Below are 144,179 nucleotides of genomic sequence, written 5' to 3' on the forward strand. Positions count from 1 at the left end.
CTCAAATCCTTGTTCCTGATCCGCTCCCTTGGCCGTTGATAACCGGGGTCAGCAAGCAACCCCTGAACTATGTGACTACAGTGAATCCCATAATCCAAAGAAGCTCGGCAACTCACCCATGTTCCGCTTATAATGTCACCCTTTGAATGCTTATACCTTACATATGTTATGTCAATGCTCATGTTTATGTTATGCATATGTTTATACAGATTTTTGTCATTCAATTACTGTAAAGCGCTCTGCTACCTCCGGGTCTTGACAGCGCTATGGAAAACTACCTAAATAAATAAATAAATAAATAAACAATTACATTCAGCTGCACAGGATTGAAGCTTGTGGCATATGGGGATTGAATGTTTCGACAAAAACAACATGAATTTTAATGTTGTGCCGAAGCCAGGATTAGAACCCAAGTCTAGGAGATGCAAGATATGCAACCTCCAGAGCACAAGCTTCATTCTCATTGGCTGCCAACACTCCAAACCAGGAAGTGTTGGCAGCCATCTTGTGACTCGGTAGAACCAAGTAGCAGGAAAACAGTGAAAAAATGTTTAAAAACAAGAACAAGCATTTGCAATGCAAAAGGTCTCGCATTAGGAAAGTTTGAGCTATTGGTCTTGTAAATGATACTTTTTTTATTTATCTGTTGGTTTTGAAAATAGCTAAATTAATAGCTTTGTCATTTACAATGCCAATAGTAACAACTTTCACAAATGTGACACCTTATAGCATTTGTAATGCAAAATGTTTTGTATTTGCGTGACTTAGATGTATTGATATTACAAATTACAATGGCTTTTAATTTTTTTAAATAATTAATACTTAAATAAAAGTGATTGTAATTTATAATGGCAAAAGCTTAAACTTTTGTAAATAACTTTTGTGAAGATTATGTTCAGTGCATTTTATTGTGTCGAAAATCCAAGAACAGAAGTGAAATATTAACATCTTTTTGTGCCATTTGTAATAAAGCTTGAAACATTGAGAGAACATATTTGAACCAGTTGTTGTTGAATTGTTGCGCAGATTGATGCTGTGGTGGCGCTGAGTGATGCTGTGGTGGTGCTGAGTGATGCTGTGGTGGTGCTGAGTGATGCTGTGGTGATGCTGAGTGGTGCTGTGGTGGTGCTGAGTGATACTGGGGTGGTGCTGAGTGGTGCTGGGGTGGTGCTGAGTGGTGCTGGGGTGGTGCTGAGTGATGCTGTAGTGGTGCTGAGTTATGCTGTGGTGGTGTTGAGTGGTGCTGTGGTGGTGCTGAGTGATGCTGTGGTGGTGCTGAGTGATGCTGTGGTGTTGCTGAGTGATGCAGTGGTGATGCTGAGTGATGCTGAGTGGTGCTGCTGAGTGATACTGGGTAGTGCTGAGTGGTGCTGGGGTGGTGTTGAGTGGTGCTGTGGTGGGGTTGAGTGATGCTGTGGTGGTGCTGAGTGATGCTGTGGTGGCGCTGAGTGAGGCTCTGGTGGCGCTGATTGATGCTGTGGTGGCGCTGAGTGATGCTGTGGTGGCGCTGAGTGGTGCTGTAGTGATGCTGAGTGGTGCGGTGGTGGTGCTGAGTGATTGTGGTGGTGCTGAGTGATGCTGTGGTGGTGCTGAGTGGTGCTGTGGTGGTGCAGAGTGATGATGTGGTGGCGCTGAGTGGTGCTGTGGTAATGCTGAGTGGTGCTGCTGAGTGATGATGTGGTGGTGCTGAGTGATGCTGTGGTGGTGCTGAGTGGTGCTGTAGTGGGGCTGAGTGATGATGTGGTGGTGCTAAGTGATAATGTGTTGGTGCTGAGTGATAATGTGGTGGTGCTGACTGATGCTGGGGTAGCGCTGAGTGATGCTGGGGTAGCACTGAGTGTTGATGTGGTGATGCAGAGGGCAGAAAGGCACAAAAAGCGAGTCTAACAGAGGGCAGAAGGGCAGAAAAACAAGGGAAAAACGAGTCTAACAGAGGGCAGAAGGGCACGAAAAACGAATCAAACAGAGCGCAGAAGGGCAGAAAAACAAGGGAAAAACAAGTCTAACAGGGGGCAGAAAGGCACAAAAAACGAGTCTAACAGAGGGCAGAAAGGCACAACAAGCACGAGTGTGAAACTACAGCATTGCGCCCAAGCTATATAAAAGGCACTTTTCAAGAAAGCATGACATCTCAAATTATTATGTAATCTTTAGAACAGAGCAACTGTTAGACAGTTCTACAAACCACATACATTTGTACGACAATCTTGCATAATTCATCCGCTTGTATGCAGAAATGTCACTTGTTCACACATCAGCAATGTAGTTCCAAGTAGCCACGGTTTAAGAATGCATTGAGGAGATTAGGTTTAGTGCCACCTGTGAAACCCATAAACTCTTGTGTCAACTGATCAGGCCTCGACCGTACCCAGTCAGATTGTGTGATCTTGGGAAATCACTTTTTCAACTCCTAGATAATTAACTGCTGATGAGTCTGTTTTATCAACGGAGTTATTCATCCCCTGATGCTCCACTCCACAACTCTTTGGTTAAAATAAGGACCACTTAGCAGTTGTACTATTCAATATGTTGTTATTAATATGAATATTAAGGCTGACCGTACGAGGTTCACTTAAGTACAGAAGTTTTTTCTATTATTACTTCATGCATCACAATTCTAACAGCCATTCTAAAACGTAAGAAGAAATGCCCAAATAACTACACATTACCACTTAAAATGGCGATTCTATTACAGAAAAAGTGTTTTGGGACAAAATGTGACTAGTAACTGTCTCTGAAAACATGTGAACTACAAGTAGCACATTAATACAAGCTGCAGCACTATTCCTGGTGTTTAGTCCGTTGCATTCAACGAGTTGTAAGCATGATCGCCAAATAAATCCAGAAAAGAGCCTTTGAGTGCTATCCACACACAGAGCTGGTGACAGATTGCGCGCAAAGCCTTTATTGCCTGTCCTTCCCATTCCATATATTATAACAATTTACATTAATGAAACGTTAATAAAACGAGATGCTCTCGGTTCCAGGCCGGGTCTGCTGGAAGGCCCGTGCTCCAGGCTGAGGCGCTAATCTATGTGCTGGCCGCCATCCGCCGCATAGATTCGCACTCTGGCCGCTCTACGTACGGTGCTGTGAGAGAGGCGGTCTGTCGGAGTGAGCTGGAGCGAGCGCGTGTCTGCGTGGATCCACAACGGGGAAACATCTACCTGTGAGTGATAAATAAATATTTTTTTTTTGCTTGTTTTATAAAGCGCAAACTCGATGGTATCAGAGCGCTTTAAATGGCGGACACGTTTTTTCTTTTTTTTTTTAAGCTATGGGTATATTGAGTGATTTACCCAGAACTACAGGATGTTTGAGCCTTCCTGCCAGTCTCGAACCTGGGTCCCCAGCTTTCAGGTCGGCCGCTCTAGCCGTTAAGCCACACCCTCTGCCTTCAGCATCGATCTCCCAGCAGAGCACTTCCTCTCTCTGGCGAGCTCGTCTATTGAATGCACATTAGCGTTAGCAACTGGCACAGTTCGCGAATTAAACGGAGTCATATCTTGCAACTTTTAATTATATTTGAATGAGTAATGGGTGCCACGGTATTAGTCAAAGGTTTAGAAAGGAAAACAAAAATGATAGCGGACTATGTTTACGAGAGAAAACAGGCTGACATGGAATACTACTTGCAGAAAATGTAAAACTTTCAAGAGGGCTGGCAGTTGCTAACAGCTTAACGTCTCAGGACAGATTCCAACATGCTGAACCCGCACACTCTCCTCTCAATCACCAGAGGTGAACATGAAACCAGCTCCAAATCCCGGAGCAGCATCAAGTGAAACCAAGTTTAATACACTGGGAGGGGGGAGGAGAAATGCGAGATACGGCCTGGCGGCCGTGAAAGAGAAAGTACCGCCGGCCGTGGGCAGTGAATAATTAGGGGAGGAGAAATGCCTGAGGCCGAGCGCACGCTGGGGGAAGCTTCATGGGAAGGAACAGATGGCTGGCTTTGATGTGGCGATGCGAGGCAGGCAGGCGGATAGAAGCGCGTGCATGGGACACATGCACTTCTAGAAATCCGCAATTTTTGAGAGCTTAGTTTAGCTCTTAGTTTAGCCCCAATAGGTTTCAAGTTATAAATAACTCAACCTAAAAATGGGGCAAGGTAGAAACACCCTGACCCCCTAGGCCTCCTGAGGGGGTCCCACAAGGACGCTCAGGGCCAAAAAAAGCATTTATTTTAAATAATGTTGCGGAAATAGCGTTGGGGTCGCAAATCCCACCAAAATTATTTAAAAATAGGTCCCGGGGGCACTCGCCAAATAATTAGCTTTATAAGTTTAAATGTTCTTTATTTGAACAGTCGTCTGCAAGTTCACATACTTATTGCAATTGCGATGTAGTTTTTTTACACAAACCAATACTATCTTGATTTTAAAAAAGTCGCTTTGATGATGTGGAATTTGTGTAGTGTAGAAATAGAGGAAGAATAATATGATATTAGATTTATTTATTGTGGTGTATCCGCAGGGTAACCCCAAGCTCTTTAATGAAGGTTCTCTTGTACATTATACAATTATGTCTAGGTGCAGACTGGTGCATGGAGGACGGGTGTGCTGATGAACACTGCAACAGCGTTTGCGTGACAGCTTCTGTGAATCAACGAAAAGCTCCTGACATCAACCACAGAGGCTAAAGCAGGCAGCATTTACTACAAATATGGTTATGACCAGCCAGAGGGACTGGTTGGTGGAAAGACGGATGTGGTGATTGTCACAGCAAGACGCCTGCTCTCCTGGAAAGTAAGTATGTGTGTGCATGTATATGAGACACGTATACAGGTAGATATATCAATATCACACATTAGGCAGAGACGGCAACAGATTTAGAAACCGATTTTATTTAGTTGCCCAAGATCATACCCTTTAACAAGTGGTCAAGTTATAACTCAGGCTGGTGTATGGGGACGTGGGGGGGGGGGGGGGGGGCATTTGAATTGAGAAGGTGCGTCGGTGCAGCATGACATTCGTGTTTTCGTACCAGAAACGATACCAGTGCAGTAGACACAAGTGTTCAGGTCCTTTGCACCTCGTCAGTAAGAAGTTCCAAACCTGAATGTCACCGATAGAGAGTAAACTGGCGGCTCTGACTCCGCCTTTCATCTCACGCAAATAAAGCAAAGCAAACTACTGGGTAATGAGAGCAGGTACGACTGAAGAAGCGCCAGGAGGCAATCGCATTTCGGATATTGCCTTCCTAATAAGCCGGGTTTATCGTTCTCGCGTTTGGTGTTTTTCCCCCTTCTGAATCTGTGCCCTGGTACCAGGCAAGAAAGGTGCTTTAACCACGAACTCACTCGCAGAGAGTTACTAGGACTAGAGCAATAACCTCTTGTGTTCCATCGCACACCAAGCCAGGTGTACGTATTAAAAAAGAATGCGATATTTGCGGGCCAATCTGGATGTCTCATACCATACGGTGTTGCTTTCTGTAGTGTAGCAAGTGCAGTGTCTTCAGGGCCCAGCAACTACCCAACCGAGAGAAAGTGGGTCCTTTTCTTCCTGGGTGATCTCATAGGGTGAGTTTCACCTGAAACATTCCTGAATATGCACAATACATACATCCCCATGTGTAATTAGATTTCTGAAAGGCGGGAAACATGCCTTTGATTTTCACTTTTGCTTGACTAATAAGTTAAAGAGGGAAGCCTTTAACTGAACAGTATTCCCTTTCTTATTTACTTATATATTTTCATGACCAGTGCTTTTTGAGCTGTACTCGCAGAAGGCTCCATAAGGAAAACCAGAGAGCGGTCTTTGTTGTGTCGCAGTTTCTGACATTTCCAACCATGACGTATCTTATATCTGCCTCGTCTACACAAAAACCGCACCGGGATTCGAGGAGGAGTTTGGGGCCTGGTGGTGAGTTTCAATGCCACACCGCTCTAACCACACTAAAAATAAATGTGGGTGAATCGATAGCTGGGGAACATCGATTAGGTGAAAGGTCCGTGGTGATTTGTTGCCACTGAAGAGGCTGGAGATGTCAGAGTCTGCTTAGCACTCCAGGAATGAACCCTAGCCTGAGTGGAAGGAGCGACCGTCAGAAGAAAGGAGGAGTGGTGGGGGCAGGCTTTGGCACATCATCCTACCCCTAAATATGAAATGTGCATTTATGGATCAGAAAATTGTCTCCACTCTTGCTATGAGAGCATATACACCACTTAGACAGTCCTGAATATTTCGCAAAGCGTTATCCATATTGTGGTCCACTGCCTGGAAGTCATCGCACTGTACGCATGCGTACAGGCAGCGCGATTGAGGAAAGGGTTTAGCGAGTATGACTCAGAAGCAGTGGGGAGCTTATGTGCGCTACTCGTATGAAACAAGCGCGAATAACGCTCGCTCAAACCTTGACCTAGGTCAAAAAGTTGGTGTTAGCAGGAGTCACAGAGAAGGCCATAAAATGCAGTACAGTCATATATATATACATATATAAACTGTAGGATATATATATATATATATATATATATATATATATATATATATATATATACGTATATATATATATATATATATATATATATATATATATATATATATATATATATATATATATATATCCCCTACAGTTTATATATGTTTCTGGATGCATACTGTATGCTCTTCATGCGTTGCACACGTAGTCAAGACAATGACATATGGTCAGCAGATGGGCAATGCGCCGGTTTACAGTTAGAGGGAAGGAGTGGACAATCCTTTCCTGTAACACTCAGAAAATAGCAAGATGATTTTGCACCCCAAATTTGTGCTCTCACACGTGCCTTTTTCAGCACTGGAGATAAAAGATCTGATTGGCCATAAAGCGATATTGTAAAGATTTATGAATACCCATTGGATTTTCACCATTTCCTTAGTGTCTACAGTCCTGTTCATCACTGACATCACCCATGTTTCTACCCCCATGGGCCCCACCCCTGCCCGCCATACTTGTGGCACACTGGTAGGTCTGTGAGCCTAACTGTGCGCAGAAGAGTCAACGAACGAATGCTGGCCCTTCGCGCGGGCAGGTGGTGCCTTTTAGCGGCCATGTGCAATTTAGATGCGCACAAGTTTTGGGAGGTGAGCCAGTATAGCCTCTCCACCAGGTCGCTGTGCTGTGAGATATCACCAGACTAAGGCTAGCATGCTTCACCACCCCCCTTAAGAATAAGGTGCTCTTGGTATAGTCTTGGTGATCACATATCCTCTTTCATTTTGAGTGAGGAGACTTGAACCTTTCAGCCACGCATCAGGGCTGGTCTTTGCTCTGTTGACCAAGGCAGTAAAGCTGACGAGCCAGACACGGTAAAGAGGGCAGACTAGGAAATAACAAAGGGCAGAATGGAAACCACGGCTGTCTAGATTGTATATTTATTCCCACAGAACTGCGAGGTCTCTTTAAAGGCAGCACTGCCATGCTCAGTGCTAATGGAATGAGTAATCTACTGAGTGGATTATGCAGAGCAGCCTGCAGTCTATAATCATGTTTATATGTTTGGCTTGGCCACTAGGAGGACCAAATTAGGCACCAGGGTTACCTACAGAATAGAAGGCAAATGTTGCTGCAAATTCTCTGGCAGTATTATTTTCATCCGTTTAAATCTGAAAGATCATTTTTAAAATGTGCATAGTATGTGGCAAATTATGTGTTATGTGCAGTAAATCCTTAATTTGTGTGGTAAATGCCACAGTCACAGAATGCCAGTGGCCATGACCTTTGCTCATTAATTTATCACAGATAGATCCATTAATGGTAATCCCAACCTAAACATTATATTTCTATTCAGTGCCCATTGTTAACTGCACCCTGAAGAGAACAGCTTCAACAGGCTACCCACCTACATATAAAGGGTGTTTTAATATAATTCCACCTTCTCCACGTGGCACATTTTAAATTGGGGGATTAATTCCCCTTCTATCATGAGGGTCCCTGCGGGCCAGCTAGCCCACTAGGTACCTCCAGTAAGCGCCACAGAGCTGCTTTGCAGAGAGGTGGTTTGAGGCCATACTCCTTTTTACACCTCTTTGCAACGCAGCTCTGTGGCGCTTACTGGAGGTTCCTAGGGAATAGTTGACCCCCAGGCGCCCTCAGGAATGAAGGGGTGGGAAACAAATCTAATATGTAAATGTAAATGTATTGCGATTTATATAGCGCACGTATCACCCAAAGACATCAAGGCGCTTGCCTTGGGAACCCGTCCTGGTATTCCCCTGTGAGATAACCCCAGCAGGGTATCCACAAGGTGAAAGCCATATAGTCCACTGCTTGATGGCACGGCTCCCTGGGATCTCTCTCCCCTTCCCAAAGTGAAAAACTTAGGAGCTGGACAAAAACCTTTCGACCATCAAGTCAAGACTCTTTTATACTGCTGCTTCTGGATCCTGAGAGGTTTAAGGAAAGTTGAGTGGTTCCTTCCTTTCTCTGGCACAAAACTTTAGTCCAGTTCATGGTTACCTCTCGCATGGACCACAGTAACGTACTCTGTCTTGGTCTGCCTCAGGTACTTTTATGACACCTGCACTTGAAACAGAACTCTGCAGCCTCTCTCTTACTGAACATCTCCAGATGCCTTCCCATCACTACAGGTCTTAGACATCTGCACTGCCTGACAAATAGCAGTCAGATTCAATTTAAAACCTTATGGATTACCTAGAGGGCTCTCTCAAACACTGTTCCAAGCTATCTTCACAACCTGAATATTTCCTGTATTCCCGAAAAAACCCTGTGTTCATCTGACTCTTTGTTCGGGATGCATCAAATGTATAAAGCAAGACAAGGAGGGCACTTGCTTCGATACCCAGCCGCCAACCTATGGAACAGCCTGCCTCTCCACCTGCCGAAGAGCCCCTCCCAAGCAATCTGCAGAAAACATCTGAAAACCTGTCCTTTTTGACCTCCTACACCTCTAGGGCTAGGCATTCCTCCAGACAGGTTCATAGTGCTGAGTCGATTCGTTTGAAGCAGCCATGCACTATTTAAGTCAAATAAACATAATCACTGTATGTTCCACTGGACCGTACCCCTATTAATTACCAATACGTAGGCTGGTAGTGAGTGATGATTCCATAACTTGACTACCTTCATGTCTGCACAAAATCCCCAGGATGAGACAACCATTATATGCCTTCAGCCATGTCACTATCCAAATTTCATCCATCCGAGATTAACACTGGGTCCATTTTCCATCGCCCTCTTTGAGCGCAGACACCTTTAAATGTTCTGCCCAAGTTGAGTGGGGGAACCCTTGAACAGAAGCTCTATTGACTGTAATTCAGGTACATCGACTTTCCATGATTTAGTGCCTATCTGACCCTGGTGCCTGTCTGAATCTGTCCCTCGGACTTCCCAACACCAGAAGACCTTGACTGCAACCAGCAATAGACCAAGATAAATGCATTGATCACATAGCACCTCTCCTACTCTAGCACATCCGTTAGTACCTAGAAATTGATCTATGCAGTTCCTGGAAGCCAGGAGACTTTGGGGGTACCACTAACGTAACTTGTGTAATGGTGTCTTTTCCAAACTCAAAATACAGATTTTCTATTTTAACTGTTCTACATGTTTTTAAACTGGTTTTGTTACAATTCTCTCAACATTAAGCAAACCCTCTGAGTTACCTTGGAAAAGCTATACCTGCTGTCCAGGATGCTGTCTCGGATGGTGATACATTGTCGTATTTAACTGACTGGGACACAGTGCAGATTAAATCTACATAGCAAAGGTAGGTTTTGAGTCATCAAGCCAAGTGGCATGACTTTGAGCTGAGCCAGCTCCACATGATATTATAGAGCCCATCAGAATAAATAAATTACCGAAAGGCTGCTCACCTGCACTAGCTCTGCTTTGGAGTCAGATCTCACTTTCAACACTGAGTGATATTATTTTTTATTGTGTGAGTACGATGCTGTATTGTAGCTGGATCTAAAATATACACCCCACTAGATTTGCTCGGCCAAGTTAACTTTGAAGAGTTAACTTTACCAAGGACATCTTGGCTAATAGTGCAACATTATCCTCAGCTCTGGGACACTACTGATACATGGCTGTACCCTCGAGGAAGCTTTTCAGTAGTCACTGGCTTCGAAAGGACATGAAGAAAATGCCTGAAAGTGTTTGATTCTTCAGAACCCTTTACGCATATTAAGAAAAAAGTGTTCCGTTTTGGGCACCCATGTGACAGATATTTAGGGTTTTGACAACTGATAAAATTGAGTTAACAAAATAATTAAAAGAATGAATGACTTGAGTTGTTTTTTAGAAGATGAACAATTGGGGTTGACTATGTACATGCATAATTTGAGATTTAGAAATGTTTTATGCTTTCGGCCAAGTGTTTTTTCCATGCAAGGAAGGACCAAAGCACAAACCACATTGACGGAACTTTGAAGGAACTACACCAGGAAAAAAGGAAGGGTCATTGGAAAAACACCATTTTTTTGTATAAAATAAAATATTTATATTTACTAAAAAATGTGTATAAAATATTCATCACAAACGCCAAACAAGATAAACTTCAACTGTAGAAAATTAACAGATTATACAAGTCTGCTATCAAAAAAGCTAAGAAAAGGTACTATTCAGACAGAATTCAAAATGCTAAATGTGCAAATAAAGAATTTTATAAAATACTCAATGAATTTCGCAAACCAAATTGCCTAGAGGGAACTCATCCTATTACCCAAGATTTCACAGACAAAGTCGCAAATCTTTACACGGACAAAGCAGACACGTTGGAATCGTACTTAAAACAGAAACAAAGCACAAGCACTAACCCTTGTAGATAACAACAATCCAAGAATGCTCTAATCAAGCCTCTCCGTTCCTTCCAACACATCTCACACGATGAATTTATGGACCTGGTCAAAGCAAGCAGGCCTGCCGGCAGCTCTTCTGACCCTTGTCCGCAACAAACTTTCAAGACAATTCTTTTATCAACCTCTGCTGCCACTCCAGTAAGAAGAATCATCAACAATTCCTTAACTACTGGAATATTTCCAGAAGAACTCAAAAAGTCATACATACACCCTTTACTGAAGAAAACAAACTTGGAACCGCTGAACCCTGACAACTACAGACCCATTACAAATGGACCGTTCCTGGGCAAACTGACAGAAAGAGCAGCGTTCGCCCAGATGTCACAATTTATTGAAGAGAACGACATACTTTCAGACTTCCAAACAGGATTCCGTCTTGGAAGAGGCACTGAATCTACCCTCCTTGCCATCTGGGATGACCTAAAGAATACAGTCGACTGCAACGGGGTTGCTGCGCTACTCCTCTTGGACCTCTCAGCTGCCTTTGACACGGTTGACCATGACACTCTGAAACAAAGACACTATGAAGCCGGCATAGCGGGAACTGCTCTAGACTGGATTGCGTCCTACCTTCAAAATAGAATTAATGTCATCCATACCCCACCTTTCTCGTCCAAACCGTACTCCACAAAAGCAGGGGTCCCTCAAGGTTCTATCATCTCGCCCATGCTTTTCAACATCTACATGAAGTCATTACCAGTACTGATCAATAAATTTCACCTTACCTGATATAACTATGCAGATGACACGAAAATACTCCTTCAACTGGAATGCCCCAAAGACATTGGAAAATCACCAATTTTCAGCTATCTCAGAGCTATGGATCAGTGGATGACCTGGTCCATCTCAAATTGAATGCTTCAAAAACTGAAATACTCACGTGTGGCGATTGGAAACATTACAACCTGCTTGCCGCATGGCCTGATGAACTGGGATCACTGCCTAAAGTATCAAAGGAAGTAAGAAACCTCGGAATAACCATGGACTCCAAGCTGTCGATGAATGCCCAAGTGGTAAACTAGCAAGATCAAGCTTTGCTACTATAAAAACGCTGCGACAAATTTTCCCTCATTTGGTATTTTCCACACAAGGTCCAAGCTACCATCTCCCTTGTTCTGTCCAAACTCAATTACACCAATAGCCTCTACCACGGATCACCTTTAACAACCATGAAAAGACTACAACGAATTCAGAACTCGGCTGCCAGACTACTCTTGCATATCAAACCGTGACACCACATCTCCTCTGCCTTGAAAGCCCTGCATTGGTTACCGGTTGCCATAAGATCCACGTTCAAGCTGCTTTGTATCACCCACAAAGCAATACATGGAATGGGACCGCTCTTGATCAGGAATAAAATCACCAAACACATTCAACAAAGGAACCTCCGCTCTAAAGGAGCATCTCGCCTCTAAATCCCACCCTACAAGAAAAAAACCATGGGTGGCACATCCTTCTCTGTTCAAGCAGCCAAACTATGGAACTCTTTACCCCCCAACATAAGTCCACTGACAACCACCTTATCTTCAGAAAACTACTCAAGATTTGGTTCTTCCCCACATAAGCACAATACACAAACAGAAATTTACAGCATATCCCTCTGTATGCAAGCATTTCTTTCACTATAGATATGTACTTATCTTTGTGTATTACTTTCTATAAACATGTAAAATAAGGAATAGTTGTGCCTTTTAAAAACCTGGAAAACATTCAAGTACAGAATATTTGCTCTTTTATTTGGGGTAGAAATGTGCCCAATAGAAGGCAAATACGTACATTTCTGCTCACTGGACTCTTTTTTTAGTCTCAACTCCACACTGTGGGGCATATTATCAAGGAGGGCGAAAAGAAATTATCGCCGCTTTAGCAGCCGTTTTCAGCCACTAAGCGGCGGTAATTCAATCGCCCTATTAGCAAGCTGTCGCTAAAAGCAGTTAGCGACAGCTTGTAGGCGATAGCGAGCGGTTTGGGGTGCGCTTTGCATGTCAGCGATATTTATCGCTAATGACATGCAAAGTGGGCGTACCCAACCTGTTAGCTAACATCGCTATCGCCTATTATCAACGCAGGCGTAGCAATGAAAATATTTTCTCTAATATCCGGCGATGCTTGGCTATAAAAAAAAATCTCGCTAAGCCCATTTAGCGATAAATATCACTAGTTGTTGGTAATATGCACCTGTATACTTTGTTTTTTGGCCAGACATATTGTTTCCAGTACACATTAAGTGGGGTTTGGGTCAGCCCCTTGCCCATAATTGAATGGCTTTATTGTCTCACTTCCCTGCTACTGATCCAGTGCGGCTTTGTAATAAGATAGGCTGTAGCCGAGATGTGATGATTCAAGTAGATTTATTGAGGGATTATTAGGTTATATCATATAATCATGAAAGCCCCACCAGGAGCAACTCTCTTGCTGCTCAGCCCTCTCTTCCAACTTTCATCCATCCACCAGGCATCCCACACATTCTATATTACCTCACACACTTCCACCATTCAACCACATAGGCTGAGCAGCAAGACAGGTTAGTGAGAAAGGTACATGGCATCCAAACCAGGATACCACAGGCTTTTATTACTAGTCCTGTGTTCTTCCCACCGAGGATCTATTTCCTCTCATCTCCCCACCCTCATCACCCCTCCCCCTGTCCGTGGTGGCCTGACCCACTCATTGACCTTCGACCCATCTGTCTTTTATTTTCTTAATTTTTACGTTGGCTGGCAGCTAGGATGGACTGTCAGGGTGCTTCCTTGTTTTTTCATTCTATGCACAACATGCTTTTTCTTTCTTTATTTTAATATCCTGAACTAACATGACTGATTTGTAAATTGCAAATCCTGGCTATTAATTGAGACATCTCAGAGTCATGCAATACTGAAGGAATACATACAAGTCTGAGGAAGTGAGGTGCCTTTGAGGAGTCCATTACTTTGCAATATGCTTTTGAGCTGACAAATATAAAACACTTTTATTACCAATGACAACATTAGCGAGATCACTGGAAACACGTGAATGCAATCCAGACCCATAACACGAATCTAACTCTCATACAAGCACTTGTTCTAAAACTACTTGAATACATCGGACAGACCTGTCCTAATTTGCAAACCTCTTACTTCTACCCCGCACCGAAGATGTATACCAAGGCATACGCTGCTTAAAGCCACAACAACGTAATACATTTCCAGGAGACACATTTGCCACAATCACTATTTATCATTAAAATTGCAATTATTGTAATTTTCTTCATGTTTTTATTTTCATTTAATGGCAGACACATGACAAGCAACTCTATGCAAACCCACCTCTAGGGTGGAGGGAGGAAGAGAGGGAAAGAGGTAGAGAAAGAGACGGAGGGAGAGAGGGAGGGAAAGACAGAGTGCGAGAGAGAGATTGAGAGAGAAAGAGTCAGCGAGAGTGGGAGGGAGAGAAAGAAAGTGCAAGAGAAAGAGATAGAGAGGGAGAGACGGAGAGAAAGACATTTGAACACATCCGAAAATTAAGTCATAAGAAACATCTAAGTTTGTTGTCCAAGGATTTAATGGCTTCCAGTCACCTCTCAATTACATTTTTAAGTGAAGTGGGGAAATCAACAATATGGTAAAGAAAATACTCCTGGGACATAACGTCAGAGTTTTTGCACCTCTTGGGGCATCTTTGTGCTGAATTATAGTTGTTTATCGTCACTCAACTCAAGAGGGTGCTCATTTTATCGACCTTGGAAGGATGAAATGCTGTGCTGGTCCACCAGGACTTGTACTTGTAGCTATGAAGTCAGACTCAGGTCTCTAGAGTGGTTGCATTAGTGCAATGATGCCCCAGATCTGGGATAAAAAACAGCCACAGCTACCAACAGGTAAGGTTTGTATTTTACTCTTATTCTCTTGTTAAAAGTGTCTCCCTCTACAGGCAATGGAGGGAAGGGCTTGTCTGAGTGCATTCTGTACAGTGACTGACCGACATTGACTTAGCCTTTGCATTGAGATTTTTCCATGAAAGCCATCCAATATGTTTTTCTTTCTTTAGGAGCAGCTGTTAGGAATGAAAAAGGTGTTGAATGAATATGTCCCTGAGGGGTAGGTGCTAGGTAAGCATTGCTGGAAGCAGTGGGGTGACGAGATGTAGGAGCTGGTTAAAAAGAAGTGAATTTAGTGCTGGTCGACTCAGACATTTTGGTAACCAGCAGCTGGCAATGCTCTGGATGTAAATAAGTGGCACAGAGCTGCAGAGAGAAAAAACAAAATTATTATTAGATTTTAATACTAGCACAGTTTATTCAAAGCTATATATAGGGAGGATTCGAAAGAAAGAGAGAGGAATATGGATGGTGAGGTTTGAAAGAACATGAGATGTAAGAGGAACAAGAGAAGTTAATGTAAGAGGCAGGGAAAAGATGAGAGAAAAATACAAAAGAGAATGAAAGTGAGAAAAAGAGAGGAAATGATGGTAAACATAGAGAAAACTAAGTATTCGAGAAGGACAGCGAGAAGGTGAAAGGAGAAAAGGATAAAGAAAAAGAAAGAGCTCACAGAGAAATAGAGAACGACAAAAAGATCACTTTAGAAGACACAGAAAGAGAGAGTTGAACAATAAGGAAGAGGGATGGAGAATGGAGGAGGAGCCAAAGGGGAAAAACAAATGAAATATGTGAGAAAAAGAAAGATAAATGAATACAGGGAGAGTGGCAGATGATGAAGGAAGTGAGAAAGACATATGAAGATATTAACTATTGCCATTGTTAGATTTTAATGTTATCACAATTTATTCACACCTTTATGTAGGATGATGGAAGTATTGTGAGGAATAGCCAGGATAAAACATTAAAGAGTTTGAGGGATACAAGAAAACAACTAAAAAGATTAAAAAAAGAAAAAGCGAGGGGGACAGAGAAAGCATGTAGGGAAAGAAAAACATGGAAGAGATAGAGATTTAAAGATGCACCCTCTATACAATTATTGAGCACTAAAATGATCAAACTGAAGGCAGTGCATGAAGTTGATCAACTTTTTCTTGTAAGTGTTCTTCACGTGTGCATGTTCGCCGATGTACCGGAATGGTGTTAGAATGCCAGTTTCTAAATGGCTGTATTCGCCAAGCAGCAAGATATTCTTAGAAAGTGTCTGACATCTACAATGGCTAGCCTTGCAGTTCAAAGTGTAAGCCAAGTTTGATAAAGTTTTGATATGAACGAGATAAATCACACACTAGGATTAACTTGTTTGAAAGGGTATAGGAAAACACTGCTAAGAATAATCAAAGAACCTAATGGACTAAAAACAGTTCAAAGTAATTCAGTGGGTGAAAAAGAACAGTTGTCGTCAATTCAGTTGGTTGAATAACTCTCCCTCGCCCAGTCATGCGGTGTTAAATACTAGCTAGCTTGGTGCCTCAAAGGCAAAAGACTCAGAGGGGCTTTAATGCATGGGCACAATGGGAAAATGCCCAGGGCCCTCAGCTTCTAAGGCGACCCCTGGGAAAATAAACATATACATCTAAAATACTATTTGACATTAAAAAACTTAAATTAGCAGAAAATGGGTAAAATCAGTTATTCTGAGCACTGGTCCCCAAACTATTTTTAGCCCAAAGCCCCCAAAATCCATAAAATGACACTGAGAAGGCTGTTGGCTTGGTGGATCCGGGGTCTTAAATCAAGGAATGAAGCATGTGGTAACCAAATGTCAAGTAATCTGTGGGATCGCCGAGGGGGGGGGGAGGGGGTTGGGGGAGCCTGTTTAATGTCTTGACTCTCTGCTAGAAATGGCTTGATCGTGTTAAAATTCCAGAGATGAGATTCTGAAATGTATGTTGGATTACAAGGGGAGTGGGGATGTAGTATTTTCGGTTAGAATACTCATTTAGAATTGTTATTGTATCTTTAGTCCTTAACATTCTTTATGTGGGAGTTGTGCAGAGGGAGCCTGACTTTGATGCACTTTGGATGTATAAGCTGTTTCTGGAATAAACTTCTTCTCTTACAAGTGAAATTTGACTACCAGATTACTTCACAATTTTGGCGACGATCAGGATCTTTAAAGAAGAAGCTATATAGAAGAATTTTCCAGGCAGCGTTCACTTCTTTTAAGGTATTTTTCAGATTTAGTGTGTTGATTGCACCTGCGGCAGTTTACAGTTTTGTGCTCTGATTGCACCAGCGAGAGATTGTTTTCAGCTGTATACACGTCTTCGTTTTTTTTTGTTTGTCGCATTTTACACATTTTAAAGGAAGTACTTCACGCGTGCATTGTTTGTTCTGGAGAATTCATTGTGGACTATCCCTGATGCACTTGCTACATGGAATGCTGTTTTGATTTTCCCATCGGCCGTATTTTTCATGTGTTTAATTTTATTGTCGGCCACATCTGGTGAACAGTTGAGTTTTGGCTTGAGTGCAACGCACTATTCAAAAGAAAACTTACCGGAGCATTTTCAGAATGTGTCCTCCGGTCTCGCTCCGACATCCCAACAAAGCAACGCATCACTATGTCAGTGACGTGATACGCACAGCGGCAGGAGAGCTGGAGAAGTAAGAGAATAGGCGAGACGGACCAATTGCAGACAAGAAGTCAGTGACGTGATATGCCCAGCGGCCATATTTGTTTTCCCCGTGTGTATTATCTCCTTAACAACGCGTGTAGTTCATGTCGGAAAATCATTACAACGAGTTTATGTTGTAAGCCTCCAATTCAATACCCTATTATTCTCCAGCGTTGGTTTTGGTGAGAAAAGCTTTGTTTTATCGCCTAAATTGAACTGAAACTCGAACTGTGCATAAAATATCGAGTTTATCTCCAGCAGTGAACTTAGTCTACATAGTGAACAGCGGTGACTACTTTTATTATTTTAAATTATTATTTTAACATATGACCGTATCGTTTTTAACAATTTTTTCACTTTAATTTTCTTGTTTAATCTAAGTCATTTTTCAATATTATTCAAAATGTCTAATATTAATGATCCTCCACATTTTCTACCAGTAGCAGGCGAACCAAAAATGGAATGGGATCTATGGTACCCAATGTTTTTAGCTTACGTAGATGTGTTAGAAGAGGATGGTTGTTCTCCTAAGAGAAAACTTGCACTTTTAAGAAATTGTCTGGGAGGAGCAGGGTTAAAAGAATAAGCAAATCTACCTCCAATAGAAAGTTCTGGTGATATAAATATTTTTGAAGTTACTGTTAAACAAATGAGTCTTAGATTCGGCAGGAAAATTAACACTGTGATGGAAAGATTTAAATTCTATTCTCGTGCTCAGAGAGAGGATGAGTCCATTGAGGATTATGTAGCAGCATTACGTATCGTGGATCGTGTGCATTTGAAACAATTTATTTTGAACAAGTGTTAAGAGACCAAATTATGATGAAGACTAAAAGCAAGACGATTCAAGAACGTTTATGGATGGGAACGGAATCTTCTCTAAATGCTGTACAAAATATTTCTAAAGGGATTGAACAGTCAGAAATATTTTTCTATGAAATCAGAGGCCAAGAAGTTAAGAGTAAAGACATAATTCCTGAAGTAGAAATAGTAAAAGACCATTCTAATATTAGAAAACCTCCTTTTTTTCCTACCAGGAAAGAGAATTTTGGAAAAGACCACAAGTTTTTCGGAAAAAAAAACCTCAAGTGGTTTGTTACAGATGTGGTGGCACTGAAGTTACAAAGGCTGTCCCGCAATGAATAAAATTTGCATTAAATGTAAAAAACCTGGTCGTTTTAGTAAAATGTGCAGATCTTCACAGAAGGTAAATTTAGTGGCATGTGGAAAAAGTGATGATCTCGAACAATTTTCAGAAATCAACAGTTTATTGTGTGTTGGGGATATTGAGTGCAAGAGTTTTCCCAGTGATAAAATTCTGATAAATGGTCAGGGAATTTCCATGCTAATTGATTAATGCGCATGGTACAGTATTATACGCAAAAATATTTTTGACAGATTCTGGAGTACTACAAAATTACTACCACCAGAAGTTCAACCGGGTGGGTATTCTGGCCATAAAATTGACCTTGATGGTTTTATGTGGGCTGATATTGAATTTAAAGACAGAAGGATGAGAGGGACGGTTTATGTTGCAACCAAAGGAGTGTCCATTCTTGGTTGAAAAACAAAAGAGTGTCAGAGGGTCTAACTGGTCTATGTGAGGGTCATTAAACTAACAGAACAAATGTCTACTCATCTGCCCATAGTGAAAAAAGAAGAAGAATTGTTGGATATCAGTGATCACTTACAGGTTGTCCATCAGTCACCACACGGAACCGCCCATCATCATTTGGCATTCCTGTTGTTCACAATCATTGGTACGTCACTGGCTCAGACAAGGAGAGGTCAGATGGTATAACCTCCCGAGAGCCAAGTGGCGGCCAAGTAGTGGTCGAGTGTCACAAACTACCCATCAATTCGTTTGGTGGGTGACTGATTTGCAGTGCTGTGAAAAAGGGGGTGTGTGAAAAGGGTGAGTGAAGATATATAAAATTGGGTGAGAGAGCAATAATAAGAAAACTTTATTAGGTTATATGCTCGCTCCGCCAATATTAAAAAGCAGCATAGGTAGCTTTAACAAATAACTACCCTGATATTAAATTGGTCGACATGTTTCAGCAAACTTCTGCGGACTATCGAGTCCATTGCTTTCATCAGGACCTATAAACGTATGAATGCTACTGCAAAAAGTAATGTGACATGAAAAAATAAATAAATAGTGGCTCAATACTTATATTTCTCACAACATGAAAAAAGATCACCTGCTTTGTAAGGTGTATCCTTTTGTTTGTAGAAAATATGTTCATCACATGTTAGTAGGAGTAGATCGCTCCACCCCGCCTGGCAAGGCTCAGGACTCGAGGGAAGCACCGCACTCTCCGTCGGTACTCCAATGCCTCCGTCTGAGCCAGTTAGGGAGGTCAAACTGGCTCAGACGGAGGCATTGGAGCAAATGATGAAGGGCGGTTCCGTGTGGTGACTGATGGACAACCTGTAAGTGATCACTGATATCCAACAATTCTTCTTCTTTTTTCACTATGGGCAGATGAGTAGACATTTGTTCTGTTAGTTTAATGACCCTCACATAGACCAGTTAGACCCTCTGACACTCTTTTGTTTTTCTACATGTAGCTAGGGAATGTGTCTTGGTCTTTAAAATCCCTCAGGCCCTCCTCCTATCCTTATGTGTCCATTCTTGGTTGGCCTCACCAACAAGAGATGGGCATTAAGCTTGATCCTAATGCATCCCCGCCTGTGTATGTTGTACCTCCTGAGGATAATGAGTTCACAACCAAAATTAGAAATAAGTTTCCTTCAAATTTTACTGATGATTTTGGAAAGTTTATTAACTTTCAACACAAAATTATTCTTAAGGAGGGGGCTATTCCTGTTCGACATAGAGTTAGAAATGTACCATTGGCATATTGTGATAAATTGAAATTGATTTTGTCTGATCTGGTATCTAGGAAAATCATTGAACCTACAGAGTCTTCCCCCTGGGTTTCGCCAGTGGTTTTATCGCTCAAAAGCAATGGCGAACTTTGTCTTTTGTGTGGATCTTCGCAGTTTAAATAAAGAAATCTGGATTGATAGGTATCCTTTACCTCATATTCATGAGCTAATTTCCACATTATCTGGTGCCAGTGTTTTTTCCACCATAGATCTGGCTAGTGCCTATCACCAAGTGTTCCTACACGAAGAATCAACATTTCTAACTACCTTTATTACACCTGAAGGTATGTTTCAGTTTTGCCGCATGCCAATTGGCCTAGCCAGCGCGGCATCTGTTTTCCAAAGACTTATGAAATAGGTCCTGGAAGGGTGTACTGGTGCCATTGCCTTCCAGGATGATATCTTAATTTTTGGAAAAGATTTTGAAGACCATGACAAGAATTTGGAAAAAGTATGTGTACAGGGAAAAGGTCTAAATTTGAAGTTTTCTAAATGTAAATTCAGACAGAGTAAGGTAGAATATCTTGGTCACGAGATTTCTTCTCAAGGTATTAAGCCTAGATTTAATCAAATTAAGAGTATGTCTAATGCTCCTGCCCCATCAACAAAGGAACAACTTGTATCATTTTTAGGGCTTACAGAATTTTACAATAAATTTGTACAAGATTACTCTTCAAAAGTTCATGCGTTGAGATCTTTATTAAAGAAAGATGTGAAATTTGTATGGAACAAAGAGCAACAGTCTGCTTTTGAATCACTCAAGAAAGAAATTGTAAATGATCCTTTTTTTAAGACCTTTTGAAATTCGCAAAGATTGTATTGTGTCTGTTGATGCTAGTAATGTTGGTTTAGGCTCTGTTCTAATGCAAAGAAACATGGGTGAAGAATATGTAGTTTCATATGATTCAAGAACTCTTCGGGGTGCAGAATACAACTATTCTACCATAGAAAAAGAATTGTTAGCATGTACTTGGGCTGTGCAACACTTTCGACAATTTTTGTGGGGCACTAAATTTCGTTTATGAACTGATCACAAGCCATTGATTAATATGTTGGCAGCTGGCGGTGGCAGGAATTTAACTGGTCTGTTAGCACGTCTAGCTGCTAAGCTACAGGAATTTCAATGTGTAGTTGAATATGTTCCTGGTCGTCTCAATGTACATGCTGACTGTATGTCTCGATTGCCGTTATCCAACACATTTGACATTGCCAACATTAGAGTTGATTGTGATGTTGCATTTTCTATTGAAGATGTCAATGGTGAGAATTTCAAAGTTTTACCTGATATTATTTCTGAAACTGAGTGGAAAGCAGCCATGTGTGAAGACAGCGACTTGTCTGATGTTGTAAAATTCATGCAACTGGGTTGGCCTGAGGAACGGAAGTTATCTGGCGATCTTGTATCTTTTTGTAAAATAAAAGATTAACTCATGTTTGACTATGGTTTTGTAACCAGAGGTAATAAGATAGTTCCATCATCTAAGTTAAGAGAGAAAGTCATTTCTGTGGCCAATGAAGGTTATATGGGAATGTCCAGTACCAAAAGGCGTATTAGGGAATTCTATTGGTGGCCTGGGGTTGACAGGAAGGTTGACAAGTGGGTTAGTTCATGTTCTCCTTGTGCCAAAAGCGATAAAACTGTTAAACCTCTGGTTGTTGATGTTTCTCTCCATTGAGTTTGTTGATTGTCCCTGGAACAAACTTGGCATTGACATTATTGGTCTGCTCAATTTATATCCCAACAAGGATGTATTTGCTTTGGTGTTAATTGACTACTTCTCTAAATGGCCTGAGTTGAAGGTGGTTGATAAGATTGGTTCTACACAAGGTATTGAATTTCTAGATGAGTTTTTTTGCAGAGAGGGCATTCCTGCGGAAATTGTTTCAGACAATGGTCTTCAGTTTATCAGCAAAGAGTTGGTTTATTTGTTGAACGGTGCGGCATAGTACATAAAAGAGTGTCTAATTATAACCCTCAGGCCAACGGTCAAATTGAACGCTTTAATAGGGTAATTAAAGAGTCAATTCAACTTGCTGTTAGAAGTGATTTGGAGTGGAAAAAAGCGTCATGTGCAACCATGTTGTCATACCGTACGTCTCCCAATTCTGTGACTGGTTTATCACCTTTTGAAAAGTTGCGAGGTAGAAAACCCGGATCTAAACTTTTTCCGTGGTGGATGAAAATTTAAGTTCCTTGCAAGTCTTCATTTGATCCTTCTCAGGTTAGAGACAAAGTTCTGAAGTATCAAGAAAAGATGAGAAGAAATCCTCTGCAAGTGTCCAGTGATAGTTCTAAGATTAAAGTGGGTGATTTTGTTTGTGTCAAGTTTGGTGGTGTTTGTGGTAATAAGTGGGCTAAATGGTCTAATCCATGCAAAGTGTTAGAAGTTTTCAGTAAGGCAGTAAGATTGGAAGGTGGTAAAATTTGGAACTTTAGACGTATCTCCTTATGTAAAGCTGCAAATTTTAAGGATATTCCTCAATCCCAGCCTTGTGATAATTATGAGACCTACTCTGCCATGTTAGACACTTTTGGAAATGATCTACCAATTTCAGACACTACTTTGCCTGCTTCTGCTAATGCAAGTAATGTTCATGATTCTATTCCTCGTGTATCTTGTGACAATGATAAGAATGTGGGTAATGTTGTTTCAGAATCTAGTAATGTTAATTTAAGGAAAAGTTCTCGCATCAAACATATTCCTGTAAAATTGCGGGATTTTGTTCAATAATTTTTTTTAAATTATTTTTATTATTACCATTATTTTATTTTTTTGTTTTTTTTTCAAAGGGGGAAGGTGTGTAGTATTCTCGGTTAGAATAATCATTTAGAATTGTTATTGTATCTTTAGTCCTTAACATTCTTTATGTGGGAGTTGGGCAGAGGGAGCCTCACTTTGATGCACTGTGGATGTATAAGCTGTTGTTGGAATAAACTTCTTCTCTTACAAGTGAACTTTGACTACCAGATTACGTTAGGGGAGTCGATGTAGACCCGGTCTGGAGATATATGATGAAGTTTAAGCAAAAGCAAGGGCAACTCTTCATACCGGTCACCTCCAAGTCGAAAGGGATTTTTTTTGTGGTTTTTTGGAGGAAGCAAGAAACACTTCTTTCTCCATGAGCATAAGGCCCTGCCAGAAATTGTCCTATACCATCCTCATTCAGGATGGCAGCAGACAAAACATTCTGACTGAGTGAATGAGTTGTAGAAGCAGCCAGCAAGGAAGATTGGTAAATGAGTGTCAGACTTCAGCATACCCACCTGTGATGCATAGAAACGGAAAAGCTGCCCATCCAATGTAGAAAGACCAGCCGTACGCTAATTCGGAGTGGTCATGGTTGACAATTCTCACAGTTTTCCCAGTGTAAACAGCCATTGCAATGGTCAGGAACACCACTGAAATAAAACAAAACAAAATAATGTTTAAAGCATCTTTGAATTAACCCAAGTATTCAATAAGGAGAAGATACTTGGCCTCTGGGTACGCTGTGAAAGGACTTCTCTGATCATTCTATAATGAAAATGGGAGATATCCAGACAGGGAATGCCCCTGAACATGAGAGGAGAACTGCATGGCCCATCTAGCAAATGAGTGACTTTAACCTAACCCCACTGGCCGTAGAGAGGCACCACCATGTTGGCAAATTGTAATCAAGATGAATCAGCAGCCTTTCTGTCTTTATTTTGAGTATAACATTATATATCCTCAGCCATCAACTGCCCGCATCCTCCTTTAAACATTCCTTCAACATCTGTCTCAGCACCACACTACGGGGCATATTAGCAAGCGGAAGCGATAATTATCGCTGACCGCTGCTAGCGTGAGGAAATCTATCGCCCGCTATCGCTGGCTATAATCTCCATGGTAGCATTGTATTAACAACGCTTAACGCCTTGGAGATACAAATCCCAGCGATAGCGGGGATTATCGCCGTTTTCAATGGAATATCGCTGGTTTTCCAGCGATATTCCGTTGAAAATGGTGATAACCTTGCTGATAGGGCAGGACAGTCTTAGCCATGTAATCCACCTCCCATTGGATTCCCTGGCTAACTACAGGTCACAAGCAGGCGTTAGAAAAGGAGCGTTAACTGTGGTTAGCGCTACTTTTCCTAATGCTCTGCTTATTAGCGAGCAGCTTGATAATAGGAGAAATGTCGCTTAGCGACATTTCTCCTATTATTTTGCCCCAGACCGACCACTTTGCATCGCATTAGAGATGCAAAGCTGGGCGTTATTGATAAGGGCGCATAATCAGCAAAACACGCGATAGCGTGTCTTTGCTGATAGGGCGAACAAATTATCGCGCTTTTTGGCCGAAAACGGCCGCTAAAGCGGCGATAATTTCAAATCGCCTGCCTTGTTAATATGCCTCTACATTCCATAACATCTCTATGACATCATATGATGATTCTAACAGAAGGCTGTAAAACATGAGCAGATACCACACATCTCTCTTTCCACAATAAATGAAACAGACAAAGAAAATAGGAAGAAAACAAATTGCCATATAGTGCATTTGAAAATACTATAAAAAACTAATTCACATGTAGTATAACACCATACCTTAGCATACAATACAAAAGTGCAGTTTAACTCTTTAAAAACATAAATAAATGAAAAAAACATTAGACGGATTTTGAAACTTCTAGAGTACTGACAATCCATTAGATAAAATGGTATACACAGGTATTACACAAAGTCTGGAAGATGTTTTCGTTTTCCGACATATTACGCAAAGTCTTAAAGGTGTTTTGGTTTTCTGACACACTTCATACTTTTCATCAAATTCCTCTATATCTTTTGAGATCAGTTGGACACGATTATCTGTCAACATAGTCTCAGGAGAACCTCCTTGGGGCTCTGGCAAAAATCTCATCCACAAATTCGATAAAATCCTTGGACTCTGTAGTATTGGAACTTTTCTCAGTCTCTCAGGAGGAAAAAGCCTTGAGCCTCTCATCAACAAATCCTTTTTGTGCGACAGCTCATCCTTAATAGACCAAAAACCTCTATGTAACATCTCACCTTTCTTGTCATTGCACCACCCATTTTTTAAACAACCTATTGCCACCTGAAGAACAAGAGTCCGTATTCAATTCAGTCACTCACTCATCTTCATTGATAATGGAATCCCGGACTATAACCGTTAATACCCAGGCATCCAGACAACTACACTCATCATCAGATTGTTCAGGCTGCTCTTCCCACCAGAGTCTAGATATAGATTCAGCAAGGCAATGTTTTGCTCCAGGAAGATAACACATCTCAGAGTGGTACTCTCGAAGTGCAACAACCCATTTCCTGATACGACCAAAGATGGGATCAATTCTCTTCCACATGAAAACCTTCTTAAGAAGATTATGATATGTCTTCACCATATATTTGCTACAACAAATAAAATGCCTCAGTTTTCTTAGAACCCAGTGTACAGCCAACACCTCTTTTCTATAGCCAAATAACTGACCTCTGCTCCTTTCATGCTCCTAGAAAGAGGACTCAGTAACTGCTCTTTCTGAGATGCTCTGGTGAGACTTTGTCCCCCAGCAGACTTTCCAGCCTCTATGTGGCCAGGAGGAGAGGGCCCAATGCTCACTACGCTCTTAAGCAATTCATCTCTCCTGCAGCGTAGGACTCCATAACTGCACTTCTTGAGCTGCTGGGGTGGGACTGCCTTCCCCAGCAGTCTTTGCAGCCTCTGTGTGGCCAGGAGGAGGGGCCACAACGCTCAGCACACTCTGAAGCACTTCATCTCTTTCACAAGACACGCCCGGGCGCATGCCCAGGCCAACGCCAGGCCAAGAGCGGGACTGTCTGCACCTGTCTGAGGCCAGATGAGGCTGGGCTGGTCCCACTCTCTTGGCTCGGCTGCATCAGATACTATCACGCAGGATGGTCCTGTGCTTCATGTTAAACCTGCTGTTAAACCATACAAACTATGTTTGTTATATCCTACAATTTTCGACCTACATGCACTCTGTAATTTTTATATCCTATAATTGTTGACCTACATGTACTCTATACAGCGTGACCAAGCCTTATTGGCGAAACGCGTCGTGGAGATTATTTCATCTGCCTAATAAATTCTTAAACTGGAGCTCTGGGTGTCCTGTTTTTTCAATATTTTGAAGGTTCGAGGAGTGAATATATATATATATATATATCTATACTACTATTATAAAGAGAGAACTGTGTCCTTTGAGCCAGGTAAACTCGAAAAGTACACCACCAATCCAAACACCCAATACATCTTTGAAAACGTCAGGGCAAGCAGAAGGACATAGGCTATATAAAAACAAAATATATATGTTAGAAGGGAAACGTAATTTTTAAGGGAAAGTAGTCCCTTAGAAGTAGCGCCAGCTAACGACGTGCGTGCTGATGCGCGCTGACATCACGGGGGAGCGCGGAAGCCGGAAGCAACACCCTGCGAGGAGCGGACAGGAGAAACAAAGCAACACCCTCCAAGGTCCGGAGTGCGTAGAGGAGCGTTGACATGCCCAGGGGAGCGCAGAGTAAGAGCGGACAGGAGAGTCGGCAGAAGCGGCCAGGACCAAGAAAACGAGCGCGGAGAAACAGCGGAAGCGACACCCTCCAAGGTCCGGAGCGAGTAGAGGAGCGTCGACATGCCCAGGGGAGCGCGGAGTAAAAGCGGACAGGAGAGTCGGCAGAAGCGGCCAGGACCAACAAAATGGGAGCAAGGGAACACTGTAAGTACGCTCTGCTTCTCCGGCCGCTCTGCTGCGCCTCTCCTGCTGCGATGCTGCCCCCAGCACCCTTCTGTCGCCGGGGCGGGCTGCTAGTATATATATATACATATATATATATATATATATATATATATACATACATACATACATATATATATATATATAAAACAAAAGCAATTTTTCATCACAAACCACCGGCAAGGCAGCTGAGCATATATAGTTAGGGATTAGCATTTAAAAAACCTTATTTTATTTGCACAAAACCATTGAAATTCCATATATAGTTAGTTGCACTAACTATATATCGCGGACCCGCAATCCACTGCTAATGATGTCACATATTACATCATTCATGACATGGTCAGTGACATCACTGATGACATCACTGATGACATCTCAAATGACATCACTGATGACATCACTGATGACATCACTGATGACAACACCCAGTGACTGTATGTTTCTGTAAAGTTAAAATATGTCTTACATATTGAAGAATGAGTGGATGTATAAGTGTCTGGATGAAGGATTTAGTAGGTGCATGACTGACTGTATGAGAGAATGATTAAATGTGTCTCACTGAGTGTATGGGTTAGTGATTAAAGTGTCTTAATTTGGCAATCATTATTTATGTTGTTCTGTAAACTGCTGCATGTTTAAATCAGTAGCTATATCAGTAACTATATGGGTTATTGAATGGTTGCCCAAGTATTTGTATGGGAGACTGAGTATGTGTGTGGGTTAGGCATGGGCGGAAAATCCGTTCCGCTCGCGGATTTTGCGGATTTTCGGGAAATCCGCAATCCGCGAGATTCGCGAATCTCCCGCAAAATCCGCAAATCCGCGAGCAGCGGATTTTGCTCGCACTGCTCGCACTGTTCGCGTGAGTTCGCGCCCCGCGAATAAGTGCAAAATTGCAGAAATACGATCTTAGCAAAACTGAAAGTAACTACTTACCAGGTTCAAAAGTTCAGGCTCATCATTAGTAGCCATTTCCTGTAGTGCTTCCTGAGGGGCCCCTCCAGAGTTCAGTTGCCAGTTGAAACTATTATGTGACCCTGCTCTGAACCTCAGAATAGTTACACATATGCCACAAAGGTCCTGAATTACAGCTAAGGGAGACAAGCAGGAGCCAGGCTGGAAGTTAAAATCCAATAATCAGCCCCTAATTCATTATTGTCAGTTGGGGCAGGGCAGGTGTTGTAACTAATTTTGCAACAATGAAAGCACTTAGCAAGTGCAAAAGATCACTAATCAGGGCGCACTAAGGAAGCAGGTGCCAGCTAAAAAAATATTCTGTGACACATTAATCAGCCCCAAATTAATTCAGGTCACTTGAGGCAGGGAAGGTGTGCTTTGCTTTGCCGAAAATAATGTACACTGGACAACCAGAGGGTGTGGTGATGAAACAGAGGGTGGCATGGGTGGGCCAGAGGGTGGCATGAGTAGTCAGAGAGTGGCAGTGGTGACAGAGAGTGGCAGTGATGAAGAAGAGTGTCCCAAACAGGCTGGACACGTAGAAACAACAAGTTCGCAAAACTTGCGACCCGACAGGTAAGTTCGCAAATTGCGAAATTGTAAAAACCCTCGCGAACTGGCAGAAACACGGGCGAACACAAAAAAAAAAATCCGCAAATTCGCGGGAATTCGCGGATTTTGCGGATTGCGAATCCGCAAATCCGCAAAATTCACGAACGCGAGATCCGCAAAATTCGCTCATGCTTAGTGTGGGTGGCTGGGAGGTGTATAACTCTGTGCATAGATGTGTGAGCAGTTGATTCCCTAGGTGTATGGGTTCAAAAGTGCATGTAGAAACAGCTGTATGGACAGTTGACTGTGTGCATGAGTATATTGGTGAGTGAATGGATATCTCAGTGCTACATGTCAAAGTAAGTACATATGTAAAACACACTCCATGTGAGAGTTGACATATATAAATAACTGAACATAAGAGCCAGTGAATGTGTGAGTGGCTGTATGAATCATTGTGAACTTGTATCAAGGATTGTATAAGAGAGTAAATATGTGTTACTATATGTTTGAATAAGTAAGGTGTGTATAACTGTATAGTTGAGGAAATGGAGATGTGAGTGATTCTTTGCATGACTGACTAGGTGTGTGAGTAACTCCATGGATGTGTGACAGTCTGTGAGAGCCTGTTTACACTGAGTGTATCTAAGGTTATATTAGAGTCTGAAGATGTATTATCACATAAATGATATCATCAGTGATGTAATCAGTAATGTCAAATGAGATGTCAGTGATGTCATCAGTGATGTCATTTGAGATGTCATCAGTGATGTCATCAGTGATGTCATTTGAGATGTCATCAGTGATGTCATCAGTGATGTCACTGACCATGTCATGAATGATGTAATATGTGACATCATTAGCAGTGGATTGCGGGTCCGCGATATATAGTTAGTGCAACTAACTATATATGGAATTTCAATGGTTTTGTGAAAATAAAATAAGGTTTTTTAAATGCTAATCCCTAACTATATATGGTCTATAACCTATGATTTTTTCAGTGAATTTTCAAGGTTTTGTAAATGCAAATTCCTAACTATATATGGTCTATAACCTATGTTTTTTTCTGTGAATTTCATTGGTTTTTTAAAAGCTAATATCTATAGCTGTAAAATATATTCTTTATTAAGTGACGTATCACGTAGCCCGTGAGACGCCTCATGATGCATCGCATAACCGTGACGTATCGAATCTGCAGCGCAAACCAAACCCAAAACGTAAGCGCGCCAGAACACGCTTAAAGATATATATATTTTTTTAACCTTAATTAGACAAAATCCACACGTGCACATATCACAAACGTTCAAAAAACACAATATGTCGGACTCCCGTTACGCTGCCGGTTAGCTGCCCGGTTAATGGAAAGGGGCGACCACTCGGTCCCCCCGAACGTATGGCGGAGTACCACGATCCCCCCGGGAAGCCATCTTGGGCGGGAGGCGAGTCTCGGCTGGTATGCCCGAAGCGGCGTAGCCGGGGCGCGCCTTTTCCCGCCCTAGAGTGGGTTGGCCTAGACACTGACGCGGCTGGCCACGCCCTTGGGGCAGGCAGGGGCGGGTTTACGCCCGCCCTGAAGACGGATAAAAGGCGAAGCAAGATCAGAAGGCATCCTCTTGTTCCTGTGCTCTGAAGCTGCACCTCCTCGCTGCACGTGAGCTCGAGACGGAACGAAGAGCCAATTTTGAGCGTTGTAATCGTTCTTGTTTGTTTTTCAGATACTCTGTTGGAGAATGCCGAAGAAGGCGGGAAAGCGCATGACTACTGACCAGATGCTGCGCGTTCTCATGAAAGAGATGACCGAACTAAAGAGGCGAATGGATAAAAACGAGGAACGGGGACCGAAACGTCCTTTGGCGGGAGCAGCCCCGGGAGGGAAATACAAGAGGCCCAGGAGGGGAGCAGCTGGGGAAGACATCCCGGGTCCCAGTACCCCGCTCGAGGCACCCACTCCCGTGCCGGAGGAAGGGAATCCGATTCCCGTTGTGGTCACCCCCGTGTCCGGGGAAGATATGCCGCCCGAGCTGGCAGCACAATTAGCAGCGTGGTTGGGTAAAGGTAGCGAGGGCGCCACGGCTGTCGACGCACAGGTGCTGATGAAGCAACTGCGTGAGTCACGGGAAGCAGCGAAGGTGTCCACGCCGGCTGCAGCTGTAGAGAAGCCACAGGGGACGGGTTCAGTAGCAGAGGCAGCGTCCGGTTCAGGTAAGCGGCCATTGCCGATTGCGAGGGATGAGTCAGCACCCTCTCGTAGGGAAAAGTTGGGTCAGCATGTTCCTTTGGCTATTAAAGAGAAGATATGGGCAGGGGAGTACGTAAACATCTTCTCGTTGCTTACTGATCACTATGAGATGGAGCATGTTAAGGGCCAGAAGGATCTCATGCATCCGAGTGTTTGGCGCGCAAAAATGGCCGCCTTTAAGGTAAATGAAAACATTGGCAATTGGGGCAAAGCGTGGGGGGTTTTTACATCGATCTTGGGGGAACGAAGGCCCGATCTGTTACCCGAATTGCCGATTTATCAGTCACGAATCATGGGGTACTCGGTATCACACGAGGGTAATCATTGGTTCTGCTATGATAATCTGTTTAGAAAGGCTAAAGAACATGATAAAAACTTAACGTGGGACTGTTATGATTCTGTGTCATGGTCCAAAATGGAGGATACTGGTATGTTAAAATTGCCATTAGTAGGGAGTAACGTTGGCGAATCCTCCCGCCAGTATGCGGGGACGCCCTTTCGATCAGGTGCGGGTACCGACAATTACTCGAGGCCTGCCGGCAATACGGGAAAAAGGGGGGTTTGTTGGAACTTCAACAGGGGTAAATGTACTAGGCCCCAGGGATCGTGCAAATTTAGACACAAATGTAGTGGGTGTGGGCAATCATCCCATCCTGAGTCCACGTGCAGAGCCAAAACGGGTGATAACGGGGGTAGAGGAGGCGCCAAACAGGTCTAACATAGTCCGAGGGGCGCCTTTACCTACCCCGATTGATACCTTGGCAATGATTCCCTGGCTCAGTGAATACCCGGATCGTACTTCTGCTGGGGTGTTGCGGAACGGGTTTTCCTATGGTTTCCGCATCCCAGTGGGGGACTTTCAAGGTGTAGAGAAATGTAAAAATCAGCTATCGGTCTTCCAGCATACGACCGTGGTACAGGATAAGATCAGGAAGGAGGTTACTCGGGGTCGAGTCGCCGGTCCGTTTAGTGTACCACCGGTTCTTAACTTTGTTTGTTCCCCGTTAGGTGTGGTCCCAAAGAAGGACCCGGGTGAGTTTCGGCTGATACATAATTTATCAGCCCCACGTGGTCTTTCCGTAAACGAAGCGATAGACCCGGAAGTGTGTTCGGTGCGGTACGCATCCTTCGATGAGGCCGTAGCCATTTTGAATCGCCTGGGGCCCGGGGCGCTGATGGCAAAATCTGATATCGAGTCAGCGTTCCGGTTGCTCCCGGTACATCCAGACGATCAGCGTCTCCTTGGTTTCATGTTTCAGGGTCATTATTACATGGATAGGTGTATGCCGATGGGGTGCTCTATATCTTGTGCCTATTTCGAAAAATTCAGTAGTTTTCTACAATGGGTCTTCACAAGGAAGACGGGTTTCCAGCATGTGATGCATTACCTTGATGATTTTTTGTTCCTGGGGGCAGCCGGGGATCCGGAATGTGGCCAGGCTTTGGCGCAATTTTGTGTCTTGATGAAGCAGTTTGGCGTGCCATTGGCACCAGGTAAGACTGTGGGGCCTTCCACTTGCCTCGAGTTCCTGGGGATCGAGTTAGACTCCGGAGAAGGTTGTTTTCGTTTACCAGCTGACAAAGTGTTAAAGTTCAGGACATCCCTGCAAATGTGTATAAGTGGACCTAAGGTTAAGCTGCATCAATTACAGCAGTTAGTTGGCCAGTTGAATTTTGCCCTGAGGGTTATACCAATGGCCCGCCCCTTTTCCCGTTCGATTGCTCAAGCCATGGTCGGCCTGAAGGAGGGCCATCATCGCACAAGGCTCTCGGCAGAGGTCCGCCAGGACATGCGCATTTGGTTGGCATTTCTGGCGGATTTCAATGGTCGAGTCGTCTGGAACAAACCGGCCGTGTCCTCTGAGGAGCTGGGGCTGTGGACAGATTCGGCAGGGAGCATAGGTTTTGGTGCCATCTTCGGCACAAGATGGTCTGCACAAAAGTGGCCGACATGGTGGCATGACAGTGGACTGACAAGTAACATTGCTTTCCTGGAACTTTTCCCCATTTTAGTGGCCCTGAGAACTTGGCCCGAGGGGTTCAAAGATCACTCTGTGGTATTTTGGTCTGACAATATGACCGTGGTCGAGTGTATCAATAGCCAGGCAGCACGATGCAAATGGATTTTGAGACTGCTCAAGGAAATTGTTTTACTGTGTATGCAATTGAATGTGCTATTCAGAGCAAGACATGTCCCAGGGGTAATGAACCAGGCGGCTGATGCACTGTCTCGTTTTCGTATGCAGGCTTTCTGGGGTTTTCTTCCCACAGCGGACCCGGAGCCGGCACCCTTTCCCGAAGCTCTCTGGTCTCTCGGTGCCCCGAACTTCGTGACCTTGTGGGAGAGAGTTTAGCACCCAGGACGAGGAAGGCATATGAAGGGGCGTTCCGGTCCTATTTAGCCTTTTTGGGGACTGATAGAGAGGAGCTTTGGGGCCAGGAGGAGTGGGTGGTAAATTTTCTGATGTCCTTACATCTGGTTGGGAAATCGGTGGCCACGGCTCAGAGGCACCGGGCTGCCATTTCCTTTGTTGCTAGGGCTCATGGGATCCATGACCCGACAGCGTCTTTCGTAGTACAGAAAGCGCTACGGGGGTGGCAACGCCTTGAGGGTCGCAGAGTAGACGATAGGCGCCCGATAGGTTTGGATAGGCTGGCCCAGTTATTATCCAGACTCCCTGCTACGAGTACATCTCAGTTTGAGACAGTGTTATTCCGAGCCGCTTTTACGCTGGCATTCCATGGGGCTATGCGGGTAAGCGAACTAGTGGCGAGGAACAAGCAGGATGTGACAGGAGGATTGTGCCAGGAGCACGTCCAGATCAGAGGGGAGACAATGACGGTCTCATTTGTCAGGTCCAAGACCGATCAAAGTGGGATGGGCGACTGCGTAATCATACGCAGGATTCCCGGGTCCTCCATGTGCCCGGTAAAATGTTTAGAAGATTATTTAGCACGAAGGGTGGCATCATGGGGGGGGACCTTGTTGAGACACGCTGACGCCACCCCACTGACAAAGTTTCAGTTTCAGCGGGTGCTTGCGATGTCGATTGCCGCTGCGGGCTTGAACCCGGGCGAGTTTGGGACCCATTCCTTTCGGATAGGGGCTGCTACAGAAGCTACAGCCAGGGGTCTGAATGTGGAACAAGTTAAACGGGTGGGGCGTTGGTCCTCCAATTGTTATAAAAGGTATGTGCGGTTGCACATGTTGTGAAGCTGTAACGATGCACTCACGCTTCTTGTTTTTGTTTGGTTTTCAGTTGCGCAAGCCTACGAGGCGGGGCGGACTTTGCAGTCGACCCAACACCGGGCCAGCGGTCAGACATCACCGGCTGTGAAAAAGGAAGTGTGGGTCGTGGGCCACTCATACGTGAGACGTGCCGCAGACGTATTCAAGGCAGGTGACATGATTCACGTAGCTGGGGAATACGGGTACAGTGTGTCCTTCTACGGAAGAGGCGGTCTCTGTATTGACCAGTTTCAATCATTTTTTGAGGGTTTGCTAGGGCGGACGAGGTCACCGCCGTCTGTAGTCATAGTACATCTTGGGGGTAATGATTTGGTAACCACTGGTAGACGACTTCTTCTTGAGGCGATGCTTTCCACTGTAAGTTGGTTAGCAAGGAGAGTTCCAGGGTGCACAATTGCGTGGTCCCATATGATCCCACGAAAAGTGTGGCGGGGGGCTATTTCGGTTCCTGCTTTAAATCATTCTGTTAGAAAGCTTAATAACAAAGTGAGTAGGTTGTTCCGTTCCAAGACACTGCATTCTATTTCGCATGGGTGTATTAATGATGACAGTATGTATTTGGGGGATGGAGTGCATTTGTCTCGGGTGGGGAATGAGTTACTCATAGGAGACTTCTTAGCATGGCTAAAAACGTTATACCATGACCTTTAGGTAGGAGTGTTGTGGGGGGTCCGGATAGCCGGTCAACTATCCGGCCTGTGGCGGTAAGGTCATGATCGGTGAGCACTAATTGGAAGATCCCTATGAGTGGGCGTCACCCAGTACGGATGGGAGCGCTCGGGGGAGGTGGCCATTGGCCCCTCAACGGGGAGGCGGTCCCTTCTAAGGATGGGTCGCCGAAAGAAAAGGAAAGGCGGTCAAGGCCCCTTCCTGGGTAGGAGGGGTTACAGCCCCCTCCTGGGGAATTTCCCGGGGCCAGGACGTCTGCGACGGCAGATGTGGTAAGTTGTGTGGGGTTTGGGGGGAGGTCTACGCTACCTTCTAGATACCTCACACGAGTCCTCGTACGACCTCTAAGTGGCGTCGAGTTTTATTGGGGCCCCCGTCAAGTCAAGGGAAATTGGTAATTGCACTTGAGGTACGCCTCTGGGCCGCCCCTCACAAGTGAGGGCGATATTTCTGGGTTAGGGATCTTGACACCGGTTACGACCTTGCCGTTGGCCCTTAAACGTTAGGATGTACAATTTCAAAATTTCAAGTAAATGTTTTGTAGGATGTTAGTTCGGCTAGGAGAACCTTTGTATTAGAGAATCTGTTAAGGTTAGCCAAACATCGCAATGTGGTAATGAAATTGTACATAATATGAAACTGTTTATTTAATGTTTTAATTTTGTTTCATATTTTAATAAATACGGCCGGGAGGGTCACTCCCTCCCGTCTTCCAAAAACTTCAGAACTGTTTCCGGTTTCCCATCCTTGGGGATTGTGTTGAGAGGGGGTGGCGGGTATCTCAGCCATATGGAAAGGGGCGACCACTCGGTCCCCCCGAACGTATGGCAGACTACCACGATCCCCCCGGGAAGCCATCTTGGGCGGGAGGCGAGTCTCGGCTGGTATGCCCGAAGCGGCGTAGCCGGGGCGCGCCTTTTCCCGCCCTAGAGTGGGTTGGCCTAGACACTGACGCGGCTGGCCACGCCCTTGGGGCAGGCAGGGGCGGGTTTACGCCCGCCCTGAAGACGGATAAAAGGCGAAGCAAGATCAGAAGGCATCCTCTTGTTCCTGTGCTCTGAAGCTGCACCTCCTCGCTGCACGTGAGCTCGAGACGGAACGAAGAGCCAATTTTGACCCACCCACCAGCCCCTGAGGACAGCAAGTGGTTTTTTGAATAAAGTTGATGGATAACTCTGATTTTCGTTTACAGGTTGTGGTATTATCGTGATGATTTTGAGTATGTAATAAAGAATGGTCGATTTGTGTTACGTTTCGCAAATAAAGAAATTCTGCTTTAGTGTTCATTGGTAAGCATGCTTGTAATAAAATTGTAGTTGCTACTGTCTTTTTTAGTTTAGTCATTTAGTTAGCATTGTCGTATTTATTTTGGTCGGGCGGTAAGGTCATGATTGGTGAGCACTAATTGGAAGATCCCTATGAGTGGGCATCACCCAGCACGGATGGGAGCGCTCGGGGGAGGTGGCCATTGGCCCCTCAACGGGGAGGCGGTCCCTTCTAAGGATGGGTCGCCGAAAGAAAAGGAAAGGCGGTCAAGGCCCCTTCCTGGGTAGGAGGGGTTACAGCCCCCTCCTGGGGAATTTCCCGGGGCCAGGACGTCTGCGACGGCAGATGTGGTAAGTTGTGTGGGGTTTGGGGGGAGGTCTACGCTACCTTCTAGATACCTCACACGAGTCCTCGTACGACCTCTAAGTGGCGTCGAGTTTTATTGGGGCCCCCGTCAAGTCAAGGGAAATTGGTAATTGCACTTGAGGTACGCCTCTGGGCCGCCCCTCACAAGTGAGGGCGATATTTCTGGGTTAGGGATCTTGACACCGGTTACGACCTTGCCGTTGGCCCTTAAACGTTAGGATGTACAATTTCAAAATTTCAAGTAAATGTTTTGTAGGATGTTAGTTCGGCTAGGAGAACCTTTGTATTAGAGAATCTGTTAAGGTTAGCCAAACATCGCAATGTGGTAATGAAATTGTACATAATATGAAACTGTTTATTTAATGTTTTAATTTTGTTTCATATTTTAATAAATACGGCCGGGAGGGTCACTCCCTCCCGTCTTCCAAAAGTTTCAGAACTGTTTCCGGTTTCCCATCCTTGGGGATTGTGTTGAGAGGGGGTGGCGGGTATCTCAGCCATACGTACCAGGAAGCACCTTTACCGCGAAAAATCGCAATTTTTTTTTTCTTTTGCCCCGCAGGGAACTTTAATAGCCCCCTCATCAATCCTAGGGGTTCAGGAGGGGTCTGCCTTACCCCTTTCATTCATTTACACCTTTTTTTTTCCACCTCTTGTCTCTCGATCCTACCGAGAGACAAGATGGCGGCCGCTCTGGACTGTTTACAATGTTATACAATAAAAAACAGAAAGGGAGGTCTCCTCTCAAAATCCGTTCCAGGGACGAGGAGTAAAGGTAAAACAAGAAATCAGGACAGTCCCTCTTGCTTACTAGAGAAAAAGGATAGTGCTTATTCATATAGTGCCGCCATAACTCAAGAGATCTTTACAATTAGAAGAAACCGGAGTGAAAAAGGAGCAGGGAGGCCGAATCTCGGACGCGAGGGTGGTGAATGCGAAAAAAACCCTCATACAGTGATAAGGAATAATCATCCGAAACCCTCTATAATGAAAAGAGCCTGACGACATCCAGTCACGTGCTGCATTTTGCGCTGGTCCCTTATTGAAAGGGGAACCTTGAATAACAGTCCCATATACCGGTGGCTCCTTTTTCCTCCTTAGAAAGAAAACTCCATTACAGTATTAAGACATAAGGAGATTCCTTTCTAAATGTCATAATCCATTTGAATTTCATTTGATGCCCTGTGATGAACCAAGGATTGTCTCCCTCAAATTGAATCAGAGGAAGATACAGCTCGTAGACAACACGAGTCCGTTTTTATAAAACCCTGTCCTGATGAAGGTGTCAACTTAGAAACCGAAACGCTGCGTCGACAACTTGTTTTTAAATCTTTTGCTGTTTTTAAATTTTGTATTGTGGACATTGTAGAGATGTACATCATTTCTGTATGATGCTGACACTCTTTTTTACTTCGTACTGTGGCACAGTTATTGATGCTTTATATTGTGTATTTTTTTAATAAATCATCGAAAAATTTTATCTGAATTGTTTTTTCTATATTTTGTGACAACTGTTAAGAGTGGCTCTAATTGTAAAGATCTCTTGAGTTATGGCGGCACTATATGAGTAAGCACTAACCTTTTTCTCTAGTAAGCAAGAGGGACTGTCCTGATTTCTTGTTTTACTGTTTACAATGTTGACAGCCAATCAGCTACTCCTCAGGATTTGTTTTTTTTTTTGGGCCCCGCGTGGTTTTATAATATCCCCCTCATCAATCCTATGGGGTCAGAAGGGGTCTACCTTGCCCTCTTTCCTTCATTTCCCCCTTTGTTTTGGTCTCCTCTTGTCTCTTGATCCTACCGAGAGACAAGATGGCGGCCGCTCCGGACTGTTTACAATGTTGACAGCCAATCAGCTACTCCTCAGACTCCCGTTACACTGCCGGTTAGCTTCCCGGTTAGCTGCCCGGTTAGCTGCCCGGTTCGCTTACCAAGACGCGTCTCTACGGCGAAAAAATCAGATTTTTTTTTTTTTGGGGCCCCGCGTGGCTCTATAATATCCCCCTCATCAATCCTAGGGGGTCAGAAGGGGTCTACCTTGCCCCCTTTCCTTCATTTCCCCCTTTGTTTTGGCCTCCTCTTGTCTCTCGATCCTACCGAGAGACAAGATGGCGGCCGCTCCGGACTGTTTAGAATGTTGACAGACACCGGAGGGCCAATCAGCTTCGCATCGCAAAGTTCCGATACGCGAAAAGTTCGCTAACCGGATCGCTGCCCGGAGCGCTGTTACAGATATATATCTTGATTTAAACGTTAATTTCTCAAAATCCACTGAAGCACATATATTGAGACCTAGCAAAGGCACATCGGGCTAACAGTCCCTACAATTTTGCCAAGTTTCGTGGAAATCCATTCAGCCGTTCGGGCTAAAAGTGAGTCCAACCGCCCTATGGAAATTAACATGGGAAAAACGCGTTTTGGGACCCCCCTTTTTTCTCGGCCCCCCCTTGACTAACCCCATCCAGATTTCCAGGAGCTGCTCAGAAACAAAATGTGCCATTTTCCTGAAAATTTCAGCCGATTCCGTCCACAAACGCCAAAGTTATTAGACATAGAATTTTCAGAAATCCCATAGGGAAAACATCCTAACTATATATACCTACTGGCGACCGCCAGTAGGTAATATATATATATATATATATATATATATATATATCTATAGTCAGCGGCAACACACGTCTGCCTTCTTGGGGGAATAAACATCCTTCCGCGATATAAGCATTGGGCAACTACAAATGTACGCAAATTATATAAAAAAAAACGTCTGCTAGTCATTCCATATATATGTATATATATATATATATATATATATATATATATATATATATATGCCTCGACACATATATATACATATATATGGAATGACTAGCAGACGTTTTTTTTTATATAATTTGCGTACATTTGTAGTTGCCCAATGCTTATATCGCGGAAGGATGTTTATTCCCCCAAGAAGGCAGACGTGTATTGCCGCTGACTATAGAACTCCAATTACTAGCGTGAACCGGAAGTAAGAGTTTACCTCAGTGGTTTCAGCCTGCCGAGCGGCTTGTATTTAAAGACAAGAACAATATGGGGCAGCGTTTATTAAGATTCGGAGGCATTCCACCCCGAGAGAATTGCGAGGCATATTCAGGTACGTGAGATCTCCTGTGTTTAAGGCAAACCCGATTCTAGATATACTGTCCGGGTTTTGGTTAGAATACTTATTCATGTTCCTTTCTTAGATCCACAGACCTGGGCATGTGACGGTGCGCCCTGCCTCGCCAATTTTTTAACGGAAGCCCATCACTGTTTCTTAAGGTGAATGTTTAGCAGGGCTTTCAGACCTGTTAGTGAAACGTGTAATGCCCAGAGTCAGTTAGCATTCTAGTGCTAACCCTGTAATTACACCGAACACCCACCCACCACTGATGTCAATGGTCAGGTGACACAGCTTCAATAAAAGAGGCCGAGCCCACGTGCTCTGGGCCAGTTGCACCATAAAGTCAGTGTGTCTGTATCAGTGATTGTGAGCATGAGGGCCTAGGGCCCACACAACTTTACAATGGCGACGAGGGCGGACGCTAGCCACGCGTGCCGCAGCTAAAACGAAAACTTGATGGGAAAGGGGCAGAGAGCTGCCTGCAGCAAAGGCACACCCCCCTACGACAATCGGCGCCGGCCGCCGAGAGGCCCGAAGGGCATGTGCTGTGCCCCGGGCCCATGCGATGATGTCGAGGTGACTGGGAGTCGACCCCGCACCTCATGCGCCCGTGCCTGGTAAGGAAGTGCTGACCATGCAGAGCCAACCCGCGTTGGCCGCAACCAGTTGCCACACCGGAAGGAGCGGACCGGCCAGAGCCCACCTGCACCGGCCGCAAGTGAGCCTGAAGATAAGCGGACCGACCGCAGCCCACCCGCGTCAGCCGCCACTGACCCCGCCACGGAGAGTCCAGGTGGAGCCCACCTGTGCGAGGAAAAGGCCCGTAGGCCGAAGGTGAGCCTGTGGCAGTGACCGGTATCGAAAGCGGAGCCCACCCGCAACGGTCACGACAGTAACAATGGCGCCGCCAGCTAGCGCCGCCGAGAATACATACAAAGCGGAGCCCACCCACTATAAACATTAACTGTGCCCCAACAGTGCCAGCGGCGCCAGCTATTGCCCCGTAATTAAGCAAGACTCGCGGAGCCCACCCGCGGCCTGCCTGCAGCGACCCCCGCCGCGCAGCGTGTGTGAAGTGCGGCGGCGGGGCGAATAACTTTGAAAGAGAGCGTCCGCAGCGTGAGGAGAGCTGCCGGTCATCCAGACAACGAAAGCGGAGCCCATCCGCGATAAGCCAAGCCGAGCGGAGCCCACCCGCATTGGCAGCACCAGAGGACCCCACAAAATAGAGACCCACGCGGTGCCCACCCGCGTAGGAGTCCAAGCCTGCCAGCCTGCCGAGTTCCCTGCCGAGTTACAACATGCCCTCTCGCGGGCTCTTACACTACCCAAAAGCGGAGCCCACCCGCATTATCGTAAAGCCCCCTCACCCCACCGACAATCTTAACTACCGGCACCTGCGAAGATGAAAGAGACTCACCGGAGCACGGGGGGACCCTCCAGTGATGCCTGTTACTGACCCAGCAATGCGAGCGGATAAAACAGCGCCCCCCCTGGGTGCGCGTGTGACCATAAAAGCGTTGGCACCCCCCCCACCGCGCATGAAGAGTCAAGCTGCAGCGGGGAGGTGTAAGGAGCACGGAGACAGCATCCGGCCTGTTGACAAGCGGAGCCCCCACCGCCTCCTTATGCCTCGACACAGCAGGCAGCCGGTGGCTAATCAGAGCCGCATTTGAAGGCCAGACAGCACATAGAGGACAAGAAATCGGAGGCTTACCGGGAGATCAGTGCCCAGAGTCCATCGGGGGGAATCTTTGCCTCCCAGCTTCAGAAGGGTGTCGAGGCCCTGCAGGGACAGCGTTGAAACACGGCCTAGATAGAAGGGAAGACTGCCGTGGGGTGTGAGAAAAACAATACTGCCATCTAATGGCCACTAGGGGAAACTGTATGCTGGAATGAGCTCCCCGTCTCCCTAAGAAAAGCCAACAGTCTGTTCTCTTTCAGAAAGGAGTTGAAGACCTAGTTTTTCTCCCAATAATATTCTTTCGGCCCTCGTTGAGTTGCTGTGTTGTGTACTCTTTTCCAGTTCTCTTTGCCAAAGTGCCGGGACACTCCTTGGAGTAGCCGTGCGCTATAAAAGAGACCTTATAACATAACTGCAGGGAATTAACACAAACAAGCCTACAACAAGCAAACTAAACGCAACAGAACCCCAGAAACGCTGCAGAAGCCATCAGGAGTGCAGCAACTCCTCAGAGGACACTCAAAAGCACGTGGCAAGTGCTCCCAAAGAAGTTCACAAGGATCGCAACCAGTAACAAACAAAAGAAGCAAGACCAGAAGGACATCAACGGAGTGGTGACGCAACCCTCCAAAAGTAAAACTCCAGAAGCACCTACGCCACGCTGGAAGAGAACACAGCGATGCCTAGTGGCCAAGGGTCATCGTTGCAGCAGTATGGCAAAAGCAGGAGCACCCCTCACGAACCAACAATGGTTCTAGAACCCCGCAACAGGAAGTGCAAAGCCGCATGACACGAATGCGCAGCAGTGCAGACAGCACTAGCCCAAAGCAGCAAACCACAAGGGAACACCCGGAGAGCGCACCCAGATGCGCACCAAAGCAATCAAACTGCGAAGAAAGAAAATGGTTGCGCAGACAACCCGCAGCATGCAAGACTCAACACAAGAGCAACCTCACCACTCAGCCTGGTCACGAATCCGACCAGCCAGATGGTCGCACCACAAAGCCTACCTGCCGGACATCAGCAGAAGGGACCTGCACGAGGTCCAAGAAGCTCAGCACCACAAATCCTACCTGCCGGACATCGGCAGAAGGGACCAGCACGAGGTCCAAGAAGCTCAGCACCACGAAGCCTATCTGCCGGACATCGGCAGAAGGGACCAGCACCAGGTCCAAGAAGCTCAGCACCACAAAGCCTACCTGCCAGTGATCGGCAGAAGGGATCCGCACAAAGGTCCAAGAAGTTCAGCCAAGGCGCAGTCCATGGACATGGATCAACAAACTTCACCTAAAGTTCAGCAAAGGCACGGTCCGCGAACATGGACCAACGAACTTCAACTTAACAAATAATGGAAGCGACTGAAAGAAGAGGTGAAGGTCGCAACGCTAACCCTGGGAGTTAAGTGACAAGAAGACAGGGTCCTAGGATTAGGACAAGAACAGGAAGACCTGTGTAAATGTAAATGTACAGGAATTTATATAGCGCAAATCACCGAGCGGTTTCTAAGCGCTTGCTTAGGGAACCCGTCCTGGTATTCCCCTGCGAGATAACCCCGGCAGGATATCCGCAAGGTGAAAGCCAGGTATCCCGCCGTGAGGGTCCGTTGTGGAGATTAAGCAAGCTATTGCCCAGAGTCGCAGAGTGTGAACCCGTGAATCGAGTAGGCACCGGAGCGAGAATTGTCAAGTCCATGGACATTTTTAGGACTCAAGACCCCGCCGAGCCGGGAATTGAACCCTGGTCCCGGGCTGACCTCTGCTTCCAGGTCTGCCTCCTCTAACCAGTGAGCCACACTTCTCTGTGGAGTGCGCGAGCTGCATGGGGAAGCCTGGCCAGAGAAGATGAAGAAGAGGGGACCAGAGTATGTTGCGAAAAAGAAGGAAGAAGAAATCGGAGTGGCACACTGCCACTTCAAGAAGGAAGAAAGAACAGCGTGGCCACCGCCACAATGAAAAGAAGAAAGGAGAACTCAGAGTGGCACACGGCCACTGCAAGAAGAAGCCGCCCCTGCGGAAAGAAGGAAGGTGACAGGCACTGGAACACCTGAGTGCAATGGAAGACAAGACCTGGCACGAGCACCAGCAGCACAGACTAAAGACATCTACCTACGAGCCATTCATCCACATGGCGAACGCAGAAGAAAGCAAGCTAGACTGTTGCCGACATCCGCCTCTGAGGTTGAGCGGAAGATTGGATGGCGAGAGTGCTCACACATCCCGCTGAGGAACTGACCACTCCATACCGACCCGTGGCAACCAAAGAAGCAGAGGCCTCAAGGGACTCTGGTGGCAGCAAGTCCAGCACGGGAGACAGGTCTACAGAAGCGCGTCTGCAGGACCAAAGGGGATGAAAGCCTCGCGAGCAATGAAGAGAGTCAACAACTCAACCTTCAGGTGGAACTAGGACACGACGGTGAGGCTCGTGGAGCGCCCTGCTCACGGCCCGAAGGCCATGGTGGAGCAACACGACCGAAAACACCAGTCCAGTGGAAACCTGGCAAAGAGATCCTCCCGGACATCTGGTGAGAGAGGAATACCGGCAAGAGGGGCATCCTAGTGAGAGGGATGTTTGCACCTACTCTATTCACCTGCCAAGAGTCAACACTAAAGCCTGCCCGGAAACATCATGAAGCCAGAAGAGAGAACAAAACCAGAAGACTGTTGACACCCGTGTCATCCATCTATCTCTCATCACCAACAGAGCGAAGCAAAGGCAGGGCTGAGAACAGCGTACAGACAGCACAGACAAAGAATGAACCCGCCGAACAACTGCGAACCGTGCCACCGAGAACTGTTAGTCCTTAATGAAAGAACTATAGTGCCTGGTGCTTGCAAGCAGCCAAAGAGACCCATTTGAAAAACACAAGTCCAATGGTACATTTCTGTGTTTCTTTCCCCCACAGGTTTTTGGACTTTTTCCGTTTGGTTTGATTTTTAACCAATTTTGGGAGGGATGTAATGCCCAGAGTCAGTTAGTATTCTAGTGCTAACCCTGTAATTACACCGAACACCCACCCACCGCTGATGTCACTGGTCAGGTGACACAGCTTCAATAAAAGAGGCCGAGCCCACGTGCTCTGGGCCAGTTGCACCATACAGCCAGTGTGTCTGTGTCAGTGATTGCGAGCATGAGGGTCTAGGGCCCACACAACTTTGCAAAACGGACGCCAGTATGGGCAAATTGGTGAATAGAAATGGAGGGATACTGAGAAGTTTGTTGCTTGTGTGGGTGTAGTGCGGAATCAGGTTTCTGATAACGCGCAATTCACTGCTCAAGTAATGCATGCGTACTCCCAAGCGGTGTACGCGATATGAGACTGATTTAAAGAACAAGAAGCCTGTCACTGCACATTTAAGTGAATATATAACTGGGCTTTCAGGCCCTTTCTGAAAATGGACGCTAAGATGGGGAGTGTTTGGTGTCATGTGGTGGATTAGCTAATAACATCGACACACAGACTTACAACTAGTTTTAGAGGGATAATAAATAGCTGGTTGCTTGAAGTAGTGCATTTCATAACCTGTGTCTGCTAACGTGCTAATTACTGCCTAAGTATATTCATGTAATGTATACTAATCTCAACGCAGTAAATACGCGATGCAAGACTCGCTTTAATAATAAGAAAGATAGGAGTTAAGAATTTTAATATTTGGCTAATAGCTACCGTACTGCAATGAGATGTATAGAAGCAGGCAGTTATGAACGATTATTTGAGCCCTATTGTGAATTTATGTCTTGTTTTTAGATGTTAACCTGCCCTAGTGGGACTGAAATAACTATTTGAAAATTAGTGAGGTACCATTGCGCAGCAGTAAAGGTTTCATCACAACATTTGAAGGTAATTACTGGTGGAGTATATCAATGGAGTTTTTCTTACATATATATCTCAATGGCTAATTTGAGCAATGCCATTTTGTCTTTGTTTTTATATATACAGGCTTCCTGTTTTTGAGAATCTTTTTTATCATGAATGGTTCTTAGTAGCCTAATTTTATAGCCCGCGGTAATGGACTTAACAGTTACTCTGACTAAGGTAATCCTGTTTGGCCGTATTTAGGTATTACCCTGTGTACAATTGTAGGTCTCATGAAGTGCCTAATATACATTTATTTTGTGGCAGGCATATACTTTTTCGAGTACCGTGTGGTATTGCCGATTTGGAGGCATTTGTTAGCCCTGGAAATACAGGTATTCCTATATAATCGGATAGAGCGTTGTTTTGGAACTTTGATGGTCCAATTAGAGGGCGGTGGTTAGGCCCTATGGCTTGAGGATATTGGGATAACCTCTTAAGTTTCTTAGAAGAAGGTGGGATGCCTCTTTTTCACAATTAACAATATGCGGACAGGTTGAGTACACGGGTTTTGATGCTCTTAATGGGTTTCTACACCCTTTGGGTTATGAATGCGTGGGATGTATACATGTGGTACTCCATATACATCACTAGTAGGTTGAGTTTTGGACATAGGGATGGAGTAGCTAACAAAGTGGGATTCAAGTGGATGTATCCCTATTGTAGGGACTGTGTAATGTTCATTGTTTGTTTATTTTTACAGACTATTAACATTGTGATTGGGACGTGGTGGTGGCCGTGCATTTATTTTCCCACCGAAACGCGTCGATGCTCAGTGAAGAGGAAACCATTTAAAATCTGTTAGGGCAATTGCATTGCATAAATTGTATATGATATTTCACCTATTGTGGTTACAATTGAACATTAACTTTGTTTAGTGGTGTCCTCTAGAATTAGGAACTATTGTTCTCTCTTCCTTTGTTCCCAATTTGTAATGATTGTTACTGTATGATATAATAATGTACTGTGGTTTTAACCCTATGTCATTCTGACATTTTTAAACACTGTGTATTGTTTTTTAGCCTTTGCCAATTGAATATGATCTGATTTATGTTTTTTAATAAAAATTGTATCCGCTTTTAGTTTGGGTATTTGTTGATCACATCCTTTTTTGTCCACTCTCATGTTATTGGTGTGAGGCAGTGTACAAGAGTTGTATGGTAAGTGTATCAGTAGCCATAGGGGCATTTACTTTTTGACTGAAGTTAAACCATACAGGCCTCATTCTAAAAGTAGTAAATTCAGAGGATTTTAACCATTTACTTGCATACGTTCAAACTTTGGAAGCCCTAGTTAACTCTTCATTAGATTCTCTGTCGATCTGATTAACTTTAGATGAAAAAAACAACTGCCAGTTGCCTAGAAATTTTGCAAGCTCATGTCAGACATAGCTCCCAGGAAAATCTGAACACGACTGCCATCCCTCCCTATTGTTTGCCCAGCTCTTAATGTTATACCCTGTACTAATTACCTCCCTACTTGTCCTCCTCCTGAACCTTGTCCTGCTACTTCACCAGCCAATAATACAGGCCATCTGACCTTGCATATTAACATGCGTCCCAATAAGCCCAACACCACTTAGATTGTCACTATATCAGGGGGTCCACCAAACGCCTGGGATCTTCCACCTGAAGTCATTCACTTTGTTGTGATTGTTAGGGAACGTACTGACTCTTTCACATCCTGCATGTGAACCCTTGGACAGTTTAAAGAAACAATCAATTCACTGGGTGGGCAGAAAAACGGTACTCTCTAAAGCCCTCCTTGAGGACTTAAAAATGGTTTGAAGGGTCAGTTGGATCTGAAGAGGCGTAACATCTTTCCCAGGAGATTGTGTAGTCATTTCTTTCAAATCCCCTTGCTTGGTGCAGTTAATTCTGCACAGAACTAGAATCAGTTCACCATCTCTTCCTACCATTAAGTGATAACTCTTCCATTGGGTTATTTCTATCATCCCCGAAGCTTGAAGAAGGGGCTTTATTCAGTTCCCGGCCAGACCACATTCAGCTCACTGATTCCCCCCCCCCCCCTCCCTGACCCCCCTCCCATGATCACTACCCAGAATCGTTTTTCCTCAGTGGCTGAGCTGGATGGAAACAATTGTCTCCCATTCAGGCCGGAGAACCCCCATCTCTCAGTTGTCCCCCCCAATCACGGATCTTGAGACTCTCACGCTTACCGTAGAGGACATTACAGCTAGGCCATGCTCATCCCCACCTTCCCCTGCACCTAGAGTGACTAGTCACGTTCCTCCAGTCTCTTTGCCTGTGACTGTGTCCCATTGTCCTCCTCACCCTGAAATCTTCTTTTTTGGAGTGGCAGGATTATATTCCAAGATACTTCTTCCACCTTGGAAGGATTTTATAACAACATTTTTGTTTCTCCGTTTCTAGGAGACTTGGGCATTAGAGCCTATTCATATTAATGGGTGTAAAACATTCTAACAACCTTCAGTACTGTCTCAAGCTGACAGATCTAAGATGGGGTTGTCCAGTTTTGTTTCAAACTTATTTCCCTATCCTACGAGCAAAGTAGTATCACCCCGCCCTCTTATTTAATTATTGTTTGAGAATTCTTGCACAACCTGAACTTCATAACTGTTAACTTTTACAATAATGCACCACTAGCTGAGACCATTAATGTTGTATCCCAACAAGAGTACGAGTTGGATAAATTATGTTACTGTGAAGGTAAGGAAACATATTTTTTGTTGGGTGGCGAGTTTAATATTCATTTACGTCATCTACCTGCCTCAATGGTTTGTAGTATGGTGGATTTAAATGACAATGATCAAACTCATTTCCTGCATAGTGATAATGGGATGAAATTGAATGATTTTATGTCAAAGTTTTACTTTTCCCGTAGAAATGAATTGTGTACCTCCCCTGCTCATTTTAAATCCACATTTAATGGGGGCATTCACAATACCGTTATTGATTAATTTCTTTCTTCTCATGAACTGGAATTTCTTCTATGTAATTGTATGACCTATCCTATTGTTATAAGTGACCACAACCCCAGAGAATAAACCTTACACTGGGGTGGGAACGGACAAATAATCATGTTGAACGTATTATAGATAATTCTGCATTAGCAACTTTAAACAGAATCTCTCTGTGTTGGTCCCTGGGTAATTCTGATCATTTTCTAACAAAATTGGTCACTGATCACAGGGATGCCTTTGACACTTGTCTGTACATCATCTATAACGTTGTTGATATCAACACTGCATGCCTTAATATTTCTTGTGGGATTAAAGAAGCCATAATTAGATTCTTGCCCCAGTCAAATAGCGATAGGCCATGTTGGTTTGATTGCAATTGCTCCAAAGCATATAAGCTTCTAAAGGCAGCCCTTCGTAAGTCGCCGCACTGTCCTTTGAAGTGAGAAGGTGTAGACTTGAGTACTGCCTTGCACTGAAAAAAGGAAGATGGTATTAAAGACCACAGGTTGGGAAGCCTTGTTTGAAACCCGTATGCCCTAGGACACCACAGCCTTCTGGCGCATCATTAATGGTCCTCTTTTAAAGGACAACAGTACTACCAGACTGAAGGTAGTCATTAGTGACTCTGACAGACTTGCCTATTTTTGGGCCAAGTTAAGCAGTGCATGCACAATCTCTTCGAGACCTCCTGTAATCAGTGTGTGGACTTCTAGTTCATCCCCTTTCTTGCAATTGCTTTTCATTTGTCTATGTCAGTGTTCTTTAAAAATCCTTGCTTGCTAGGTGTCAGTCCTGTCTCTTTGTTCCTTCCACAGAGCAGGACTTAATACTGTCTCATTCCGTGCTGGTTCTTTATCTGTTCTCTGGCGGACTATTTTTTTCTTGGTTTCCTGCCCTGTTACTGTTTGTCTGTGGTCAGCTTCAGCGCCCTAGCTGCTTACATTCAAATATAGCATTCTTCATAATGCCACAGTTGTGTTACTGCTGACTCTCCTGCCGTGCCTCCTGCTCCTTTAGAAGAAGCTACGCTATTTTTGCTGTAACCTTTATCAAACATTATTTGAAAGTCTTTCTTCATTCTAATTCCCTTAAAGAGCTGCTCATTCTGGCTTGGAATTCATGGGCGAGGTCTCGTCTCTTCTAATCACCATTGCCTTCCCTCCTGCTGATTTCATTTGTGTTAATTTAGTCAGCTGTAACAAGTTGAAGCCAGCATTGCCCAGTTAAATACATGTTTTTGCTCTGAACTTACAACCTTACTTTAACTGCTGCTTCGGCTGTGTTTCCCAGAACAACAATTTAAAGCTGTGTTTTTAGGTTTTGCCTCGTCGAGAGCTGCGCACTGCGCAGCTTTTCAGCGCAGGCGAAATCTAATGTTAGAAACAGTGTGGCTTGGAATCTGCCCCTCTGTTCCATTGGCTAGCTCCATAAATGGAGGCTAGCCATTGGAACAGAGATCTGTCCGTCATGGCCGGACCAGATTTGTGGGCGTTCCGGCGATTTCTTCCCTCTCCACCCCTCTGTGCGCGTCATCTCGGCGGTGGGCGGTTGTTTATTATTTTTTTTTCAAGCTTTGTTTTCGGCATTTTTCTAAGTGTCGTTTTCAGGGGTGGGTTGCGCGATGTCCCGCTCTCCGTTCCAGCACCCCTCCCGCTGTCTGTGTGCCTGTTCCTGCCCCCTCTCCCGCTGTTCGTGTCCCCGTTCCCCTCCCGCTGTCCGATCCCGCCCCCCCCGGCTGTCCGATGTGCCCGTAGGTGCTTGTTCTTTCACGTGAGCACTGTTGGTGATGTTTATGTGAGGTGTAGAATGTGTGTCAGAATGACACTACGAGATCACATGATGACAGACGTGGTGCGAGAGAAGTCGCAGATTACAATCGGAATGAACAGCAAACAGCCTCGGTATGCACACAATATCTGCTGTGTTGATCGTCAGGTTGGCGCTGCCATCATGAATCTAGAGGCAAGGCCGTGTCTTTCCTCACCCCGGGGCATATTGTATGTAGCCAGAAGGGGAGAACACCACCAATGCGACCAGGGAAACTCTGGCTCTCATGGGAGTTACCGAAAGAAGTACAGTCGTTGCGAAAGCACCCCACGTACTGAGGGATTCCAGGCGCACCGTGCAGGCCTGGAATGCAGTCAGTCCATCTTTCCGACATGAGAGAGGTGGTCCGTTGTGTCTTAAGAAATAAGTGTTGGGGTGTGGAGGGAGTTGGAGGTTTGTTTCCTGTGTTGCCACTCAGCAATGGCAGCGATTCCACAGTTGCGGGGTGGGGGTCCAAACGGGGACAAGGGCAAATGCGCGCTGGGACACCGACCCCATCTGGGTCCCCTCGTCCCGCCCCCTACCGCTGTCCGTGTGCCCGCCCCCCCGCTGTCCGTGTCACACTGTACAACACCACTAGGGAAGCATGTCTCCTCCACACTGCCAAGAGGACTACGAATGGATGTGCATCCGTGTGAACTAGCCTCCTGCAGGCAGACAGTCAGGGTGCAGATGACTCCTGGACGGACACTCTTGTCACGTAAGATCGTGCACCAAGAAGACATTCTGTTTCACAGCGTGGTGCACTCTGGACGGAAAGATAGCTCAAAAGCCTGCGTACCTGCTGCAGAGAGCTGTGCGGACCCTCATAGTGTCACGGTAAAGTACCAGCGGCAGACTCACCACTACAAATCCGAAAGGACAGTTTTGTGACCAGGATTAGCCCCTCCCAGAGTCACAAGTATCGAATCATTTCAGTTTATGAGGACACTGTGATCAAATGATTGCAAATTACAGAAAGCCTTGATGATCTGCAGGTGTTGACTCAGCAATGTGTAACGTAGAGCAGTGCCCTCCTGACCCTAGGGTATTTAAACTCCTTGTAGCAGTGGAAGCCGGAAGAAGTGTTAGCTTCACGCCCGTTAACCCTCCCGCTGTCCACCCCCCTCCCGCTGTCCGTGAGCCTGTTCATCCGCCCCCCTCCCGCTGTCCGTGAGCCCGTTCATCCGCCCCCCTCTCGCTGTCCGTGAGCCCATTCATCCGCCCCCCCCTCCCACTGTCCGTGAGCCCGTTCATCCGCCCCCCCCTCCCGCTGTCCGTGTGCCCGCCCCCCCTCCCGCTGTCCGTGTCACACATGTACAACACCACTAGGGAAGCATGTCTCCTCCACACTGCCAAGAGGCCTGCGAATGGATGTGCGTCCGTGTGAACTAGCCTCCTGCAGGCAGACAGTCAGGGTGCAGATGACTCCTGGACGGACACTCTTTTTTTTTTTTTTTTTTTTAAAACCTTTATTGACATTTCATCTAAATACAAGTATGGGCCTACAACCCCCGGGGCTGGCTGCTAAGCAGTTAGATTAACAGAGAGCAAATTTAATCACATGCAGCACCTCGGGGAGCAGAATCACCATGCTAGCGTACTCTTGGTCTCCGTACAGCACAATTAGAAAAACAGGATATAAAAGGTTTTCATTTTATAATATAAGATGGAAGGATCAGGTGCCGAACAATTTCCCAGCAGCAAAAAATGGCAGGCAGAATAGTAAACGTGTCAACAGTAAACAGTAATCGGTCAAAGCAATGGCGCTGAAACAGGCAGTTCAGGATGTGAAGGAATATTACGGTCAATTCGCTCCTGCCAGTCATCTGCCCTAAAACCCAGAGAACACCACGAAAATTGAGGCACAGATGAAAAAGCAGTGATGGATACCGAAGAAACCCACTGCACTGACCCAGAAAAGGAAAAAGACAAAGAAAGATAAGAGAAGAGAAAAAAGGCCATAGAAACAAAATAAAAACGAAAAATCCCCTCCCCCAACCCCCCACCCTGCACCCCTGCAGATGACTACGGCCCCCCCCAGCAGTGTGCCTGTCGCCCAAGAACCAAACCCGAAATATAGAAGAGACAGAGAAAAAGGAGAAAGAAAAGAAACCCCACCCAACGGGGAAGTGGAGGAGGGCGATAGTCTATGCGCTCCCGGTCTCTCCCCCCCGCCCTAACAAAGGGGGCCCCTCTAAGCCAGCACAAATAAAGCTGTCCACCATACAAAAATACCCCAGGGGGAACAACAAACCCCCCGCCCCGGAATCCGTCTGTTAATGAAGCAGTCCCGTTACCAATAGATCCATCATAAACAATTCAACCCACAATCTCAGCCTTGGCCCCGTCTATCAAAGTTGCCGAGTCCCTCGGATAAGTAAAGCCCCATCCCCGGGAAGTCAAAAGTCACACAAAAGCAGCCGGGTCTTGGGCCAGCAAATGGGAGAGGAATAGCAGATCCCAACGCGCACGGCTTGCACAAACGATGTCCCTCCCCGTCTCCGAAGCCAAGCATCGTTACATCCGCCATGTTGGGAGACCGATTGGGGAGGGGGTGCGACTCATTCCGATACAGATTAAAATGTGGGCCAACAGTGTCCAGGATGGGGGAAGCAATGACATGTTCCAATAACTGTGGGACCGATGTTTCCGAGAACGTAAGAGAGTCACCAATCTCAGCACACACGATGAGTTCCATTTCTTCGGGGGCAGGCACAGCTTCCAGCACCGAGTCCAAACGCGCCACTGGGGCGCCCAACAGGAGACAAGTCAACTGCCGGGTCTCAAAAATCAGGTCAGGGCTTGCTCCCGGTCCTACGATCCCATCTGCTGCCGACAGCCAATAACTGACCTGGGCCCATCACCGTCGCGTGAAGCGCTGCAAGTTCCGCCATTACCATCCGCAAGGAAGGGCCACATTGAGTCCGTTCCGCCAAGGTCCATACGTCCGCAGGCATAACGATGCCCACGGAGAGGCGCCTTCTCCGGGGCAGGATAGGCCGGAGCAGAGACAAGCCGTGAGGGACGGGCCAACAGCCCGCAGCAACACGCGACGGGACCCCCACCCCGGGGGCACCAGCGGTGCTAGTGCCGGGCCTCCGGGCCGGGGCCCCCCGCGACGCAGCACCGCGCGCCACCCGTCACCTCACCGCAGATACAGCACCAGGCAGCAGATGGTTGCAACGTAATCCAGGGAAATTTGCAAAAGTTCCAAGGACCGGGCACAACCACCCTCCTCAGTCCGTTGTTGTTCACTTTGGACAAAGGTAGATCAGTAATCGAGACCCCGGCTTCCAGTCTGGGTTAGGCCTCAAAACACTTTCGATGTTACTTCACCCCAGAACATCAGAAAAAGTCCGTGGGCACACCATTGGGGTGCCGACTAGTTCACCCACACGAATCCGGGGCAGGAGATCAGGATATTCAACAGGATAAGCGATCGTAGGACGGAGGTCAGCGGAGCCGAGAGACTATGCGGCCATCTTGGTTGGTGTTGTAGCTCCTCCCTGGACGGACACTCTTGTCACGTAAGATCGTGCACCAAGAAGACATTCTGTTTCACAGAGTGGTGCACTCTGGACGGAAAGATAGCTCAGCAGCGTGCGTGCCTGCTGCAGAGAGCTGTGCGGACCCTCATAGTGTCACAGTAAAGTACCAGGGGCAGACTCAGCACTACAAATCCCAAAGGACAGTTTTGTGACCAGGCCCGGACTGGCAATTTCGGGCACCGGGCAATCCCCCGGTAGGCTGGATGGGGTGGGGGCCGGTTTTGTGACAGGGGGGCCGGTTCTGTTGCTGGGGGCCGATTTGGCCGTGTCGGACCGACCCTGCAAACAAACATAGCATTAACTTCCTTTCCTGCTCACTGCCGCCTGCCCTGAACATAATGATTCTCTGCATAAAATGCTGGTGCTGTGACGTGAGCAGTGATCTGACCCGCCAGCCGATTTCATTTCATTTAGGCCCGACTCGTTACAATTTAAACCCCACCTGACCATGTGATCATGATGACCTAGCTGCTCACTGATGTCACCCCCTCCGCGTCTGCGCACATCGGTTTTAGCGTCGTTCAGCCTTAGGGTGGGGTCTGCTGCCTGGTAATGCTCATGCGCAATTACAAGTAAAAGGGCGAGTGACTCTGAGGCAAGGACAAGGAGAGGCAGGCATCGCTCGCTCTCAGAGGCCAGACAGACCACATATTTTAACCCCCCTGTCTGCCCCCCGCAGCCACAGGTGAGTCTATTTACGACTGGACCAGGGGAAGACCTCGAAATCGGACTCGGTCCGGTCCCGGACCTCTGATCCAAACGTGTGCCTGATACCAGGCACGTTCTGAAATGAAACGGCCGTCTCCAAAAAGTGTATGAATCGCCTGCCCAGTCAGTGCCACAACACAGAGTGACGTACACTCGTCTAATGCAAGACATCCCCTGCCCGCCAAACCCCACTTCACACAATTACCTACTCGCAGATACCCACAGCCCAAGGAGGGAGGGCTATGGGTGAAAATAAATCCCAAGGTCGTTAACCCTGTCCTCTCCTCAAAATAGGCCCGTTCCAGTAAAGAGTGAGAGCGCTCTGTCCAGCGCTTGGATGAAGTGCTGATGACTATTTTCAGAAGCGCTACCGAAAAGGATCATTCTGTCCAAGCAAACAAAACAAGGGGCCCTTACCCTGGTCAGACCTTTAAACTCTTGCATGTGTAAAAAACAACAATTAACGAGCAATGCTTAAAAACAAGTCCAGGGCAATACACAGCTGAAGTATACCATTGCCCAATTTAGACAGAAAAACAATTCAAATAATTGCAGGGAAACTGAAAGAGCATCAGTGGGAGCAAACCGCAATTCATATTAGGTTTCATTTTGAAAGCGCTCTAATCTATTGAAACGATTTATGACTTTCCTCTGACGAGGAAGCCACTGCTCTCACACGACGCCTCCATGTATTCGCTCCTCTGACTGTACCCCGGAACCCAGGGTTAGTGGTAAATCCAGTGATGGTTGTTGATGACTGCGATTACTTATGTACTCTCAAAGACCCCTCCATCCGTCACCGAGGAGCCACACAGCCTTCCCTCATCACTGCCTACTCCAACCACCACCCCTGACCCCACCTCTGTCCAGTTCATCTTTGCCTCCGTGTCGGACTTCTTCTCTTGTCTCCAGCATCCTCCATCAATTTACATTGACCCTCTTCTCGTCTCTCGCGCACACGCCTCTCTTTGTCTTCATTCTCATAATGTTTTTGCTTTTCCTTCCTTTCTTTTCCTCCCTCTCCTTTCTTCCTACATCGCTTCTCCTTCGCTCCCACTTGTAAACTGTTGCTTATCGTCCCTCCCCCTGTCTGTCTCTACTTCTCTTCCTCCATTCTCTCTTTCACCACATCCCTTTCTGTCTTGCTTTTCACTCTTCATTTCCTTTTTCCCTGTACCGTCCACCTCTATCCTCCGCCTCCACCCCTCTGGTTCTCTCCACCGTTATCGTCTTCTCCCTCCTCCACCGCATCTCTTCTTCCTTCTACCATCAATGTAAACACTTTCTTTTCTCATAAGTGCATTTCCTTCGTCCCACCCCTTTCGTCCATCTCCTCTCTAGTCTTATTTCTCTAACTCCCCTCTTTCACTCCACCCCCTTCCTTTCTTCATACCTCATTCCTTCTCTCACTTCCTTTCTCTGTCCCCTGTCCAGTCCTATCCCTCACTCCATTTTCCCACAGGTGCTTCCTGCCTCGTTTCCATCTCACCCCTCACCTGCCCTCTCTTCTCTCGCTCCATTTTCCTGTGCCTGTTTCACTCCCTCTAACTCACCCCTTCCCTTTTCCCTTCCCTGCCTAATCACACTCTCTCTCTCTCCACTGCCCTTTTTCTCTCTCCCCTCCCTCGCCTTTCCTCCTCATCCTCTCTGTCTGGCTGTGTGTGTGTGTGTGTGTGTGCTCATCTCCTCCGAACCTCCTTTCTCTGACTCCCTTTTCTTCGCCCTGCTTGTCTTTCCTCCCCGCCCATTGGCACCCTTCCTCACGACCCCCTTCCCGTCTCCCTAGCGGCCTCCCATGCCCTCTGCCTGGTCTCAGTGGCTGCGAGCTGCCTCAGTCTGTGCCCATGGCTGTCTGTCTTTCCCTCACTGACTCACCCAGTCAGGGCTGAGCCCGTCACTCACAGGCTTGGCTGAGAGTAGGGTGCACATTTGCACTGGACTCCTGTCTGCAGAGGGCCCGCACCCCGACACTCTGGGCTGGGGGAAGGGGTGATGGCTAAGTTTGCGCTGCCGCCCTTCAAGCCCGTGAACATTTGCACGTTCTGCCTGAATTCAGTCTTTAGCCAGCCAACATGGTCAGGTGTGCCCGCAACCCAGCCAATGTGGTTTCACTTGCTTGCAATATTTAAAATGTTAAATAATACTTGTGAGAAAATGTATTTGGTACTTTGGCTAATGGTGCTCGAATAAATTATTGGACACGGGGGTAGGGCACAGAATTAAAAAGTTTGAAGACCATTGGTCAGATGATAAGTTGCTGAGCTTTGAAATCAACACCAAACGTATGACGCAGTTCAAATAATTCCTTCCCTCTCTGTGCCTACAATTGCAAATCAGTGCACCTGTGTAATGCGCGTATGTGTACAATCCAGTGTACTGTGCAGAACTCTACACATGTTCCAACCCATCCCCCTCAGCCCGTGCACATGTTGCATCCTGGCAGACGCCTTTAAGCACTGACTGCACAGCTTTTCATCTGAGCTGCTGAGCACAGTGGATATTGTGGTAAACACGGCTTAGTGGGTTAATGCATGTCCTGGTGAGCAGATCGCTATGTAGGGGGACAGATTAAGACATTTCAGAGGGTTAATGTAGCTGCTTTGGAGCTCACTAACCTCCAGGTTCCAATCCGGTAAAATAGCATAGAGGTTAGTGCACCTGCTGCAGAGTACCAGCAGGGAACAGACTTTAAGTCAGCATATATCAAAGATTTTAAGTGGACAGTCCTTAGCTGGCCCTCCGATTCTAAGGTCCCTAACTTTACAAGCAAAAATACTGGTCAGTTTCACAAGAATGACTGTGAAAATACTCAGTCAGGGTGATCTAGGTCACCCATGCAGCCCCGCTTACATTTCACATTTTACTTATTGCATTCCTTTTGCTTTCTCCATATGTGTTTCTGTAGTTTTTATACAGGGTATGACTCTTGTACAGTGCATATTGTGAACTGATCTGACTATAGGCTTATGAGTGAGTTCAGGTTGTTGGTGGGTGTTTACGAAGGAACACGATTGATAACTCTGCAGCTGAGGTTGAAGAAGAGTGAGTTTCTTTCAGTTCCTGTCAGTAGGTTATACAGGTATTCAGACTGAATGCACATCCCATCCTTGGCCTCTCCGCAGACCGCACAGAGCGATGGTCTCATATGTTCCAATGATAACTGTTGGGAAGTGTGTGAAGGAAGTACACAGCTGTCAAAATATAGACCGTGCCAAAGGAATAGAAATGAAATGCTTCCAGGTGTGTGCTTTGAGTGTGGCAGGGAGGGTAGAGTGGAGAAGATAAAAACAGGTATGTGCAGAAGGCAAGAGTGAAAGGAATGGCGCAGAAGAGGAAAGACATGACACTGTTTTGCTATTACGTGAAGAACAGAATGTTAGTTACTGTGTTTTCAGCCATGCCCTTCCTTAATAGACCACGACTCTTGGAAAATAATTCTAATTCTACTTCTTTTACCACATCCCTTCTAGAGACCCCTTGCTGTTTTTATCCTACTTGAAGCACTCGGTATGTACATAGTACACTAAGTAAATGCGTCTGTTGTCCATATGCGTGCATAACCCGCAGTCAGCAGGCTCGATTCCTCATCTGACGCGTTTTCACTCATGCTGCAGCCAGCTGCAGGCTGCAGGTTCAAATCCCAAACCCACGAGCCGCAGTCTACCCTACAACAGTGAGTCATTGAGTGTACCCAGTCCCTTTCCAGTCTTTTCATTTCTCTCAGACTCATTATTCTCATGTTCCTCATGGTCAACAACTTCATCCTTCTTCACACAACTACAGTATATCTAATGTCATTTGCTTGTGCCTTTTAAAGGAAAATAAAGAAGAGAAAAAAATCAATAGCGAAAAAAGAAAGGGATACAAAGGGGAGAAGGAAGTGAAAGAGAAGCTAGGATGGGAAAGAGTCGAAGGCAGAGGAGACAAGAGGAAGAAGTGAGAGAAGGAATGGAATAAAGTAATGGGATGAAAGGAAGGAGGAACAAGGGTAAGGGAAGGAGAAATGAGAGAGAGTTAACCAGGATAGAAATTAAGCAAAGAATCTTAGGTGATCATGGAGAGATGGTAGGGAAGAGTGGTAGGGAAGAGTGAAAGGGAAAAGAAAGGAACACAATGGAATGAGAGGGGAGATTATATATAGAACATGGGTTATAAATAAAGGAGAGAGCATGAGGATAAGAACTGAAAGGATAAGAGAGCAGAGGAAAAAGAGAGGAAAATCAAATGGCAAAAAAGGTTTAAGAATGGAGAATTTGATATCTGTGTAAAAAGCGTATAAGGCAGGATTAGGAAAAAGAGTAGCAAGGGAAAGAAAGGTAACTGAGAGAATGCCCTTCTTTCTGGGAAACAACACGTTTAAAAAAAAAACATAATAAACAGCTTGATGAAGATTATTGAATCTGACTGGAAGTACTTGAACAGGAGTGAATGTGAAGAAGCCCGGGACATCTCATAGGTAATTTGGTTAATAGCCAAAGTAGTGCAGTCAGAACATACTATTATATCTGAGCTAAACTTGCAGTTGCATTTTAGTGAGATAGTGGTCTTGTTCTACCTAGTGCTCCTCAGTGAGACACTAGATGCCACCCCCAGTGTATTTATTAAAATGCAAACAGAAAATAAGACACGAGTCAGTACTTGTGTCTATTTTTGGTGCTCTCGTAAAAAATGTCTATGGGTACATATGAATGGGTGGGTAACCAGGTGCTCTTTAAGGTCATCATCTACTATTTACTGTGCTTTAAAAGTTGATACAATTGAATATGTAATGAAAAATGTGCTGTAAAATTTACCATTTTTGTCTGTCTTTTTCCCAAACGCCCCTAGTAGCGGTCGGGCTCGCTGCGCTCGCTCGCTGCGCTCGCTCGCTACGTGCCGAACGGGGGCAGGTCTGGGAAAATTTGCCAGGGCTGCTTTCAGTTCCCAGTCCGGCCCTGTTTGTGACCAGGATTAGCCCCTCCCTGAGTCACAAGTATGGAATCATTTCAGTTTATGAGGACACTGTGATCAAATGATTGCAAATTACAGAAAGCCTTGATGATCCGCAGGTGTTGACTCAGCAATGTGTGACGTAGAGCAGTGCCCTCCTGACCCCAGGGTATTTAAACTCCTTGTAGCAGTGGAAGCTGGAAGAAGTGTTAGCTTCACAGATAAAAAACAATGGCACACATTTCCAGTGAAGTTAAGAAGATTAGTTTTTTGATTCAGGCACATGAGAAAAGTGTTTCCCTTTCTTCCTTGAAAGGTGAGAGGGTGCAGGAACGTCAGCATATAAATAGAGTATTACAGCACCTAACTTCTGTATCCGACAGCTCACCTGTAGTCCGGGAGAGGAAATAACTTCAAAAGGCCTTTGTTGAAAGGAGTCATAATTAAAGATGCAGTGTTACAAAATTTGCATGCGTAGCGGCCGCGGCGTGTAGCGCCCTCCCAAGGGAGTATCAGCACGTGTATATTTGTAGAGGAGCTATGGGGGTTCATAAAAGCAGAATCTGAGGGACATGAAGCGAGCTCCTATATCCGCCGCGAGGCAGTGGCTCCGGAACCTGAGGGGGCCCTCTGCAAAGTACCTAGAGGGGCCGGCCCCCGGGGACGCAGTCAGCCAGTCAACAGTGCTGGAGGGTGGGCCCTGGACTCCCCCGCCCCCCCTTACAGGAGCTAATGTGAGGCCATTGTCGCGAGGAAGCCACCAAGGCATTGACACGTGCATTTTACCCAGCAGGCAGCCCAGAACGCCACACCCAATGGTTCCTGCTAGATCGAATCTGTACTTATTAGAGTTTAGACGCTCGGCGCTGAAATCAGCTGTGCAATGGCTCCCCTCTTATTTAGCAACGGCAGAGGTGCGGTATGAAGCGCTATATAACAAGTTAAATTATTAAGCAGTATCACAATGGAGCTTAGAAAGGGCATTGCAAAGACAATTCCAATATCTATGAGAACTAGTTGGACAGGACACCCTCCTAAGATTAGAAACCTGTCCCGGGGCTCAAATCTGTGCTCGTCCCATCTGTCCTGGTACTCACCTCATCACTTCTAACCATCACTGCCCCCCAAGACTCTTTTATCGTCACTTGTTGTTTATGCCATCAGCGCTATCAAGTACATTCCCTAACCTATCAAAAGGGAATCTGTCATGGTGGCCATTTGGGGCTGGGAAACTGGCTAATTTCTGTGGAGCAAACAACGAGAAACTGATCTCTGGCCTCACCTCACACGCCCGTGGCCCTTTCTTGTGCAACCCTCCTGCAGTGATCTCATATGCAGTAAACTCATCTCACCCGACCAACCTAAAACTGCTGTACATACACTTACCATCTTAGGCGGGGACTCTAGGAACGCTATACTGGCTACTGTCCCATTTACATAATCAGCCTCGCTCAGAGCTGCCTTACAATTAGCAGCCAGACCATGTGTCAAAAATACAACTCTATTGTTCTAGACCTTCACAGATGCACTATACAAATGCTGCAATAAATAAAAGAATATGCAATCTGATGTTCAGAGGAAGATGAATGTGGGAGGTCATCACATCCAACGCTATCAGAGACTGTGATGTTTGGCTCAGATGGAGGTTTTTCTGTAATGAGGACATCCTCTCCAGACTAAGCAATATTCTAGTTTCTTTGCATCTATAATAACTCCTAAAAGTATTTTTATGTCTTTCTATTCAGTGAGAAACCCGGATGATGCAATGAAGAAAAATGTATAACTTGTAGTCCTATTTCTTCTTCCTGGTTGTTTTCTTTACATTCATAGATACTGAAAAATCGTTGTTTACGTGTGGGATGCTTCCTATTTCATCTTGACATCCTAAGCTTAAAGGAGGTTGGTCCTTGCCTCTGTTGCCTGCTTGTGACCCGGTTTTGTGTGTGCCTCTGTTGCCTGCTTGTGACCCGGTTTTGTGTGTGTGGGTGGGTGCAAATGCAATAGGTGTCGCATTTGCGAGAGATTAGGCTTTTGGCTTTGTAAATGACAATGCCATTTATTTATGTTGTCAAAGCCAACACATAAATAAAAATGTTGTCATTTACAATGCCAATAGCTCTAACTTTTCCAAAGGCAAAACCGTTGCATTGTAAATACTTGTTAGCTTTCTGTAAATAGACGGTCTATCCATTTACTAGAAACAGTAGTGAAAAGTGTGAGGTAAATTCATGGCAGGCTAATTCTGTTCTCTATCCACCCCACCCCGTGGAGATGGTTGATTGACCCTAAGAAAAGAAAAATAACAGCCTCCATTTAAAAGAAAACACAACTGCTGCAGCACCAGAAAATGCATCAGGCTAATTAATGTATTTGTTGCACTGTAACCTTCATCAAAAATGTTTAAATGAAATGTATGATTAAAAGCTCTCTCACTTACACCTCCTCTACATATTTGCTGATGACTTGTTGTGGTTACCATTGACATCTTTTCTCTCAAGTTGTGCCATTTGAATGTAATTATATAGGATACCAATGTGCTGCTTAGTATTTTTCAAAGTTTATTTCTCTCTGTTTATTGCTCCGCCTCCTTATTCTTTTCCTTTGCTGTTTCCCTCCCCCTCTCTCCCCTTTCTCTTCTTTTCTTTCTTTCTTTCTTACTCTCTCTTTATTTAAAACTTAAAAATGTCATGTAATCTTAGTATAGATTGTATCTGTTGAGGATGCTTTTTATGTTCTCAGTGCCTTACGTATTTTGTCTTAACTCTCATCCTCTAACTTCAAATTTTGTATTGACGTTTTACTTTGTTTATTACCTCAATAAAACACTCTAAACTAAAAAAAAAAGCTCTCTCATACTTGAAATTTCCTTAAATAGATGCTTGTTTTAGAGTTGCAGGGCATATTTACCCGCTGCATTTCATACCAACTGGAGAACATCGAAATAATGTTCTGGGAAGCTAACGTGCAGTTAGAGTGCACGCTTCATTCTGCCGTCTTCATCCACTTGTCGTTCAACAGTTTTGCCTAGGAGGAAATCCATTTGCTGTCTGAGTAGCAATCAGCAATACAACTTTAGATATAACGAATCTGGAAGCATATCATATTTTTTAATTTTAAAACTAAAAATAAGCATTTAGGTTTCCCTGTCTGACCCGAGAATGGACAGTGAAAAGACTGCTGACCAGGGCTTTAAGTGGGTCGGGTCTAACCAGGTCTGAGCACCAGCAGTTTTTTTAAGGAGGCCTGGAAAAGGGTCTTTGTCGGGCTCTGTTTTGTGCCCTGGCACAGGCAGTTTGTTTTTTTCCTGACTGCGGTGATAGTAGGCCTATCGATGTGCGCTGCTCACACTGCTCCCTTCTCACTAGTGGAGAAGGTACGGCATGATGTCATGCCAGGAGAGCATTGTAAGGGAAGGGAAATCCATTAAAGAGTCATTTTCTCTCTGGATTTCCCTTCTGTTTTTGAAAACTGAGGAGCAGCAACATTGTCCTGGTGTCACCAGGGCTTAAACACAAAATGCACTGCTGTGGCACTTTGGAGGCTACCTGTGGCTCAGGATGTCATCTGATTGGTATTCTGTTTCCCCAACACAACATGGCCGGCGCGATAAACGCTCTCCTCTGGTCTGCCATGAACCGTAGAAGTATCTCTGGTAATAGCTTCTTCAGGCTCGGTAATGACATAATTGACATTGTCTCATAGCACAGCGCACTGGTTTGATTCAAGTCATTGCTAAAAACTCGGCCGATATCAATGCTGATCTGAAATGCTGATATGGCTTTGGTTGAACTGTGCAACTTTTTTTTCTGATCTTGAGCATTAGAGCACATGAATTTAGTGCTTTACTGAGGTTTGGCGCTGGTGCACGCATGATGCAAAGCAGCACAATAATTTATTTGCGTTAATGTATTAATCACAGTAGCATGGAAAAAACATCTGAGTGACCATGCATTTAAAAGAAAGTTTCATTGGGGAGTAAGCTGCATACTTGCCATATCATTTTCGTTTAATGGGCTGAGTGTTTCACAATCCCCCTTAGCAGGAGCATTGCGAAAGGATGCCCCTCTCTCCATGAGGGAAAGAATCAAGCATTTGCAATGCAATAGGTCTAGCATTTGCAAGAGTTTGAGCTATTGGCATTGTAAATTACAATGCCTTTTATTTATGTGTTTTGAAAACCTGCAAGCAGTTATATACATGCACTTTGTACTTATAGTCGTTGCTTACGAGAAGCAAGGCTAGCAGTAAAAGAGGCACAGTTACTGCCAGCCTTGCTTCTCGTAAGCAACAACTATAGGTACAGGTTTTCAAAAAATATGCTGCTGAAATGAGCGCATCTTCAAACATGTGTATGTTTGAAAAAGAGTAACAAAAACTGTTGATAATCCTGATGCAATCTTACCTGATGGTAATCAGAAACTAAGCCCAATGTTGAAAAACACTCTGCCCATTAATCATGGAGAAAATCTCTGCACTATTAGTCAGGGGATTGTGATCCACTACCACACACTTGTAAATGAATTGAATTGAATTGAAAGAGTTCTTATATAGCGCAAACTGCCACCCTACAGGTATCCTGGTGCTTTAGACTGAGAGAATTGACCAGAGTAAAAATAAATCAGGATTTCGGAGGGAAAGGAAGATCAATCCCTAGGAAAGAGCCAGGTTTTAAGACTCTTTATAAACTCGATCAGGGAGTTAGTTTGTCTGATACTCTGGGGTAACTTGTTCCACAGATGGGCATCAGCCACATTAAGTGCCCTCCCTCCCATCCTAGAACATTTGAATCTGGGACTCGCCAGCAGACTGATGCTAGAGGAGCGAAGCTGCCTCTTGGGCTGGTAGATAGATGCAAATCCACGCAAAAGCTGGCTTCACTGTTAGCTTTTTGTGCCATCACAACCAGAGTTAACAATTTTGTAGCCTTGATCTCTTCAGGTATTTCATGGGCCTTCAACTTCTCTAGATCTTTAAAGATGGCCTCTTTCCTAACTTTCACAAAAAAGAATGACAGAGCGCACACCAGTTGTTTCTTTGCTTCCTCAATTTTGAAATTTTACATGTTATAGGCGTGCAGGTTCAGTTCCGTGGACTGCCACCCCACAGAACTGGGCCTGCATGCCTATAACATGTAAAATTTCAAAATTGAGGAAGCAAAGAAACAACTGGTGTGCGCTCTGTCATTCTTTTTTTGTGATTAACTATTTTCTGCCTACTCGACGAGTTGCACCCGCAGAATACAAAAGACCAACAGATGAAAAGCATATTGTCACACTCTGGACTATCGTTACAACTTTTCTCTGAAAATGAAACGTGCAAAACAGTCTCTTTAATACAATGGACAAACAATGCTTGGATTTATGGTTTACTTGGAATCACGGTTTTATCATGTACTACGCATACAATAAAAAAAAAAATTGGGGGAAATCAAAGAATTAAATGACAGCAGTGGGTGGGCGGGGAATTCTGTGACGCTAGAAATATGGCTGAATAACGTTTGCGCTATTTACGTGTTAAAAAACCAGGTGAATGAATGTCAGAACAATAACGGTTGTATTATTACTGCATTAGCTAGAGAAACCAAGGAGAGATAACTCATTTGATATGTAGCCACTTTAACATTAAGGATAAGTAATGGAATGGAGGATCTCAATTCTAAACGGAGAAGGGAATAATCTAAGAGACTCGAACTGTTTATGTAAAACCTCTGCAATATATGTGATCCTAACACAAGTGAACATGGGTAATATAGAAACTTAGGACCATTAAATAAGTAGAAACTGATTATTCTTAGTATAAACACAGCGCACTATGGGTCTTGTAATTTGATGGATTGGAGTAGTTCAGAATGGGCGGGTCAATGTCACAGGTGAATGAAATAAAGCGAAGGAGTGAAGTCGTCAGAAAGATTTTGAACTGGAAGGAAAACAGTTAATTGAACGATCAAGGTACGGGCTGGTTTTGTAAACTAGCTTGCTTTATTTTCATGAGAGGGGGACGTTTGGAATACGTGATGTAGCATATGTATTGGAAGAGCTTAATGGATTTTAGCGCTGTTATGAGAAAGACCCAGCTTGTAGTTTGGAATTCAGTGGGCAAAACGTTTGATTATGGGGTTTTCCCAGTGCATGAAAATGTTTGGTTTTAGTGTGTATTACGTGCATAATGTAACAAATAGGAGTGATTGAAAGAACACAGCCTAGCGACCGTGCTTTGAATTTTGTAGATAAACGCCTGACGAAGGGCCGAATTGAAAGGCCCGAAATATATTAGGTATTGAGAACATTTCATTAATGAGGACTTATGTTACACACCATGCTTTGGAGTAAGTCCTAACGGCATGTCTACTGCATTAAGGATTGTACAAACATATGCGTCCGCTGTGTGACTGGACAATTTTTTTTTTAAAGCTTAACAAGAAATGGATGAAATGAAAATAAAAAGTATTTTTGGCAAAATTGGAACAATGTGTGCATCTTTGATATGCATAAATTCATGGCTGTGCGTCCGGAATGGGGTACAATGTTGCCCCATACCCTTCGGAGAATACTCTTTCCTAACTTTACCAGTATGTGGAATAGAATCCCTTTTGAGTTAAAACATTTGCACATACCCTTTGGTGCATCCTAACCCATCCTTTAATGCTTCAGGGCACTCTTCCTCAAGTTAAGGTCTCTCTTCCTCTAAGCCACCACTTAATTTTCACTTAACTGGATGGGCGGGTACTCAATAGGGTCAAGATGTACCTGCAAATCTCTTTGGTGGATCCAACTAATCAGAGAGTTCCATTTCACTGAGACATAGAATTTCCCAGTGGTAAATCTGTCTTTAAAGAAGACACCAATTAAAATAACATAATAGCGTAATGAGTTCCCCTCCATATCAATTGGGTCGAATATCTGGTTTCAATAAAAATATTTTTTCCTTAGGGTGAATTTCAAAAACCTCTCTGGGAATCAGACTGATTTTGGCACCAGAGTAAAATAACATTGTGATTGGGATATCCTCAATCACCATGTCTACAACAGGTGCATCTTTTCCGAAGCCACACATGTGCACAACAATTTCTTAATTGTCCTCCTCTTCACTGCAAAATACTTCAATTATGTTCTTGTGTGCTACACCTGACCTGCAACAGTTGATAATATGATCTTTTCTGACAAGTATTTTACAAATCGCTTTCCATCCAACAAAGTCCTAATTATTAGCCATATGTCCCTGTGTAACACACCTAAGTCATAGCTTTCTCCACACTGCTTTTGAGCAACAACGGTCGCCGGAAAGGGGGAACATGCAACCAATAAATATAGACTCAGTTGTTACCTCAGTCCGGCTGGACATATCCTTCGAATATAGTAACGACTGAGGTCTATATTAATGGGATGCATATTCCCCCTTTCCGGGGACAGTTGTTGCTCAAAAGAATTGATTCTCGAGGTCCTTGGTCAACTTCTTTGGGTTCCCTTATTGCCTTAAAAAAATATTTCTCCACACTGCAACATAACATCCAACTGTTCCTCACAATTAGCCCCGAAGTTACAGGTTGAGGCAAATTTTCTCAACTCAGTGATGTACTCTTCAACTTTCTCACCACTCATTTGCATGTGCCTGCCAAAATGTAGCCGCTCTAATACAGTAAACACCTTGGGTAGAAAATGTAAATCTAATTTCTTCAAGCACACGTCATACTCATTCAGACCTTGAGCATCTTCAACAATAATTCTGGAACATGCTCAACTACGGTGCAGAGTAGGAATATCGGCGGATAAATATCGTCTGACATAAATATCCCCGCAGAAATATCGAATTGAAGAAATATCGATAACAAAAATATAGTTTGACCAGAATATCGACAGACAGGTAAGTAATATCGATAACAACAATATAGTTGTAATAAATATCGCTTACAAAAATATAGTTTACAAAAATATCGATTTTTTAATAATGGTATGTATTTTAGTGTTTTGAATGAATTTTTTTTGTCATTTTAATATATGTTGTAGAATTTTAATAGTTATTAATGTATATTATGTTGAATTTTGTGTTATTAGTTCCGTAGCGGGTTGTGGGTTTATAGGGGAATAGGGCGGGAAGTAATTTAAATATATAAAATTAATTGATTAATTAATGTGTTAATTTACTAATTATTTGTTAAAAAAATTCAATTAGTCAATTATCAATTAATTATGTTAATTAATTAATTATGTTAATTAATATCTTAATTGTTTAATTAATTTTAGGTGTGTGTAGTGGAGTTTATATGTGTAAATGGTGTGAAGTAAGTAAATTGTTTTTGATTAATTATTAAATACTTTATAAATTAATTACCATTAATTAATTGGTAATTATTAATTGTAAATGTAATTAATTTTAGGTTTGTGTTGTGGTGTTTATAAGTGTATATAGTGTGAAATCTGTCAATTAAATATTTAATTAATTAATTAAAAAAATACTTTAATTTTCATTAATTAATTAGTAAATATTAAATATAATTGTGTAATTAATTTTAGGTGTGTGGTGGATATTATAGTGTTAAATAATGTGTAAATATATAATTTTTTATTATCTTTGTTAATAATAATATATATAAATGTATATATTAATTATGTTTATATTGGAAATTAAATTGAATAAAAAATTTGATAGCTAGTTTTTTTATTGTTTAGGGTTCCAGTGCTTTCCCTACTGTTGTACCCTATGGAGTGGGAATAGTAATTTCCACCCCTACGCTATCCAACGCTTTCCCTACTGTTGCATTCTCTGGAGTGGGAATAGTAATTTTTACCCCAACGCTATCCAAAGCTTTCCCTACTGCTGCACTCACTGGAGTGGGAATAGTAATTTTTACCCCTACGCTATCCAACGCTTTCCCTACTGTTGCACTCACTGGAGTGGGAATAGTAATTTTTACCCCTACACTATCCAATGCTTTCCCTACTGTTGCACTCACTGGAGTGGGTATAGTAATTTTCACCCCTACGCTATCCAACGCTTTCCCTACTGTTGCACTCTCTGGAGTGGGAATAGTAATTTTTACCCCTACGCTATCCAACGCTTTTCCTACTGTTGCACTCACTGGAGTGGGAATAGTAATTTTTACCCCTATGCTATCCAACGCTTTCCCTACTGTTGCAGTCACTGGAGTGGGAATAGTAATTTTTACCCCTACACTATCCAGCGCTTTCCCTACTGTTGCACACTTTGGAGTGGGAATAGTAATTTTTACCCCTACGCTATCCAACGCTTTCCCTACTGTTTCACCCTCTGGAGTGGGAATAGTAATTTTTACCCCTACGCTATCCAACCCTTTTCCTACTGTTGCACCCTTTGGAGTGGGATCGTAATTTTTACCCCTACGCTATCCAACGCTTTCCCTACTGTTTCATCCTCTGGAGTGGGAATATTAATTTTTACCACTACGCTATCCATCGATTTCCCTACTGTTGCACATTCTGGAGTGGGAATAGTATTTTTTACCCCTACGCTATCCTGCGCTTTCCCTACTGTTGCACTCTTTGGAGTGGGAATAGTAATTTTTACCCCTTCGCTATCAAATGTTTTATTATTATTTTTATTTATGGGCTTGTAACGCGCTGGCATCACACCCGAAGGTGTATCTCCGTGCGGTGCTGTGCAGAACAGGACAAACAACGCTCCAAACTAGAATAGAGTTGTCTTTAGGAGTTTCCTAAAGACCAGATGGCTCGGGCACTCTCTAAGGGAAAGAGGGAGATTGTTCCATAGGCGCGGGCCCATAATGGAAAGGGCACGGCCTCCCTGTCTGGTCTTGTAATGTCTAGGAACCTGGAGTAATAGTTGGTTGCTGGACCTAAGATTGCGGCAGGGGCGGTGGTATACAAATTTCTCGGCCAAATAGTGTGGACCGAGGTTGTAAAGACTCTTGTGTACCACACAGCAAATCTTAAATTCCACCCGTTTCCGGATGGGAAGCCAGTGGAGGGCCTTGAGAAGGGGCAGAGATGGAGTTCTAGGGGGGGCATTGGTCACCAGGCGGGCCGCGGTGTTCTGAACCACCTGAAGTTTATTAAGCACTCCTTCATTAGCTCCCAAGAAAAGGCCATTACAATAGTCCAGGCGGCTCAGAACGAGGGCCTGGACCAAGGTCTTTCTTGTGTAGTCTGGAAGAAGGGGGAACACCTTCCGCAGGAGGCTTATAATGTGGAAGCAGGATCCCGCCGTGGTGCTGGCATGATGGGCAAGGGTGAGGTCGTGATCTAGACGAACCCCCAGGTTTTTCACCACCTGTTTAGGGGAGGGGGCCTGCCCCAGACTGGAAGGCCACCAGTCAGGGGTCCACAGGATTTTTGCCTCTCCGAATAACATGACCTCGGACTTTCCCACATTGCACTGGAGAAAGTTCGTGGCCATCCAGTTGGCGGTCGCAGTCATGCCGTTGGAGAAAGATTGTCTTATCTCCGGAGTAAATTTTTTAAAAGTAAACAGCAGCTGCGTGTCGTCAGCGTAAGAGATGGGCATAAACCCAAAGGACCTCATAATATTAGCCAACGGAGAGACATATACGTTAAACAACGTAGGGCTAAGACAGGAGCCCTGCGGGACTCCTCCGGTGATGCTGGCCGAGGGGGAGCTGAAAGAGCCCATATTCACCTTCTGGGTACGCTCGGAGAGAAAGCTGGTAAACCACGCCAAGGAAGATCTATCAATACCAATCTCCTTTAATCTGGTATGAAGGATGGCGTGGGATATGGTGTCGAATGCTGCGGACAAGTCCAACAGCACCAACACCACTGACATTCCTCTATCCAGGGACAGGCGTATAGCATCTGTGACGGAAAGAAGAGCCGTTTCGGTGCTATACCTAGGCCTGAACCCTGACTGAGAGTGGTCCAGACTACCGGTTTGCTCAATGAAGCTGGAAAGGTGGTGATTCACATGCTTCTCCATCAATTTGCTGATGAACGGTAAGAGGGATATTGGCCTCAGATTTGTCATGTCTGACCAGGGGGTGGAGGTATTTTTCCTAATAGGCTTGACCATGGCCTCCTTCAACTCCCGAGGAACCAGGCCCTCAGAGAGGGAGCGGTTGATCACCATCTGAATGGAGGGACTGAGGACACTCCCAATGAGGTGCATAATACGGGCGGGTACAGGGTCCACTGGACTGCCTGATTTAATAGTCCCGATCAGGGTGTTGACTTGTTCTAGGCTAATCTCGGGAATGGAGGACAGCGTGACAGAGACAGCGCTGATTGATCCGAGCTGGAGGCTAGAGGAAGGGGCCAATTCCTCAATAGGAGGTCTAGCTAGGGAGATGTTTCGATAAATAGAATCGATTTTATCGGCAAAGAACCCAGCAGTATCTTCACACAGTTTTTGGGTCAGCATTTCCGGACTGTCACAGGCGACGGGCTTGGTAAATGTACTGAGAACCTGGTACAGTAGTTTTGAATCCTTGCCAGCCTCAGACAGTTGGGAGACAATGTGGGATTTACGGGCAGCTCTGATGTTTTTATGATAAAGTCTCATGGCAGAGCTATAGCGATCTTTGTCGGCCGTACTGCGTGAGCTTTTCCAGGATTTCTCCAACTTCCTACAGATCTTTTTCTCCGCACGCAGTAGGTCCGTGTACCATGGTTCCTGTCTGCGGTCAGAGCGCCGGTTACAGCGTCTTAAAGGGGCAATTAAGTTGACCGCCTTGATCAAGGCATCATTGTATTTAGACAGGGCCAAACTGGTGGAGTCAGAGGGGAGAAAGTCAGGGGGTACAAAAGTAGTTTTGAAAGTGTTAGCGGACACCTTGTACCACTGCCTGCGCCATAACGGGAGGGGAGCAGGTTGGAAGCGTTCTTTGATAAGGGTGGGAAGGGAAAAGTTGATGACAAAGTGGTCGGTCCATTCCACCTGCATTGGAGGGTAACAAGTCAAGGAGTGCGAGTTGGACAGAATTAGGTCGAGGGTATGACCAGCCCGATGGGTCGGACCTCTGTTGCACTGTTTAAAACCCAGGGCAGATAGATCAGCCAGCAGGTTACGCGCTTCTGCATTGTCAGACAGTTCACTGTGGACATTGAAGTCTCCAAGGAGTACAAAATTGGTCCCTATGCTGATATGAGGGGCTAGTGTCTCCAAGAGGAGGGTAGAAGCGTCGGCACAGGGGCCAGGGGGGCGATACACCAGAGCTCCCTTCCAGCAAGCTTGTGAGGAGGAACCGACCTTGAAAACCAGGACCTCAATGTCCTTAGTACAGCATTGGTCGAGAAATGTGACAGTGAGGGTGTCTTTGTAGATTACAGCAACCCCGCCGCCGGTTTTGACTGGGCGGTCAAGCCTAAGAATCTTATACCCTGAAGGGATCCCCAAGGTGATAGCGGGGACCAGATGGGGCTTAAACCAGGTCTCCGTACAGAAGCAATAATCTGGGCGGGTCGAGTGGATTAGGTCCCAAACCTCCGAGTGATGCTTAGGGAGGGATCTTATATTACAGAGTATGCTGTTGCCCCTGGGGAGGCTGGAACTGGAGTCCTCCGGGGTCAGTGTGCCTGTAGGGGTAGGGCAGGGGTATGACTGGTAGCGGCAATGTTTGCAAGAAAAAGGACCCCCGGGACAGAAACCGGGGTCCTGTACACAACCTTTCTGCGGGGGTAACCATAAATTTAGTAAATCATTGGAGGAATACCTGAGTATGTCAGTGCCGCTGGCGGGGGGTGCCGCTAGAGCAGGGGTCATGGCCCCTGGCCCCGTTCGGTCACGGACGGGCACAGACGGGCTCCTCTCTGGCTCGTCTCAGGCGCGACTAAGGCGCCCCCTGCGCGCAACCGCTGCGCGCTTGGGCGACGAGAGGGCTTAAATGCCCTGCCTGATGCAATCAACTAGAGCGCTAACAGCGCGATGGTCTAGGTGGGGTCACTGGCTCTTCCTGTCCCGCCCTCCGCTCAATCGGCACTGGTTGCCGTGTCGGACCGGGGCGGGGCAGGGGAAGAATCGAGCGCAGGCCCTCTAGGAGTCAGGAAGTAAGCACGGTCATCACAGATGTTTTAATTTTATTAAATGTATGTATTATTATTTTTAAATACTTTTATGTGTTAATTAAATATAGAAAATTGTATTTTATTCAAAATGTTTTATATGTTTTTATTTTATTTTTATATAATTATTAAATTTTATAAATTAAATAAAGATAATAATAAAATGTATTTAAGAAAATATATGTATATGTACACATTTATTAAGTTTATAATGATTAAATTAAGTTTATTTGTTATAAATAGTTAAAATATAAATGTAATGTAATTTATTTTGTTAATAATATCAATAATATTTAATTATTTAATGTAAGTTATAATATTTTTTAAAGTTGATATTTTTTACATCGATATTTTTCACATCTATATTTTTGATTCGATATTATTGTACTTACCTGTTTAAGTATAGGGAGTCGATATTTATGTAATCGATATTTTTACATCTATATTTTTGTAAACTATATTTTTGTAATCCATATTTAAACACCCTACCCTCAACTACATCCTGCCCTTTAGGTTACAAACAGTACATTAATAAAGAGGTCCTGGGTTCAGTTCTTAACAGTGTCTGCACTCCCTAGCATAATGGGTGAACACTTTCACCCACTTGCTCCAAAGGTATAATGGGCTCTCCTGCATTAACCAAGGCAAATTGTGGTTGGAGCAACATTCTGCATAGTGACAGTGTGTTTAAAAGCTAAAAGTGCAGTAAGGTACCACAACCTTCACCAGTTCCCGTTGTGATACTCGGTAATTTACAAATTGAAGACCTGTGTGGGAAAGGAAAAGAAAATGAGGAAGAAGAAAACACGCTTTCAAATGCTCCCAGCAATGTCGTAAGGTAGAACTTTAATGGCAAAACCTGAGCGAGAATTCACCAACATAGATCCATGTGACCACAAAGAGCCTTCTTGGCACGTCAATGGCAGTTTTGCACGTAGAAGTTGAAACCCCTGGTTTGCTCCACTGAGCAGCTTTGTAATCTACCAGTGGAAAGTGTATCCCTGTGTGAGTGATGTTGCAGCTACATACAGCAAGTCAGCGATATTGAGGAGAAACGAGAATGGCAGGAACAGGTGAGCGGGTCCTTCTCCTTAAGGTTGTTGCCAGTGTAATAAATGTGAATCAGCTGCCTTTGCATAAAGTTTGCATATGTATTTCAAGTACAGCCTATATCTCCTCAGCCATCAACAGCCTTCCTTCAGCAACTGCCTCACCACCACACAACCTTCCATGACATCTCTTTTCCATCATCATTCTAACAGAAGGCTGTAATACATGATCAGGTACCACACAAATATCTGGATTTTTAAATTAGCTTGTAAGCCTCTGAGAAGTAGGCTGAGAAGAAGATCTGCTGCCCCTCAAAAAGCAGGAGTTCTTTTGAGCAACCTTCTGCATGCAGGATGGACTGAGCATGTTGGTGTTGATATGCATGTGTGATCATGGGCGAAGGGAGTGTGAGGTAGTAGCAGAGCATGTCCTGACACGTCTGCCCTCTGGAACTCCAGAGGTTCATTGAGGTGCAGGCCAAGTCGCTTAGGCAGCATCCCATGCAGCAATAATGACATATCTCCTTTCTCCGATTCCTCTTGGATACAATAAGTGCAGAAGTTATTGGGACATGCCCTGTCTTCCAGGTTGGTGACTTTGTGCCTCAAGAATTCAATGTCTCTGCCCAATGCGGCAAGGCCTCATATTTGGATTCAACTCAATACATCCTCTGGTCCACCGTATCCAACTGAGTCTTGTCTTATAGATTTCACCTCGCCTTAAGGGCTGACATCTTGGTATCCATCGCATGATCTCCTTCAGGAGGGTATCTATAGCGGGGTCTGGCTTTTGAGTAGATTTGGAGTGAGCTACAAAGAAAGCGGACCGCCAGTCTGTGTGACTGCATGCTATGCATCCTTTGTGAGGCGGTCCTAGAGTATTCCTGCCAGACGCTGGCCTAGTATACCAAACGGATTCTGAAGGTGTTAATAAACATGCACACAGGTGACAAGTCAGGTGACAGTGTGTACGACGCCCTCTATATGCAGAAAGGCCACCCAGTAGACCCAAATAGTCACTTCACCCAGCAAACTGTCAAGTATCCAACACAAGAGCTGAGCCCAGATGAGGGTGGGTTGGGGAGGACCGTCCGACCCCTACATTCACAGTACAGCGCGGAGCAAAAGTATGTAAACAGTAATCCTGTGTCAGTACAAATATGACATCCCAGCAAGGGGAGATTCATGTGTAATGCTACCCTGTAGCACCAATCATCCAAAGCAACCACAGAATTGGAGAGGTCTGCAGAGAAGAGGTCTTACATATTCATCACTCGGGCCATTGTATACCACACAAATTGTCAGTAGCCCAAACGCATGCAACAGCTACGCAAAAGGTATAGCTGACTGGTAAAAACCTACATGGTAATGCTCTGTAAATATGAGGACCTGGTGTCTAGGGCTCCAGCAGGAGGAGGGAAGATCATAGGCATTCACCCTCCCAAGTGTAGAATGGCCAGGGTACAAGGAGAAGACAGCCTAGGCCTTCAAGTGTCCAGAGCAGCTGTCCCGTAGACGAATACCGAGCTCCTGCAGCAGGAGGGGGCAGCCATTGTGGCCGACGCCGGGGGCCCTGCAGAGAAGAAGTGCAGTCAGAAAGGCAAAATGGTTTCCAAGGCTCAGGATGCAATAGGGAGCTGGCCTGTAGTACCAGCACTGTGAGCTCTAGACATTTTTTTCACGCAGGCTGCAGAGGAAGTGCTATCAGAAAGGTAAACAGGCCTCCAAGGAGTCCTATGGCCCCGGCCGCTCAGGCTCAATTCTTCGTAAAGCCCTCCTAATTAGGGGAAATGAGGATCCTCAGTGGCACTGGAGTCTCCGGCATCTCCATCGTCGAGCGTGGAGTAGGGCCTGTCCCATGTAGTCAAGGTGGGCTGAGAAGTGCCAAGCTCCGTTTCCTGCATTCATTTTTTATTTGGAAAAGGCTATTAACATATCTATTCTATACTACTATTATAAAGAGGGAACTGGGAACTTTTGGGCAAGGTAAACTCCATAAGTACACCACCAATCACAACACCCAATACAGCGTTGGAAAGGGGAGGTCCAGGAGATGGACATAGGCTATAAATCACCACACCATATACATTAGGGGGGGAAAGAACGTTAGGGGAAAAGTAGTCCTTAGGCGTAGGCATACAGTGATTGATCGTGGCGTTCAGCGTCAGCGTCATGGACGCATAACGCGGCATTTGGTGCATACAACGCAATAGCGTGTGGGTGTGACGCGAGGAGGAGCGCGGAACCGACCCCCGGTTCACTGCAATGTGCGCCACTGGAGCCGTGGGGAGGAGCGGCGAAAGTGCAGCCGTAAACAACAAAAGTAAAACGGCATTCCTGGAGCCGTGGGGAGGAGCGGCGAAAGTGCACCCAACACCCGGTTCACTGCAATGGCGTTCCTGGAGCCGTGGGGAGGAGCGGCGAAAGTGCAACCAACACCCGGTTCACTGCAATGGCGTTCCTGGAGCCGTGGGGAGGAGCGGCGAAAGTGCAACCAACACCCGGTTCACTGCAATGTGTGCCACTGGAGCCGTTGGGAGGAGCGGCAAAAGTGCAGCCGTAAAGAAGAAAAGTAAGGCGGTGTTCAGCCTACGGCCAGGAGCGCAGGGAGGAGAGCGGAAGTAAGTGTACTCGAGTGATAGTGTGAACCAACACACGGTTCACTGCGGAGGAGCGCGGAAGTGAGTGTACTCCAGTGATAGTGTGAGGATGAGGTGACTGGGCTCAGGAGATTGGGGGGGTGGGTGCGCAGGCTCTCACAACAGAAGGACGAGTACTTTGGGGGGAACACACAGAAAGGAGCTGGCCGTGTCCGGGTTGCGCAATGTTGGTGACTACAGGAGATTTGGGGGGGAGGGAAGGTGCGCAGGCTCTCACAACAGAAGCACTACACAAATGGGAGTCTAGAGGGAAGACAAACAGAACTAGGACGCCCTCCACTCTGAAAGCTAATAAACAACACCAGTCCTAGTCCTCATGGCAATATTCATTTGCTGGACTGTAAACATCCATGGTCGAAATTCGTTATCCACGGGATCTCTTAAGTCTGAAGAAAATCCTAAGATGTTTCAATCTATTGCCTCTTTAAAATAACAACCTCTCTGATAAATACAAACAAGACAGCACAGACAAAAAATGTGTGAAAAAGCGAGATGGCACCTCACGGGCGCACCACCAATGGGACCCCTGGTTGGTACTCACCAGGATGGCCCTGTTCTCATCATCGGTGCCATCAAGCTAAAACCAAAAAAGTGTCTCGACCCTCAAAAATAAAAGGACAGTGGATGGTGCAGTGGACACAACTTATATGTGACAAAACTAACAACATGTAACATTTAACATATAAGTCACTGAGCAACTGGGGCCATAAACTTTTATTCTCATTCCCTTCTCTGTTGCAAAACAGTGAACACACATATACTAAAAAAGAAGAGAGAAAATACTACCAATCGATTCTCTCTCTACTTACAGCCGACATGTTTCATTGCCTTTGATTTTTCGGCAATTTCTTCAGGGCAATATATTTTAAATGCCACTGCAAGGGACACTGAAGCTTGGGTGCCTGCTTGCAGATTTGTCTCTCATACCAGTGGTGAAATTGTGTTAAAATCGAAATCCAGCTCCCTTAAGTGAGCATGGTCCTTACTCCCCGTTTCAAGCAATTTACGGTGTCAGAGTAGCGGTCGGCGTCCTCTCAAGGGGTTGAGAGGACGCCGACCGCTACTCTGACACCGTAAATTGCTTGAAACGGGGAGTTGAAACAAAGGCAATGAAACATGTCGGCTGTAAGTAGAGAGAGAATCGATTGGTAGTATTTTCTCTCTTCTTTTTTAGTATATGTGTGTTCACTGTTTTGCAACAGAGAAGGGAATGAGAATAAAAGTTTATGGCCCCAGTTGCTCAGTGACTTATATGTTAAATGTTACATGTTGTTAGTTTTGTCACATATAAGTTGTGTCCACTGCACCATCCACTGTCCTTTTATTTTTTAGGGTCGAGACACTTTTTTGGTTTTAGCTTGATGGCACCGATGATGAGAACAGGGCCATCCTGGTGAGTACCAACCAGGGGTCCCATTGGTGGTGCGCCCGTGAGGTGCCATCTCGCTTTTTCACACATTTTTTGTCTGTGCTGTCTTGTTTGTATTTATCAGAGAGGTTGTTATTTTAAAGAGGCAATAGATTGAAACATCTTAGGATTTTCTTCAGACTTAAGAGATCCCGTGGATAACGAATTTCGACCATGGATGTTTACAGTCCAGCAAATGAATATTGCCATGAGGACTAGGACTGGTGTTGTTTATTAGCTCTCACAACAGAAGGCCAAGTACTTTGAGGGGAAGTGGGCAAAAAGGGCTGATTGCTAAAACACAGAAAGGAGCTGGCCGTGTCCTGGTTGCGCAATGCTGGTGACTTACTTTCACCTCGCAAAGCCTACCCGGACAACATCGGGACGGGCTGCTATTTTTTATAAACTAATATTTATGGGGCATATTACCAAGCCCGCGAGAAATGCGTCAGCGACTTATTAAAGTCGCTAACGCATTTCTTTTCACATCGCACTATTACCAATACGTCTCTAACCTGAGTTAGAGACGTATTCTTGACGTTATCTATCGCCCCGCGCTGGGGACCATAGATAACCTTAATGGGATGCAGGGTGGGCGTTCCCACGTCCAACCACATGTAAAATGTGGTTGGAGGTGTTAACACCCTATTATCAAGGCAGGCGTTGGGAGAAGGAGATCTGCGATAAACAAGTTTATCGCAGGTCTCCCAACGCCTGCTTTGATCAGGTGTTAGGCATAGATAACATGGGGGTGTGGATCATAAAGCTGAATCCACCCCCCCAAATTATCAAGGCACACATTAGCTCATGAAAACAATGCTTGTTTTCATGCGCTAATGTTCCATATTGCCGACTATCGCCGGATTTCATTTCGCCTACGTGATGCGCGTTGATAATTACGCGCTATCACGGCGAAAAAATCCGGCGATCGCCGGCGATATGGAAATGTGCAATGTGCGTATTTTAAAGCACATCTTGTTAATATGCCCATATGTTTGTTCAAGCAAATGGGTAGTGAGGTTTTTCACTGCGCAATGTCCAATGGAAAAGTAACAAGTGAATATCAAAAGAATTTTTTCCAGCCACTTCCCCTCTTCCACCCACATATACTACTAGAACATATACCTACATGTGCAGAGATCCGTTGGGGTGGAGATCTCTATACACGTAAAATGAGCTAGACTCAGGGGTTGGCCTCTGAATGTATGTTAGTGAATAGCATTTTGTAGCATGTCAGTAGAACTATTGTAGTAGTACTAATGTACTACAAAATGCTGTTTGTGAATAGGTCCCATAGTCTGCAAACTATTCACCCACAACCACATAGTTTACGACTCATTCAGTCCCACAGTACAACTCAGTATAAAACCGATTTAGCGACAGCCATTTAGTCAGTTTTTAATCCACTTAAAAACACTCCACTTTATCCACTTTAACCCCTGGCATGCAGACACTAAGTCTACAACCCACTCACCCACATTCACAGTCACCCTGTATCTGACTCACCACATTTACGCACCCGTATAGTCTACCTCAGACTCACTTAAGGAAACACAGTCTTCAGCTGACTCACCTACAATCACACCCACAGTAACATGGTCTTATATTCCACAACAAACACACAGATAGTTCAGTAACACAAACTGTAACTAACTAAACCACTGTCATGCATTTTAAAATGGACTCCCACAGAGTCAACGAAATAACAGGGTTTGTAAAAGATACACCCAATGTCACATATTCACACAGCCCAAAACAGAACCACTACCTCAGCCGCAGACATGCAGTCACATAGTCACAGAGACTAGATACAACTCCTATCACACAGGCTGCAACCCGCGGCACAGTCCATAAACAACTCTACTACAGTCACTCACCCACCCAATCCACTGCTTACCCACGAACAGTGTACAACTGACTCATCTATATTCATAGTCACTCTGTATGTATCTGGCTCACCACATTCATGTAACCTCAGTCTAAACCTGTCTCATCCACAGCAACAGTCATCAACTGACTCACCCACAATCACACACTCTAAAACGGACCCACCAACAGTTAAAATAGTCATACATTACACAAACGAAACACAGATAGTTGTTCAGTCACACAATCAAAAAAACTGCAACTAACTAAACCACGTTCATGCCCTCTGAAATTGACTTCCACAGAGTCAAAAAGTCACATGGGCTGTTACAGACTCACCCAGAGTCACATAGTCGCACAATCTAAAACAGAATCACCACAGTCACACAACTTCTACAGAGGTGCAGTTACATATTCACAGACACACAAACAGCAACCAAATCCTATCACAGTATATAAACTGTGACTCAGTCTACAACTAACTCTAGTAAAGTCATGAAGCCACACAGTCTACAACCGATTCACCCACAGTTTACAACCGACTCACCCACAGTCATGCAATCACATAGTAACATCATTTACAATTAATTTGCAAGGAGTGATGCTGTAATGTTGCCATGCAGGGTACAGCAGACTCACGCTAAGCCACCCAGGTGCAAAGTTTGCAACTGACTTACCCACAATCATGCACTGACACAGTTACACATTTCATACACAACTCACAAATATGATGTTATGCATTCAATAACCGAACCCCCAGTCCTTCAGTCACACAGTCCCATAGTCTCATAGTCACACAGTTTTCAATCAAGTCACCACTTTCACATGACATAATAAACAACAGAGCCGCCAACATTTTAAGGGTCTACATGTGAAGCGTAATGAAAGTGTTGGAACTATGGGCGACTTTAGTTTCCTTTTATACACAGAAAGTATCTAGGAGTCAGGGAAGAAAATCTCAATTCACAGAAGACCCATGACATAACAAAGATTAGTTTTTTGTATGTATTTTATAAGTGAAAAACACCACGAGATCTATTGTATGTAGTGTAATTGAAATAAACGTGGTCATGCAAACTGGGAAAGACAAACCCAAGGGTGGTAACATTTTCCCATCAGTTGCCGATCAGATATTTTGTTTAATCTGTTTTGTTTCTTCACTTGATTTTAGTCTTGGAGGAGCTGAGAGGAAATATTAAAAATTATACCTCTACTCAGCCTGATCTAATTTTATCCTATTACTACTTACACTTTTTGCAGTGCTTTTTTTCAGTTGCCTCCTTACATTTATTCTTCATCTGCACCACCAACTTGCTGATACGTGGGTCATAAGGTTCTCACAGTCTTCTCTATATTCTTTCGACTGTGAATGTACTGACTCCTGGGTAAGGAGAACCCATATGATGTAAAAAGTTGCGGAACAGATCGTCAACTGATGGGAACATTTTACCTACCCTTGGGTTTGTCTTTCTCAGTTTGCATGACCACGTTTATTTCAAGTACACTACATTCAAGAGATCTCGTGGTGTTTTTCACTTATAAAATACATACAAAAAACTAATCTTTGTTATGTCATGGGTCTTCTGTGAATTGAGCTTTTCTTCTCTGACTCCTAGATACTTTCTGTGTATAAATGTTATAGGTACGGGCGTGTATCTAGTCTTGAGTCTTTAAACTGGCCCTTGGACCCCCTTTCCAAAGTAGTGTGTATTGTAGCAACTTTAGTTTCCACCTTTAGGATAAACAAAGCACTTACCTGCAGAAAGGCTGGAGATCAGCGCCCCAAAAGATCCAAAGCGTTTGACCGAGGCATGGCTAGCAAAGGTGGCACAGGATGAAAAGATGGAGATGAAGCCGGCTACCGTAGTGAGAATCATGAAGGCTCTAGTGGCTTCATTATAATCTGGAAAAGAAAGAGAACATACAACTGTGACACACAATGGATTTAAGGACCAGAGTGCAGTTTTTCAAAGCACAGCTTAGACACCAGGACTGAGGAAATCAGCCCTTGGAGAACAGTTGAATAGTTCACCAAGGGTACCAGTTTCTAGCAGCAAATCTACAACTGTCCCAACACCAGCTCTCTAGTGCTCTCCTAAAATGTTTGCATTATACACAAACATAGATGCAGGGACAAGTCTACCTGTAAGTGAAGAGAAGAGTTGACTAAACTGCAGAAGATGAAGATATGGGAAGTTCAGTTCAAGTATCCTAAAGCAACCACCAACACATCATGACCCCAGCTCCTTCCCAACTGCCACTCTGGAAACTCTATGTCAGATTATTCCATATTCTACACTCAAATGAAATACATTCAATTTAAACCCCACATGCCATGCGGAGCAACCCACACAACGAAAACAGCAACGACAAGCACGTTTTGGGTTGAGGGATCGGAGATCTCATCCTCATCACAAACATGAAGGGAAGAGATGACAAAACTCCAGAAGATGGAGGGAGAGGCAAGTTTAATTCAAGTATTGTGGAGCGACCACCAACACATCACTGCACCCAGGTCCTTCTGATCTGCCTCTTTCTGAAATCTTCACATCACAGTGTTCCACATTCAACATTCAAATGAAATGAATTCAAAGTAAACACTACCGTAGGTAATGCAGGACATTTCTTAACAGACCAGTGGTAAGATTGTTAGGGCTACAGCAGTTAGTCATATATCAGGCCTACTTGACCTTTTAACAACTTTCCAGCAGCCTGGTTTCTATTTTCTAGGTGATTCAGTAGGTTAGCACTCCTGTGTGAGACAAACACATCCATTTTGTCTCCAGTAACACCTGTTACACTGAGTGCCTCAGGGACTCAATGGGCGTGGCACCTGTTTTCTGTGTTTCAGGATACTTTGGAATTGCAGAAAGGATGCTTGAACAACCCTTTCTTTTAAATGCATTGTCCAGTGCTACATGTTCAAGGAAGCAGTGCACCCATAGTATTATTAACCCCTTCACTGCGGCGGCTATTCCGCCGCAGTGCTAAGGGGGCGGGGCAGCTGCATGCTGGTGACGGAACCGCTCCGTCACCAGCGTCGGTGTCGCTGTGCTTATGACGGAGCGGTTCCGTCACGGCCCGCCCCGCTCAATAGAACGCTCAGCGCAGGCGCGGAATTCGCGCCGCGTATGAGCAGCGAGCGGGCCATGACGGAACCGCTCCGTCATCAGCACAGCGCCACCGCAGCTGATGAAGGAGTGGTTCCGTCTTCAGCAGACAAGGGGTTAACACTGGTACAAAGTCATAGAGCTGTCTGGGGGCATACTGAATCTGCAAGAGAAAGTGGGGGCACACAGTCAATGCTCCCCAAAGGGTGAACCTTGAAAGGGGAAAATGAGTTCCCACAGACCCACCAGACATCCCCCTGCAGGCGGGTGCAGTCACTTCCTACTGGGAAATCTCAGACCCACTTTGAAATGCAGGCCACGTTGACATCTGCGAAGTGAACCACGGACCAGCTGCTTCTGACAACCGGTTTGCCTTTTACTAATGTCCTGCCCACAGAGCAGGCACTAGTTTGTGGCTGCCATGCGGACAGCTCATTAACCATAAAAGGGTGTACTGGTGCATTTAATTTGCACCACGGTGCAGACCAAGCAGTGCATCCTATATATAACATGGCCCCTGGTAAGTTTTATGTCTTGCTTGATAGCGCATTTGTCGCCAAACATTATGTGATTTAGTTAAAAAGGGCTTTAAGAAGCACTAACAGGAGAGGGCCTTTGGCTCTGTCCACATGTTAGTAGTCTGCAGGACATGTTTTGATTGGGCAGAAGTGTGCTTTAACAAAAAAGAAGTGGTCACATTCCACACAGCTGTGATCATTTTGTTTATTTATCCAGATGCCTCAGCCAGAAACTTAAATTTTCAGGGGCTCACACATGACACTGTAATGCTATTAAAGTGTCTTAGATAAACAAATAATTTACATTGTTTGTTTTTCTCTGGCAGCAGCATATATGAGAGGAGGGTAGTCATTAACTGTATATTTAAGTGTGCAATGTTGTGTTTGAGAGTACAGACCTACACTAACCTACATGGATTTTTAGGTCTGGCTAAACAGTACAACTGTCACAGGACCTTTTCTGATAACTACAGGATTTGATTGGACCGAATTTGTGTGATTCCATTAAAAAGACTGCTTGGATTGCACTATTTGACTTGTAGCAAAGTTTATACTTTTTTTAATATCTTTATTACATTGTATATGTTGTTGATACCATTGACAAAAGGAACACATATGGCATACAATAACCTCACACTGTTGTAGAGGAAGGAAGTCATAGACAGCAGTTTCACATGCGACCAATCAGCCACCTGAGAGATATACATTGGGAATTCTCCCTGTCACCTGGTCGACAAAACCCCAGGGTCAGATGGACCAAAATGCTCAATCCAGCAAAGACAAACACTTGCCAGCAGAGAGTATATAACCCCTTGCGTGCTCATGACGGCTCCACGCCGTCATGAGCCACGGGCGGCGAGTGCTCATGAAGGCATGGAGCCGTCATGCCACCGCCGCTCCTCCCACGTGGCACTAATTCCCCGCCTGGGCGGGCGAATTAATGAACAGACGTGGTCATGATGGAACCACGCCCGTGACTCATGACGGCGTGGAGCAATCATGAGCACCGAAGCGCCGTTCTCACCCCCTAGCCACCCCGTGCCGCAGCGGAATTCACGGTGCGGGAAATGGGTTAAAGCATGATGTTTTCTTTTGTATGCCATGTCTGTGTACATACAAACAGATGCCGCAAATGTATTCACATTCACACTCAAGCTTTATCAAGCAACCATAACAATAAAATAATGCATCTTCTTACCCAACCTTTTTGTTTGTGTGCGATATGGGCACAATCCAAGAGTACACCGGCTCCAAATGAGCACTCTGTACAATGCTTCACAACAGACTCAGAATTCTCCACCCGCATTCCCTCAAAGATATCTCAGAAGCGGGTCCAACATCTATTGATCCAGTATACCAACCGAGGTGAGGGTCCCAGCAGTGACTGTCAAGAGGGGGAAATCTGCCTGCACATTATCAACCAGAATAAAGGCTAGGCGCTCAAGGGGGGGGGGGTGTCGCTCGATCCTCCTGCCTCAAGTTGTTCGAGGTAAGTATCCCAACATTCCAATGGATCCAATCCCACTCCCCTCAGGCACAATCGCTTGTGCACCAGAAGTCTGTCAGTCGCCAGTGGACCATGACTGTCCACCAACGTTTCAGTGGGGGTTCTGCCGTAGACTTCCAGGCCGTACTAATAAATCATTTACTTAAAATGAGTACTAAATTATGGTATATCAACAGACCTTTGTTTTTCTTGGTGATATGCCATGTATCAAGAAAGTATCTAAGCAAATCCAGCAGAGGCAAACTATATGTCACCACTGAGCCCACCCGCGACACCTGTTCCCATAACAGACAAATTACTATGCAGAACCACCATGTGAAAGAAGTCAGCATCAGCGGATTTGCTCCCCAGACATATATTAGAAGCACTGGGGAACATCTTGCAGATCCCATGTGTGGGGTGAGATATTACAGTGCAGGAAGCAAAATCTTTTACGTGGAAACTGCATGTTTTGTGTTCGCTGCTTGACTGATTGAAAACATCAGTCCCACTCTTTTTCTCTGATTTCAGTACCACTTTCCACCTATCCCGCAAACGTGCATGTACTGCAGCTGGTCTGCTGCGCAACACCGAGTACAGATGTGTGATGGCCCTCTTGGTGTTCCCTCATCAAGCCACCTCGAGAGGTGCCCTCATGGGAAGCTGTTCCAGATCAGATCCTCAGCAGTTAAGCATCACATCCCATTGGGCAGAAATCAGTAATAATTGCTCCGGACCTAGCCCGTTATCCAACACCAAAATACTGAAGGCACAGAGACACTCCTCGGTCACCACGTATGCCCAAGTTTTGATTCCCGCCACTTCCCAATCCGGACCCTGATGCGTGACCGTCAAGCTGCGCATTCTGGTATGGCCCAAATCAGGTGACTGGGTGCATAGGGAGTATGAAGCCGCCCGTCTCCTGCATATATTTTCCAGACATATAACGCTGTGCGTAACAGCACACTATTCGTATCCCAAGGAGGTGTAGTGTCAAAAAGCCTATCCAACAATGGTCTCCCTGCCAACTGATCTAAAGTGCCAGCGCATTCCAGAAAAGGTTGATAATCAATGGTAGGGCAGCAAAGAAATAGAGAAGTTGTGGTAGGACCACCTTTTTTGCAATGGCTACCCTGCCCTTTGGGGACAAGGGTAGTTTGGCCCAAAAAGGGAGGGAGTAGTGCATCTCAGGCACTGCCTTCCCTAGATTCCCCTCTAGCAAATCATACAGGTCCTAATACACCTGCACTCTCAGATATTTAATGAAGTCACACCGCCAATTGAAGTTCTGTGCGTGGCATTGTATCCTGACGGACCAAGGGATAGGTAGCAGCCAAAATTAACAGGATTAATCCCAATTAACACAGAGGCCTGGTATGGCTCCTAATGCATTCACCAGATCCATGACCTCTGGTAGTACTGTTTGGACATCTCTCAAGTAAATGAATGTGTTGCTCCACGGCCAATGCAAAGAGCAGCATTGAGATGGGGAAGGCCCTGTTGTGTACCTCTAGTCACCGGGAAAAAAGCAGATATACGTCCCCTGTGCACATCTTGGCAGCTGGATTGGTGTACAGTAGTGCTACCCAGCACAAAAAGGGAGAGCCAAACCCCATGTGTGCCAGGACTGCTATCAGGTAGGGCCAACCCAAGGTGTCAAATGCCTTCTCGATGTCAAGTGAGGCGGCCCAACCCTCCGTCTTGCCCGGTCTATAAGATGAAATAACCTCTTCAAGGTAATCAGGGTATTTTACCTGGTTATAAGAATACTAGCAGCCCGTCCCGACGTTGTCTGGGTATGAATTGCTGCCGGCCAGTAGTATATTGTTTTCTAGGATTTCGTTTTGATAGCATTTCTTATCTGTGACAGGCCTGTGAAATGCTCCGATTCACAGTGCACTGCTGATGCACTTAAGAGTGAGCGTTCAGTAGTGTGTGAACTCGAGTTTCCCTACTTTATTTTTCCTTGCAATATTATATAGCCTGAACTCGACAACATGGCATGAGCACAATTAACATTACAGAAGAACACATTCATTTGTGGCAGGCAAGGGGAAACAAAGCGATTTGCCTGGAATCACAGGATGTTGAGCTGATACCGCGATCCGAAAGTAGCTCCCCAGCTCTAAAGTTCGCAATTCTAGAACTTGTGGCCGGAGGTGTGTCTAAAAGTGTATGTCGGTGCTGGCCATCAATGAGAGAGACCTGTGCATTTTTCAAATGGGTGGTGAAAAAATATGAGTATGTTGCTGGGGATGTGGGCCGCCGTGCCACCAATGTACTTACTAGGGGAGGGTAAACACCCATTATTTCGCAACTTTCTTTCCGCATATCATCACTCCGCATACTTTCATTATGAAATTACCATGACTCCGCAATGCCATTATAACGCATGGCATTACATTTTGTATGCTTTTACCATGCATACATTTACAACAAAATTTGTTGTAAATACATGAATGGGACGGTATGCTCAGACGTAAGTCCCATGCTCTCCACACCACTGGAGTCAAGCTATCCTGGCTGAAGACGGCTGCTAGCCAGAAACCGATCCAAGGATGCTTGATTCAGGTCCAGGAAAGACACGGCTTAGCAGTTCGGGCTGGACAGTTCCAATGAGGCACAGGGTCAAGGCTGATTTGCATATGGCCATGTCTGAACTGGGGTGGTGTGGAGTGCAAAAAACGATGGATTTAGGCCCAGATCTCTGTACTGGGGTGAATGTATGACATTGTTCTGCATTCTGTCCATCAATTGTTGTTTTTGCATTTGTCACCCCAAGCTATCCGGGCTGAAGACGGCTGATAGCCAGAAACCGGTCCTAGGATGCTTGATTCCGTTCCAGGAAAGACATTGCTTGGCAGTTCGGGCTGGACTGTTCATATGAGGCACAGGGTCAAGGCTGATTTGCATATGTCCATGTCTAAACTGGGGTCGTGTGGAGTGCAAAGAAACAATGGATTTAGGCCCAGATCTCTGTACTGGGGTGAATGTATGACATTGTTCTGCATTCTGTCCATCAATTTGTTGTTTTTGCATTTGTCACCCCGAGTGGGATGGGTATGCTCATGCATGAGTCCCATCCTCTCCACACCACTGGAGTCAAGCTATCCTGGCTGAAGACCGCTGATAGCCAGAAATCGGTCCTAGGATGCTTCATTCCGGTCCAGGAAAGACATGGCTTGGCAGTTCGGGCTGGACTGTTCCCATGAGCCACAGGGTCAAGGCTGATTTGCATATGGCCATGTCTGAACTGGGGTGGTGTGGAGTGCAAAAAAACGATGGATTTAGGCCCAGATCGCTGTACTGGGGTGAATGTATGACATTGGTCTGCATTCTGTCCATCAATTGTTGTTTTTTCATTTGTCACCCCAAGCTATCCTGGCTGAAGACGGCTGATAGCCAGAAACCGGTCCTAGGATGCTTGATTCCGTTCCAGGAAAGACATGGCTTGGCAGTTCAGGCTGGATTGTTCATATGAGGCACAGGGTCAAGGCTGATTTGCATATGCCCATGTCTGAACTGGGGTGGGGTGGAGTGCAAAGAAACGATGGATTTAGGCCCAGATCTCTGTACTGGGGTGAATGTATGACATTGTTCTGCATTCTGTCCATGAATTGTTGTTTTTGCATTTGTCACCCCGAGTGGGATGGGTATGCTCAGGCGTGAGTCCCATCCTCTCCACACCACTGGAGTCAAGCTATCCTGGCTGAAGACGGCTGATAGCCAGAAACCGGTCCTAGGATGCTTGATTCCGTTCCAGGAAAGACATGGCTTGGCAGTTCGGGCTGGATTATTCTCATGAGGCACGGGGTCAAGGCTGATTTACATATGGCCATGTCTGAACTGGGGTGGTTTGGAGTGCAAAAAAACGATGGATTTAAGCCCAGATCTCTGTACTGGGGTGAATGTATGACATTGTTCTTCATTCTGTCCATCAATTGTTGTTTTTGCATTTGTCACCCCGAGTGGGATGGGTATGCTCAGACGTGAGTCCCATGCTCTCCACACTACTGGAGTCAAGCTATCCTGGCTGAAGACGGCGGATAGCCAGAAACCGGTCCTAGGATGCTTGATTCTGGTCCAGGAAAGACATGGCTTGGCAGTTCGGGCTGGACTGTTCCCATGAGCCACAGGGTCAAGGCTGATTTGCATATGGCCATGTCTGAACTGGGGTGGTGTGGAGTGCAATAAAACAATGGATTTAGGCCCAGATCTCTGTACTGGGGTGAATGTACGACTTTGTTCTGCATTCTGACCATCAACTGTTGTTTTTGCCTTTGTCACCCCGAGTGGGATGGGTATGCTCAGACGTGAGTCCCATGCTCTCCATACCACTGGAGTCAAGCTATCCTGGCTAAAGACGGCTGATAGCCAAAAACCGGTCCTGGGATGCTTGATTCCATTCCAGGAAAGACATGGCTTGGCAGTTCGGGCTGGGCTGTTCCCATGAGGTACAGGGTCAAGACTGATTTGCATATGGCATGTCTGAACTGGGGTGTTGTGGAGTGCAAAACAACGATGGATTTAGGCCCAGATCTCTGTACTGGGGTGAATGTATGACATTGGTCTGCATTCTGTCCACCAATTATTGTTTTTGCATTTGTCACCCCAAGCTATCCTGGCTGAAGACGGCTGATAGCCAGAAACCGGTCCCAGGATGCTTGATTCCGTTCCAGGAAAGACATGGCTTGGCAGTTCGGGCTGGATTGTTCATATGAGGCACAGGGTCAAGGCTGATTTGCATATGTCCATGTCTGAACTGGGGTGGGGTGGAGTGCAAACAAACAATGGATTTAGGCCCAGATCTCTGTACTGGGGTGAATGTATGACATTGTTCTGCATTCTGTCCATGAATTGTTGTTTTTGCATTTGTCACCCCGAGTGGGATGGGTATGCTCAGGCGTGAGTCTCATCCTCTCCACACCACTGGAGTCAAGCTATCCTGGCTGAAGACGGCTGATAGCCAGAAACCGGTCCTAGGATGCTTGATTCCGTTCCAGGAAAGACATGGCTTGGCAGTTCGGGCTGGACTATTCCCATGAGGCACAGGGTCAAGGCTGATTTACATATGGCCATGTCTGAACTGGGGTGGTTTGGAGTGCAAAAAAACGATGGATTTAAGCCCAGATCTCTGTACTGGGGTGAATGTATGACATTGTTCTTCATTCTGTCCATCAATTGTTGTTTTTGCATTTGTCACCCCGAGTGTGCTGGGTATGCTCAGACGTGAGTCCCATGCTCTCCACACTACTGGAGTCAAGCTATCCTGGCTGAAGACGGCTGATAGCCAGAAATCGGTCCTAGGATGCTTGATTCCGGTCCAGGAAAGACATGGCTTGGCAGTTCGGGCTGGACTGTTCCCATGAGCCACAGGGTCAAGGCTGATTTGCATATGGCCATGTCTGAACTGGGGTGGTGTGGAGTGCAATAAAACAATGGATTTAGGCCCAGATCTCTGTACTGGGGTGAATGTACGACATTGTTCTGCATTCTGTCCATCAACTGTTGTTTTTGCCTTTGTCACCCTGAGTGGGATGGGTATGCTCAGACGTGAGTCCCATGCTCTCCACACCACTGGAGTCAAGCTATGCTGGTTAAAGACGGCTGATAGCCAGAAACCGGTCTTAGGATGCTTGATTCCGTTCCAGGAAAGACATGGCTTGGCAGTTCGGGCTGGACTGTTCCCATGAGGCACAGGGTCAAGGCTGATTTGCATATGGCCATGTCTGAACTGGGGTGGTGTGGAGTGCAAAAAAACGATAGATTTAGGCCCAGATCTCTGTACTGGGGAGAATCTATGACATTGTTCTTCATTCTGTCCATCAATTGTTGTTTTTGCATTTGTCACCCCGAGTGGGATGGGTATGCTCAGACGTGAGTCCCATGCTCTCCACACCACTGGAGTCAAGCTATCCTGGCTGAAGACAGTTGATAGCTAGAAAACGGTCCTAGGATGCTTGATTCCATTCTAGGAAAGACATGGCTTGGCAGTTCGGGCTGGACTGTTTCCGTGAGACACAGGGTCAAGGCTGATTTGCATATGGCCATGTCTGAACTGGGGTGGTGTGGGGTGCAAAAAAACGATGGATTTAGGCCCAGATCTCTGTACTAGGGTGAATGTATGACATTGTTCTGCATTCTATCCATCAATTGTTGTTTTTGCATTTAAATATGCCTGCGGCATAAATTTCCAATTTATGCCATTCATATACCAAAGGTGACCCTTATGGTTTCCATCCTCCCATATGCCATGTTACCGACAGCTATGCCAAAAATATCCTCCATTGAGCAAGCACTAGTATTTTCCCACAGGTGTCCACATATCAAGAACTTCATTAAATATGTTTGTATTTTCTTACGGGAGACCTATAGGCCATGAATTTTCTCTAGTATGGCAGTAAAAGTGCGTTATCATTGATTCCCTTTTTGCTCAGAATTAATCCCAGTGGACCAGTGCCAATATTTTGTGACAGGTGTCTGTCATGTTAAGAATTATTGTGAGTATGCCAGCGTGAGTATTTTGCCCTGCGTGTCGCTGTACCCGAATAACTAACTTCAGTGTGCCAGGGCCAACAACAACCTTGCAAGCATCACTCACTCACACTCATTCTCTCACTCACACTAACTCTCTTAAACCCCCTTATTCTCATTATTTGTTCTCACTCACCCACTTGCATTCACTCGAAATCTCACTCATTCTCACTAACTCATAGTTACTGACACTCAGTCACAGGTTTACAAATGCTTCGCCAGGCTTAAAGTTATTGGGGATTTACCATCAAACGGCAATCAGGATTTGCATTGGATAGTATTCCAAAGTAATACAAAGTTGTGCTATGCGCTGCGTTGGGTTACTTTGCATCAAGGTGGTTTTCCATGCGTGGTGTATGGGTGTTCCCATGGACCACCCAGGGGTTTTGATGTTAGTCCTTATCTACAAACTAGATGGGAATTAGCACCAAAGGTTTGTGCTTCCTCGAGGCAAGTATAACTATGCCAAATGTTTTCATTTCTACTGGTTTTTCCCACTTTGCTTGTGTCTTGCATTATATCAGCAACACACACAAAGTGGGAAAAGGCTTAAAGCATAGTTTTTTTTATTGGGCCAGTACAAAACGTATGCTTCCGAGAAAGCACACACCCTTGCACTATGGCACATGGATATAGGCATTGATGCAAGGAAGCCAAAAGAGCGCCAGTGATTATGGAGAGAAAAATGCACCCTATCTAACTAGATAGTGCATATTATTTATTTCTCCCTTTGACGTAAGGCAAAGCAGCAACTTTGTTTCAGCGTTGCCTTGTGTCAAAGAACAGTAAATCTGGTTCTCAATCTCACTCACTCCTGTCACTGACTCTCACTCACTTTCACTCGCTCACACAGGCTTACACATGTAGGCACACATGCTTAAACATACTCTCTCTCACATACACTCTCACCCAGGAGCACGCACACAATATACATTTTAACCCATTTCTTTTTACCACAGCTGCTACCAAAGGGCCCGCTCCAGCTAAGTGCCCTTCATTTTATATTACACTATTAGTGAATAGTAGACTATTATTCACTATTTATATAAATGAAAACGTACATAAAATAAGTCATGAAGAGCCGCCCGTGTGTTCTTGGCACTGATTTTGCCACCTCTGAGGCCAGGGGTCACAAAGGCAGCGCAGGGGTTGGAAGGGACAAGACAGGGGTCTAAGCTGCGACCCCTAAAAGACGTCCATGCAGAAGCCATTGCTGTCATCAGGCCAAAGTGAATGCACAACAGTCAAGTCTTGCTGGAGCTACCCATGCCTGGCATTGGGTGATTGGAAAGGTCTGCAGGAAGCATGTTAAAGGGAGCACAGGAGCTGAAGGCACCCCTCAGACTTGGGACTAATGGGAGGCCACTGGAAGTGCAGGGATCAGGAGCAGCACGGACCTGCAGAGGCAGACAGGGGATGCAGGTACCCTGATGTCTAACCAGGTTTATGACTTCTGGGATCCAGACTCTGCCGCCACAGTGTGAGTAGCATGGAAGCCCTAATCCTTTTATGCAGCTTCCTTGTCTGAAGGAAATTGCATGTTTTGCTCTACATGTAAGCTTGGATGTATGACGTTACAACGCATACATTCACAACGCATACCATTACAATGAAACTTTTACAACGCAGGATCCATTACAACACATGCCATTACAACGCATGCCATTACAACGCAGCTGCTATTACAACGCATGCCATTACAACGTAAGTATGGGTAAGTATTTTTTTAATTAATGGGAATGTAATAGTAGTGTAAGTGTTGGATAGTGTAGGGGTTAAAATTACTATTCTAACTCCAGGGGGGGGGCGAATAGTAGGGTAAGTGTTGGATAGTGTAGGGGTTAAAATTACTATTCTAACTCCAGGGGGGGGGGCGAATAGTAGGGTAAGTGTTGGATAGTGTAGGGGTTAAAATTACTATTCTAACTCCAGGGGGGGCCGAATAGTAGGGTAAGAGTTGGATGGTGTAGGGGTTAAAATTTAATTAAATACTTACCCATACTTACGTTGTAATGGCATGCGTTGCAATAGCAGCTGCGTTGTAATGGCATGCGTTGTAATGGATCCTGCGTTGAAAAAGTTTTGTTGTGATGGTAGTGCGTTGTTTTAGTTGCGTTGTAATGGCTGTTTCCCGTAAGCTTTCTAATGTAGACGGTGAGTAGGGAATATGAAAGGTATGGATGGGAAACCGTATGCAAGGTTTGAGTCAGTGCTTTAAATGGGAGAAGTGTAAGTGCTCCTCAAACTGAGTCCGGCCTAGGGGCAAGGATGAAGCAAGATGATGCAGGACATTTCTACATTCTTCACAGTATTCTTCTTGCCCTTGCTAGTACAAGAAGATACATGTAAGAGCCGCTTTTATATTGCTAACAGGAGCAGACTGACTCTGCACACGCGGCACAATATTGGGGCAATTAATAACTAGTTTTCTGCAGTGGCCGTCGAAAAGACTTTACTCAGCCCTTTGCTTTTAAACAACCATTTTAAGGTGCCCCATCCATCATGTCTATGTTATGTGATTTGCTGCACAATTTTGCCAGGTTTCGAGCTTCGCATAAATGGCCGCGGCGTGTAATATTACACAAGCAAGGAACTTTCTCAAATGCTTTTGGGTCCTGTAACTACAATAAGGAAAAGTTGAATGTCTGCGCAGAGTCGGGCATCATATATAAGACTTTGGGAAGGCCGGGAAAGTATCCGTCAAACTTCGCCCAAGTCAAAGTACAATGTCCCCAGCTCTGACCCTGAAAGTCAGATGTCCAACTAAAAAGAGGAAAGTAAGTAAGTAAAGAGGGCCCGATTCAAAGAACTAACTTAAGACAAAATACTAAACTTACTACCATTTTCGTAAGAACAGAAGACACTTACTCATTTTGGTATTCACAGAAGACAATTACTCATTTCGGTATTCACAGAAGTTAGGACTCCTATCTTTAGGACTCCTAAATGCATTTTGTGAATACCAAAAGTCTTAAAATTAGGATTTTCTCAATTTAGTAGTAGTAAAGCAATGACTCCTAACTTTAGCACTCCTAAATGCCTTCTGTGAATACTGAAGGTCTTAAAATTTGATTTTTCTCAATTTAGTCCTAACTTTAAGACTCCTAAATGCCTTCTGTGAATACGGAAAGTCTGAAAATTAGGATTTTTCCCAGTTTAGGAGTCCTAAAGTTAGGAGTCCTGACTTTACTACTACTAAATTGAGAAAAATCCGAATTTTAAGACTTTTAGTATTCACAGAAGGCCTTTAGGAGTCCTAACTTTACTACTACTAAATTGAGAAAAATCCTAATTTTAAGACATTTGGTATTCACAGAAGGCATTTAGGAGTGCTAAAGTTAGGGCTCCTAACTTCTGTGAATACCGAAATGAGTAAGTGCCTTATGTGAATACCAAAATGAGTAAGTGCCTTCTGTGAATACCAAAATGGTAGGAAGTTTAGGATTTTGTCTTAAGTTAGTTCTGTGAATAGGGCCCAGAGTATATTGCTTCCACTTATTTAAAACCATTACAATATATCATTACAATATATCAAGGGAACTTAAAAATAGCTAAAAACGCTAAAATAGAACGAAGATGAGAATGAACACTTCAAAGCATACGAAATTGGAAATGATCGCTTCAAAACATACAACTGATCATTATTTTGCATCTTAACCTTCTACATTCATAAAATTACATCTGCAGACACCTGTGCAGGATAAAGGGCATTGGACCAGATGTACAATCCTCAGTGTTTGTGACTCGCAATTTGCATTTTTTTTGCAAGTCGCAAATTGCAAGTCACTAACACTGATGTACAACAATATCTGCATTTTGCAATTCCAAAATGGGTCGCGAAGGACCTGCCTCATTAATATTCATGAGGTGAGTCGCATATTGCGACCCATTGGTAATGGCCAGCACTCACAGGGATGGTGGCCTGCTTGGGTCAGCAGACTTCCATGTCTGTGACAGATTTTTCAATAAAGCAATTTTTTTTCTTAAATGTAGCCCATTTTCCTTATAGGAACACAGGCAGCATCTAAAGAATACAAATGAAACCTTTCAGTTTCATTTTTTACTGCCTGTTCTTAAAAAATATTTTCGCTGCCAATCAGAAAAGGGGAACGGGCCCCTGGGAAACCCATTTTCGACTGGCTTACCACCAATTTGAAATTGGTGATAAATGTGATTGTTTTGCGACACCCTGTGATTTGCTATTAAGAGGGGATGCCCTTTCCACGCCCCTTCCTAATAGCGATTCCCAAAATCTATTTTGCGTGTCCGTACCAGGTTACCGACTCGCAAAATAGGTTTGGTACCGTGCTAAAACCTTTTTTAGCACTCGCAAATGGGCCGATTTTCCGTTTGCAGCCACTAAAAAACGGTTGTACATCTGGCCCATTGTCTTTGCGACTTTTCCTATCAACATTACAATGGCAATACGAGAAACTTTTATTGAATAGGGTATAGGAAAGGCTAATTGGCAGCAGAAATTGTCACCAAAGTGGGTAACATATCTTCATTACCACACAGGACTGCCTTTAACCCTGAGTAATATACAAGTGAGAGGGGTACTTGTTGACAGTCGTGTGGAGCAGGCATTTATTTTCAGTGCACCTAGGCTTTCCCCTGATTCTGGGCAGGAGGGGTCCACGTGTAATGTGTTATAGCATAACTCCCAAATCTATAGGTGTTTAACACAGGTTAGTGCACTCTGGCTTATGGAATGGCACAGTGGGGGCATCACCTATGGAGAACTCAGTTTAGTGTCTAAAATCTATAGCGCTCTGCAGCATACAGGGTAAAGACCTAAAGGAAGAATATTCATTTCTATTGGCATCCATTTGGGGTTGTTTAATTGGGTCCCATTCCAATAGTGGTATTCACAACACATACCACAGGATTGTTCACCTGTGTGGCACGTGGGGTGCAGGAGGTCACCTTGCAGGAGTAGTACCAATCTGCCTATCAAAGACAGTGATTTAATGTAATTTCCATTTGTGAGTGCTACCAATCATCTATTCATTTGGGATATCAGTAGTCTCCTATGCAGACGATACACAATTGGTCCTCTCCCTCACCCAGAATCACATCCAACTTTCAGCTTACCTGAGCCTTTGCCAGACAAAGTGGCTCCCTGGATGAACAGTTAGGGGCTCATTACGATCGCGGACGGACTTCCGTCCGTCCGCGAGCCCTGAGTAGGAGGGAACGTCCGCATGTGCTGCGGTGTTCCCTCCTGTGCAATTAGGATGTGACCGCCACCCTGGCGGTCACATCCTCTATATTTAACATTGTGGCGGGTGCGGCTTCAAGCTGCACCCGCCGCAATGTTAAAAAGGCATGCATTGCATTTACATGCAGAAAGCGGCAGGCACCGCGCGGTGCCTGCCGCTTTCTGCATGTATATGCACGGGGGTACCATAGGTACCCCCCATGTGCACCCACCACCCAACCTTCACCCAGGGGGCACGCAAAGGGCCCCCGAAGTGAAGATCCGTATGTTTTTTCACGGCGGAGAATCCGCCGCGGAAAAGCATGTTTTAGAAGCCATCCTAGTATGTCTGGCGGTGTCTGAGAGACACCGCCACCATATTAGAGCTTTTCCGCCGAGGTTGTAAGCCGACCGCGGCGGAAAAGCGGCGGACTGAAACCAAGACCCACCAGCCATCCTAATGTGGCGGTGGGTCTTTGGTGAGTCGGCAGCGGTTTTCCCACATCCTCCGGGCCGGCGGTGGCTTCCGCCGGCCCGGAGGATGCGGGAAAACCGCGATCATAATGAGCACCTTAGTATTTGAAACTAAATGGCAATAAAACCGAACTCCTGATTCTTGGTAATAACCCCAATCCTTTCATGGATTTAGGCTAGCTGAACTGCCTTGGACCCCCTGCTATGCTAACAACTGCCATAAAGAGCCTGGGAGTTTGGTTGGTTGACTCCCTTAATGGGGTCTCACAAGTAACAAAGCTTGCGGCAACACGCTTCAGCATCATCAGGATGCTTAAGAAAATTCTACATTGCTCCCCTCTCTTTTTAAGGGACTTTTAGTCCAGGCCCTTATACTGTCTCGTTTGGACTACGGAAACTCTACCTGGGAGCCCCTAAAAAGACATTAAATAAATTATAGACAATGCAGAACTCAGCTGCCCGAATCTTTGCAATGTCCCCAGACCCCATTCTGCCCGTCAAGGCCTCAAGGCTCTTCGTTGACTCCCAGTGGTAGAGTGAATCACATTTAAATCTCCCTGGATCGCCCACAGGGCCCTCTTGGAAAGAGGGCCACTGATCTCTCGATCTCTGACTCCCCATATCTCCCAGGACATAGTCTGCATTCCTCTAATGCATGTTTCGCCAAGATCCCTTTGATTAAAAGATCCAGATGAGGAGGTCGGTCGTTTTGCCACAATGCAGTTAAATTGTGGAATTCCCTTCCCATCTCCCTGAGATCGATCACAAATGAACTACCCTTCCGCAAGTCACTTAAAATGTGGTTATTCCAGAACTCCCTCCGCTGATTCCTGGTAGAGTTGACTCTGCACTAGCAGCACTGGGATGCCTACGGGTAGCTATGCGCTATATAAGTGCTAATCGAATAGAATAGAAGAATTCATACCTATAAATTGTCCATCACAAGAGTTACTGACCTCCCTCTCAGTTGGCTTTCTCCACAGAGAGGCCTAGAATCAAAAAGGTGGAGAGAATGAACTGCCCTCTCCCTCTTGAAGCTCTGGCTTGAGGCTTATGGGTTTATGCATTGAGAGCACCATTGCTTACCTATGCCTGCCCTCATATCAAGACACCCTCCATTAGTACAAACATGCCAGAGACCCCAGTGTGCAAGCTGATTGTAATTGATCATCCAGAAATCAGTCACAAGGGAGATCAGTGTCAAGGCGATGCTGCAGGAGGTGAAGAAGATCCCCAGTATTCTGGAACACGACATCATCCGGCGTGAAGTCACTGCTTCTCACTACCAACTATCTGGGCAGACCAAAAAGCTGTGGACATGAAAACAAGAGATTAGGGGTACAGCAAGTTTGTTATAACACTATCTTCCATTCCCACCTTTCATCCACCAATAGAAGACACCAGAGGTCATATTACCTGTGATCAACTCACATCCAGACCTTGCAGACCCCTTTCTCACCAACCAAAATGCCCTGTATTATGAAGTGGATTGCATCGAAGCGCGGTGCAAAAGGCCACGTTGGAAGCACTCCCAGCATGTTTGACTCAGCACTATCCATGAGGCAGGATTCTTCCTGCAAATACTTATGAATGCTCCAAATGCATAGGCAGATGTCTGCAAAAGATGGCAGACTCTTGTGTCTGGATCTCCAATTTAAACCAGTCCCAGAAAGAGTCACATTGCAAAAGGGAAATGGGTGAGCAGGCTGGTGTCAGTGGGACTGATGATTTGTCATCCCTGATCACAGTTGACATTCATGATGTGCCTCATGGACAGTTTGAGTGAACGGTCAATGACTGACATGGGCAACGGGTACTCATTCAGTGCTTTGACACAAATGGAGTGGTCCCAAACCATTGATAAATTACCTGCCAATCACAAACAAGAGAGGGATGTTCCTTTGCTTCTCCATTTTTCTAGTGATTCACAACGAATTACATTGTTGACCTTGTGATTCGCAAACACATTTGCAACTCACATTGTGAGGGAGAAGCACACATGATACTCAGGCCCCAGATCTCCTGTCATGTGGTCAAAAACTCAAGAGCAAGCCAAACGCAAGGTATCCCTGAAAAATGTTTTTAGTATAAAGCCAAAGTCTACGTTTCAATTAGAAAATGTACTAGTTCTCGGTTCCTAATCTCTGCTCCTCAGTTCTGAGCCTACAATTCCAAGGTGCTCGGTTGAGGTTTCCGCCAGCTATGTTATTCTTAATTCGTAAAATGCGCCTACTCAGAGCACTTTACCTAGACTTACCCCGGGATCATAAGGCTCCCAGAGTCAATTCAGCTTGCAATCTCGTTTTACACAGTCTGGAAGATATTGTTGTGTTCACTGGATTTGCTATCCCAGCATCAGTGGCAATAGTCAGGACCTGCAAAAAGGTTTCAAATTCCCATATACAAGACACCCAGATCAGGTACAGAGAAGCAGCCTGGTAACTACCCTCACAAAAATGGCTGCCGAGAAAAGAAAGTCAGGCAAGAACACCAAACTATAACCTCTATTTTTAAAAGTAGAAAACATCCATTAATTTTAAGTGAATTTACACAAAACAATATGCTTCAATGATGATGTGGTCTATTTAGGTTGATATTTTCGCGTAAAAAGTAGAGGTTTTTTAAAAAAAATCAATAAAAAAACATGCACTTTCACAGAAGTGGTATAATAATGATAAATGTCTCAGTAAGTGAACAGAAAACAAGAAGTAAATTCAAATATTAGTAAAGCACTTCGCGAGAGGATACTCTATACTGTGCATGTACTGCATGCTATGAAAGCATGCACATGTGGAAAAGGGGTCCCTCCTAGTACCTATATGGAGGAAGTGCAGTGAGAGGCAGGGTAGGGGCGCCAGGAGGTCTTGGCCAGGCACGCTAGAGGGAACTAGAAGCACCTTCAGCTTTCAATACTGAAGTATGTACAACCCAGACTGGTGGCAGTGCGTTGAGCATCTGGACTTAGGGAGGGTGGCAGCCTCAGGAATGGGCAAAATAAACAGTGATATGAGATTCGCAGAGTGAGGGACATGCTAGGCCATTCTGCTGGTTCAGCTTTGGAGAAAGATGGCACAAGGAGGGCAGATGTGGTGCACTGGATTCAGAGTAGTGTTGGGAGCCTAGTGTGTTGGGGGAGGTTGGAGGTAGGAGTGTGGTTTTCGCAGAAGTGTACCAGGCACACCCCAGTGTGAGAAGGCCAAAGTAGACCTCTGTGGACATCATGCAATAAGTCTTCTTTGCCTGGCTTTGGAACAGTGTGAAGGATGTAATCTTGAATGGTAGCAACAGGAGGCAGATTTGGAGAGGACTGAATATGCTCAGTACAACGTTTCCCCTGTTTCAGTGAGTAAGGGCTTGGGAGTGCTCAATATGAATGCTGTGTTCATCCCTGGGATGGAAGGTGCACACCTCCTGTATGATGGGTATTTCATATGTAAGTATAGATAAGTGGGCAGTGTCACATGTAGTGTTGTAGGGTTGAGCTGCAGTAGTTGATGGAAGACCGCACAGCTGCAACATGGGCTGTCCAGCTGTGGAGGTGCCAGTGGTTTGTCTGTACCAACTGAACCTTCATTCAGAGGGGCCCAGGTAGAGCCAGAATCATTAAAGTTCAGAGGTACATTTGGAAGGTCAAAGTTCAAGGTTACAGGAAGATCTAGTAGACAGTGTATGGAGTCCTGTTGGATCCTTACCAACAAGTAGGGGCACTGCTGGTTCACTAGAGGTTTAGAGCCTACGGACAGAATTCCAACCAGAGACCCACCAAAATAAGTGAATGCATCAGGTCCACTCTTCCTCAAGTCATGCTTCACCGCCTAGTTTTCTAGAACCAGGCGGGCTGATTTCTGTACTTTTAATTCTGAGCAACATCTAATTTGTTACTGGACTTCATCCCTAGTTCCATACTCTGTACCAGAAGTGAACAAGATAGCTACTGGTACTCCAAGGGGACATCTGTAGAGTTCCTTATTATAGGAATACCTGACTCCCAGGAGTGATGAGTGTATGCTTGGAGTGCAAGTGTATGCACATAAGAACATTTACAGTACTTTTTCGGTCCCCATGTTTGTGGCTACAATATCTGAGTTGTGCCGAGACCCGCTTCTGACCTTGAAAGGGTTCTGTTAAGCTCAGTTAGGAGAGCGACAACCCCAGGAGCAACCTGTGAGTGTATCTGATCCCTGCAAAGAACCCACAACATGCAATTGGTATTATGGGATGGCATATACTGACACTACTAATGTTATGGAATGCCTCATCACCATGGCACTTGACACAGAAAAGAGGTTGCACTAGAACTGGTTGACCACCCACCCTCCCCTCCACATAAGTGAGTGTCTTTCAGCACCTCAGTGATCTGTCACAACATCTGGAAACATGCTGGCACCTGACATCTTACTACCAGTTCACCTTTGACTTCAGTGAAGCTCTGTAAAGCTACACCGTGGAAGGATAGGAGCAGAGCAGGACACCACATTGCTCTTCTGTTGGTGATATGTATTCAGGTACGTTTTGCAATGAATAAAGCTGATGTCTAGCAACAATTTCCAGCAAATATGCATTTAACAAAGTATCACCACAGTGCTGCCTTTCTCAAGTGCTGAGGGCAAGTGTTAGGATTATAGAGAAGTCTGCTGCTGTGGGGGAGGAGCAGGAGACCGGCTGCCAAGCCATGGGTGGAGGCAATCATGGGAATGACCATGTGCCTGTGTGACCAACAGAGGGGGACAAAAGGGGACGATATTTAAAGGGGTCCAGTGTACCTGTCCTAACAACGTGTAACAGAAAAGTTGTACAAAGTTCCCCTGGGAATCATCTTATAAAAGGGGTCTCTCTCTCTCAATTGACTAATGTAGTTGACATTCAGGGCACCAGACAGGTCCCTTGTCGGAACTAAAAAACCTCACACAACTAATAGGCTGGGTGACATATTTCATTCAGCCCTTGTGGTGTTGTATCATCATCGGCTTCCTGCTCCTACGTCAAGCTGGCGCTGCAATACCTGACGGGTAACAACAAGTGTTACACTCTTGTGGAGATCTTTTGTTCCTTGCCGTGGTTTGATAGTGTGTGAGGGACTTAGGAGAAGGGGAGTAGTGAGCAAAGTGTGAGTTTAAAAAGGGTTGGTTAGTCCACTAAGTATCCTTTATTCATGTGGTTAGCCACCCTATTAAAAAGTGCAATGAGGGGTATGGAGAACCAAAATACAATTAGTATGGTCTCATTTCAACCCTCATGTGTGGTCAACTTGTTTCATGCCCTAAGGGCAATTTTTCAGGACCGAGTAGTGCTCATAAACTAATCAGGGGCTCGGAAATGGGCTTTAGTGTATACAGTATACAACCTGGTAGGTCTATGACTAGGGCAAGTTGGTAGTCCTGCAGTCCCGTCAGACCATTGCAAAACCCCAGTAGGTCCACGCGGCTTGTTCCTGTGGGGCCTGCGCTTTGCGGTAATTACCTTAGAGGCGCGAGGCCACTGCCATTCAGAACCTACCCCCACACTTCGGCGTGTCTTGACACGCAGAACAGCCGGTCAAGGGGCGTCTTATTGACACAAAGAAGTGCGAAGTGCTTCTAAGCACTTCTTTAGGAAATTTTATGAAAAATCACAATGCAAAAAAAAGGTTTTGTGCTGAAAAGTAGTTCACAAATCAGTACAATGGGCTTGGCTGCCTCCCTGTTGTTGACGTTGCACTGTGGAAAAGAGTTGATACATCTTGCCCAAAGGATTTATTGACGAGCCTTTGAAATAGCACTCTGACTAGTATTCACTAATATATACAGCAGTATATGCCAACCAGTGTAGCACCATGATCCGTCTACATAATTGGTACACTACCATATAAAGTGTACTTCTATTGGTACAGGGCCCTGGAAAGTATATATCAAGTCAGACAGCCCTGTGGACAGTATTGGGAAGAGTTACAATTCCATGAACCATATATACTCACTAATAGAGTACCTCAGACATATGCGATACTCAGACAACTCACCATATTAGTCAAAGTGAAGCATTAGCCCAGCACCGTCAATAAAACTGCCATCAGAAGCAGAACACTCTTCAAGAAATCAAGCACTACTCCCTTATTGACCCTCTAATCTAACACCGCACATAGAAGTACAATGCCTTCAACAACTTCCTCAGTGAAAAAAATACAGAGAACCCGACAGCTAGTCAAATATACTAGCATGTTTCACTTCTGACACCCACCCCTCCGCAGTGCATCGCACTTCGGTCAGCCTTCACACCCCAGTCTCTTGCAGATATTGCTCGCTTCCTCAACTTCCTCAACTCGCTCAAAATCACTTCCAATGAAGATGATGCCTTACCCTTGTCCTTCATCCAAGCCTTCTCAGAGAGCAGCTCTCATCGCTCATTTCTGTTATTGATGCCTCCCTCTCTCAAGACCACTTTCCAAGAAGCTCCCAATACAGGAATGATCCTCCCACACCCAAAGAAACCCACGCTAGAGTTTGAAAGACCCCGTCGCTACAGATCCATGGTTCACCTTCTCCTTATCAATAATATTTCTTGAATAAGCAGGATACGCACAATTCCAAGATGACATTAGTGTCAATCGTCTACTGCAGGACCACCAATCTAGCTTCAGATCTCACTGCTGTAGAGCACCAGCTACCCTAAGATGTATCGACAACGCCCTCCTTACCACAGATAAAGGTGATCCTTAGATCCTGATGTTGTTGGAACATCTTTAAACCCATCGATTATTCTATTCCTATTTACACCGTGAAGTCTTGAGTGGGATACACTTGTAATATACTTCGCTGCTCCTTGTGATACCTATACAGCTGGTACCAGCTTATTCACATGGGCATCTCTAGGTCCCAGAAGATCATTAGCAACTATGCAGCCTCCCAGGGTTCCATCATGACATCTGCCATCTTCAACCTCTGTATGGAGCCCCTTTGGATGCTATTCTCAAATCACCACCTACAAATGCATCAAAGGACTGAAGACACACAACTCTAAAGACACCCAACCCTTTACACACTGTCCGCACTACATTCAGACCTGATTGAAGTGCAACTTCCCCAAAACAGAATGCATACAATTTGCCAAAAGCAACAAGTTGTCCATTATTCACTTTATAACGATGTTTGGGGCTTCAAAATAATGGTATTCCAGGAACTCCTCTTAAATGGCTGACCTTATTTCTTAAGTATAGGCAACAATCAATGGTCCTTCTTCCACTTTGCTCTGACTTCAGAATCCTAAGATGTGGGGTTCCTCAGGTATCTGTTTTATACCTGATAGTATTTAATATTTAGATGCACCCTTTGGCTTTAGTACTCCATCAGATGGAAGTGCATTTTTTATGTTCTCAGATACTCAGCTCCTTTTTAGCCGAGCGTGGAAGAAATGTCATAAGAATGTTTCTGCTCCCTATTGAAAAGGCTGCCTAATATTCACTCATGGATGTCTAAAAACTTTCTGGAACTCAATCAATCTAAAAGGGGGCGTCTGCTAACTTCAGTTCAACCATTTATATCAACATTCTTAGATTGCCCCAGTGAAATGAGTCCATGTTCTCTGCTTGCTAAATCTGTTCACAATTAGAGCACTGACATCAATAATCTGTTAACCAACAAAAGTGCCCATTTTTGTTTCTGGGAGCTGACAAATCTGAGGGCACTTCTCTCCTTTTATTGAAGATTAATTAATTAATTAATTAATTGTGGGTTTATATAGCGCTAGGATAGACTCCCGGAGGAGTATCTCCGCGCTTCGACCGCTGCGAAACCCTTCCTGGCTTCCCTGAGAGATGGTCCCTTAATGGGTATCTCCAGGGTGAGACCAGGCATCCCCGGCAGTCTGGTGGGGCCGTTAGTGCAGATGAGGCAAGCTTATGCCCAGAGTTGCCGAGTGTGATCGCTGATCAGAGTGGGCACCGAGGCGAGAGAATTATCGAGTCCGCTGACCCTGGTCCAGAAACCTGCCGCGTCGGGAATCGAACCCTGGTCCCGGGCCGTCCTCTGCTCTCGGGTCTGCCGCCTCTAACCAGTGAGCCACACTACTGCACTACTAATTTTCATATTCGAGTGATGACTTCTCTTATCCAATCTTGGCTGGATTAGGGTACTCATTTGCCTTTCTTCTCCTCAATCAATCATCCATCAATTGCAATTGGTTTTAGAAGGCTGCACCGCCTTGCTTAGAGCCAGCAAATGAAAAATAAAACAATGTTCTGGAATTGTTTTATTTTTCATTAGCCAGCTTGAGCAGGGAGGGGCTGGGCGTGGCACGGGAGGCGGGGTGCTGTGTGCAGTCCCTAAGTGTGCATATATGTCTGGCTGGCCGTCTCAGGCTGACCAAAACACACATGCACACTTAGATTTCTCTAGCGGGCTTCATTGAACAGATTATAGAGAAACCCCCATAGACTCCCTGGCCTGAGCGGAGCATCTTTTCAGCTCGCTCAGGATTGGATGGGAGTCTGTGATGTGGTAGTCCCATTGTCTGCAGGGACACGGAAGAGAAGAGGAAGCATGATGTAGGGGGGGTGCCGGCACCTTAAGCTATGTTTTTTGTAGTTTATATTCAACACCCCCCCCCGCGTGCCCTCCCCCCTTATGCTCCTCCTCCTGCATTCTCTACACTGGCCCTACCGCCCTTAGTTTGTGGCGCCCACCACTGCTAGAGGTGCTCATATTTCACTGGTATTATAGCTGATACATCAATGTCTATAGAGAATAGGAAGTCTATAAATCATTGACAATAGTACATACAGTACTTTATGAAAAGCACCAGATTTTCTCAGCAAAAGATTTCTCTTAGTACTTTACACGCTTTTCAGTCAAACTATCAATCATTGGTTCAGTGCATAAAACCTGAACATCCAGGGTCAGTGACAGAGCTTTTTCTGTGGCAGGAGTAAAAATGTGGAACTTCCTACCAATTTATCTTCAGGCTAAAAAAATATTCAATTTAGAAGACTTCTAAACACTCATCTCTACAACTGGTAGGTGTCTGCCTTGTGGACTGTGCGTTTACTTTAGCTCCAAGAAGCTTTGGTGAATGTTGGGCTCTAACAGTAACACATCAAAGACCATGCTCCGTGGTCACCCAGGCTCAAGGCTGGACCCTCTCAAGAGCTTCCCACAGTAACATTTATATTTAATACACATTAGATCTTTATTTAAGTTATGTGTTGAATTATTGTTGAATTTATGGTAGCAGTGATGTTTTGGAACAATTCATCCATTCATTATTGAATGTATATAAAGATAAGCCATAGTGGGGGGCTAAAGTGCCGCCCATCGAGGTACCGGTGATCCGAAGATATAATTGTTACAAAGATGATATTTCGGTCAGAAGGGAAGGCGATGAAATAGCACAAAATATTTGCACTTACAACATCTGAAGTGCACCATTTTACCTACAAAAGGTGTATGTTTAACGTGCATCTTGCTGCACAGATTCAAATCAATACTTTAATTGTAGCTGACGTTGCCCTACACAGCACAGGAGCCTCATACTACCACAGGGTCTCCTGTTTTAATTCAGAAAATTGGTCCACCATTTACATCACATGCTACACATGTAAACATCATACCGACAGTACCTGTCCCACGCTTCACATTACATATGGTACATTTATACACCGTGACTGCCTACAACTCTCAGTTTCCCTTACCAATTATACTCGTCTGACATTGAGGCACTCAACAACACAATGACAGCGTTTTTCTTCCTTCCAGGCTCCTCTTGCAAGTCAGGCGTGTGTGGTAGATGCAGTGCTGGACTCGTTTTGGTAAAGAGTCCGGGTACAAGGTGCCCCTTTTCATATGTATTTTAAAGGCACTATAGATACACGGACCACCAGGTGCCTTCTGACCCAAATGGAATGATGAGATGTGTCAATAACTTCATATAGCTATTTATATAAAGGGGGCAGTCTTCATTGAGCATTATTATTTTAGACATATATTTTGTTTGTATTGACTTTGAAGGCACCATAAATATAGGAACTCCGAGGTGCTTCTAAACCTAATGGGTTCACGATACATACCAGCAATTACCAAAGTCCTAAGTAACAATAGTCGTTCATCTATGGGGTACAGGGTGTGGTTTATCAATAGTCGTTCATCTATGGGGTACAGGGCGCGGTTTATCAATAGTCTTTCATCTATGGGGTACAGGGCGCGGTTTATCTTATGCATATTTTAGACACCTAAGTCATGAGGCCGCACTGTGACTCCCATTGTATCTGAGGTGTCCTAGTACAGCCAGTTAGTTCTCAAGCCTGCGCCTGCTATGTGTAATTATTTGCTTACATGGTGACAATAACCTTTTGCTGACAAAAATTCGCCATTTCTAGATAACAGGCCATAGTTGTTACCTTGTATCCTATAGCCAGATTAGGAAGTTATTCGCATCACAGTTTGATCAGATGTTGGTGTGACCTGTCCCTCTTTCAGTCTTCGATTATCATGAGCACCACACAACCATCCTGAATATGTGACAACTCTTTTGTATCTGTTCATATTTCCTTTTTCCTTGGGTTCCGAGGGAGGTTAATATACACAACTATAAACTGACTGCATTCACACCGTGACCGGGGTCGCATCTTTCATGTCACCGGCCTGCGAAGATGCAAGGCGCGTTAGTGGGCTGACTGCAGCCGTCATAATGAGTGTACCCGAATCAGGAACCCGTGTATTAGGGGTAATTACTGCACGCAGACCCATGTTTTTGCCCACACCATTTCAGGAGGCAAAACAGACGAACTGTTTGTAGACAAAAACATCTATTCTGCGTTCGTGCAGCCCAGAACAAGGCGAAACATGTCCTCTCTGTGTGATGCCCATTCCTAAGTCCGGAATGACATGACAATGTTGTTGCAGCTGGTTACAGCATCACACGGACCGGTATTCACCGGCTGCGGTATTACCGTATTACCGCACCAAATTTCCACACAACTCCCAGTGAGCTGGTCAAAAATGCGCACTGCTGTGGTGATCGTTACGCCCCAGCGCTACACCCCTGCTCCTTTCACAAGCACCTAACGCACCCCTCCAGTACCAAGCGCCTTAAGGCTCTTCTGTAGCCCTCATTCACTCATACAATATTCATTCGTTTTACCTCCGGGGGATTCAGCCGTCTGCGCCTCAGGCAGTCTTTTGAAGTCTGTGCCAAACTGCAGACAGAGCGAGAGGGGCGGAAATGCTTTGCTCGCCCCTTCTTGAAGTGTGATCAAGCCCCTGACACCGGGTCTGGCCACTGAGGATGTGGCCGCTGACGCATGTCACACATGCGGGCCCCCGGCGCTGAGAAGCAGGCGGTGAAGCCGCCAGCAAGGGCCGCACGAAGAAGGCTTCACAAAGAGGTCTGTAAAGCAAAAACAGGACTGAAACCAGACGCAGAAGGGTGCCTGCGCATCTTGAGCTGTGCGCCATGAGCCGAGCTCTCTGCAAGGCCGGTAGGGCTGGGGTGAGTCAGTCAGGTACTTGAGAAGCTGACAAGGGGCTGACTAGCCAAGGTGCCCCTGTGGCATTCTCATGGCGCTCCTCAGTCTAGGGACGGCTTTTAGGGTAGGTTGGGCTGCCCCGACCCACTGTAGCCAACATGATTGTGCCCCACAAGACATTGCCTCCTGCAGAGTGGGGTTGGCTTCCATATTTTTGGCAGAGCAGATTTTGGTGCACAGCTCAGCACAGAGCCTGCCACATCGCTGAATCTTTTCTACTTTTTTTTTTTGCAGAGTTTTATATAGCGCGAACTTGACCCGAATCGGGTATCAGAGCGCTTTACATAGCACCAGTTACATTACATGAGGACACACATTCATTTGTTGTTAGGCATGGGGAGATGAAGTGATTTGCATCGAGGGAGTAGCCAGAAATGTAAAATAACCCCCACCCGAACAGCACATCTAGCCTCACACCAAGCCTCTAGTTATCCGTTCATCTGTAAATCTTTTCAGCCTTCCCTCCATCCATTAATTATTTCACTCTTTCAGATGTGCTGCCAATCTCTCACACATTCACCAATCATATCTATGTGTCCATTCACCCATCCATCCTTTCACTGTTGCCCATCTTGTTTATTCCTCTTTCTTCTATTCATTCACCTTTTAACCCATTGATCATTTCAATCTTTCATCCATTATTTTACAATTTGTTCGATTCCCCCCTAAACTCTTCTATTCATTCTGAATGTATGACGTTACAATGAATGCATTTACAACGCATGCACTTACAACGCAGTTTTTACATGGCAACATCCACTACAACACATTCCATAACATCGCATGACACTATATCGCATATTAAACAAGCATTTACAATGCAATGGTCTCGGCATTGTTAAAGTTAGAGCTATTGGCATTGCTCATGACAATATTTTTATTTATGTTTTGGTTTTTAAAACATATAAATAAATGGCATTGTCATTTACAATGCCAATAGCTTAATCGCTCGCAAATGCGAGACCTATTGCATTTGCACCCACTCAGAGCCACCCACACAAAGTCATTCACATAGAGCCACCCACACACACAGCCACCCACACACACACACAGAGCCACCTACACACACACAGAGCCACCCTCACACAGACAGAGCCACCCACACATAGAGCCACCTACAAAAAAAGCTACCCACACAGAGCCACACACACAGCCACACACACCCACACAGAGCCACACACACACACACACAGAGCCACACACTCAGACAGAGCCACACACAAACACACAGAGCCCAACACACACAGAGCCCAACACACACAGAGCCCAACACACACAGAGCCACACACACACACAGAGCCACACACACACACACGGAGCCCCCCCCACACACACACAGAGCCACACACACACACACAGAGCCACACACACACACACACACACAGAGCCACACACAGTGAACAGAGGCCAGAAAAAACGATCACAACGAGGGAACAGAGGCCAGAAAAGCAAGCACAACGAGGGAACAGGGGGCAGAAAAGCAAGCACAACGAGGGATCAGGGGGCAGAAAAGCAAGCACAACGAGGGTCCAGGGGGCAGAAAAGCAATCACAACAAGGTAACAGGGGGAAGAAAAGCAAGCACAACGAGGGAACAGGGGGCAGAAAAGCAAGCTCAGCGAGGGAACAGGGGGCAGAAAAGCAAGCACAACGAGGGAACAGGGGGCAGGAAAGCAAGCACAACGAGGGAACAGGGGGCAGGAAAGCAAGCACAACGAGGGAACAGAAAAGCAAGCACAACGAGGGAACAGGGGGCAGAAAAGCAAGCACAACGAGGGAACAGGGAACCGGAAAGCAAGAACAACGAGGGAACAGGGGGCAGGAAAGCAAGCACAACGAGGTAACAGGGGGCAGAAAAGCAAGCACAACTGTAGAAAATTAGAAATATTGATGTACATAAGCAACGTTCATTTCCCTTTTCCCACTCCTCTCCCTGCGCGCACCATGAATACCGTAAAGCATTGACTGCATCCCTCTGCCAGCAAAGGCCCGTACCCACGTGTACATGACAGCCATTTTAGGCACCCTGGCCTTTTGCCCACCTAAGATTAGAATCACCGGCTTCCCTTCTGCGTGTATTTGAAACCCCCCCTCTCTCTCACATGCATAAACCATGAAACCCTCTCCCTCTGCGCGACCCTGCCCTGAAAGGCAGCCCTTCTGCTTGACCCACGCAAACCCCCCCATTCCCTCTTGAAGAGGCATCCTTCGCCTTAGCTGACATAGCCCTCCCCAGCTGCACCTGACTGCCCCCGCTCTCTCATGTACGGGTCATAAGATCTCTCTCTCTCTCTCTATGCGACTCTGTCCCTGTGTCCACCCTGGCTCCCCCTCCCTTCTCCTCACATGGGCAAGTCATAAACCTTCTTCTTCTGCAAGACCCTGTCCTTGGGAGTCGCGGCCGCGCCTGACCAGCACCTCCTCTCCTTTCATGAATAACCCCTCTGTTAGTAAACCCTCCCTCCGCGATTGACTGTCCACACATGTCTGAGGTCATCGCCTAAGCCAGGAGATGCTGTTTACTGCTTATTGTATGGAGTCACTCCTCTTCAAAGGACCCACTATTGATCCTGGCCACCCCACCCCCTGGGCTATGATCAGGCGCACACATCCTAAACAGTTGACAGAACACTCAGCTGCGTGATTGCCCTCCCCTCTTATCAGCAGGTCAAGGGTCCCTATTGTGAACACATGTGGGGTAGGATTGACACGAGGATTAAGGGGATGTCTTTTCCTTGTTTCACAATAGCATGATTGTAATGCCAAGTGTTTTGTAAAGTATAAAAGACGGAGTCTCAGCTCACTTGTTAGAGCACCTCCTGAAAGACACCGTGTTTCGTGTCCGAAATGACAGGCTCTCCTCATGAGAAATAAACTCTGTTCTTGGTTCCTGCTTCCAGCGCCCGTCTCTTTATTTGGTAATTATTCAAAATGGAAACTAAGAGGCGTCTTGCGCCAGCAGCCTGGCCATCGATACTAGTATGGGCTCACCTTTTACAATTGGCGTCCCAACGCGGGGCCCATCAGTGACATAGGGTCCAGTAAGAGAGATCCAGACGAAGAGGTGAACATCTAAATGATCGGAGTATACCTGCCTTGAGAGGGCCCTCGTCCGGCTGCCGATCGAATGAACTTCACCGATTCTGAACGGACCTCTCTTGAGCGACCGATTGTCCTGACTGGGATCCCACAGGAATGCTGCATGGAGAAAGAGAATAATCGGGCGCTGGAGGAGGAAGACGAAGAACTGTCCGTATGGTCCGGTCCGGGTAAGATTAAGTAGGGCGTTTTGCGCCTGATTGGTAGGATGGTTTTATCCATCTGATTGATTGATTGTATCGGAATCGGTATTGAATACTGATATTGTTGTTATTGGTTCATTTAGCTTTGAATGCTACTTGGAATATTGGTTCTCTTCTTGAGAACGAGACATTCTTTGTTTGCAAACGGCGGCGAATAGGAACGTTCGTCCCTCTTTGCAGATAGAGAAGGGTAGGTAATGCAGACTTTTGTCCCCGTTGTAATCCGTCATGCCTACTTTTCTCCCCACTGATTGTTTGAAATCGATTAATAATCGATTGTTGCTCTTTGAGATCTTCCCTGTCCACAAACAGAGATGAATAGGAATATTCTGTTTCCCTTTGCAGATAGCGAAGGGCAGGTAATGCAGACATTTGTCCCCGTTGTAATCCGTCATGCCTGTTTTTCTCCCCACTGATTGATTGGTTGCCTGGACATTGTTGTTCCAGGAATTGTTTCGTTTGAGGTATTTTCTACTTGCAAACAACGTGGAATAGAAATATTCTATCTAGTCTTTGCGAGTAGTAAAGGGTAGGTTATGCCCCTTTGTGAATTCGTCAGTCCTACCCACTCCCCACTGATTGTTTATTTGAGGGGTAGCTCGCATGGTCCGTCCAGGAGACTACCCTTATGGAGGACATATGCTCCCCACTCATGGGCCATTTAGTGGAAGTAGACCATCTGGTCCGTCCAGGAGGCTACCCTAGTAAGTGGAAGTACATCGTTTGGTCCGTCCAGGATGATACCCTAATGAAGGAATATATGTCCCCCTTTGATTGATAATCTAGTTCCACCCGGACCATTTATTGGAGGTAACTCACCTGGTCCGTCCAGGAGTACCCCCAGTGAAAGGACATATAAAATGAAGTGATCACCGTACCCTACTAACAAAAAACTTTAGCTCGAAACACGCTAAGGAAAAGAAGGAAAAAGAAAAAGAAATCGGGCTAAGTCAGTAACTCCCTGATGAGCTTTCGACTTCACTAAAAATAAGAAACATTAGAAACAGTTCGTAATAAGAAATATAAAATGGCGAAAAATCGACAGCACGACAGCCACGAGGTAGCTAGGCTCCACTGCCTATTCCTGCTCCCAACATGTCTGCCTCATTGCCCACCACGCCCAAATAACGGTCACATGAAATAGAAACAATTCAATAGTACCTACCCCCCATTCCGGAAGCTCCCGAAGTGCAACAGGTCCGCGGTTACGCCCATCCGGAAGGCGAGGCCTCGATGCGTGCAGGGCTCGGCTGGCCGCAGTCGAAGGGGGAGGCTGTAGGGCGGACGGCCCGAGGAATCATGGAGGTCTCCCCTTTCCCTCTTCTGCCGCCCTGCAGGCCACGGGGAGAGAGGGGGCTGTCTTGCCTCGGCCACCGACCACCCCTCTCTCTCACTCGATCCGGCTTTCGTCGAAGGCCGAAGCCGAAGCAAGGATGGCGGCATTTCTTTGAGCTATAATGGCTGCAACTACACCCAACGCCTGACAGTTGCAGATAGTCCCGCCACATGCCAACGCATGGATAGTTGCAGGTAGTCCCGCCACATGTCAAGGGGGGGATGTCTTGCCTCAGCCACCGACCACCCCCCCCCATCTCCAATGGCTGGCACGGCCAATACCGAAGCGCTGGAGCCGAAGAACGGCGCGGGGTCGCTGGAAGGGGGAGGCGGCGCGAACGACCCTCCCCCACCTCCCTCCAGGTGGAGGCTTCCAGCGACACCCCAATGCTCTTGCTTAAAGAGGGTCAACATCGAAAAGCGGTCTTCTGCCCAGGACGGGCACACGCCCCATGCCTTCTCTCCTCAACTTTGAAGATTCTCTGAGAGCCGGGGGGCACCCCGATCCCTCCGCATGGGCGCCCCCGTCCCCCTCACTGGGAACCGCGACATCGGCGCACTCCTGCCAGCGCCAGCCTCAGTTTGGAAATGGCTAAAATACAACCACGGCACAGACTTGTTCAGTTCCGGAGGAACACCAGAATGACCCGGTAGGAAAAATTGTTACCGCCCTCCCCACTCTTTTACTGATGGTCCATATTGCTAAACTGTTAACCCATTGCGAAAAACTTTTGAAACCACCAACGGAAGGTTCTGGTCCTACTACGAGTCAGTGGAGGCAATCTGACTATGCAGGGACTTGCCTGACCTCGCCCAAAATGGCGCCGACACAAAATGAGACCTTTTAAATAAACCTTGTTGCACCCTGATTGCGCAGCTTTGATGCCTCCAGATATGTATGCAGTTTTTAGACAATGAAAGTAGATAAGAAGGATATTGAGTATGTGCTTGGAAAAGAAAGCGATATAAGGTGGATATTGATTATGTGCTGGGACAATGAGCTGATTTAGAGTGGGTACTAATTATGTGTTGGAAGCAATGAATTGGTATGAAAAAAAAAAAGAACTGATTGAGCATTTGGACAATGAATTGGTAAATATTAGATCCTGAGTAATCGTTGGACAGCGAGATGAAGTTATTGAAAATTGAATTATTGGCATTCATCATACTTGCAGAATAGGAAAGTTCGATATGATTTTATTTCACTGCTGCACTTTACGAAATGAATGACCACCAACTTTATTCTCCGTAGCCGGCCCACTGGGTTGTAGGCCCGCATTTTTGTGCGCCAACCTTTTTCATTAAAATCTTTTGGACACACAAATATTATCGTAGCGTTTATATTTATGAATGTTGTTGAAATGTATGACCACTGTCATCGGCATAGGCAAAATACATGCAGTATGATTAAGGTTGAAGGTTAAAAAGGCCCGGTATTTAGCAGCTACACTATGTATCGCAGGCAGCCGAAAAGGTATTTTTAGACGCCCTTGAGCGATATCACGGAAATACCACCTGACCGCCACCCTTGCACACGACCTATAAGGCCACGATCGTGTGATGCATGTAGATCCGCAGACCATCGATGATTGTCTATCTGACACCGCTGGTCCCTCTGGGCTTAAATGCCGAGATGGTAGAGAATGCACCACAGGGAGACAGGTCGAGTATGTGGTAGGTAAAAACATTTTCGGATTTATGAGCGCTGATGTGTTTTGAATGCTGCCCCCACCCCCTTCTTCTCCTCCCTTCTGCAGGTCCCGTCGGCTGAAGTATGGAAAGGCGACGATCGAGCGACCGACAAAAGGAGAAAAAGGGGATCTGAGCATAGTACTTATGCTAACAAACTTTGACAGACGTAGACGTAGATATGACTGTTCCTCCGTTAGAACGTAACAACTGGGAGGATGGACTGACATAAAAACCTGACGGGTACTGTATGACGGAAATTGACTCGACATTAGCACGCTAGATAACGCGATTATGACGTTTAAATAGGTAGGGAAGGGACTAGGAAAAGTCCTGAGGTAAAGGGTACCCAAGCATCACCCGTCTGGGAGGTTAGAAATATTGTCGATGTTCGAAATACACCACCTCCTTCTCCCCCTCTTATAGGTATAACAAGGCTGCCTGACTGTTCTCCTGATCAATGCCATCTGTTGCCTCAGCCTGGAGAACGTCCAACCAAAGGAAGAAAATCAAAAGTGGTTTAAGATCCACCTATGGGCAATAGCCCGACCAGGTTAAATCCTGACCGGCTGACCGAGGTGTAAGTATTGGCAATTGGGAGCGCTCGCAGAAGTAGTAAACGAGAAGAGAAGGAGGAAAGGTAAAAAGAACTCAGCCAATGGATAAATAGGATATTAAAAATGCGCAAAATGCGCAAGGAGATTTTTGTTTGGCCAACAACTGTTGTATGTTTTGTCGTGAACGCTTTTGTATGTAACACATGTACTGTCTTCCCTTGTCTGAGTTTTTGTGTATGTAATGTACGAATTTATGTCTTCCCTCTGTCTGTGTTGGCATGTTACCTGACCCCTGTTGTTCTGTGCTATGGACGCACTAAATGACCTATTTTTGTACATGTCTCACTCTTTCTCTATCTTTCTCCCTTTTTCCTATATCTCTCCCTGTCTCTGTCTCTGTCTGTCTGTCTCTATCTCTCTCTCTACATGTCATACGTGTACCAAATGGCTCGTTTAGATTACGGACGACTCTCACACTCTATGAGAGTCTCCCTATTTCCTCTTCCTTTTTATGGTAAAACCGTGCCTCGCTGGCACCAGTCTGATTGGATACTTATTGAACGCGAAGGTGTTCTGCGAAATTGACCAAAACTAAAATGATTGTATCTCGCCATATTACTACCTCTCCTTTCTGCAAAATGAATGAACCCGAATTGGCTGAGAAGGAAAGGACAGGTAAAGACGACAAAGGTCCCCCAATCTGGCCTTTTATAGGGGAACTGTATGTCAATGGCACCCTATTTCTCTGTTCACCAGAAATGAACACCAACGTCTAGATTGACCCCCCCAATGCCCAGATTGCCCCACCCTCTTTTGCACCCAAGCGCGAGCACCCGAAGCATCCCCGCCCCATTTGATAGACCCCAGCTGCTGTCCCGGATATAAACATGATGACCATGAGTAACTGTCGTCCCTCGAGAAAACCCTGTTTTACCTGACTCTCGATGATGGCACCCCCGCCCTGTTTGAAAAGGTTAGCCAGCCTTGAAGGGAAATGCTCCGAAATGTTGAATATGATGAAATGCACAGTTGATGGGAATCTTATTTATCCTCACTTGAGTTATAAATAGGACGATGAATAAACTTGGCATGAACTCAGTAGGAATGCCGACATATGCACTGCTTGGTAATAGACCTCTGACTGTGACCGATGAGCGTATCTCCCAAATGCGTAGGATTGAGGGAGGAATTCACATGCATAGATGTCTTCTTCTGCCAGTTCTCTAAAAAAAAACTTGTTTTGTACCTATTCAAAGATTCACGATCACCGGAGGAGAAGGGTCGGACGTGACGTACAGCTTGGCTGCAGATCTTGGGACACGTGTGACCTCGACCAAAGGTGGAGCTGCAGAGCCACTAGATACGGGACGAGACAGCAATTCTAAACGTGGAAGATGAAACTTGACGGGCTGCCCTGAAGCCCTCCGCCTGCTAACCCACGTGTGCCTGGAGTCTCCGTCCCCCTTCTTTGGGCCCGATTGATGGGCCTGCCTGCTTGTTATGCTTTGCTCCCTTGGTCCCTTTTGTGTGTCCCAGGAACCCTGACCCAACTCCACTCTCTCTCCTATCGACTACTTGAACCACACACACCCTCTTTTCCACGTGACTTTTTGCCAAAAGGAAGAACTGCATTCAAATGGGAATAGGGTGTTGCCACGGAAATATAGGTGCCGAGCATAAGGCGACGCTAAACGGATTGTTTAGGGAACAGGACTGTGGTCTAACAGCAGAGGACTGGCCGCACCCTGCAACGCGTAAGGATGGACCCGAGCTGGACCTATAGCTCCACCGCCGGTGCTCAACAGCGCCAACGAAAGGACACGGACTAGAGCCTACCAGTGATGGCTCACTGCTAAAGAGACACTGTGACGAGGAGATCTTGTGTATTGAACTGAATTCCACCCTCAACTACTTGGTCAAAATGTTCATTGGTCACATTTTTAAGTCAGAAACATTCATGCTATGTAGTGCTTTGAAACGATAGGAACTTGACAAATGCAATCTCCTATGTGCTGCATTCTGCCAAACACATCAACTGTCCATGATTATATGCCATATGTTAGTATTGACGAATGCTAATTCTTCGACCGCACCTGTTTATATGTACCTTCATCAATTACGAAAATGAACTTTGCTATGTAAAAAGGGGCGACTGTAGAAAATTAGAAATATTGATGTACATAAGCAACGTTCATTTCCCTTTTCCCACTCCTCTCCCTGCGCGCACCATGAATACCGTAAAGCATTGACTGCATCCCTCTGCCAGCAAAGGCCCGTACCCACGTGTACATGACAGCCATTTTAGGCACCCTGGCCTTTTGCCCACCTAAGATTAGAATCACCGGCTTCCCTTCTGCGTGTATTTGAAACCCCCCCTCTCTCTCACATGCATAAACCATGAAACCCTCTCCCTCTGCGCGACCCTGCCCTGAAAGGCAGCCCTTCTGCTTGACCCACGCAAACCCCCCCATTCCCTCTTGAAGAGGCATCCTTCGCCTTAGCTGACATAGCCCTCCCCAGCTGCACCTGACTGCCCCCGCTCTCTCATGTACGGGTCATAAGATCTCTCTCTCTCTCTCTCTCTCTCTATGCGACTCTGTCCCTGTGTCCACCCTGGCTCCCCCTCCCTTCTCCTCACATGGGCAAGTCATAAACCTTCTTCTTCTGCAAGACCCTGTCCTTGGGAGTCACGGCCGCGCCTGACCAGCACCTCCTCTCCTTTCATGAATAACCCCTCTGTTAGTAAACCCTCCCTCCGCGATTGACTGTCCACACATGTCTGAGGTCATCGCCTAAGCCAGGAGATGCTGTTTACTGCTTATTGTATGGAGTCACTCCTCTTCAAAGGACCCACTATTGATCCTGGCCACCCCACCCCCTGGGCTATGATCAGGCGCACACATCCTAAACAGTTGACAGAACACTCAGCTGCGTGATTGCCCTCCCCTCTTATCAGCAGGTCAAGGGTCCCTATTGTGAACACATGTGGGGTAGGATTGACACGAGGATTAAGGGGATGTCTTTTCCTTGTTTCACAATAGCATGATTGTAATGCCAAGTGTTTTGTAAAGTATAAAAGACGGAGTCTCAGCTCACTTGTTAGAGCACCTCCTGAAAGACACCGTGTTTCGTGTCCGAAATGACAGGCTCTCCTCATGAGAAATAAACTCTGTTCTTGATTCCTGCTTCCAGCGCCCGTCTCTTTATTTGGTAATTATTCAGAATGGAAACTAAGAGGCGTCTTGCGCCAGCAGCCTGGCCATCGATACTAGTATGGGCTCACCTTTTACACAACGAGGGAACAGGGGGCAGGAAAGCAAGCACAACGAGGGAACAGGGGGCAGGAAAGCAAGCACAACAAGGGAACAGAGGACAGGAAAGCAAGCACAACGAGTTAACAGAAAAGCAAGCACAACGACGGAACAGGTGGCAGAAAAGCAAGCACAACGAAGGAACAGGGGGCGGGAAAGCAAGCACAACGACGGAACAGGTGGCAGGAAAGCAAGCACAACGAAGGAACAGGGGGCAGGAAAGCAAGCACAACGAGGTAACAGGGGGCAGGAAAGCAAGCACAACGAGGGAACAGGGGGCAGAAAAGCAAGCACAACTAGGGAACAGGGGGCAGGAAAGCAAGCACAACGAGGGAACAGAGGGGAATAAAAGCAAGCACAACGAGGGAACAGGTGGCAGAATCACAACAAGGGAACAAAGGGCAGAATCACAATGAGGAAACAGAGGGCAGAAAAACAATCACAATGAGGGAACAGAGGCAAGAAAAGTGAGCACTCAACAAGGGGGCACAGGGTGGAGGGAGATCTTACCTGCGTTATCCAAGCTGCGAGCCGCGACCAGGAGAGACTCAGCGCTGGCTCGGGCCCTGCAGGGCAGAGGGACGCGTGCTGCACTCGCTGCTCCCAGGGCTGCTGCACCTTCCTGCCCGCCTCCTGCCCCTCCTCCTTTCACTCCCCTCTCCAGTGCGTGGTGCGCTCCCAGCTCCGCAGGAAGGACAGCGACAGCAGGTCCCCCTCGGAGCTGCAGTTACAATCTCCCCAGTAACATGGCGGCCGGCCTGAGGAGCGGGAGAGGGAGAGAGGGAGATGGTCTGCCACGGAGCGGGGGGGAGGGAGCGGGTCTAAGGGAAAGTGCTGCTCCTGCTGGGGTGATCGCCACACGAGTCACTGGAGCTTGCGTATATAGCTCCCAGTTTAAAAGAAAACCTTCAAATGCACTTTGCTATTTTCAACCATCAAGTTTCGGAAAAATTACAATACGTAACTTTTTAGGGGGTGGAAAAACAGAGCACGCCAGCCAGACTGCAATTCCAGATCTGAAATCCCACGAGCAACAAAAGCCGTAAACGCAAGTGCAGGCTTTGTGGAGGCAGCAGGCAGTTTCCATTGCAGCAAAGCTTCCAGGGCTGATGCAGCATGACCATGCGGGAATCCGGCCTGACACCTACCTGGGGGAAAGCAAAGGGCAGGTGGCACACGCAGATCAGCAAAATCCAAGCCCAGGTCCTCTTCACGTTGGGCTGCACTTTCTGCTGCAGGGGAAGGCAGGCTCTGGGAGGGGGAGCTGGCGGCAGGCTCCGGGGGCTGGGGAATGCAGTACCATCCCTCGGGGAGAGGCGCTGGGTTCGGGTTGCAGCGAGTCAAACAAGCGAGCTCCGCCATGACACCACCACGTTTCTGCGAGGCCATGCAGAAATGCCTTGGAGAAACGCACAGTCATTTTCAGATTCAGCGGCGTGTTTTTCTTTCTCTCCTCTTCTCATAGGCTGGAATGTAAAATTCCAGCCATTGGATGGAATGTAAAATTCCAGCCAATGGGAAGAGGAAAGAAACTAAAAAACACACCCCCGAATCCGAAAAAGACGGGGCTTAAACAGAGTGACGCACTTCTCCTCCAAAGGCTGGCCTCCGTTTAGGAAGCCAGTCAATGGAGAAGAGGGGCGGGTTCAAGCTCCCACTCTAGAAAACATAAAATCTCGCCAGCGAGACTGCGCAAGCGCAGCCTTCGCTAGCCGAGACCTAAAAACTACCTTTACAACGCATTCCAGTACATCGCATACTACCTTTACAACACATACCATTACATTGCATTTAAGGTAAGTATTGGATAGTATTGGGGTAAAATTACTATTCTAACTCCAGGGGGTGCAACAGTAGGGTAAGTGTTGGTTAGTGTAGGGGTTAAAATTACTATTCTAACTCCAGGGGGTAAAACAGTAGGGTAAGTGTTGGATAGTGTAGGGGTACTATGCATTGTAATGGTATGCGTTTTAATTCCTGCGTTGTAGTGACATGCGATGTAGTGTCATACGTTATAATGGTATGCGTTGTAATGCCTGCATTGTAGTGACATGCGTTGTAAGGGATGTTGCGATGTAATGACTGCGTTGTAAGTGTAGTACGATGTAATGACTACGTTGTAAAGGTTGTTTCCCATTCATTCTATCACCCATCCCTCCATCTTCTTTCCATTCATTGTTTCATTCCTCCTTCCCCATCCTTTCACCTTCTATCCATTCAATGTTTCACTCTTCCTTCACCTATCCTTCCACCTTCTATCCATTCATTGTTTCACTCTTCTTTCACCCATCCTTCCATCTTCTCTCCCTTTATTGTTTCACCCCTCCTTCCCCATCCTTCCACCTTCTATCCATTCATTGTTTCACTCTTCCTTCACCTATCCCTCCACCTTCTATCCATTCATTGTTTCACTCTTCTTTTACCCATCCTTCCATCTTCTATCCATTTATTGTTTCACCCCTCCTTCCCCATCCTTCCACCTTCTATCCATTCATTGTTTCACTCTTCCTCCACCTATCCTTCCACCTTGTATCCATGGGGGGTATTGCCTGCATTCATTGGAATAGCCTCATAGTGACCCGATCACATTCATCGATACTATCCTCATGTGAATACCTTTGTATGGCCCAAAAAACTGTTTGGGCTAATCAGAACACAATCCAAGGAACAACCTCTACAATCACATATCACTACTAGCACTCTACCGTCATGTGAAGAATTCTCTGCCTTCTTTAATCTAAAGACAGATAATATCAGGAACGACCTCCTCAATGATCTAAGCCTTTACTCTAGCCCCCACAGCATAACACCCATTGAACTAAAAAACAATGCTACATGGTCATCCTTTGACACCTACACAGAAGAAACAATTGGCAAACTGCTCAGTACAGTAAAACCTTCTAATCACCTCACGGACCCCCTCCCTGCAATCGCTGTAAAGGACTTCATTCCACTACTTCTTCCGCTCTGGACCAAAATTATTAACAGCTCACTCCAACAAGGTCTCATCCCCGACTCTCTCAAAGTGGGACAAGTTTCGCCTACACTCAAGAAACCCACAGCAGACCCTACTGACCTAAACAATTACCGTCCTATCTCCAATATCCCTACCCTGGCCAAACTGTTAGAAAAATGCGTCCAACTCCAATTGACAAAACACATTTATCAGTTTGACCTCCTCAACTCTCATCAATCAGGCTTCCGAGCAGGACACAGCACGGAAACTGCCATGACACACATAATTGATGACGCCCTCCAAATCTTAGATCAGAACGATACCTGCCTACTCATCCTACTTGATCTCTCATCAGCCTTTGACACCGTCAAACACGAGAACCTACTCGAGCTGTTGAATATCAGAATGGGACTATCAGGGACTGTACTCAAGTGGTTTACCTCCTTTCTGAACAACCGGTCCCAGAAATTCAAGATCAACAACTCGCTGTCCTCACCCTTTCCCGTAACACAAGGCGTCCCACAAGGATCCTCCTTATCCCCAACATTGTTCAACCTAGTCATGGAGCCACTCACCACTTTGCTGCAAGCATCAAATGTACAATTTCACATGTACGCTGACGACACCCAACTCTACCTCAAAATACAATCCCCTGAGGACATCAAACTACTCATATCAACGCTTAAGAAGACCCAGACATGGCTGGCCGAGAATCACCTCAAACTTAACGCTCTAAAAACGGAATTCCTTCTTATTTCACCTCCCGCCAAAACCTCTATCACTCAGACTTGGCTTAAACACCTAACTGCACTCAACGTCCAACCTACCATCGTGAATTCAGCGATATCTTTAGGCATAACCCTTGATGCCAATCTCAATATGCAACATCATATCAGCAAGACAACTAAGGGAGCTAATTTCCAACTCAATACTCTGAGGAAGCTTAAACCCTTCCTCCCAGCCAAGGACTTCCAAACCGCAGTACAAGCGCTAGTCATTCCTCGGTTAGACTATGGAAGCGTCGCCCTCTGTGGTCTCCCCCTTTCAGCTTCCGCACCACTAAGAGCCTCTATGAACGCTGCAGTGAGACTTATCACTGGATCAAAAAAACGCTCGCACATTTTCCCTGACTTAAAATCCCTGAACTGGCTGCCATACGAAGCTAGAATCCATCTGAAAATCGCCTGCATGACTCACAGGGCTGTACACCACAACTCGCCTAGCTACCTCACCCAGAAGCTTACAATCTCAGGGGGCTCAAGAGCCACTAGAAGAACTAAAAATCTTCTTCTGAAACCTCAAAGATTCCGGAAGGAAAAAACTTATAAAGCTCCTTCTCAGGAATGGCACCCAGGATCTGGAATGCCTTCCCTCCAGGAACCAGACTTATCTTCTCCACTGCATTCTTCAAAAAAGAAGTAAAAGCGATCCTTATGGCCAAATTCACCTGAACATTTACCTTGGATCTATTGAGACCCTTCGCCTGTCCTCTTATCACATGTTTTGTCTGATCTACTATGTTTCCTTGTTTCCCTGTTTTATTTGCTCTGATTTGATAACCTCTAGCTACTCAGTGCATAATAACTTTGTTAATCACTCGCTCCTTTTTCTTATTCCATGTACTTGTAAAGCGCTCTGATATCTGCAAGGATCTTGTTCACGCTATATAAAACTTTCTAAATAAATAAATAAATAATGGACGTCTCTAGCAACAACAAACCAATCTGTTCATTTCATACATTCTACCGCCCTCCAGGTGACAACCTCACCTTTGTCGAACAGTTCATAGACATCATGACCACAAACACTAGACAACAAAGCATCCAAATCTTCCTTGGAGATCTCAACCTTCACTGGAATGACCTTAACGACTCTGCAGTGAATAGCCTCAAACCATTCCTCACAGACCTCGACCTCTTACAAATCTGCGACAGCCCCACACATGATAAGGTTTCCATCCAAGACCTGGTCATTTCCAAAGCTTGTGCTATTCAATTGAATACTATCCTCCCATTTGATTGGTCGGACCACCATACCATCACATTCTTCATTAATGAACCAGTAAAACTATATTCAGTCCAACCCATGAAACCCAAAATATGGAAACAAATCTTAAAAAATGTCAGCACGGATACTCTGACATCCTCTAGCGCCAACCTTTTGCTTTCCCCGGAAGGCCTATCTGATGTTCAAGCGCTAGCAAATCACTACTTCACCTCTAAACCAACAGTCATAGACACAGTTTCTCCCCTGCAGCTGAAGTGGCCCTCCTCAAAAGACTCCAAACCATGGTATGACAGAAGCCTCAATGATGACAGACGCTTCCTAAGATTAGTTGAACGCCAATGGAGATCATCACCAACCCCTGACCACCTTAAACTATTAAGAGCCACCAAAAACTCCTACTTTGGAAAAATCAGAAAATCTAAATCCATCTTTTTCAGGAACCAATTGGACCAAGCCAAAAATTGACCCAAAAACCTATTTGGACTAGTCAAAGCATAATTTAAGGGCTTACCCTACTCCCCGCCACGTTGGCACAAGCGCACTACCCAGTTGCGAACTATTTGCCTCCTTCTTCACTAAGAAGACAGAAAACATAAAGATGGACCTAATTAAGGCCTTAGTAACTCACTCATAAGAGCTCCCCACCTATCTCTCTAGCATCACCTAGCTCATGCACACCAAAGTTCACCCTAAAAAATAATCCCAAATGGTCCTCCTTCAATACCTAAACAGAAGAGGCAATTTTAAAAGTTCTCACATCATTGAATCCCTCTAACCACTTCACCGATCCGCTTCCTGCAAACTACCTCAAAGAGTTCACACCGCTATTATTACCACTGTGGACTAAGAGCATCAATACCTCTCTGCTTCAAGAACTCATCCCAGCAAATCTTAAATTTGGGCAGATTTCCCCCATCCTAAAGAAGCCAACAGCAAATCACATGGAATTAAACAATTACCGACCAATCTCTAACATCCCAAATCTGGCTAAACTCCTAGAAAAATGTGTCCAGATACAGCTAGGAAACCATATCAACCTGCTCACCCAATACCAATCCGGCTTTCGAGCAGGGCACAGCACGGAGTCGGCCATGACCCATATAGTAGATGACGCACTAAAAATCCTAGACCAAAATGAAAGCGTGTTTACTAATCTTGCTTGATCTGCCTTTGGCATTCGACACCCTCAAACATGACAATCTTCTTGACCTTTTGAAATATAGAATGGGATTATCAGAATCAGTTCTAAACTGGTTCACTTCTTTCCTCCAAAATAGATCCCAAAGATTCAAGTTCAATCAATCCCTACCTATGTCCGTTCCAGTCACATTAGGTGTCCCACTGGGCTCATCCCTCTAGCCTAGACTCTACAACCTTTTCATGTAACCACTCACCGTTATTCTCAGCTCCTCAAACATCCAATATCACATGTACGCTGATGATACACAACTATACTTAAAAACCGCTTCTCTAGAGGACATGAAATCTCTCAACTCAACTCTACAAAAAATCCAGACTTGGCTGGTGGAAAATCACCTGAAACTAAATACCCTCAAAATGGAATTCCTCCTATTTCTCCACCCAACCAATCATCCATCATCAAAGAATGGCCTCAACAACTACCAGTGCTCAACTGCCAACGCCATATCATTGACTCAGAAAAGGTGCTGGGATTAACACTCAACAGAAATCTAAACATGTAGAAACATATCAGTACACAACAAAAGGAGCAAACGTTCAGATGAACACTCTGAGATAATTAAAACCCTTCCTTCTCGCAAATGACTTCAAACTGGCAGTTCAAGCACCAGTAATCCCAAGACTTGTCTACGGAAGTGCAACCCTCTGCGGTCTCTCCAGATTGAGAACGGCCCCTCTAAGAGCCTCACTCAATGTAGTGGCCAGACTTATTACGGGTTCAAAAGGAAACTGTCACCTTACCCCCGACTTTAGATCTCTTAACTGGCTTCCTTATGAAGCTAGAATTCAATTAGAAAAAGCCTGCATGACCCACAAAGCCTTACATCACAATACTCCAAGCTACCTGGCACAGAAACTTGTGCTCTCTTGTGGCAACAGATCTTCTAGAATTTCCAGCAACCTTCTTCTGAAACCACAATGTTTTGCCAAAAAGAACTCATACAATCGTGCCTTCTCTGGCATCGCTCCACGGATTTGGAACGCACTGCCCCCTGAAACCAGACGGAGTCTCTATTTTACCTCCTTCAAGAAAGAAGTTAAGTCTCTACTCCTCAGGAAATTCACATGATCATTCTATCTAATTCCCTCTACAGATGTTATGTTTATCAAGACTCAATTTTAACTCTCTGTATTATTTTGTTGTTGTCTCTGATTTCTGCCCCTGTAAAGCGTTCTGATACCCGCAAGGGTCTTGTTCACGCTATATAAAACCTTCAGAATAAATAAATAACTAAAGTACCTTTATCCGGAATGTGTTGTCGTCAGTGAAGATGTGAGTTGCAGCTGAAGCGATGCGTCTATGTCAAACCGCACAGTGGAAGAGATGGGTTGATTTTCCCCATGCAACTGGCACGATGCGTTTGTTCCGAGTGTCACACGCTGGCTACGAATACGAAGCACAGCTAATGCTCCCAAAGTAGGCGATGCGTCAATTCAGAAGGCGATGCGTTGGTCTCGAATGCTATGCACCGGGTCTGCTCCACACAATGACGAGGAGGTGCTGATACTGACTCACGCAAAGGCAAAGATGCGCTGGTTCTGATGAGGATGCGTGGGTTGGGATAAAGAAACACTTTATACCCACTTCTAAGGGCCTAGGACTGCATTAGCAGCACTCTGCAGGACAAGACTTGCAGCAAGCAAATTTCAGGTGATGTTGCAGGTTGATAAGAAGTCTTTGATGCCCCTGAGACTTAGAACAGGGGGCAAGCCAGCATGCCCTGATGTCACATGATCAGGACCAGCCTAGGAAGAAACACGTTCACATTTCTTAAGCTTGCTTCTCTTTTCAACACAGTAACTTTTGACATATATTTGAGTGTGTGACAATGCCGGATAACATGTTCTGAATCAGCACTGTTTACATTTCTACTTCGAAGGAACACTATCATGACACTTTAAACATTCAGTACAAGCGACAAAGTTTTCTGAGCAAATTGTTGGTATTCTCTGGTAGGTGATGAGGCTAGAATAAATAATTGCAACCTAACAAGGGTTCAACATGACCACATGGGTGCTGTCTATTATATAAACAGGATCACTTCCTTGTGTAGGCAGAAGAGCACTCAGCTGACACTGCAAGGTCACTGCATGATGGAATTCCAGCTCAGCCGATTACTGTGTACCAACACGAGGGATGTCCAACTTTACACCAAGTTGGACAGCCTGATGACACTTACCCACTTTTAAATGGGAGTTGGGTCACCCAGCAGGGATTTGGCAGATCACCTACTTTAGGCCTCGCTAGGTTAGGGATTGCTAGGTAGGAGCACAATATAAACAGTACTTATATGCTCAGATATATTCACTGTTGTAGCAAGATGGTGAACTTGTTTACTTTTTTCACCATTCTCATAATGTTAATTACATTATTTTGTTTTCTCCTCTTGATTATTGCTGCACACATATTTTTTAAAGAATCACCATGCTTCAATACATATTGAAATTGCAGGTTGTGTATTTTCGGTCCATTTCTTTGAGTTTGCATAAGTGATTTGAAAGAAAGGATTCTAGATCTGTTACCATGATTTCCTTGGGGGATTAGGTTTGTCATGTTCTGAGTTTGCACATCCATTTGTTACCTTGTAATATTAGGAGTACAGATGGTGCATTGTCATCTAGCAGGACTGCAGGCCAACATATCCTGAGGGTGTTGTCCAACAAATGCACATTTTTTACTGGGAAGTACAAAGCCATACAACATGGCGCCACCAACGTTTTAGCTTGGGTTCTTATTTAATGGATTGCCTGAGTAGCTTTCATTTATACAGCCAAATACCCCTATTCGCCTATTAACAGGAGATGTCCTTGGTGTTAGGGAAAAGTCCTCCTCATATATTGACTGTAGGTTGTTTAAGCTGTAACCATTCAAAGGATTACCCCATAGTGGTACCTCTCTGAATTCCACATATTTCTATAGCTAACCGAGCAGCACGTAACATACCCGAGAACTACAGCTATGCAGTTAATCAGAAGCTGCTACAACATGAACCCCACTTAAGGGTAGGGATGTTACATTTGTGTTTGAGGCTTATGAAGCATTTAGGACAGAGATATTTCATTCATGGGTTACATTTCCATACTCAGATGAATGAACAAAGCTGTCTCACACTTAAACTGCAGCTGACATTCTATGTCATTACACAGCTTACGAAGCACTAGAAATACTATTAACATACCAAGAACACAGAAATTCATTCGAAGGCGCCCTACTACACACTACAGAAGAAGTTAGACTAGGTCCCCTTATTAATGAGGGAGCCACATGGCCAGTCTTAGCCGGTTACACACTGCACCCAAACATAGCTAATATGAAAGCACCACAATTACGAAGATTGTAGACAGGTCAAGTTGGCATATAGAGATGCCTGACCCAGTTCATTATGCGAACATTGACAGTAAATCTTGTGAGGACTGCTCAAGCTGCACAACCACAATTGGCTACACCAGGCATTAGTCCTTAGACTATAAATGGTGTTATGGGTAAAATACCAACCAGATGGTAGGAGATTTCATTCTGGATCGCACACAAAACAAATCAGTTTGAAGCAGTGTTACCCCATACTCAGGAAAAACACAGAATTCTTACCATATGCTTGCCAATGGGGATAGCTCCACCTGTAGAAGACTGTGCCACTTGGGACACAGTCTCAGCTGTAGAATATGCCAGAAAACCTGATACCCCCTTATTAGCTGTTTTGCCAGAAGTGCTTAAACAGATTCAACATTAGTCCGGGGCAGCCGCAGCCCTGGATTTGGGGATGAAAATGATAGGCAATTTTTTCTGCAGAATCTACCATTATGTTAAATAACATCAAAGGGAAAGTAGCAGCATTGGCTATATGCCAGCGACTCATGAATTGGACTCCAGCACAGCAGAAGCGCAAATATCAAAAATATCGAAGAAACTTAAGTAACAGTAGGTAGAGATAATTTGGAGCCAGACCTAGTAATCCCCAAATTAAGAGTAATTCTGGAAAGTATAACTCAAAGCAAGTGCCTGACTCTTCTACAAAGAAGAAGTGGGATAAGAATAATAAAGAAAAGACTAAATCAAGGGGTGGATCTCCTTACAGGAGGCCACTGAAAAAAACAATATAATTTACATAACTGTGATAAACTTAAAACGCCTGACAGGTATCAGGATACGGATACACGTTCATGTCGTTCCTTTCAGGGGTCATTTTAAAAATTATCAGAGAGAGGTGGATGGTCAAAGCACACATCAGAGGAGTACGTAAAAAGGAAGATATACCTAAACAGTCAAAACCTCAATTCAAGAAAAAGAAGGTGGCTAGTCTCAAAGTCAAGCATGCCAATGATATTGTGGACCCTACTCTTGTGCGGAGGATGGGCACTGACCATGCTTAACAGAGTGGCAGATATCACAATAGTTCACCAGAACCTAATGGATTGTCTAGTGGGAGTAGCGTTTAGTGATTATATATAGGTAGAAATAGCAGATATGAGAGTGAGCGCCCTCCATTGTTTATACAAAATATTTCGTCAACTAGAAGGGGACGCTCCGAGATATATTAATGTTCTCTTTTGGGAAAACATGTCACTAGGTTACGATATTCTCTTGGCTGAAAAGGATTTGCCACCTGAATTTGTGTTGGATTACCCAGAAGGAGAAATGGTAATTTTTTCAGATTTTTCCGACTTTGCCCCACAATCAATAAAACATTCATATGCCAAGGAGCTGGCTTTAGCGCTAGCTCCTGTGTTATACTGCAACCATGTGGGGTGGTATGACGGTTCCCGTTATCAAGACATACCACTGAGGTCAACCTCACAACCTCAAAGGCAATATACCATTAAAAACAAGGCTCAAAAACAAGTTATAGAGATACTTAAACAACTTGAGTACCAAGGTGTAATAGAAAGTTGCACCTCTCCTATGAATAATCTCTTGTTTCCAGTAATGAAACCAGACCAATCATATAGCGTAGTATTAGATTACAGATATCTAAACACAGCTACACATACATTTGCAGTACAAAATGCGCACAACACAGCACTTATGAACGATATAGTGTGCAAAAATACAAAACCACACTATATATCTGGATTGGACTTTTCTGCCAAAATATAGCACCTGAAAGCAGGTATTTGACAGTATTTAGCACACTGGGTTCTCATAAACAGTTCTGCTGTTTGTCCCAGGGGTATAAGACCAGCCCTAGGGCTGTTTTGAGCCCAGGTGGCAGAACTTATACAATATTTTGATGAAGAGGCATTGTCCTATGTCGATAACATTTACTGGATGATGACCTTTCTACTCACTTGAAAAGAGTGGATCGTATTGTTTTGGGACTCGCAAACATGGGCTATAGATGCAATTTCAGAAAATCACGAATTGCCCATCTCAATGTCCTATTTCTGGGATACGAGCTGTCAAGTGAGGGCAAAAGCCATGCAACACATTTCCTAAAAAAGTGTGCACTCTTACAATCACCAAACACATTGAAAAAATGTATATCCATATTGGGTTTCTAAAATTTTGGCAGAATTTACATACATTCCAGATTACGCAGAGCAGGTTAAATCATTCTATGGCTTGATTCAACTTCACAAGCGAACACTGGACGTAATGTAAATTTTACGTTCAGTACAAGTCGACATGCTAGCTTCAAAACACTTACACACACGTTTACTTAACACAACAAACCTGGTGATCCGAATAATCGCGGGGATATCAGGGGTCACTTGTCACATTCAATGAAGGTGACACTGTACCTATTGCATTTAAATCACATTTATGTACCAATGCTGAAATGCGTTTTGAACTGACAAAAAAAGGTCCTGACGGTGGTACAGACTGCTGTGGTGAGAGAGGAAGCATAGGCTCATGAGAAACAAATAATTGTCCTGGCTCCACTTCCTGCCTTAGAGGCTGTGACAAAGGTCAGTGTTGCTAATGCCAAGGCTTTACATCCTAGATGGATATAATGGGCAAACTCACTCACCGCAAGAGATGTAGACAACATTTTTGACTCTGGATCAGTATGATTACATCATCTATACTGTTGGTTTGCCCAGCCTGCCGAAGGGACAAAGCACCAATATTCGGCAGCTTACGCCACCGTGAATGGTCACATGCAGGAGGGAGAATTCCACCCTGAGAAATTCTACACGTAGTCACTTAGAAAGCTCTAATTCTGGCACTTGAGAATATTGATCCCAGATTCCTCACTCTATTAGTGTGCGATTTGTATTACTGTGTCCAGTCTTACAAGTACTTACACCATTGGAGCCATAATGGATTCAGAGATTCATAGGTGTACACAATAAAGCACAATATGCTTTGGGGACAGATCGCTAAGCTGAAAGCATGCTTGCCATACACTCATGTGATTCACACTCTGAGTCATCAGAGTGTAGGAATACTTGTTACAGGGAATTCCATTGCTGACGAAGCCGCAAAAGCAACAGTGCGAACTGCTGCAATCCCTGCAATTACTCATTCAAGTACAAGGATAGCTCAAGACATTCTGGTGGCGGTCAATGCTGTATGTGATGCACCCACCTGCCAAAACCCTTTCCAACAAAATACTCCTACCAGTTAAGTGTGAAAAACATTCTGTTTGCTCAGATTTCCGGAGTGGGGGATCGAGTGATATTTAATTCAGACTGCAGGTGAGGTTTAATCCTAGCAGAACTTGAGGACGTAGAATCTGCACACGCAGGTGTGGCAGCTACAATTTCACTATTGCAGCAATGCTATCGGTAGCCAAGTCTATACAAGCAAACCAAGGAATTTGTTTTCAAATGTGACATCAGCCAGCAGATAAAGGTTTCCACCATCGCACACCCACCACAGATACTTCTTTTAATATCAAACAAGTCACTGGCTTTTTTTTCTGGACCACTACAACCCTCTACAATCAGACAGGGCTTTCAAATACATCTTGGCAGCAGTGGATTCCTGTTTTTGATCCCTTTGGGTATGGCCACAGCGATCTTCTGATGCCTAAACTGTCATAAAAGATTTGCAAGTCTTTATTGGGACATACACACTTGGCACATTCCATTCGGACCATGGTCCGGCGTTTGCCTCTAAGGCTTACAAAGATACCATGTGAAAATTGGGTGTGACTATGTGGTACTCTTCCCCCTACCATTCTGGGGGAAAAGTGGTAGTGGAAAGGAAGAACCAAGGCTTAAAACAGTCTTTGACAGCAAGGGTATTAGGTTAAGGTCGTAGTTGGGTCCATCACCTATACGGGGTCCAAAGACCTCGACAATCCCAGCACAGTGGCAGCTGAAACACCCTTTGACATCAATGAATGTTTGGTTGTTTTACAGGAACTGAACAGTTTCCCGGAAGCACAGAGCAATATCCAAGTAAGCACACTGCCACTGGAGAAGTGAAGGAAGCACCTGCAGCTCGTGGTTGGATTTCAAAGATTGGGGACCTGGCCCAGGAGAACATAGTGGACAAGAAATAATTAGTCTATCTTACAGAGTGCATGTACCTGTCCTGGCCATCAAAGGTACAAGAACTGTACTTCTACCACCCCTTGCTGGTTGCAAAAAGAAGAGATTTGTATCACTGGATCTCAACAAACCATAATATGTGGCTGCTTCTACACAGTAGCTCATGTGGGCTCCTGAGTGGTTACCTGTCTCCTCTCACTGCTCTACAGGAGATCCTACCGGAAGCTTTGATCAGTGATAAGGATTCTACTCCCTGGCTGGGGGTAGTTAGCAATGAAGTATCTCTTCTACCTGCTACATCAACAAATACCATACAAACATCTGATATAGAAACACATATTTAGATTTGAAGACCTCACATTGATGGTGTCTATGTCAATGTACCTCAATGTGAGTCAACTGCAAGTTCTACACAGCCTCCAGTACTGCCAAGAATAGCTCAAACTGCCTCTAGCTACTTCGTCAACCATGATGACTTCTTTTCAGCTTTATCTGAACTATCTCCACCTCCTCCTCTCCAAGGCAGACTGCGTGAATCCTACTTTTGACTGAAAAAGACATACTTTGTTCCTCCATGGCAATACATTTGGATTACAATTTCATTACTTTTCTCAGGCTTTGTATTGGTTTTATGTCAGTCTTTTTCCTGCTTCTGAACAGACACTATATCCTAGAATGCTCTGCTGTGCAATTGATGACATTGGTTTTAACATCTCATTCTTCATCACACAAAGTATGAAGAGATATTTCCTTGGTGAACATTTCTGCTGTTCCGGTTCCTGACGGAGTTGTTTGGGATAGGGTATCATATGATATATTTGGACCAACTAAACTGTTGCAATTACCTTATGAATTTTGCATATCTTTAAATGACTTTTTATCACCCCTAGAACTGTCTCTGATGATTGGGATATTGATGCAGTGCATGGAATGCTAGAAGATCTTGAGCATTCTACTGTTTTTAACTCTGATGATATGTATGATGGTATGACTAATTATCTGCAGTCATGACTTGTTGTACCCAAGTACTGTTACCACCTGCCCGCACAGTTAGAGAGGCAAAACTGTAGCCTTCAATAAAGCTTGCAAGTGTGAACTTTATTGCTCTGAGCAGACTAAAAGCCTTATTGTTTCAGAAGGATGTGGCCTTAACATTTGCAAAGTAGATGTTTGATCTTCAGGTTGCAAGATCTTCCTCCGAGATATAGGCACTACTCTGAACTAATTTCCAATTACAATTTGGAGAACTTGTGCACCCCATTATTTACATGTCATGGGAGTGGTGCACTTATTTAAGACTATTGGCTCTGGGTTGGTTAGTAACTTTCAGACAGTCCTTGGAGTTATACCATCATTCATACTCTCTGTACTCTGAAGCGTTTTCGGAGGCCTTCCGCTAGTCCTGCTCCTGATTGTCAGGACTGTGCTTTTAGTTTTTCTGCTCCGCAATGGACGTGGCTGAATGGAACTGGCACTTCCACATGTGCTCCAGTGTTGTGCATGCATGAGACAGTGTTTGGTGCACCCTTGCTTCAGGAACGAAATTAACATTAATTCTTATCTTTTCGACCTATGTGGCTGCACTGCATGCAGCCAGTATTCCGCTGTCTTCCGTGCACTTTTGAGTGTGCCCTGGATATATGCCTTGTAATGCAATTGGTTAAGTTTCCGGGCATTGACCTACTGGTGAGCCGGTTAATGGCCCACTTGCACTGTTGTCCCTTGCGCTTGCCATTGCTTCTGAATGCATTCTATGATCCTTTTTGGGATGCGTCTCCGCCTAGTGATGTGGATCCCACACTGGCTGTTTTTCTTTCAGCGTCTGCTGAGGGGAATGAATGGGACCTTTGCTCCCAGGATCTGATCCGATGGGTGCCTCTGGGAACATCATCTGCAGTGGCAAGAAACAGCAATGTTTCGTCTTCCTCTTGGAACACATAAACAATCTGGCAATTTAGAATCGTGGGACTTTGATTCCGCTTTACTTTTTACTAAATGACTGTTTTTCAAATTTTCTTTTATACAGCTTTGATAAACTGCTTCTTTTTTAAATTTTTGCTTTTATAAGACTTTTTTTTTATAGTCTTTTGTTATGCTCTTCGTCATTTAAGAAGTATGATGCTTTTTAGATTATAGTGGGATTTTATATACATTAACCCTTACATTTTAGCTTTTAACTAGGGATAGCTTTTATCGACTTACTTCCAAGGAGTGGGTGTCACATGGTCAGGATAGGCATAGTAAGAAACCCCACCATTTATATGCTCAAGTTTCTTACGTAGCCTTCTCTTTTAAACATGTTATTCACAGGGCAGCCTGTGCTTAGCGATAGGGGTTGCTGGACCCTAGTTCGCATATTTAATTTGCCCTCACCTGTTTTCTCTTCGCCTCACCCCTTGACATGCCCCTCTCATGACAGGCTTCTTAGGACAGTCAACTGCGCATCCACCCTAGCGTGACAAGGTTGGTGCCTCTACTTTTCATTTCCTAATAGGCACATAGGTGCCCTTTTGAGGTTGCCTGGCTCCGTTGTATTTGGTGGCAACTGTTTTAACCGTTTTAAGTGTTCTTACTCTAATTGTTAGTTGCCTTATTATTTACTTTGGCCAGTACTCGTTATTCACAGGGGAACCTGTGACCCCAGTTTGCATATTTAATTTGCCCTCACCTGTTTTCTCTTCGACTCGCTCTGCTGGTGTAGTGCTTGGCATGCCCCTTGACACATCCATCTCATGACTGGCTTCTTAGGACAGCCAACTACATGTCCTTGAAACAGGTGCACCGTTGGCGTGCCATAGGTGTAGTATTCCATGTTAGTAGTTCTTTTAGAATTGTTATGTTTCTTCTGTGACTGAACATTCTGTATCTGGGAGTTGGGCACTTTGAGAGAGACTTCTGAGATCTGTAGTTGTCTAAGCTGTTTGTCAGGAATAAACTACTTTCTACATTATTCCTGCCTACCTGATTACTTCACAATTTTGGCGACGTTTTGGGATTTATGAAAGAAGAAGAACCCTTTAAGAAGATTGTTTTTTTCTTCACATGTGGTAAACAGCGTTCACTGTTCTCAAAAGGTATTTAATTTACTAACTTGTGTGTTGATTGCACCTGCGGCTGTTTATGAAATATGTGTTTTGATTGCACCAGCGGCTGATTATCTACTTTTCATCGTTTTGAATTTCATGGCTGTCACATTTTGCACTTTATTTGAAGCCTTTTCGTGCATTTTAACTCAAAATCCTTTGGATATATGACGCTATGTTTGGATGAAAATTAAACCATTTCTTTATGGCTTTTTGAACGTTTTGACCAATGTTTGTTTGACTCTTATCAGTCATTCGGTCTATTTCGTTCAATTCTGCTTTCCGCTTTTAATTACCCTGCTTTATTTTCGGCTGTCATTTCGGGCAGCAGTGTTGTTAAAGCGGCATTTAAAACGTGGATTTGAGCAGTTTACAATCATTCGTGTTTCACGATTCTCGCAATACCAGCAACATTTTAGTGTTAACGTTCATGAAGCATTTTTCAAAAGGTGCATCGCTTACTCATTCTCATCGCGCGACCCGCTGCTGTGCTTCCTTCATGGAATTCTCTGAGCTCCTTTGTCACGAAGTTTATTGCAGCGTAGGGAAATCTGCTAACGTGTGACATCAACACGTATTCTCACGTACCACGTCACGTTTTGGCTGCCATTTTGTTTTTTTGGTTACCTAGTTACGCAAAACAACGGAGATCACAAAGCAAGACGACGTCTTCGTTTTTTTTTTTCTGCATTTTGATATTACAACACCATTTCCAAGAAGAATTTATAGCGCATTTCACCGATTCTTGGCAGCAACATTTAACATTCGTATTTTTACTTTCTTGACTGTATTCAAGTAAGAGTATTTTTTTTTACTCGATCTTCTACATGATACATTTCAAATCTCTTCAATAAGGACATCGGTGAATACATTTATTATTTTATTTATTGTTTAAATATTCAATCTCTGTATTTTATGCTAATGTCTAACAAATTATTTGTTTAACTTTATATATTTCTGGTCACTCAACATGTCTAATATCATTGCTCCTCCACATTTCTTACCAGTAGCAGGTGAACCAAAAATGGAATGGGATTTACAGTACCCAATGTTTTTGGCTTATGTAGATGTATTAGAAGGGGATGGGTGTTCTCCTAAAAGAAAACTTGCTCTTTTAAGAAACTGTTTAGGAGGAGCAGGTTTGAAGGAACTAGCTAATCTTCCTGCTATAGAGAGTGCTGGTGACATCAATGTGTTTGAAGTGACTGTTAAACAAATGAGTTTAAGATTTGGTAGAAAGATCAACACAGTTATGGAGAGGTTCAAATTTTACCCCCGAGCACAGAAACTAGACGAATCTATTGAAGATTACGTAGCTGCATTGCGAACTTTAGCTGGTTCATGTGCTTTTGAAGCGATCAATTTTGAACAAGTGTTAAGAGATCAAATTATGATGAAGACAAAGAGTAAGAAAATTCAAGAGCGCTTATGGATGGGAACAGAATCTTCCTTAAGTGCTGTACTTAATATAGCTAAAGGTATTGAACAGTCAGAAATTTTTGTTAACGAAATCAGAGGTCAAGCTCTTAAAAATAAGGAAATAATTCCCGAAGTGGCAGTAGTAAAAGATAATTCCACTTTTAAGAAACCTCCTTTTTTTTTAATAAGAAAGAGTATTTTGGAAAGGATAATAAGTCTTTTGGAAAAAAATCTCCAATAGTTTGTTATAGATGTGGTGGTAATGACCATGTAGGAAGCTATAAAGGATGTCCTGCCTGGAATAAAATTTGCATTAAGTGTAAGAAATCGGGACATTTTAACAAAATGTGCAAATCTTCGCAAAAAGTTAATTTGGTAGCATGCGAAGAAAGCGAAGATTTTGAACAAGTGTCAGAAATCAATAGTTTACTGTGTGTTGGGGACACCGAGTCTAAGAGTTTTCCAAGTGATAATATTTTAGTAGATGGTAAAGAAATACCTATGTTAATTGACTCATGTGCTTGGTACACTATTATAGGTAGGAATATTTTTAACAAATTTTGGAATGCAACTAAATTATTACCTCCAGATGTTCAACCTGGTGGGTATACTGGTCGTAAAACTGACTTAGATGGGTTTATGTGGGCTGATCTTAAATTTAAGGACAGAACAACCAGAGGGAAAGTCTATGTGGCTACCAAAGGAGTATCTATCCTTGGTTGGCCGCATCAATTTGAAATGGGCATCAAGCTTGATCCTAATGCATCTCCACCTGTGTATGTTGTGCCTCCTGAGAAAGATGAATTCACAAGTAAAGTAAAAAATAAGTTTCCTTCTATTTTTACTGACACTATAGGCGAATTTGTTAATTTCCAGCATAAGATTATTCTTAAGGATGGTGCTGTTCCTGTCCGACACAGGGTTAGGAATGTACCACTGGCTTACCGGGACAAACTAAAAGTAATTTTGTCTGATTTAGTATAAAAAAAAAATAATTGAACCCACAGAATCTTCTCCCTGGGTTTCTCCAGTTGTTTTGTCCCTTAAGAGCAATGGCGAACTTCGTCTATGCGTGGACCTTCGTAGTTTAAATAAAGAAATTTGGATTGATAGGCACCACCTACCCCATATTCATGAATTAATTTCCACACTATCTGGTGCTCGTGTATTTTCCACAATAGATCTTGCCAGTGCATATCACCAGGTGGTCTTGCACGAAGAATCAACATTTTTAACTACCTTTATCACTCCGGAAGGCATGTTTCAGTATCGCCGCATGCCATTTGGCCTAGCCAGCGCAGCATCGGTCTTTCAAAGACTCATGAAAGAGGTTCTGGAAGGATGTAATGGCGCTGTCGCCTTCCAGGATGACATTTTAATTTTTGGTAAAGACTATGAAGACCATGACAAGAATTTAGATAAAGTATTACAATGTGTACAGGAAAAAGGTTTGACCTTGAAATTCTCAAAGTGTAGATTTAGACAGAGTAAAGTGGAGTATCTTGGTCATGAAATTTCTTCCCAAGGTATCAAGCCCAAATGTAATCACATCCAGAGTATTTCCAATGCCCCAGCTCCATCAACTAAAGAGCAGCTTGTATCATTTCTCGGCCTCACAGAATTTTACAGAAAATTTGTACAAGACTATTCTTCTAAAGTCCATCCTTTGAGATCTTTACTAAAAAAATTTTTTTAATTTGTTTGGAACAATGAACAACAATATTCATTTGATCTGCTTAAGAAGGAAATTGTGAATGCTCCTTTCCTACGACCATTTGAAATTGGTAAAGATTGTATCGTATCAGTTGATGCTAGTAATGTTGGGTTAGGCTCTGTACTAATGCAAAGAAACAATGGTGAAGAATATGTAGTCTCTTACGCTTCAAGAACTCTTCGTGGTGCTGAATATAACTATTCCACAATCGAAAAAGAATTATTGGCTTGTACCTGGGCTGTGCAACACTTCAGACAATTTTTGTGGGGTACCAAGTTTCGCTTGCGAACTGATCACAAGCTGTTAATTAATATGCTAGCAGCTGGTGGCGGTAGGACTTTGACTGCTCGTTTAGCACGTCTAGCTGCCAAATTACAAGAGTTTCAGTGTGTGGTTGAATATGTTCCTGGTCGTCTTAACGTACATGCTGATTGTATGTCACGGTTACCGTTATCCGACACTCTGGATATTGCCAATATTTGTACGGATTTTGATGTAGCATTTTCTATTGAAGATGTTAATGGTGAGAACTCAGAAGTGTTGTCTGATGTTATTTCCGAAAGTGAATGGAAAGCTGCCATGTGTCAGGATAAAGATTTGTCTGCAGTTGTAAAATTCATGCAAGTAGGTTGGCCTGAGGAACGCAAATTATCTGGTGTTCTTTCATCTTTTCACAAAATAAAAGATGAACTTATGTTTGATCATGGTTTTATAATTCGTGGTGACAAAATTGTTCCTCCAGAAACTTTAAGAAAAAAGTTAGTTTCAATGGCTCATGAAGGCCATATGGGCATGTCCAGCACCAAAAGGCGTATAAGGGAATTTTATTGGTGACCAGGAGTTGATGGTATGGTTGATAAATGGGTTAGGTCTTGTTCTCCATGTGCTATGAGTGACAAATCTGTTAAACCTGTGGCTGTTGATGTTACTCCTGTTGATTTTGTCACAAGTCCGTGGAAAAAGCTTGGGATCGATATTATTGGACCAATGAACTTTTCTGCTAGCAAGGATGTATTTGCTTTAGTGTTAATTGATTATTTCTCTAAATGGCCAGAGATGAAGATTGTTGATAAAATTGGTTCAGCGCAAGTGATTGAATTTTTGGATAAAGTCTTTTGTAGGGAAGGTATTCCTGCAGAAATTGTTTCGGACAATGGTCCTCAGTTTTTCAGCAAAGATTTCGAGTTGTTCCTTGATAGATGTGGGATTGTACATAAAAGAGTTTCCAATTACAACCCTCAGGCCAATGGTCAAATAGAACACTTTAATAGGGTTATTAAAGAGTCGATCCAATTAGCAGTTAAAGGTGGTCTCGAATGGAGAAAAGGTTTACGCGCGACTTTGTTGTCATATCGCACTTCTCCGAATTCTGTTACTGGTTTTTCCCCCTTTGAAATGTTACGTGGTAGAAAACCTGGTTCCAAACTTTTACCCTGGTGGATGAAAACAAAAAATTCCTTGCAACTGAATTTCTGACTTTTCTCAAGTTAGAGATAAAGTTTTGAAATATCAGGAAAAGATGAGAGGTAATTCGTTGCAAACGTCTACTTGTAGTTCTAAAATTAAAGTAGGCGATTTTGTACGTGTCAAATTTTGTGGTTTTTATGGGAACAAGTGGGCTAAATGGTCTGATCCATGTAAAGTTTTGGAAGTCTTTACCAAGGCTGTTAGAGTTGAAGGTGGCAAGATTTGGAATTTTAGACGTATTTCATTGTGTAAAATGGAAAATTTGCAAGAACTCTCTCCTTCCAAATCTCGCTACAATGATGAAAGTTATTCTGCCATGTTTGACACGTTTGAAGGTGACACTTCAGTTTCTAATTCGGCAACCTCTAATTCTATGAGTTCTACCATTTCTTTTGATCCCGATCCCTGCTTGTTTGATGACAATGATAGACATGTGGGTAATGTTATTGTAGAACCTAGTAATGTGATTGAATTGAGGAAAAGTTCTCGTATCAAACATACTCCTGTCAAATTACGTGATTTTGTTCATTGATTTTTTTTTTTTTTTTTTTTAGGGGGGAAGGTGTGTAGTATTCCATGTTAGTAGTTCTTTTAGAATTGTTATGTTTCTTCTGTGACTGAACATTCTGTATCTGGGAGTTGGGCTCTTTGAGAGAGACTTCTGAGATCTGTGGTTGTCTAAGCTGTTTGTCAGGAATAAACTACTTTCTACATTATTCCTGCCTACCTGATTACTTCAATAGGCAAGCCCATCAGCACCCATCCACGCCTGGAATGTGGAGGGTTGGCGTTGCTTATTGTGACAGGGAACAATATCCACTTCAGCATCCCACGCAACCCCTCTGGACGGACCACCATTGCATACAGTGGAGAAGTGTGGCTCACTGGTTAGAGGAGGCAGACCTGGAAGCAGAGATCAGCCCGGGACCAGTGTTCAATTCCCGGCTCGGCGGGGTCTTGAGTCCTAAAATGTCCATGGGCTCGACAATTCTCGCTCCGGTGCCTACTCGATTCATGGGTTCACACTCTGCGACTCTGGGCAATAGCTTGCTTAATCTCCACAACGGCCCCTCGCGGCGGGATGCCTGGCTTTCACCTTGCGGATACCCTGCCGGGTTTATCTCACAGGGGAATACCAGGACGGGTTCCCTATGTCAGGGCCTGCTCCGCAGAATCCGATTGATGAACAAAGGGGTCCACCTCCTGATGTTACCAACACCCTGAATGTGTACACAGGGGGTTCGAACCATCAGGCGAGGGATAAATAATGAAAAGAGACCGGGTACGGGAAGGGGTCAGCAGGGACAAGGGATCTGAAACGACAGAGCATACGTTTTATAACACCAATCAAATATCAAGGCTACTCTCAGTAATACTCTCTCAAACTCTGAATACCTTGCAGGGCTGTGCACTTTCCTCCAACAAGTTTAAATGAGATATCAGTTCAACTTCCTGAAAGGAAACACAATGGTTATCATAACATATAACACACAGGTGTAAGATCTAGCAGCAGTGTACCCTTTGTAATACACACCGTGTTATGCGCAGAAAGAACCTTTGTAATAGACCCCCCCGGGTAAAATGACTTGTTCCTCTAAATTAGTCTTTGAGATAATGCACAAGTCTATCATCCGGATTTATTCTACAAGAGTTTGTGGTATAATCCCCCACGTTGTCACTCCATTAAGCACAGTACTGTCCCTTAAATTCGCATATGATATCTTTAAGCCCAAAAGATGCGATACGTTGGTGTACACTTATGTAGTAACAAGAGTCTTTTAAACCATATAACGGCAGCGTGTGGTTGCGACCACCACCACGCTCCGCTATTAGAAACTGATTCAGATCAAACAAAAACAACTAGCCGGCAGTAGGTAGTGGAATACCACTCTACTCCGGACATTGCAGGACAAGAAATGATCCTTCCACGGTAACTTGCAGCAGCCGCCGCCAAGCTCCGGGAACAGAAAACCCAGTAGAGCCGGGTTTGGAAATGGCACACACAAGACGGTGCTTTCCTTAGCCAAGGAAACAAAGTTGCAATTCTCACAATGCCGGCAAGCGCCCGTGAACAGGGCTCCCAGCTGATACAATGTTACAATGCCGGCAAGCGCCCGTGAACAGGGCTCCCAGCTGATACAATGTTGCAATGCCGGCAAGCGCCCGTGAACAGGGCTCCCAGCTGATACAATGTTACAATGCCGGCAAGCGCCCGTGAACAGGGCTCCCAGCGGATACAATGTTGCAATACCTCAATGCCAGGAAATCGTGATCAGCGCTCTCACTTCACAAAATGCTGAAGCAGCTCGATAGACGCCGTCTTCTCCCAGGAACTCGAAAACACAAAGAAAGGAAACAAAATTACGAGCAACTCTCTTCCTGGAAACACCTCCCTTATACTTCCTCCCTACAAGGATCATGGTAGATGTAGTTTCCTAAAGATTGGGAAGGCGCGGTGCTGCAGGAACCTGACACCCTAAGCAAGCGCTTAGAAACCGCTTGGTGATTTGCGCTATATAAATTCCTGTACATTTACATTTACATTTACATACACTTCCACATTGACAAACCCACCATCTCCAAACCTGGACTCCATCAACTGTGAAGGAACTGGAGCAAAGTCGCCGAAGAGCATGTCAACTTCACCCTCAACTGTGAAGCCTCCTCCACTTCGACCCACGCCAACCTTGCGGTCAAAGTACTACACAGATGGGTCTCCAACTGCACAGACGAACTCGCCCCCCAGGAAGGCCACCTGGTTCACCACTGATCTCCAAGAATCCAGGCGCACATGCAGACGTCTAGAGAAGAACTGGCGAAACAGCATAACACCAGAAGACCGCACGACATACAGGAACGCCATGACGGAATACCACCATCTCATCAGATCAACCAGACAAACTTTCATCCAGAACAAAATCTCCTCCAACTATGGCAACTCGAAGGAACTCTTCAGCATCATCCAAGAATTCACCAAACCCCCCAGCAAGGCCACTGACATCACCCCTTCCCAGGACCTCTGCAACAAGCTCATCTCCTACTTCCATCTGAAAATCAAGCCCCTCTATGACAGCATCAACGAACGAACCCCGGACTCCAGAACTAACCCTTCCTCTAATAACACCAGCCCACCCACCATTTCCACCTGGACCCCACCCACTACCGAAGACACTGAATCGACCATGAAAAGCATCCACTCAGGACCCCCCACGAACTTCTTCCCGCCACACATCTTCCACAGAGTCGCCTCCGCCATCGCACCAGAACTATGACGCACAATCAACACCACCTTTGAAACCGGCACCTTCCCCAACAACTGGAAATGCGAAGGAGTGAAGCCCCTGCTCAAGAAGCCCTTGGCAGACCCTTCAGACCTCAAGAACTACTGGCCCATCTCCCTCCTTTCCTTTGGGCCAAAGTCACCGAGAAGACCGTCAACGCCCAACTTACGAAATTCATCGAAGAGAACTCCATTCTCGACCCCTCCCAATATTGATTCCACAGCAACCATAGCACCGAGACCACCCTACTCGCCACCACAGATGACATCCGCACTCACCTCAACCAAGGCAATACCACTGCTCCTGATCGTACTCGAACTATCCGCAGCCTTCGACGCCGTCTCCCACCGCACACTCGCCACCAGACTCCACCACGCTAGCATATGTGGAACCACCCTCAAATGGCTTACCGACAGGACCCAAAGAATCAGACTGCAACCCTTCCTCTCAGAACCCACAGAGATCGACTGCGTAGGGCCCCAAGGATCATCACTCAGCCCAACCTTCTTCAACATCTACAAGGCCCTCTCGCTGCCATCGTCAGACAGCACAGACTCAACATAGTCTCCTACGCCGATAACACCCAGCTCATCCTCTCTCTCACCAAAGATCATGTCACCACCAGACTCAGCTTTTAAGAAGTCATGAAGAATGTCACATCCTGGATGTGCAGCAGCTGCCTGAAGCTCAAGTCGGAGAGGACGAAGGTCCTCATTCTCGGACCCTCCCCACCACCTGGGACAGCACCTGGTGGCCCACTGCCCTCAGCAGCCCACCCACCGCCACCAACCACACCTGGAAACCTCTGCATTGTACTCGACTCCTCCCTCTCCATGACCTAAAAGGTCAACGCCTTGACCTCCACCTGCTTCAACACCCTCTGCATCCTTCGCAAGACCTTCAAATGGATCCCCCCGGAATCAAGAACCGTCAACCATGCACTCATAACCAGCAGACTAGACTACGGAAATGCCCTCTATGCCGTAATAAACAAGTCTCTGCTCCACAAACTGCAGACCATACAGAACATCACAGCCAGACTCGTCCTCTACATCCCTCGACAAGAGCACATCACCCAACACTTACGAGACCTCCACTGGCTCCCCGTCAAGAAGAGAATAACCTTCAAGATATTACCTATGCCTTCAAATGCCTCCACAATACCGGACCCCAATACCTCAATGAGAGAATCTCCTTCCAAGTACCCAAAAGAAACCTCCAATCTGCCGACCTCGCCAAAACCCTGCGCATCTGCAGAGCCAGAACAGGTGGAAGGGCTTTCTACCACCTTGCGGACAAGACCTGGAACAAGCTCCCGGTCGACATCAGACGTGCCCTGATAGATTGAGAGATTGACAGTCTCACTGCAATTTTTGTGCCTGCCTCTGTGGATGGGCTTGAGGGGCTTTCCTTTAACATTGAGCTTGCCAAGACTCAGTTGTTTAATGGACTCCTCATTTATCGCTCTCTGGAGACCAGAGTGCCTTCACCTCTAAAATTAGTACTCTCCTGAAAACATTTTAAAAATCTGAATTTTCAGTATTTGGTAGCTTTACTTTCTATTTGGAAAACAAGTTAGCTCCAGACTCGGAGCATCTGATAGATACTCTACCTTGCTTTGGACTCAGATCGGTGGTGGTTCCACTCATCGATGGGATTTTTACAAACAACTTGTGTCTTGGCAGCCCCATGCCCTTCCACTGACTTGGTCTGATCACCGTGCAGGGC

At 45.1% G+C, this 144,179-nt stretch overlaps 1 protein-coding gene across 1 annotated transcript; it reads right to left on the reverse strand.

Moving 5' to 3' along the window:
• Positions 1 to 13,579: 13,579 nt before the first annotated feature.
• Positions 13,580 to 107,446, reverse strand: LOC147701161 (lens fiber membrane intrinsic protein-like). Its single transcript, XM_086929921.1, has 5 exons — positions 107,307 to 107,446; positions 97,287 to 97,510; positions 80,635 to 80,781; positions 23,503 to 23,637; positions 13,580 to 15,027 (listed from the first exon to the last, which is right to left on the reverse strand). The coding sequence occupies exons 2-5, from the start codon at positions 97,456 to 97,458 to the stop codon at positions 14,969 to 14,971; spliced, it is 513 nt and encodes a 170-aa protein (XP_086786047.1). The 5' UTR covers positions 97,459 to 97,510; positions 107,307 to 107,446; the 3' UTR covers positions 13,580 to 14,968.
• Between the last annotated feature and the right edge of the window lie 36,733 nt (positions 107,447 to 144,179).

The sequence above is a fragment of the Lissotriton vulgaris genome, chromosome 7 (assembly GCF_964263255.1).
Source record: "Lissotriton vulgaris chromosome 7, aLisVul1.2, whole genome shotgun sequence".
In the NCBI taxonomy this organism is placed as follows: domain Eukaryota; kingdom Metazoa; phylum Chordata; class Amphibia; order Caudata; family Salamandridae; genus Lissotriton; species Lissotriton vulgaris.

What these genes read in the sequence shown, in the direction of transcription:
- LOC147701161 (XM_086929921.1), bottom strand. Translation starts at nt 97,458, where the DNA reads ATGATGTCGTGTTCCAGAATACTGGGGATCTTCTTCACCTCCTGCAGC. An exon ending in TGATATGAGGGCAGGCATAG is followed by an intron (nt 80,782 to 97,286) that starts GTAAGCAATGGT and finishes TTTCTTTTCCAG; the next exon opens with ATTATAATGAAGCCACTAGA. An exon ending in TCCGTTTCTATGCATCACAG is followed by an intron (nt 15,028 to 23,502) that starts GTGGGTATGCTG and finishes TTCTCTCTGCAG; the next exon opens with CTCTGTGCCACTTATTTACA.